The sequence below is a fragment of the Pongo pygmaeus genome, chromosome 20 (genome assembly GCF_028885625.2).
Source record: "Pongo pygmaeus isolate AG05252 chromosome 20, NHGRI_mPonPyg2-v2.0_pri, whole genome shotgun sequence".
Classification (NCBI taxonomy): domain Eukaryota; kingdom Metazoa; phylum Chordata; class Mammalia; order Primates; family Hominidae; genus Pongo; species Pongo pygmaeus.
Genome location: NC_072393.2, coordinates 14,562,923 through 14,678,716, shown reverse-complemented (window position 1 = coordinate 14,678,716; position 115,794 = coordinate 14,562,923). Strand labels below are relative to the sequence as shown.

The following is a 115,794-nucleotide window of genomic DNA, read 5'->3' as shown; positions in this document are numbered from 1 at the left end:
TACACAGGCCTAAGCCACCGCGCCCGGCCTCCATTATCGTTATTGTTATTAAAAGAGGTTTGAATCCCAACTCGCTGTTCATCCTGGAGACCCCTGTGGCCTCTGAGTCTCAGTTTTCCCCGCTGTAAAATGGGCACCGCCTACTTTTTCGGGGTTGCTGCATGCAGATGGTGCTCCATAAATGCAGACTCGTGCCCAAGCGGAGAATGGAGGCCTCTGCGGAATTTCTAGCGGATCTCCGGGGTCTGCAGAGCGTGCAGCTTTGTTCATGGCCGCCGTCGGACCCTCACTCCTTTGGAAACCAGGCGAGGGAGCCAAACCTTGGTATCCGGGGCTCTGGCAGGGAGCGCTCCCTGGCGGCGGTGCCTGCCCATTGGCGCCCTTTGGGACCCGAGGAAGCGCCGTGGGCTGCGGGTACCTTGGTTACGCGTGGCTCTGCGTGGTTTCAGTCGTCCCAGAAACCAGGGCGCGATGTTTTCTCTCTTATTTTTTCCTCTGAGCAACTCTTTGGGGGATATTAACAACAGAAAGAGAGAAGGAGGAGAATCATGCTGATCCAGAACCCATCCAGCCGGGCATGGTGGCGCACGCCTGTAGTCCCAGCCACCAGGAGGCTGAGGCGGGAGGATCGCTTGAGCTCAAGAGGCCGAGAATGCATCACTGTGGGGAGCAATCATGACGCCCCTGCACTCCAGCCTGGATGACAGAGCGAGACCCTGTCTAAAAAAAGAAAAAAAGAAAAAAAAAAACGGTTGGGTGCCGTGGCTCACACCTGTAATCCCAGCCCTTTAGGAGGCCAAGGTGGGTGGTGGGTGGATCTCTGGAGGTCAGGAGTTCGGGACCAGCCTAGCCAATATGGTGAAACCCGTCTCTACTAAAAAATATAAAATTAGCTGAGCGTGGTGGCGCACGCCTGTAATCCCAGCTACTCGGGAGGGTGAGGCAGGAGAATCGCTTGAACCCGAGAGGCGGAGATTGCAGTGAGCGGAGGTCATGCCATTGCACTACAGCCTGAGCGACAGAGCAAGATTCCCTCTCAACAAAGAAAAAAGAGGGGGCCAGGTGCGGTGGCTCACGCCTGTAATCCCAGCACTTTGGGAAGCAGAGGCGGGCGGATCACGAGGTCAGGAGATCGAGACTATCCTGGCTAACACGGTGAAACCCCGTCTCTACTAAAAATACAAAAAATTAGCCGGGCGTGGTGGCGGGCGCCTGTAGTCCCAGCTACTAGGGAGGCTGAGGCAGGAGAATGGCATGAACCCAGGAGGTGGAGCTTGCAGTGTGCCGAGATGGCGCCGCTGCACTCCAGCCTGGGCGACAGAGCGAGACTCCGTCTCAGAAAAAAAAAGAAAAGAAAAAAAGAAAACAACAACAACACACACACACAAGCCCAGAATTCACCCACATTTCACCTTTCACTTTGTCACATCTAGTCCCTACCATCACTCACCTGAACCAGTGTAGTCACCTCTCTCCTGGTCTCCTGGTTTTGCCCTCGCCCCCACAGTATGTTCCCACAACAGCCCAAGGGAGCGGTGAACACATGAGATGGGATATGCCCCTCCTCTGTCTAGAACACTCCATGGCTCCCGGCTCACTCAGGGAAAAAACTCAAGTCCTCCCCACAGCCCACGAAGCTCTGCACGATCAGCTCTTACTTCTTCCCATCTCTCCCCCTTGCTCACTCCTTCCAGCCACATGAGCCTTCTGTTTCTCAAATGCTTGTTGATTGAATAAAAGAAAGAACTCTGTGGCTGGGCGCAGTGGCTCCCACCTGTAATCCCAGCAATTTAGGAGGTCTGGGGGGGGGCGGTGAATCACTTGAGGCCAGGAGTTCGAGACCAGCCTGGCCAACATGGTGAAACCCCATCTCTACTAAAAATTTAAAAATTAGCCAGGTGTGCTGGCGGACATCTGTATATCCAGCTACTTGGGAGACTGAGGCAGGAGAATGGTTTGAACCTGGGAGGCGGAGGTTGCAGTGAGCCAAGATCGCACCCCTGCACACCCCCCTGGGTGATAGAGCAAGACTCTGTCAGAAACAAAGAAAGACAGGAAGAGAAAGAGAGAGAGAGAGGAAGGAAGGAAGGGGGTAGGGAGGGGAAGGGAGGAAAAGAAAAGAGAAAAGAAAAGAACTCATGGCCGGGCATGGTGGCTCATGCCTGTAATCCCAGCACTTTGGGAGGCCCAGACGGGCGGATCACGAGGTCAGGAGATCGAGACCATCCTGGCTAACACGGTGAAACCCTGTCTCTACTAAAAATACAAAAAATAGCCGGGCGTGTTGGTGGGCGCCTGTAGTCCCAGCTACTCGGGAGGCTGAGACAGGAGAATGTCGTGAACCCGGGAGGCGGAGCTTGCAGTGAGCTGAGATCGCACCACTGCACTCCAGCCTGGGGGACAGAGTAAAACTCCCTCTCAAAAAAAAAAAAAAAAAAAACCTCTGCAAGCTAGTTCTTTGATATTTATTTATTTGTTTATTTAGACAGAATTTCACTCTTGTTGCCCAGGCTGAAGTGCGATGGCATGATCTCAACTCACTGCAACCTCTGCCTCCCTGGTTCAAGCAATTCCCAGCCTTAGTCTCCCGAGTAGCTGGGATTACAGGCCTGTGCCACCACACCCGGCTAATTGTGTATTTTTAGCAGAGACGGGGTTTCTCCACATTGGTCAGGCTGGTGTCGAACTCCTGAACTCAGGTGATCTGCCCATCTTGGCCTCCCAAAGTGCTGGGATTACAGGCGTGAGCCACCACGCCCAGCCCGATATTTATTTATTTAGAGACAGGGTCTCACTCTGTCACTCAGGCTGGGGTGCAGTGGCGCCATCACAGCTCACTGCAGCTTCCACCTTGCAGGTTTAAACGATCCTCCTGCCTCAGCCTCCCAGGTAGCTGGGACCACAAGTGTGCGCCACCATGTCTGGCTAGTTTTTTCAAATTTTTTTTTGTGTGTGTAGATACTGGATCTCATAATATTGCCCAGTCTGGTCTTGAACTCCTGGGCTCAAGCAATTCTTCTGCATTGGCCTCCTGAAATGCTGGGATTACAGGCATGAGCCATCAAGCTTGGCCCAAACTAGTTCTTTTGCTCCAGTTTTGCAGGTGAGTAAGCTGAGAAGTCCCTTACCCCAATCATCAAGCCAGGATGTCTATGGCCCTTTCCCTGAGAAACGAAGTAGCTCCCTCTAATTCTCCAGCCCACCCATTCTAGAGATGAGGAGGACAAGGCAGAGTGAAGTTTCGTGGGGGCCGAGGGATTGGGTTGTCTGGAACCACCTTGCACAGGGATGGGCCCTCCCTCCTCTGCCTGTGAGGTCCCAGGCTGCCTCCCCAGATGGAGCTGGGGAAACCAGCCAAATTCTCGCTCCACCCTTCAGGCATTCATTTACTCAGTGAATATTTACAGAGACCCACTGGGGAGTTTGGTGGCACTGGAAATAAAGTTGCAGTTCAGGCCTTTTTTGTTTTGGAGACAAAGTCTCATTCTGTCACCCAGGCTAGAGTGCAGTGGGTGAGATCACAGCTCACTGCAGCGCAGCCTCAACCTCTCAGGTTCAAGTGATCCTCCCACCTCAGCCCCTTGAGTAGCTGGGACTGCAGGCACGCACTACCATGCCCGGCTAATTTTTTTTTTTTTTTTAATTTTTTGCAGAGATGAAGTCTTACTGTGTTGCCCAGGATGGTCTTGAACTCCTGGCCTCAAGTAATCCTCCCACCTCGGCCTCCCAAAATGCTGGGATTACAGGTATGAGCCACCATGTCCAGCTACACTTTGTTTGCACTTTAAAAGGGGAGACGTGGCCGGGTGCAGTGGCTCAAGCCTGTAATCTCAGCACTTTGGGAGGCCGAGGTGGCTGGATCACCTGAGATCAGGAGTTTGAAACCAGCCTGGCCAACATGGTGAAACCCCATCTGTACTAAAAATAAAAAAAAAATTAGCCGGGTGTGGTGGTGAGTGCCTGTAGTCCCAGCTACTTGGGAGGCTAAGGCAGAAGAATCACTTAAATCCAGGAGGTGGAGGTTGCAGCAAGCCAAGATTGCACCATTGCACTCTAGCCTGGGCAACAAGAGCAAGACTCCGTCTCAAAAAACAAACACACAAACAAAAAAAGGGGGTGGGGAGACAGAGTCAGGCATGGTGGCGCACGCCTGTAGTCCCAGGTACTCGGGAGGCTGAGGCACCAGAATTGCTTGAACGTGGGAGGCAGAGGTTGCACTGAGGCGAGATCCCACCACTGTACTCCAGACTGAGCAACAAAGCAAGACTCCGTCTCAAAAACAATAAAAATAAAAAAGGAGTGGGGGGTGGTTGCCGGGCACGGTGGCTCATGCCTGTAATCCCAGCACTTTGGGGAGCCGAGGCAGGCGGATCATCTGAGGTCAGGAGTTCAAGACCAGCCTGGCCAACATGGCAAAACCCCCCCTCTACTAAAAATACAAAAATTAGCCTAGCTGGGTGTGGTGGCACATGCCTGTAATCCCAGCTACTCAGGAAGCTGAGGTAGGAGATCGCTTGAACCCAGGAGGCAGAGGTTGCAGTGAGCCAAGATCGTGCTACTGCACTCCAGGCTGGGAGACAGTGCAAGACTCAAAAAAAAAAAAAAGGAGTGTCGGGAGGAGACAATGGATTAATTGTACAATCTCAACAAAATATGATAACTGCACCGGCACATCCTTGCAGCTGTTCTTACCCCTCTCTAATTCACTCTGGGACCTTGGAAATCCTAAATCACACCATCACCGTCCCTGCTTCTCCCTGCTAGAAAACGTGCCTGCGCCTGGTTTCCCAGCAGACTTAGGAAAAACTTCATACTCCTCACCTGGTCTACAAGGTGGTCCTGTCAGACTTTTCTGCCCACCTGTCCAAACACCTCACTCTCCTCACCCCCATCCAGCAACATGAGCCTTCACTATGTTCTTCAGATAGTCTCACCTTGGCCAGGCGCAGTGGATCATGCCTGTAATCCCAGGACTTTGTGAGGCTGTGTCAGGTTGATCACCTTAGGTCAGGAGTTCGAGACCAGCTTGGCCAACATGGTGAAACCCCATCTCTACTGAAAATACAAAAAAAGTTAGCCAGCTGTGGTGGCAGATGCCTATAATCCCAGCTACTTGGGAGGCGGAGGCTCGAGAATCGCTTGAACCCAGGAAGTGGAGGTTGCAGTGAGCCAAGATTGTGCCATTGGGCCGGGCGTGCCTGTAATCCCAGCACTTGGGGAGGCAGAGGCAGGTGGATCACCTGAGGTGAGGAGTTTGAGACCAGCCTGACCAACGTAGTGAAATCTGTCTTTATTAAATACAAAAAATTAGCTGGATGTGGTAGTGGGTGCCTGTAATCCCAGCTACTTGGGAGGCCAAGGCAGAAGAATCGCTTGAACCTGGGAGACAGAGGTTGCAGTGAGCCGAGGTTGTGCCATTGCACTGCAGCCTGGGCAACAAGAGTGAAACTCCATCTAACAACAAAAAAAAAAAATAGCTGGGAGTGGTGGCAGGCGCCTGTAATCCCAGCTACTCAGCAGGCTGAGGCAGGAGAATCGCTTGAACCAGGGCGGTGGAGGTTGCAGTGAGCTGAGATCATGCCACAGCACTCCAGCCTGGGTAATAGAGCAAGACCCTGTCTCAGAAAAAAAAAAGGCCAGCGATTGACTCACGCCTGTAATCCCGACACTTTGGGAGGCTGAGGCAGGCGGGTCATGAGGTCAGGAGTTCAAGACCAGCCTGGCCCACATAGTGAAACCCCATCTCTACGGAAAATACAAACATTAGTTGGGCATGGTGGTGCTCACCTGTAATCCCAGCTACCTGGGAGGCTGAGACGGGAGAATAACTCGAATCTGGGAGGCAGAGGTTGCAGTGAGCTGAGATCATGCCATTGCACTCCAGCCTGGGCAATAGAGTGAGACTCCATCTCAAAAAAAAAAAAAAAAAAAAAAAAAAGGCCAGGCGCGGTGGCTGACGCCTGTTATCCCAGCACTTTGGGAGGCCAAGGCAGGTGGATCACAAGGTCAGGAGTTCAAGACCAGCCTGGCCAAGGTGGTGAAACCCCATCTCTACTAAAAATACAAAAATTTCTGGGCGTTGTGGCAGGCGCCTGTAATCCCAGCTACTTGGGTGGCTGAGGCAGAGAATTGTTTGAACCCGGGAGGCAGAGGTTGCAGTGAGCCGAGATAGTGCCATGCACTCCGGCCTGGGTGACAGAGCAAGACTCCGTTTCAAATAAAAAACAAAAATCGTGCCACTGCATTCCAGCCTGGGCAACAGAGTGAGACCAAACAAACAAAAAAACAAACCACCTCCCACTGTCAAAAAAAAAAAACAAAAACAAATAGTCTCACCTTACTTCCAACCACATGGACCTTGCACTGGCTGTTATCTGTTCTGGAATGCTCTTCTATCACATCTCTCCAAGGCTGGCCCCTTTTGCTCATTTAGTTATCTGTTTAAATGTAACATCTTCTGAGCAATCTTCCTAGACCACACCGACGTCATTTCTGGCCCTTGGCCCTGTTTGATTATTTTACATGTTACTCCTCCCTGAAATTGCACAGAGCCTGTGCTACTTCCCTCTTTGTGAAAAGAATGAGTGGGCGCAGTATGAGGTATTAGGTGAAAGGTATCCCAGACTGCAAAGGCTGGAGGGGATAGCCATCTCACTTCAGAGGAAGCAGTCAGTGGAGGCTTCCCTGAAGGGCAGGTACTAGAGTAAACTTGGGAAAGACAAGCTAGAAAATTGCAAGGTGGGCCGGGTGCAGTGGCTCACGCCTGTAATCCCAGCACTTTGGAAGGCCGAGGCGGGTGGATCACGAGACCAGGAGATTGAGACCGTCCTGGCTAACACGGTGAAACCCCGTCTCTAATAAAAATAAAAAAAATAAAAAAAAAGGCCGGGCACGGTGGCTCACGCCTGTAACCCCAGCACTTTGGAAGGCCGAGACGGGAGGATCACAATGTCAGGAGTTGCAGAGCAGCCTGGCCAATGTGGTGAAACCCCGTCTCTACTAAAAATATAAAAATTAGTCGGGTGTGGTGGTGGCCGCCTGTAGTCCCAGCTACTCGGGAGGCTGAGGCAGGAGAATCGCTTGAACCTGGGAGGTGGAGGTTGCAGTGAGCCGAGATTGTGCCACTGCACTCCAGCCTGGGCAACAGAGCAAGACTGTCTCAAAAAAAAAAAAAAAAAAAAGGACTAAGCATAGTGCCTCAGGCCTGTAGTCCCAGTACTTTGGGAGGCAGAGGTGGGAGGATTGCAGAGGACAGAAGTTCTAGACCAGCCTGGGCAGCATAGGGAGAATATCATTTCTAGTTATTATTATTGTTTTTTATTTTATTGAGACGGAGTCTCGCTCTGTCCCCCAGGCTGGAGTGAAGTGGCACAATCTTGGCTCACTGCAAGCTCTGCCTCCTGGGTTCATGCCATTCTCCTGCCTCAGCCTCCCGAGTAGCTGGGACTACAGGCGCTCGCCACCACGCCCAGCTAATTTTTTGTATTTTTAGTAGAGGTGGGGTTTCACCGTGTTAGCCAGGATGGTCTCGATCTTCTGATCTCATGATCCGCCCGTCTCGGCCTCCCAAAGTGCCAGGGTTACAGGCGTGAGCCACCGTGCCCGGCCCAGTTATTATTATTATTGAGACGAAATCTTGCTCTGTCACCCAGGCTGAAGTGCAATGGCATGATCTCGGCTCACTGCAACCTCTGCCTCCCAGGTTTAAACAATTCTCCTGTCTCACCCTCCCAAGTAGTTGGGATTACAGGCGTGTGCCACCACGCCCGGCTAATTTTTTGTGTTTTTAGTAGAGACGGGGTTTTACCATGTTGGCCAGGCTGGTCTCGAGCTCCTGACCTCAAGTGATCCACCCGCCTCAGCTTCCCAAAGTGCTGGGATTACAGGCAGGAGCCACTGGGCCCAGCCTCTAGTTATTTTTTAATAATGATACTAAAGAGAAAGAAAGAAACAAAATGATGCAGTCTGATACCATTTGTATCAAACACACACACACACACACACACACACAAATATATATATAGTGAAAAAATGTATAAAGTAAAGGAGGCTGGGCGGGGTGGCTCATGCCTATAATCTTAGCACTTTGGGGAGGCAGCGGGAAGATTGCTTGAGCTCAGGAGTTTCCAGCCTGGACAACATGGCAAAATCCCATTTCTTCTAAAAAAATACAAAAATTAGTGGGCCCAGGAGGTGGAGGTTACAGTGAGCTGAGATCTCACCTGGCACTATGGCCCGAGTGACAGACAGATTGTTTATTTTTTTATTTTTATTTATATTAGGTTATCTTATTTTTTGAGATGGAGTCTCACTCTGTCGCCCAGGCTGGGGTGCAGTGGCGCAGTCTCGGCTCACTGCAAGCTCCGCCTCCCGGGTTCACGCCATTCTCCTGCCTCAGCCTCCCGAGTAGCTGGGACTACAGGCGCCCGCCACCACGCCCAGCCAATTTTTTTGTATTTTTTAGTAGAGATGGGGTTTCACCGTGTTAGCCAGGATGGTCTCGATCTCCTGACCTCGTGATCCGCCCATCTGGGCCTCCCAAAAGTGCTGGGATTACAGGCATGAGCCACTGCGCCCGGCCTATATTATTTATTTATTTATTGAGCAGAGTCTCGCTCTGTCGCCCAGGCTGGAGTGCAGTGGTGTGATCTCAGCTCACTGCAGCCTCCACCTCCCGGGTTCACAAGATTATTCTGCCTCAGACAACTGAGTAGCTGGGATTACAGGTGCCTGCCACCATGCCCAGCTAATTTTTGTAGTTTTAGTAGAGACGGGGTTTCTCCATTTTGGCCAGGCTGGTCTTGAACTCTTGATCTCAGGTGACTCACCCGCCTCGGTTCCCAAAGTGCTGGGATTACAGGCGTGAGCCGCTGTGCCTGGCCCAGACCCTGTTTGAAAAAAAAGAAAAATTAGTTGGGCGTGGTGGCAGGTGCCTGTAGTCCCAGCTACTTGGGAGGCTGAGGCAGGAGAATCACTTGAACCCGGGAGGCGGAGGTTGTAGTCGCCGAGATCATGCCATTGCACTCCAGCCTGGGCAACAAGAGTGAAACTCCATTTCAAAAAAAAAAAAAGTAAATGGGAAAAGTAAAAAGGGAAATGAAAGGAAATGTATATGAAGTAGCTTTTTAGCTTTTTTTTTTCCTTTGGTAGAGAAGAGGTCTCACCACATTGCCCAAGCTAGTCTTGAACTTCCTGCCTCAGCCTTCCAAAATTCTGGGATTACATGTGTGAGCCACTGCACCCAGTACCTTTTCTATGTTTTGATATGTATAGATATCCAAATACCTACCATTGTAACATCACAAAGAAGATGAAGGTAAAAACAACAAAACAAATACTTAGCATTGTGTTGCAATTGCCTACGGTATTCAGACAGTTACCCGCTGTCCAGGTTGGTAGCCTAGGAGCGGTAGGCTTTATATAGCAGGGGTCCCCACCCCCACCCCTCCCTGGCCTCGTGGCCTGTCACGAACCAGGCCACACAGCAGGTGAGTGATGGGTGAGCATTACCTACCGCCTGAGCTCTGCCTCCGCTCAGATCAGCAACAGCATTAGATTCTCATAGCAACTCAACCCTATTGTGAACTGTGCATGTGAGGGATCTAGGTTGCCATTTCCTTATGAGAATCTAACTAATGCCTGATGATCTGAGGTGGAACAGTTTCATCCCAAAACCATCCACCCTCCTTACGTCCATGGAAAAATTGTCTTCCATCATACAGGTCCCTGGTGCCAAAAAGGTTGGGGACTGCTGGGCTACACCACACAGCCTACATGTGTAGTAGCCATACCATCTAGGTTTTTGTTTTGTTTTGTTTTTTGTTTTTTTTTGAGATGGAGTCTCACTCTGTTGCCCAGGCTGGAGTGCAATGGCAGGATCTCAGCTCACTGCAACCTCTGCCTCCTGGGTTCAAGTGATTCTCCTGTCTCAGCCTACTGAGAAGCTGGGATTACAGGCGCGCACCACCATGCCCGGCTAATTTTTGTATTTTTAGTACAGACAGGGTTTCACCATGTTGGCCAGGCTGCTCTCGAACTCCTGACGTCGTGACCCACTCGCCTTGGCCTCCCAAAGTGCTGGGAGTGAACCACCATGCCCGGACCCATCTAGGTTTATCTAAGTTCCCTTGTCTAGGTCAGTTTGCATTGCTATAAAGGAATACCTGAGTCTGGGTAATTTATAAAGAGGTTTATTTGGCTCACAGTTCTGCAGACTGTACCAGAAGCATGACACTAGCATTTGTTTCTGGGAGGGCCTCGGAAAGTTTCCAATCATAGTTGAAGGGGAAGGGGAGCAGGCATTCCATGGTGAGACAGGAAGGAAGCCAGATCGAGAGAGGACAGCAGTGCCGTGCTCTTTTAAACCATCAGCAATCCCATGAATAGAGGGAGAACTCACTTTACCATGGAAATGTCACTAAGCCATTCATGAGGGATCTGCCCTCGTGACCAAAAAGACCTCCCACTAGGTCCCACATCCAACACTGCGGATCACCTGTCTGCCTGCCTGCCTTCCTTCCTTCGTTTCCCCTTCCTTCCTTCCTTTCTTTTTCTTTCTTCTTTATTTTTGTTTTATTCTTTTTCTTTTTTCTTTTTTTTTTTTTGAGACGGAGTCTCGCTCTTTCACCTAGGCCGGACTGCAGAGGCGCTATCTCAGCTCACTGCAAGCTCCACCTCCCAGGTTCACGCCATTCTCCTGCCTCAGCCTCTAGAGTAGCTGAGACTACAGTTGTCTGCCACCGTGCCCGGCTAATTTTTTGTGTTTTTAGTAGAGACGGGGTTTCACCGTGTTAGCCAGGATGGTCTCGATCTCCTGACCTCGTGATCTGCCCACCTCGGCCTCCCAAAGTGCTGGGATTACAGACATGAGCCACCGCGCCTGGCCTGTTTCCTCTTTTTTTTTTTTTTTTTGAGACAGTCTCACTCTGTCTCCCAGGCTGGAGTGCAGTGGCACAAACATGACTCATTACAGCCCCAACCTCCTGGGCTCAAGAAGGATCACATTTCAACATGAGATTTGGAGGGGACAAATATCCAAACTGTATCAAACTCCATGATGTTCATACAATGACAAGATTGCCTAAGGAGACATTTCTCAACATGTCCGTGTCATTATGTGACCCCATGACTGTAATTCTTGTAAAGTTGGGTGCAGTAACTGTTCAGTACGACTGTTTTTCTTTAGGACATTGTTTCTGTACTGGGAGGAAAGAGTTGGAGTGAAGCACAAGTGACTTCAACTTTTTTATTTTTTTGAGTCAGAGTTTCGCTCTTGTTGCCCAGGCTGGAGTGCAATAGTGCGATCTCGGCTCACTGCAATCTCTGCCTCCCAGGTTCAAGCGATTCTCCTGCCTCAGCCTCCCGAATAGCTGGGATTACAGGCATATGCCACCACGGCTGGCTAATTTTGTATTTTTAGTAGAGACGAGGTTTCTCCATGTTGGTCAGGCTGGTCTCAAACTCCCAACCTCAGGTGATCTGCCCGCCTCAGCCTCCCAAAGTGCTGGCATTACAGGTGTGAGCCACCGCACCCGGCCGTGACTTTGACTTTAATTACAATGTGTTGTTCATTTATTTTAGAGACTGGGTCTCACTCTTTCACCCAGGCTGGAGTGCAGTGGTGCAATCATAGCTCACTGAAGCCTCAAACTCCTGGGCTCGAACAATCCTCCTGCCTCAGCCTCCCGAGTAGCTGGGAGTACAGGTATCAGCCACCATGCTTGGCTAATTTTTATTTTATTTTATTTTTTGTAGAGATGAGGTCTCACTATGTTGCCTAGGCTGGTTTTGAACTCCTGGCCTTAGGTGATCACTCTTGTTGCCCAGTCTGGAGTGCAATGGTGCAAATTCGGCTGCCTGCAACCTCCACCTCCCGGGTTCAAGCGATTCTCCTGCCTCAGCCTCCCGAGTAGCTGGGATTACAGGTATGTGCCACCACGCCCGGCTAATTTTGCATTTTTAGTACAGACGGGGTTTCTCCATGTTGTCAGGCTGGTCTCAAACTCCTGACCTCAAGTGAACCACCCTCCTTGGTCTCCCAAAGTGATGGGATTATAGGCAGGAGCCATGGTGCCCAGTTGATCCTTTCTTTACTTGGCACTTTCTTTTTCTTTTTTTTTTTTTTTTTTTGAGACGGAGTCTTGCTCTGTGGCCGAGGCCGGAGTGCAGTGGCGTGATCTCGGCTCACTGCAAGCTCTGCCTCCAGGGTTCACGCCATTCTCCTGCCTCAGCCTCCCGAGTAGCTGGGATTACAGGCGCCTGCCAACACGCCCGGCTAATTTTTCTATTTTTAGTAGAGACGGAGCTTCACCATGTTGGCCAGGCTGGTCTCAAACTCCTGACCTCAGGTAATCCAACCACCTCGGCCTCCCAAAGTGCTGGGATTACAGATGTCAGCCACCACGCTCGGCCTGCAAAACCCCACCTTTACAAACTTTTTTAAAATTAGCTGGGCATGATAGGTAACACAGTGACACCATAAAAAAAGAAAGAAGAAAGTGGAGGGTAAGAGGGAGGAAAGATGATAGGAAAATAAATCTGCCAGGATCTAATAAAGCTTAGTGACCATGCCACCATGCCACTCCTAGGTATTCAAAAGAAATAAAAATTTATCTTCCCCAAAATACTCTTACAGTACAAGCTCTATTAACAGTGGCCAAAGACCAGAAACAATCAATTGGCCAAGAATAGGTGGGTGAAACTATATTGGCTACATTATAGTATAGCCACACAATGAAATACCACTCAGCAATAAAAAATAACGAGCTGTTGATATCCCCACAACATGGACAACTCTCAAAAACACTTTGTTGCGGCCAGGCAGGGTGGCTCATGTAATCCCAGCACTTTGGGAGGATTTCTGCCCATCTCAATGGGCAGATCACGAGGCCAGGAGTTCGAGACCAGCCTGGCAAACACGGCGAAACCCCGTCTCTACTAAAAATATGAAAATTAGCCAGGTGTGTGGTGGCAGGCACCGGCAGTCCCAGCTACTCAGGAGGCTGAGGCAGGAGAATCGCTTGAACCCAAGAGGCGGAGGTTGTGGTGAGCAGAGATCGCGCCACTGCACTCCAGCCTGGGTGACAGAGCCAGAATCCGTCTCAAAAAAAAAAAAGCTTTGTTGAGCAAAAGTCAGACACAAAAGACAACCTATTGCATGCTTCTACTAATGTGAAATTCAAGGAGACAAAACTATCGTGGAGCGATAGAAATCCAAATACTGCAAAATGTTCTGTCCATTTGAGTCATTCCAAGCTCCCTATTCTTTTCAGAGCCTACACTGTGGAGGACCCCCAGGCCGCAGATTGATAGCAACTGGGACAGTTCCGGTTTCAGCGCCCACCGCAGAAGCCACTCTTCGAAAGGGTGGGGCACACGCCAAAGGCCAAAGGTCTTCAGTTATCAGTACCAAACATGGCGGCTCCCACCGAGCACCACACCCAGATCACGAGACCACGCGCTGTCGGAGCCAGTCTGTCGGCTCACTGGGGCGCGCCTACTTTTAGATTGACCAATACACGCGAGGCGTAAGGCACGCCCTCTTTCTTCCCGTCTCCGCCAATAATCTCCCGGTCCCTTTCACAGGACCCAATCACCGCTTCGGCCTCTCTTGAATGAAAAGGCAACGGCCCAGTGAGCAGAGCAGCAGCCCGACGCAAGAGGCAGGAAGCGCGGCAGCTCGTGTCTGAGCGCCCGGCGGAAAACCGAAGTCAGAAGGCTGTCTTAGCAGCACGCGGAGACGAACGGGGTGCCAGGTGAGCGGCGGATCCCGGGCGCGGGGCCGCGGTGTGGGGACGTCTGAACTGAGAGCGAGAGGACGAGGGGAGACGTTGGGATCTAAGGGGAGGAGGAGAAAGGGTCGCGAGACGTGGGGGGGCGGGGCGGTTGGTGTGTCAGAGCGCTGTGTGTTGGCCGTTGGGCACCGGGGCGCATGCGCTAGGGGTGGGCCAGCCGTTGGCGCGCGATGCTCGGGGCTCGGGGCCCGCTTCTGGGAGGGGCTGTCATGGCCTACGGCGCTCCGAGCCCCACTTGGAGTCTGTCAGTTCGTCCGAATAGGCCCCGCGGCGGCCTGGGGCCATTTGGAGAGGGACGAGGGGGTGACGCCGGGGTCTGGGGCCTGGGTGGGAGAAGTTGGAGCTTCCAGTTGTCAGGGGTTTCTTTGGGTCCCAGGGACTTGACCTCTTTCCCAGTCTACCTTCTTTTTGGTCTACTTTTTACGGGATTCGGGATTCTGAGATTTAGAGCAAATAAGACTTTATTTTGGAAGGCCAGGCGCGGTGGCTCTTGTAATCTCAGTACTTTGGGAGAGACCAAGGAGGGCGGATCACTTGAGGTCAGGAGTTCGAGACCAGCCTGGCCAACATGGTGAAACCTCGTCTCTACTCAAAATACAAAAAAAATCAGCCTAGCGTGGTGGCGAGCGCCTGTGGTCCCAGCTACTCAGGAGGCTGAGGCACGAGAATCGCTTGAACCCAGGAGGTGGAGGTTACAGTGAGCCGACATCGCGACACTGCACTCCAGCCTGGGTGACAGAGCGAGATTCTGCCTCAAAAAAAAAAAAATAAAATAAAAATAAAAAAATAAAAAAGACTTTCTTATGGAAATAGGAGTCCCCAGGTGGGAATAAACTCCGGGGTGGAAAGCCTGCCTGGGGACACTTGAGGGTAACTGGGTACACGTGGCGTGTCTGGGTTGTGAGTTCCCCGCTGTCACCTTTCAAGTTCATGCGCTCCTGGCGCCTCAGCGGTCATGGCCACCCACTTTGGGCGGGGAAAACCCCGCCGGATCCTTTCCTGATCTAATCAGTTTTGAGCTTTAGATCCTGTCCAGCCCGGTTTCTCGAAAATTTTATCTTAGCAGATTCGGTTTACCCCAATTTCTTTCTTTTTTTTTTTTTTTTTTTTTGAGACAGAGCCTTGCTCTGTCGCCCAGGCTGGAGTGCAGTGACACTATCTGGGCTCACTGCAGCCTCCGTCTTCCGGGTTCAAGCAAGCACATCTGGCTAATTTTTGTATTTGTAGTAGAGACGGGGTTTCACCATGTTGCCCCAGGCTTGTCTCTAATTCCTGACCTCAAGTGATCCGCCCGCTTCGCCTCCCAAAGTGCTGGAATTACAGGTATGAGCCACCACGCTGGGCCCCAATTTCTTTTTTTAAATTTATTTTTCTTGAGAAAGGGTCTCCCTCTGTCACCCAGGCTGGAATACCATGGCGCCATCACTGGCAGCCTCGACCTCCTGGCTCAAGCGATCCTCCCGGCACAGCCTCCCAAGTAGTTGGGACTACAGGCCCATGCCACCACACCGGGCTATTTTTTTTTTTTTTTTTTTTTTTAATTTCTACTTATTTATTTTTTAGCCTCTGCTACATAGAAGGTGCCCCTTGGGCTATGTGGTTGTTTTTTTTTTTTTTATACTTTAAAGTTTTAGGGTACATGTGCACAACGTGCAGGTTTGTTACATACGAATACATGTGCCATGTTGGTGTGCTGCACCCATTAATTTGTCATTTGCATTAGGTATATCTCCTAATGCTATCCCTCCCCCCTCCCCCCACCCACCCGGCTACTTTTTAGAAAATTGTTTTTGTATAGACGCGGTCTCGACTTATTGTTCAGGTTGGTCTCGAACTCCTGGGCTCAAGCCATCCTCCCACACTGGTTTCTCAAAGTGCTGGGATTAACAGAAGTGAGGCACTATGCCCGGCCTGCCCCAAATTTATTTCCCCACCAACAAAACAACTTTGCTTTATTTCCTTAAAATACACCATCTCTTGGCCACCTAGATTTGGAGTCCAGAATAGACTGTGGCTCTTCTCTACCCACGGATTGGTCAGTGGATGTTCCTGTCTTGTGGCATGTCCCACCCTTTCTTTCCTTACCTCATGCCCCTACCCTGGTTACTTCTCTTTCATTTGGTGACTGGTTTTCCCTGCTACTGGTCTTAACCTCCCCCTTCATCAGAGGAGTAAATTGCAGTACTCTTGGGCGGATCCTGATTGAGTGGCTCAGCTCCAATCTAATTAGCAATTCCTTATTGCTTAACAAGTACACAGGCCCAGGCCGGGCATGGTGGGTGGCTCATTCCTGTAATCCCAGCATTTTGGGAGGCAGAGGCAGGAGGTTTGCTTGAGTCCAGGAGTTCACAACCAGCCTGGGAAACATGGTGAAACCCTGTCTCTACTAAAACAAAAATTAGCCAGGCGTGGTGGAATGCACCTGTAGTCCCACCTACACAGGAAGCTGAGGTGGGAGACTCAGTGGGCCTGGGAGGTTGAGGCTCCAGTGAGCTATGATTGCACCACTGCACTCCAGCCTGAGTGACAGAGCAAGACCCTGTCTCAAAAAAAAAAAAACAAAAAAACACATGCCCTGTGTGGCTGACCAGCTCTTCTAGCTTTGTCTTCTGCCCTGACGCCAGCCAGCTAGTCCTACTCTCCATACCCCAAAAGGCTCTGGTGCTTTTTGGACTGACCTTTCTTGGCTCCTGTTTTCCCTGCTGCCTGGGAAGTGACCCCTTCAGATTGCCTGTTTGAAGGGTCAGATAAAGAGACATGTTCAACTCTGTCTGAACGCCTTTATTCTAGTTCCATTTATTCAGCCATTGCTATGGAGTGCTTATTAGCTGTTCTCACAGGGCAGGGCTGACTGGAAGTGGTGCTGTTTTAGTTGGGGCTGTAAAGAAATGCCTTTCTGGAGCAAAGGAGGCCCAAAAGAAGTGGGGGATTTGTGACCCTTCCAGGCAGCAGGAACAGCAAGTGCAAAGGTGCTGAGGTGTGTTTGAGACACGGCAGCAAGGCTGGCGAGTGAGGGGCAATGGGGGAGATGAGGTATGAGTATAGAGGAGTCGGGTTAGGAGGGGCCTGCTAGGCTGGCTTTGTGAGGACTCGAGTTTTTTTCTAAGCGCAGTAGGAACCCATTAAAAGTTTTGAGCAGAATAGTGATGTACTCTTAGGGTTTTTTTTTTTTTTTTTTTTTGAGACAGAGAACTTGCTCTGTCACCCAGGCCAGAGGGCCGTGGTGTGATCTTGATTCTCTGCAACCTCTGCCTTCTAGGTTCAAGTGATTCTTCTGCCTCCGAGTAGCTGGGATTACAGGTGTGAGCCACCACACCCGGCATATTTTTGGTATTTTTAGTAGAGACGGGGTTTCACCGTGTTGGTCAGGCTGGTCCTGGACTCCTGACCTCAGGTGGTCTGCCCGCCCTGGCCTCCCAAAGTGCTGCGATTACAGGCGTGGGCCACCGCGCCTGGCCGTGACTTAGTTTGATAGGGTCTTTCTGGCTGCTCTGGGGAGAGGCTGGGGGATGGCAACAGGGAAACCAGGGAGGAGGCAATTGGCTTAATTCAGGCAAGAGATGATGGCACCTACGTGTCCAGCTGACAGTGGTTAAGCAAAATGTAGTATGTTGGTGAGACGGAACATTAGGTGACCATGGAAAGAAATGAGGCCGGGTGTGGTGGCTCACACCTGTAATCCCAGCACTTTGGAAGGCCGAGGTGCATGGATCACCTGAGCCCAGAAGTTGGAGATCAGCTTGGGCAACATGGTGAAACCCCATCTCTGTTACAAATACAAAAATTAGTGGTGGTGGGTGCATGTAGCTACTGCTACTAGGGAGGCTGAGGTGGGAAGATCGCTTGATTGAGCCCGGGAGGCAGAGGTTGAAGTGAGCTTTGATTGGGCCACTGCACTCCATCCTGGGCAACAGAGCAAGACCTTGTCTCAAAGAGGGGAAGAAAAAAGGAAGGAAGTACTGATGATGTGCTAGAGCACATTGTGCTGAGTGAAAGAAGCCAGACACAAAATGTCACAAATTGTGAGATTTCATTTATGTGAAATGTCCACAACAACAGGCAAATCCATAGAAACAGAAGGCAGATTAGTGGTTGCCCGGGGCTGGGGTGGGGTGTTTAGGGTATGGATAGGTAAAGGGTACAGGAGCTTTTATTTCAAGGTGATGAAGTATTCTAAAATTGCACATGTGGTAGTGGTTGCACATGTCTGTGACTACACTAAAAACCACTGAATTATCTGCCTTAAGTGGTGAGTTGTATAGCATGTAAATATCTCTGAAGCTTTTTTTTTTTTTTTTTTAAGGCTGGAGTGAAGTGGCGTGATTTCGGCTCATCACAACCTTCACCTCCTGGGTTTAAGCAATTTTTCTGCCTCAGCTTCCCGAGTAGCTGGGATTATAGGCGCCTGCCACCATGCCTGGCTAAATTTTTGTATTTTTAGTTGAGATGGGGTTTCACCATGTTGGTCAGCCTGGTCTCGAACTCTTGACTTCAGGTGACCCACCCGCCTTGGTCTCTCAAAAGTGCTGGGATTACAGGCGTGAGCCACCGCGCCCGGCCTGTAAAGCTGTTCTAGTTAATAATAAGGCCAGGCGCGGTGGCTCACGCCTGTAATCCCAGCACTTTAGGAGGCTGAGGTGGGTAGATCATGAGGTCAGGAGTTTGAGACCAGCCTGACCAACATGGTGAAACCCTGTCTCTACTAAAACTACAAAAATTAGCTGGGCGTGGTGGCAAGCACCTGTATTCCCAGCTACTCAGAAGGCAGCTGAATCTCCAGGCAGGAGAATCTTGAACCCTGGAGGTGGAGGTTGCAGTGAGCCGAGGTTGCGCCACTGCACTGCAGCCTGGGTGACAGAGCAAGACTCCATCTCAATGATAGTAATAATAATAATAATAAAACAGGTGATAGCAGCTTGGGGCCAGCATGGTAGCATAGGTGAGAACTGGCCAGAGGGCCTTGGTGGGATTCACTGCCTCATGGACAGGGAGGTTGAGAGAGAGAAAACAGCCATTGAGAGAATGGAATTAATGTTTCTCAGCCGGGAATGAGTGACAGCGAGGCCAGAAGTGGCCTAGGGTCCTCAGCATCCAGCCTCAGGAAGAATTGTAGCAGCCGTCACCCTCTGCTCCACCCCCCAGTGGAGTCTGGGGTAGGGGAGGAGGATGAAAGACAATTGTCCTCATGTTTGGGTCCCTTGCACCCAGCAGGCACTTGGTATGCATTAGATTAATAAAGCAAAGAGGTAGGCAGACTTTGTATTAATTCCATTTTCCATCTTCTCAGCTTTATTTTTATTGGCCCAGGCCCAATAGGAGGCCTTTCATGAGAGCACTTAATTATTCCCCTGTGCAGACCACAGAGAGTGGGAGAAGCTGGGGCTGGGCAGATACTGCTTGCTCTCTCGCAAACTCAGTTCCCGCCAGCATCCTGGCAGCCCTACCCCTGGGGTCTTTGGGCTCCTGCCCCATGCAAACCCAGTGGGTTCCTTGGGGAGTGATAGGGAGGGGGCTTCTCTGGGCTGAGTAGTCTGAGGAGGTTCACTGGAGTTGAGGCTTGCATGTGGAGAAGGAGGCATTTGTGCAGAGACCTGGGGGCAGAGCATTCCTGGCGGTGACAGCCAGGTTCAAAGGCTTGGGGCAGGGGCTCCAGGGGTCTGAGCAGCTGAACAAGGCTGGGGGTGGTGTGGGATGAGGTGAGCAGGGGTCAAACCAAGGGGATTGCCTGGCCTGTGGTGAGAGTTGGGATTTTAACTCTGTGAGCCATGGGAAGCCCTTGGAGGTGGAGGGTGTTCTGTCTGTGGGTGTGGCTAGCGGGGCATGGGGGAGAGATGGGGTAGCTTGGGGGTGGGGAGGTGGAGACAGGGCGAAGCTGCGAGGTGCAGCCCAGGTAGAGCTGACGGGCTCGCTCATGGAAGGAGGCGGCAGAGAATGCCGTTTGAATGAAGCTTCATCATCCTTCTGTGGCCACTCGCGGGACCCTGCCTCTCTCTCTTCTCAGCATCATGGCAGAACAGGATGTGGAAAACGATCTTTTGGATTACGATGAAGAGGAAGAGCCCCAGGCTCCTCAAGAGAGCACACCGGCTCCCCCTAAGAAAGACATCAAGGGATCCTACGTTTCCATCCACAGCTCTGGCTTCCGGGACTTTCTGCTGAAGCCGGAGCTCTTGCGGGCCATCGTGGACTGTGGCTTTGAGCATCCGTCTGAGGGTACGCCTTCTGGGTGTTATCCTCTTGCCCAGGTCCTCACCAAGACAAGACCAGCCCTGCCCGCCCAGAGCGGTGCTGCCTCCAGTGTGTCGTGGGTGAGGGAGGGGCCCGCCCGCCCCGTGGATCAGTTGTGCCCAGCAGGGCGTGTGGCTGCCCTCGGCAGCGGGGCGTTCTGCTTTGACCAGGCGGATACCCCAGCCCTGCAGGTGTCTATGGCCTTGTCCGGACTCGGCCTCTTCTGATTGCCCTCGCTGTGGGCCCCCGGTCAGCTGGTGAGGATCCTGCACGGGGGTGCATCCAGGTTCTCGTCCCTCACGCTCTGCTTCTCCTGCAGTCCAGCATGAGTGCATTCCCCAGGCCATCCTGGGCATGGACGTCCTGTGCCAGGCCAAGTCCGGGATGGGCAAGACAGCGGTCTTCGTGCTGGCCACCCTACAGCAGATTGAGCCTGTCAACGGACAGGTGGGTGGGCTCCTCCCTTCCTGGCCCCACCCTGCCTGTGGCGGCGGAAGTAGAGTAGGCTGGATGGGGTGGCTCACACCTGTTAGCCCAGTGCTTTGGGAAGCTGAGGCTGGAGGATCGCTTGAGCCCAGGAAGTTGAGGCTGCAGTGTGCTATGATCACAGCACTGCACTCCAGCCTGGGTGACAGAGGTAGACTCTATCTCAAAAAATAGAGTAATTAGTTATAACAAAAATTAGAAATTGCCAATAAGCCAAAATAACTGGAAAGTGCCCACAGTTTGCCCCTTGCCGCAGAGGCATCGTTGCTGTTTTGCCATGCCACTTACCTAGAGAGTGTCCATCTGAAGGTTGGGTTGCCCCGAATATAGCTGTCACCACTGTCCTTGCTGTTAGGCCCTGGCTGTCTTCTCCCGTTGTCTTGTGTGCCACTATCTTGGGGAGACACTTCAGTGAATTCTGGTGTCTTGCTCCTGAGTCAGGCCGGGTGCACATCTTTGGGCTTCATATTGGCGCCCGTGCCCTCGTTATCTCAGAGCCCATCCTGAAGGATGAAGGTGTTGTGGAGATCCAGTGTCTGATGGCACGGGTGGGAGACCGGGGTCGCCCGAGTGCCGAGATTCAGGAAATCCTTAGAGAGCCAGGTCCCATGTCACCCGGGTAGGCCAGGTCTAACCATTACATTATGCGGGCCATTTTCTGTTCCATTTTCTGTTTCTCATTGCAGGTCCTGGTGTTGGGAGACAGGTTTCAATAGCTGTGGGAGGGTGTAGGGAGTGAGGGGTGGGGAAGGGCCGTGAGAAGTGGGAGGCATTTGGACCGGGCCTTCAAATGGCCTGTGATGTTGGGTGCAGTGTCGGGGGCACTGGGTTGGGTGGACTCTGGTGGGGAAGGGGTTTAGGACACTGCCTAAGGCCCTCTTATGCCACTTCCCAGGTGACAGTCCTGGTCATGTGCCACACGAGGGAGCTGGCCTTCCAGATCAGCAAGGAATATGAGCGCTTCTCCAAGTACATGCCCAGCGTCAAGGTGAGCCCCTCGGGCCGGACTGGACCAGGCGCCACTTGGTTTCTACAGCTTTGTTAGCCTCAGCTCTGGCCCAGCCAGCATTTACCAAGCTTGGCAGGGGCAGCTGCCTTTGAGGTTTGCAGTGGTTTTTGCTCCTTAAAAGCCTGATGAATTATGCATGGCTCCCAGGGGCCTGCGCAGGTCCCAGCCTGGGGCTGCCTTTGAGTGGAGCCCCGGGAGGCTCTCAGGCCTGCCTTGGTCCCCTGAGGCCTCCTGTTCGCAGGTGCTGGGCCGTGCAGGTCGGGGCCTTGGGCCGTGTATCAGCATGGAGCAGCTTCCTCCTCATCCCCATAGGTGTCTGTGTTCTTTGGTGGTCTCTCCATCAAGAAGGATGAAGAAGTGTTGAAGAAGAACTGTCCCCATGTCGTGGTGGGGACCCCAGGCCGCATCCTGGCGCTTGTGCGGAATAGGAGCTTCAGCCTAAAGAATGTGAAGCACTTTGTGCTGGACGAGTGTGACAAGATGCTGGAGCAGCTGGGTGAGTCCTCTGCCCTTGCAGCCCCAGCTGGAGAGTCAGCGACTAGGCGGGCCCCATAGCAGGCGGAAGGCTCTTGAGTGGGTCACACGGGCGGCTGGCAGGCGGGGCTCCTGTGGTGATCTTAGGGAAAGCTCTACTGCTGGCAGAGGGACGTGCTATTTCTGAGCCCGAGCCGAATGGGACCACGGGGCCCAAGCAAGCCCCCGTCCCTCCTGGACGTAAAGGCATGCACACGTACCTCTGGGAGTATGAGGCTTCTGCAACCTGTTGGGTTGGTTCCAGGCCCCGCCTGCCCTCAGTGAGCCCCGACAGGGCCGGTGGGAGATGGGCTTGTGTCCTGGGAGGCAGCTGCAGCTCTCACCCCAGCGGCTGTCTCTGCCTCAGGCTCCCCTCCCTGAAGCGTGGCTCGAGGCGCACGGGCACGGCTGCTCCGCGCCAGCGCGTAAGTGGATTGCAGCTCCTCCCGCGCCTGCGCTCGCTGGCCACCCCCCAGCCCCTCAGGCACCAGGACTGGCCAGTCCCGCGGCTCACTCTGCCCTCGTCACGGTGCCACTGGTTCCCTGGCACAGGTTGGGAGGGGTCTGGGTCTGGTCTGGGGTGGGGGTCCTGCATGGCAGACGCTCATGCCCACCCATGTCTTGCCCTCCCCACCCAGACATGCGGCGGGATGTGCAGGAGATCTTCCGCCTGACACCACATGAGAAGCAGTGCATGATGTTCAGCGCCACCCTGAGCAAGGACATCCGGCCTGTGTGCAGGAAGTTCATGCAGGATGTGAGTAGGGCGAGAGTGGCAGCTTCGGCCTTCCCCAGGGGCCTGGAGCCTGGGGCCCCAGGACACCCGCACGGCCCACATGGCACGGAGGATGCTGGGATGCTGGGAGCCGGCGGAGCCTCCTTTCCTCCCCTCGGTCTTGTCAAACTGGGAGTCAAGCTTGGTCCACACCTGAGCCGGGCCAGAGCTTACATCCAGCTTTTGAGCGATGTTTACTGAGGTCTGGTGCAGCAGGTCCTCTGGGAAGTGTCGCACAAAGGAGTCGCCCACTGGAAGGTTCTGGGCAGGCGAGATGCCCAGAGGTGATCCCTGCCTGCCCATCCCACCTCCCTTCCCACACAGCCCATGGAGGTGTTTGTGGACGACGAGACCAAGCTCACGCTGCACGGCCTGCAGCAGTACTACGTCAAACTCAAAGACAGTGAGAAGAACCGCAAGCTCTTTGATCTCCTGGATGTGCTGGAGTTTAACCAGGTGACACTTCCATCAGCCTGTCCTGGGGCTCTGGACCTTCGGGAGGTTACTGGGTCGCAGGGACTGTGTGGCCCTGACTGCCACTCCTTCCCTCAGGTGATAATCTTCGTCAAGTCAGTGCAGCGCTGCATGGCCCTGGCCCAGCTCCTCGTGGAGCAGAACTTCCCGGCCATCGCCATCCACCGGGGCATGGCCCAGGAGGAGCGGTGAGTGCAAGCCGCCCGCCAAGGCTGCAGGGAGCACCACCAGGAGCCCAGTGTCTGACGGCCTCCACTTGTTTCTCCTGCACCCCAGCCTGTCACGCTATCAGCAGTTCAAGGATTTCCAGCGGCGGATCCTGGTGGCCACCAATCTGTTTGGCCGGGGGATGGACATCGAGCGAGTCAACATTGTCTTTAACTACGACATGCCTGAGGACTCGGACACCTACCTGCACCGGGTGAGCAGCCTCACGGGCATGTTGCTTTCCCCTGGTGGTGGGGTGGGGCCCCAGCCCTACTTTTCCTCAAGTCCTGAGGTAGTATCTGTGGCCTGACCCTGATCCTGTCTGCCTGCAGGTGGCCCGGGCGGGTCGCTTTGGCACCAAAGGCCTAGCCATCACTTTTGTGTCTGACGAGAATGATGCCAAAATCCTCAATGACGTCCAGGACCGGTTTGAAGTTAATGTGGCAGAACTTCCAGAGGAAATCGACATCTCCACATACAGTAAGTGCCTTGGGCAGGGCAGGGGTCTGGGGCAGAGGGTTCCTCCCTCGGCCCTTCGGTTCACTGCATCCCATGTCTTACAGTTGAGCAGAGCCGGTAACCACCACATGCCAGAGCCGCCCACCCGGAGCCTCCCGCATGCAGCTTCACCTCCCCTTTCCAGGAGCCACTGTTGAGAAGCTAGAGATTGTATGAGAATAAACTTGTTATTATGGAAGCCTGACTCCCACCCCACGTATTTCTTGGTCATCTTGGCCTTTCACGGACACCCTGGGCCCGGCCTCTGAATCACCACCAGCAGGCAAGGCCATCTTCTGTATGCGTGTGTTTAATTTTAAGTGTCAACACTGAAAAGTTTGAACAGATAAAAACACATTACACAATGTCCACAACCTTCACAACAGTGAGAACCTCCTGCCAGGCAGGGCAGGCCTCTGTACCGTGAGCCTCAGGCAGTGGCCCCAAGGGGCCTCGCCGTGGGGCCTCTGACATCAGTCTTAGCTTAGAGGGAAGCTGAGCCCCAGCGCCTAGTCTCTTCAGTTCTGCAGCAAAGACATGAGAGGAAAAGTCCAGGACGGGACAAGAGCCCTCAGTCTGTCCTGAGTACTGGCCACAGGTGCCAGGGCAACATGCTGCAGCCCTGGGCCAGCCCCTGTCCCCACCCTGGGTCACAAGGTGGAGCAGAGAGGCAGCCAGCAGCAGGACCAGTGGCTCCAACTCCACCCCACTGGGTGTCCTGGACTTTGGTGCCAGACTATAGCTGCCACTCACTGCCACTCCCTCCTGGTGGCACACGTGGGGCTCGGAGGGAGGGTGGAGGGAGCAGAGCGGTGGACGAAGGGAGGATGGATGGTCTTCGTGTACAAAGCTGCTGTGGTCACAGGAGCTGCTGGACCGTCCAGAACGATGCGCCTTCATATGCCGGACTCTGACGCCCTGAGGGCCTGGAGAGGAGAGCCCAGAGGCCTGAGCCCCGCTAGCCCTGGTGCCTTCCTGCCCACACCCGCCCCAGGCGCAGCCCCTTACCCGGGTCTGATTGTGGCCAGTGCCAGACGTGGTGGAGGTGAATTCTGAGTACTTGCTCCCCCTGGCAACTAGGCAGGCCCACTTCCGGTATTCTTCCCGAACCTGCCGGCCCAGACACCAGGTCAGGGCAGGAGCAGGCTCTGGGACCGTGCACGCTCCTCCCCATGCTCTGCCCTCAGCCCCACCTTCTTGGTGTTTTTGTGTTTGTCTTTTTTTGAGATTGGGTCCCCCTGTCGCCCAGGCTGGAGTACAGTGGCACCATCATAGCTTACTGCAACCTTGAACTCCTGGGCCCAAGTGATCCTCTTGCCCCAGCCTCCTGAGAAGCTGAGGTTATGGGTATTCACCACACCCGGCTTTTTTTTTTTGAGACGAGTCTCACTGTCACCCAGGCTGGAGTGCAATGGTGCCATCTTGGCCCACTGCAACTGTCGCCTCCTGGTTCAAATGATTCTGCCTCAGCCTCCCAAGTAGCTGGGACTACAGGCATGTGCCACCATGCCCGGCTAATTTTTGTATTTTTAGTAGAGACAGGGTTTCACCATGTTGGCCAGGCTGGTCTTGAATTTCTGACCTCAGGTGATCTGTCCACCTTGGCCTCCCAAACTGTTGGGATTACAGGCGCCTCACCCTGGCTATCTTTGAATTTTTTTGTAAAGACAGCATCTGGTTATGTTGCCCAGGCTGGTCTCGAACTTCTGGGCTCAAGCAATCCTAACCCCTCGGCCTCCCAAGTAGGTGGGAGGATGACAGGCATGCGCCACCGTGCCCAGGCCCCCACCTTCTTGTTGAGCAGGCAGTGCAGCAGGTAGAGGAAGGCGCCCTGCAGGCAGTTGAGGATGGTAAACACATAGGTCAGCACCAAGCTCCGATCGTCGAAGATGAACAGGCCAAAGACCCAGGTGCAGCCCAACAGGAAGAGCTGCGCGATGGCCGTGATGGTCAGCGCCCTGCGGGGAGCGGGGTTGCAGCGTGGGCCACCACCTTACCTCCAGCTTCAGGCCCCTCACCCCGGCCCCGCCTCCAAGTCCTCCCAGCCCCTCCTCTCACCTCGCCTTCTTTAATTTCTTCATGTCTGGATTGATTTCAGAAAACTTCTGAGTGAGCTTCCAGACGGTAGTCACGAAAATGACAGCATTGCACTGGGCAGGGAGCAGATTGTGGGTTTAGAGGGCGAGAGCGATGGTTCAGCCGGGCCTGGGCTGTGGCGCTCGGGCTTCGGTGGAGGGAGAGTGGGTACTTACCAAAATGATGAAGGTCACAGGTCCCAGGAAGCTCCAGAGGAAGCCCTGCTCAAAGTCCAACCAGCAGCTAGGAGGGAGGGGAGGGGTCCCATCAGTGCCCCAGGAAGCCAGGAGCGGAACCGAGGGCAGCCGGACATTGTGCGTGGCACTGCCAGTGAGCCCCGGGCTTGGCACCCCGCCTTCCTCCTGCCCCACCTCGCTGAACTCACTATCTGGGGCGGCCGTAGCCCTTGCTGTAGACGGCAGCCGAGACGCCCACGATGAGCAGGGGCACGCCATAGCCGATCAGGCAGAGCCAGCGCGTACTCAGGCCCTGGCCTTGGAACACGCGCACCACAAGAAAGTAGAGCTCCAGGCCTTCGAGGCTCATCCAGCAGAAGGCAGCCAGGAAACAGTAGTGCAGCAGCCCGGCCACCAGGCGGCAGCGCAGCCCCACCTGCGGGGCGGGGACGGAGGGGCGGAGCGATGTCAGCGCGGGGCGGGGCATGCGGCGCCAGAGCCAGTCGCCTGCCAGGTCCCGAGAGTGGGCGGGACCACAGCCGAAGGGCGGGCAGGTCTGGAGCGGGGCCCAGGTTTCCCCCCAGGGCCCACCCCCAACAACGTTCATAGAAGCGAGCGGGCACTCGGGGTGTGGCCAGGCAGCTCCAAAGCCAGCGCCCTTTAAAGAGACAACCCGATCCCCCCGGTGGGCGGGGCCAGATCCCGGACAGGGGCGGGGCCTCATGCCTCCAGGGCCCGCCTACCCGACTGAGCTCCGGGAGTGGGCGGGGCTAACCCCTCCCAGGCCTCCCAGACTCCAGAGCTCAGGAGGGAGCGGGGCGGGACCTCACCTGGCCTCCTTCGTTCTGGATGCCGGCCAGGAAGATGGCGGAGCCCACGAAGAGGCAGATGCAGAGGTGCAGGTGTATGGTGGTGCGCGAGCCCTGGATGGGCCGCACCAGCAGGAAAGTGAGGATGCACAGCAGCAGGCAGAAGAGTGACAGCGCCAGTCCCACCCTGGTGATCAGGGTCAGCTTCCAGTCCTAGGAGTGGCACCGGGTGCTCAGGGTTCCTTCAGGGCATGAGGCCTTCCTGTCCTCTTTGTGGTCCCTTTTCCCCCCACGCTTTGACGGGCCCACCTCTCTGACCTCCTCCCTTGTCCCTCCTAGATCTGGCCACACTTACCAGCTGGTAGGGGAGTCTAGGGATTTCACATTTTTGTGCTTGCTGGGCCTTTGGCCTGGACCGCAGGCGCCCCCCTTCTCTGCCTGGCTAATTGCAGTTTTCGACAAGGCCCAGCTTAACGATGGATCCTACTGAAGTCACATACAGAAAGTGGTGCTCCAGGCTGGGTGCGGTGGCTCGTGCCTGTAATCCTAGCACTTTGAGAGGCTGAGGTGGGTGGATCACCTGAGGTCAGGAGTTCGAGACCAGCCTGCCCAACATAGTGAAACCCCGCCTCTACTAAAAATACAAAAATTAGCGGTGCATGGTGGCGTGCACCTGTAATCCCAGCTACTTGGGAGGCTGAGGCAGGAGAATCGCTTGAATCAGGAGGGGGGGGTTGCAGTGAGCCAAGATCACACCACTGCACTCCAGCCTAAGCGATAGAGCAAGACTCTGTCCAAAAAAAAAAAAAAAAAGAGGCCGGGTGCAGTGGCTCACACCTGTAAGCCCAGCACTTCGGGAGGCCGAGGTGGGCGGATCACCTGAGGTCAGGAGTTCGAGACTAGCCTGGGCAACATGGTGAAACCCTGTCTCTACTAAAAATACCAAAAATTACTCAGGCATGGTGGTGCACGCCTGTAATCTCAGCTACTCAGGAGGCTAAGGCAGGAGAATCCCTTGAACCTCACTAGCTGAGATTGTGCCACTGTACTCCAACCTGGGCGACAGAAACTCCGTCTCAAAAAAAAAAAAAAAAAAAACGGGCAAGTGGTGCCCCCTTGGAATGCTCTCCAATGGGGAGCTTTTAGTTGACATCTCACAAATGGTACGGGATGGACAGGCAGAGGAGCGGAGCTAGTGGCTGCACCCAATGTATAGTTGCTGGGTTGTAGAGAAGAGGCCAAAGGAAGAGGCTGCGAGGGGTGTGACGTGGGGACACCTGGGCTGTGCAACCATGCAGACATATCTGAGCAACCAGTAGGGCTCCATGGAGAACTAGCTGCCTGTCTGGTTGCAGCTGGACCTTATTACCTGTGGGCACTTGAGGATGGCTCCAGCTACTTACCTCCACGTCATAATGAGCCATAAGGATCGCAAAGCTGCTCAGGTGGCTGCATTGGCAGGTGGTGCTGCCGTTCTTGCTGCCCAGCACCTGGCAGCCCTCGGTGGCCCAGTGCCCTCCCCTGTCGCTGTCACTCTTCCAGAAGGCACAGAGCAGCTCCTGCCGTGGCCCAGGCATCACGTCCTGTGGGCAGATGGGGGTGGTCAGAAAGGTTGGTCTGGAGCTCACTCTTAGGTCCTGGGCTTGGGCTGAGTCTAAGAGGGCTGCTTTTTACTAGATGAGTATTGACTGAGCGCCTACTGAATGTAACAGGTTTGGAGACACAGCAGCGAACAGGGCACACACAAGTACCTACCCTTGTGAGGCTGACATAAGAGTGGGAGAGGTGGCCAGGCATAGTGGCTCATGCCTGTAATCCCAGCACTTTGGGAGGCCGAGGCAGGCGGATCACCTGAGGTCAGGAGTTTGAGACCAGCCTGGCCAACATGGCGAAACCCCATCTCTACTAAAAAATACAAAAATTAGCTGGGCGTAGTGGCAAGCACCTGTAATCCCAGCTACTTGGGAGTCCTAGGCAGGAGAATTGCTTGAACCTGGGAGGTGGAGGTTGCGGTGAGCCGAGATTGAGCCACTGCATTCCAGCCTGGATGACAAGAGCGAAACTCCATCTCAAAAAAAAAAAAAAAAAAAAAAGTGGGAGAGGCAGATTATGTTATAAACCTAATGAATAAGTAATGTAGATAGTACATTAGAAGGTGGCCAGGGATGATGGCTCTTGCCTGTAAGTAACTCCAGCACTTTGGGAGGCCAAGGTGGGAGGATCGCTTGAGGCCAGGAGTTTAAGACCAGCTGTGGCAACATAGCGAGACCTCCATCTCCATTAATTTTTTTTTTAATTAACTGGGCATAGTAGTGCATGCTTACAGTCCCAGCTACTCAGGAGGCTGAGGTGGGAGGATCACTGGAGCCCGGGAATTCTAGACCATCCTGGGAAACATAGTGAGGTCCCTGTCTCTATCAAAAATAAAAAAGTTAGCTGGGAGTGGTAGTGCATGCCTGTAGCCTCAGCTACTCAAAACTCTGAGGCTGGAGGAATGGTTGAGTCCAGGAGTTCGAGGTTGCAGTGAGCTATAATCGCGCCACTGCACTCCAGCCTGGGCCACAGAGTGAGACTCTCCTGTCTAAAAATATAAATAAATAAGAAAGGCCAGGCGTGGTGGCTCACGCCTGTAATCCCAGCACTTTGAGAGGCTGAGGCGGGCAGAATACCTGAGGTCGGGAGTTCGAGACCAACCTGACCAACATGGAGAAACCCCGTCTCTACTAAAAATCAGTCAGGTGTGGTGGTGTATGCCTATAATCCCATCTACTCGGGAGGCTGAGGCAGGAGAATCGCTTGAACCTGGGAGGCAGAGATTGCAGTGAGCCGAGAACGTGCCACTGCACTCCAGCCTGGACGACAGAGTGAGACTCTGTCTTAAAATAAATAAATTAATTAATTAATTAAATAAAATAAGTAAGGAAATAAATAAGTAATGAGGTCGGGGAAGGCCCAAATCAGAAGGCCAGAAACATAAAAGACTGAGTCACGTGGGGAAAAGCCTCCCAGAGAGAGGCCCAGCATGTGCAAAGGCCCTGGGTTATCTTTGAGGAAGTGAGCAGAGACCTTGGCAGGAGGGTCTCTTCCCGCTTCCCCACCGGAGGACTCAAGGTGGGAGAAGGCGAAAAGGATGGGGGAGTTGAGTTCCTTGGTGTTGTTGTGGCTCAGAAAGACGGAGTTGACGGCCGAGAGGCGTCTGAATTGGACACTGCGGATGTTGCTTTCATATATCTCCTCCAGTTCGGCTTGCTTCTTGGAATGCAGGGTCAAGGAGGCGTTGGCCAGCAATGTTGTCATGTTCCGGATGGAGAGGATGCCCGCCACGGCGAGGCCTGGGGAACAGACATGCTCACTGCCTACTCCTGTCGTCCTCCTCCCATGCTCTGTATCCTCCCTCCCAAGATGGCCCAGCTCAGGCTCAGCCAGTCCACCACGATGATGCCAGGAGCCCCTCCCAATGAGTCAGTTTCTAGTTGTTCCTTTTGTTTTTTTTTTTTGAGATGGAGTTTCGCTCTTTCGCCCAGGCTGGAGCGCAGTGGCGTGATCTCAGCTCACTGCAACCTCCGCTCCCCAGTTTCAAGCGATTCTTCTGTCTCAGCCTCCCGTGTAGCTGGGATTATGGGCGCCCGCCACCATGCCCAGCTAATTTTTGTATTTTTAGTAGAAAAGGGGTTTCACCATCTTGGCCAGGCTGGTCTTGAACTCCTGACCTTGGGTGATCCACCTACCTCAGCCTGCCAAAGTGCTAGGGTGCTAGGACTACAGGAATGAGCCACTGCGCCTGGCATTTTTTTTTTTTTTTTTTTAAATACAGGGTCTCACTATGTCATCCAGGCTGGAGTGCTTTGGCGTGATCATAGCTCACAGCAGCCTTGACCTCCCAGGCTCAACTGATCCTCTTGCTTCAGCCTCCTGAGTAGCTGGGACTACAGGCACGTGCCACCACACCCAGCTAATTTTTGTATTTTTTGTAGAGACCAGGTTTCACCATGTTGCCCAGGCTGGTCTTGAACTTCTGAGCTCAAGCGATCTACCCACCTGGGCCTCCCAAAATGCTGGGATTGCAGGTATGAGCCACTGCGCCCGGTCAGTTGCTCCATATTCTGAACCTCACCCTGGCCCCATCCCAGCACCTCCATCTCTCCCATGGGCTCCCCCTCCAGACCGCCGCTACTACCTTGCTCCTCGGCTCCAGCTGCCACAGCCCAATTCAGCTTCATGCGTGCGTTGCTCTGACCCAGAGTGACGTTCTTGTCCCCCTGCTCCTGGATCATCAGGGTCAGCTCTGAGGGGAGAGGGGCAGTAGTGATTAGGGACCCCAGGTACCAGGTGGGGCCCAGGGTTGGGGCAGGGCAGGCCAAGGCCTCACCTGTGTTCGAAGGGGAAACGTAGGTGAAGGGGCCTTTAGGCAGGCTCTTGGCCAGGATCCTCATGATATCTTCAAGGTTTGAGAGCAGCTGGGTGGCTATGAGGTGCCGGACAGGTGGCGCCAGGGCCTCTATGTCTCCAGGAGCTTCCATCAGTTCGTCCACCAATTTGATGACATTCTAGGGGGTGGCGGGTGACAGAATCGCTGGAGCATCAGACCACAGGGGTTGCCTGAAGGACCTGGATCTCACCCCCTACCAGGGGACACACTGGAGACCCACAGGCACAAGGGAATCACTGAGATGATGCAGTAACCAGAAAACAAGCAGCGGATTGTGTATTTGCCTGCGTGCACATATGAATCACAGCGCTTAACACTGGTCTGGCACAGGCTGCCTGCCAGGCTCTGTTTTGATTTCCTGTTCTTTTTTTTTTCTTTTTTTGAGACAGGGTCTCAGTCTGTTGCCCAGGCTTGAGTGCAGTGGGATAATCATAGCTCACTGCAACCTCTGCCTCCCAGACTCAAGCGGTCCTCCCACTTCAGCTTCCTGAGTAGCTGGGACTACAGAAGCGTGTCACCACACCCGGCTAATTTTTGTAATTTTGTTTTGTTTTGTTTTGAGATGGAGTTTCACTCTTGTCACCCAGGCTGGCGTGCAATGGCGCGATCTCGGATCAAAACAAAACAAAACAAAAAATCATTCCATGTTAAAGTGGTTAATACGTTGGATCTATTAGGTTAAATGCAATCTTAACTTTATTTATTTATCTGAGACTGAGTCTCACTCTGTCTCCCAGGCTAGAGTGCAGTGGCGCGATCTTGGCTCACTGCAACCTCCGACTCCCGGGTTCAAGTGATTCTCCTGCCTCAGCCTCCCTAGTAGCTGGGACTACAGGTGGCTGCCACCATGCCCAGCTAATTTTTTTTTGTTATTTTAGAGACGTTGATTAGTTGATTTACCCTTCACACTGACTATATGAAGGAGGCATTATTTTCATGTCTGTGTTGCAGACGAGGAAACTGGTCAGGCACGGTGGCTCATGCCTGTGATGCCAGCATGTTGGGAGGCCGAGGCAGGAGGATCACTTAAGCCCAGGAGTTCAAGACCAGCCTGGGCAACACAGCAAGACCCCCCCATCTATAAACATATTAAATAAATAAATAAATAAATAAATAAATAAGCCAGGCATGGTGGTGCATGCCTTTGGTCCCAGCTACTTGGGAGGCTGGGAGATTGAGGCTGCAGTGAGCCATGATCGTGTCACAGCCTGCCCTCCAGAATGGTCAACAGAGCCAGAACTTGTCTCCAAAAAAAATGCAAACAAGCAAAAACAAAACAAAACAGAAACACCACAACCCCAAAAACAGATGAGGAAACCGAGGCCCAGAGAGGGCGAGTCACTTGCCTGAGATCACACAGCAAGAAGTGGCAATGGAGGGATTTGAACTCCTGTGGCCCAACTCCAGGTTCTTTTTTTTTTTTTTTTTTTTTTGAGACAGAGTCTGGCTCTATTGCCCAGGCTGGAGTTGCACGACCTCGGCTCACTGCAAGCTCCACCTCCCAGGTTCACGTCATTCTCCTGCCTCAGCCTCCTGAGTAGCTGGGACTACAGGCGCCCGCCACCATGCCCGGCTAATTTTTTTTTTTTTTTTGTATTTTTAGTAGAGACGGGATTTCACCATGTTAGCCAGGATGGTCTCAATCGCCTGACCTCGTGATCTGCCCGCCTCGGCCTCCCAAAGTGCTGGGATTATAGGCGTGAGCCACCGCACCCAGCCTCAACTCCAAGTTCTTAAGTGCTGCACTCTGTTGCCATTATACCTGGTGTGTGTGTGTGCATGCATGTGTCTTCACGTGTCCGGGTGTGTATATGTTTGTGTACATACTGTATGTGGTGTGTGTATGTTATGCGTATGTGTGTCTCTGACTAGATGCCCTTGCTTGGGTTGGGCGCTCTCTCTGGCCACAAGGAAGCCTCCGCTAGCTGATTCTACACTGTCCTGGGGTCCCCCAGCGTCCCGCCCTTACCTGGATGGTGACCTCAGCTGAGCTTGTCTTGGAGTCTCTGCCCAGGTCCTGGACTTTGTCGAAGAATCGGGAAAGCGTCTGCAGAGAGAGGAGATGTGGGGGTCAGAGAGCCTGGATGGTGGGTGGGAAGTTTAGGACAAGGAGGCAGATACAGTGCCGTGTGGATGGAGTTCCTGCCGCCTCGTCCCTACGGGGGCCACTCACCTGGCTGTGGACTCCAGGGGGCAGGGTCCAGGTGGAGAAAGTCATATCTGTAGGGAACAAGACAAGCAGCTCATTAGGCGGGAACATGTCAGTGTGTGTGTTGGGGGTGGGGAGCTTCTAGGGTCAGGTCATACCATCACAGACAGTGTCCTTTTGGTTATTCGGGATTCCATGTTTGGGCTTCCAGCCTGGGCGGCAGCGGCAGCTGTACGAACCCACGGTGTTGAAGCAGACGGTGGAGCTGTCACACTGATGCTGCCCGGAGCTGCACTCGTCCACATCTGAGGACAGGAAGAAGGGGGTCAGGCTCTGCCCCAGCCTGGAGAGGGTCCTGTCTCCTGTCTGTGCCCTCAGCTCGTTCTTCCCGGCATTAGTGCGCCCCTTGGAGAGGTGGACGCTGGGTTATGGAAGCGTGGTGAGGCCTGGGCAGAGCAGGTGGGCCCCGTGCAGATGTGCAGGTTATGAATATGGTGAAACGCCTTCCTCCCAGTGAGTCATCAGCTGTTGTCTGGGGTCCCCCTGAGCCTCCCCACTCAGTACCCCAGCTCCTTCCGGAGGACCCCTGCTCTTTTCTCATCTAGCCTCAGAAGAATGAACGCCTGGCACAGCCGGGCGCCTCCAGCGCTCATTCTGCTTAGTTTGTGTGGGCGCGGTTGAACATGTGATCAGATGTTTGTGGGTCTCTGGGAACGTGGGATCTGAGCTCTCGACCTTCGCAGACGGTATTGTTTGGGCCATTGGGGGACCCCGGAATCGGTTGCCAGCCCGGACGGCAGCGGCACTGATAGCTGCCCACGTTGTTGAGGCAGTGGGTGGTGCTGTGGCACGGGTTTTGTCCGGAGGTGCATTCATTCACATCTGAGGACAAAGCCAGAGGGTCAAACCCTGTCCCTGACCAGCCCGGGCCTGCCCTCCACTCACTGCACCCACTCCCCTATCTTTTCATTGCCCGAGACTGAAGACCATTATTGCACTTGGTGACCTTCAACTTCACCTTCAAAGCATCTTATGATGGTCTTCCTACCAGATGGGCACAGCAGGGACCATGGTCCCCAGTTTATAGGACGTGAAACCAAAAGGGAAACTGAGTCATGGGAGCTAGACTTCCATGACTGAAAACTAAAAACTCTCATCTGCTCCCTCTCTGGTCATAGTGGAGGTTCCCCTTCTTAGAACTGGAAGTGACATCTTCTTCCACTCGCACGTGACAGATGAGGAAGGGGTGAGGTCTGGGGGCCCACAAGGGCACTCCAAGCCCCGAAGGCCCTGCCGCCTCCCTGCCGTGTGGTGGGACCTTCCTGGGAGGTGAATCCTTAGGCAGGGGCTTAGCAGGTCCTTGACCTTGTGGGAACCTGCGGATCTTCTCCCTTCTCCTCGGCTGCTTTGCAGGACCTGCCTCGGCTCCATCCCCAGCTCCCGTCCAGCCTCACAGCGTCTTCCTGGGGCCTCTACCTGTGCAGAGCTTCGGGTCCTCAGGTTGGAACTTGAAGCCAGGCAGGCACTGGCACGTGTAGCTGCCGAGAGTGTTGACACAGGTGCCGTAGCTTTTACAGAGCTTTGGGTTCCGCTGACATTCGTCCACATCTACAAGAGGAAGGAGAGGGTGAAGGATGCCCATAGCTGTGAGCAGCTTTCAGGGCTGAGGATCCACCATGTTTCCTGGCACGGAAGCATCTGGAAGGCACCACTGTCTCCTCCCTTTTCCAATCCACACAGAGGCATCCTATGGTAAGGGTGGTGGCCCAGGCCCTCTGTTGTCCAGATGTGGCTGGAAGCAGCCAAGTCCTCCCCTTCTCCTCTGCCTTCCTGGGCAGCTCCAAGCTGGGGTGTCCCAGCCATCTGTGTCCCAGCCTGAGGATTCCGGGCAAAGGCCAGGGTGGGGCCTTCCTGAGAACCAAATGCAGGAGACATGCTGTGCGCCTGGGCAGGACACGTCTTAGTTCCCAACGGTGGCCCTGGGCCTGACTCCCACAGAACGGCAGCTCGCTGGCCAAATTCTCAGAATCCTGGTGGCCCTAGCAGGATGGCGCTGTCCCATCCACACTAGCTCTGAGAGCCCAGCTTCATGGGCATGGACCAAGACCCCTCCCTAAGCCAGGGCCCCCACGATGCAGCGCAATAGCAGGGGTGGGGAGAGCGAGGGATGATGCGGGACAGGCTAGGGCTGCCCGGACAGTGGGCACCAGGCTGGGGTGGACAGTGGGGGCTGATGTCCAGCCAGGCAGCCCCGAGTCTACAAAGATGCTTTTTCTGATCCCCAGGAAAGGATCTATGGATATGGAAATAGCAGGTTGTGGTGAAAATCCATATCTGAGCAGAGCTGGCCGTGAGCAGGGGCTTGTGGCTAGAGAGGGCACAGGGGCCAATGGGTGAGGGGTGGCAGATGTATCTGTCATCTCATCCCTTGTCATTCCACCAGGGACAGAGACCTGTGGGCCCTGCTGAATGGGGTTCAAGCTTCCATCTCTGTCCTCGAGTGGTCCAGGACTGACCACGGGAGAGGATCAGGCCTGGGGCGATGGTCCCCAGTGACGCTGTTTCTTGCCGGCTAGTCCAGGCTGGAGCCGCTTCCTTCATCCAACTCTCTGAGTGCGTTTTTTTTTTTTTTTTTTTTGGAGACAGCGTCTCTCTCTGTTGCCCAGGCTGGAGTGCAATGATGTGATCTCAGCTCACTGCAACCTCTGCCTCCCGGGTTCAAGTGATTCCCCTGCCTCAGTCTCCTGAGTAGCTGGGATTACAGGTGCGTGCCACTGCGCCCGGCTAATTTTTGTATTTTTAGTAAAGACAGGGTTGCATCATGTTGGTCAGGCTGCTCTCGAATTCCTGACCTCAAGTGATCCTTCCACCCTGGCCTCCCAAAGTGCTGGGATTCCAGGCATGAGTCATGGTGCTCAGCCCTCTGAATCCATTTGTGGGGTCCATGTCACCCTGCCCAGCCCTGGCCACAGCATCCTCCCAAGCTTTGGTCATTGGAGGTGCGTTCAGGCCCAGGAATTATCAGGGTGGGTCAGGGTGGAGCCTTGGATGGGGAAAAGGATGAGGGCTAAACGGCCAGGAAGGCAGTCAGGAGGCATCTTCTCCAAGCAAGGCTGTTGGCTGGAGACAGTTGTCCTGTCCTTGAGATTCCCTCCTCCTGAGTTTCTGGACAGGGTTTTGGGGTTCATTATGGTAGGGGTGGGTGTCAGAGGGGTTCCAGGTGTGGCTGAGCTCATGTGAACCCCAGTGGCAGCAAGTCTCATCCTGGCAATCCCCGGCGACGGCGGAGAGGGTGGATACTGTACTGGAATGCGCCACCACACGCCATGTCATGAGCCCACAAAATATCCTGAGTGCCAGCCCCCTTTTGTTTTATGCAAATAAGATGCCAGATGGGCAGGGGGATGTTCCAAGCTTCCAAAGTGGCCCCCTGTGGAGGGTCCCGAGTCTCAGGGTTGGGACAAAGACGGGTGATCAGGTGTCTAGGATGGCCCTGAGACACCTGGAGACAGTGGGGTGAGGAGTGAAGGGAGCTGCCCGAGGTCTCTGGCCTGGATGTCACAGGCCCCATGGGCTGTGACACTGGGTGCACGTGTCCTCAGGTGCAATAGCGAAGCTTGGAGTGCCGAGGGTTAAAGGGAGGGGCCCAGGCCCCTCTGAGCTTCTCACCTCTGGTGATAGGTCTTGCTCCAAACCAGCAGGCTGCTGGCTCCATCACCTGCCTTGATGTCCGTGGAGGTCCCTTTATCACCTCAGCCCTGCTGTCCATGTCTCTGCCCAGCTGCCTGACTGAGTCCCCTTCTCTCAGCCCAGGCCTGTTTCTAACACAGCAACACACCTCCTCCATAACCACAACCACCATCTCATGCAGGGGGTTCATAGCAGTGGGTGGGCGGCACCCCTAGCCAGAGCACCCTGGGAGGAAATCATGATCACCAAGTACAGCTGTGCAGGTTGCTCACTGCACAAAGGTATTGGGCCAATGAGATGAGCAGGGGCTAAAAACCATCCCACTCTTTGTTTGTCAAATGTGTCCACCGGAAGAGGGGGATCTTTTTCCAGTTCACATGAAGACTCTGTCCTCTGGCCAAGACACATGCATGTGGGGTAACCCGATGTCCACTTGCAAGGGGCCCCTGGGGACTGGCAGTGTGGCGGACAGAAGCCTCCTTCTGGGCTCCACGCAGGTGTACATCCCAGGTACACGCAACTCTGCCTTGTCCCCCAACCTACCTCCCTCATCCCTCTGCGCTCTGCCTGAATGCAGGGCAGGAGGGGCGGGGCTGGGATCTGGGCTGCGGCCCTTTCTTCTCTCTGTAGTCTGAGTCTCATCACCTCCCACCTCTGCGCCACTCCTCTTCCTGATCTCGGTACCCTGCACTAACTGCCTCTCTTTGAATGAGTCACAGCTCCAGCTGCCCACTGCTGGCTCCCATCTGCCCCTGTGGATCCTGGAATCCCCTCCCCTGCCCAGCCAACTTCCCTGGAAAATAGGCAAAACCTGGAGTCCCAGTTTCTCCCGGCCTGAGCTGTGGCCTCAAGCAAGACCATAGCAAAGGCTGCGGCCTCTGTGCAGGGTTAGAGCCTTGCAGCTGCTCTCTGATCTCGCACCCTATGGATACCCATCCTGGGGGCGCATCAGATCAGAAGTACAATAAAATCCCCATTAGCCATTGCTGATAGAGCGCATTCTGCAAGCCAGGAGCTTTTAAGTGCTTTTTTTTTTTTTTTTTTTTGAGACGGAGTCTCGCTCTGTTGCCCAGGCTGGAGTGCAGTGGCGCAATATCGGCTCACTGCAGTCTCCGCCTCCTGGGTTCACGCCATTCTCCTAACTCAGCCTCCCAAGTAGCTGGGACCACAGGCGTCCGCCACCACGCCCGGCTAATTTTTTGTGTTTTTAGTAAAGACCAGGTTTCACTGTGTTAGCCAGGATGGTCTCGATCTCCTGACCTCGTGATCCACCCGCCTCAGCCTCCCAAAGTGCTGGGATTACAGGCGTGAGCCACCGCGCCTGGCCTTTTTTTTGAAATGGAGTCTTGCTCTGTCACCTAAGCTGGAGTGCAGTACTATGATCTCGGATCGCTGCAACCTCTGCCTCTCAGGTTCAAATGATTCTCGTGCCTTAGCCTCCTGAGTAGCTGGGATTACAGGCATGCACCACCACACCCAGCTAATTTTTGTATTTTTAGTAGAGATGGGGTTTCACCATGTTGGCCAGGCTGGTCTTGAACTCCTGACTTCAGATGATCCACCTGCCTTAGCCTCCCAGAGTACTAGGATTACAAGTGTGAGCCACTGTGCCTAGCCTGTTAAATACTTTTGTAGGTAAATGCCGTTACTCCCCTTTTACAGATGGGTAAACTGAGGTGCAAGGTTAAAGTAACTTGTCCAAGGTCTACATTTAACAAAAGTCAAAGCTACTTTTGTTTTTATCTTTAAAAGATAAGGACTCAGCCTGGGTGTGGTGGCCCACAGGGTGAGACTGCGTCTCAGAAACAAACAAACAGACAGAACAAATAAAAGATAAAGACTCTTTCTTCCCCTTGTCTATATTTTTGTTTTTGTAGAGATTGGGTCTTGATATGTTACCCAGGCTGGTCTTGAACTCCTGGCCTCAAGTGAAGTGATCCTCCCCCTTGGCCTCCCAAAGTGTTAGGATTACAGGCGTGAGCACCCGACCTATTTTTTTTTTTTTTTTTTTTTGAGACAGAGTCTCACTCTGTCGCCCAGGCCGGAGTGCAGTGGCGCAATCTCGGCACACTGCAACCTCCGCCTCCTGAGTTCAAGCAATTCTCCTGCCTCAGCCTCCCGAGTAGCTGGTAGCTGGGATTACAGTCACGTGCCACCACGTCTGGCTAATTTTTGTATTTTTTGTAGAGACGGGGGTTTCATCATGTTGATCAGGCTGGTCTCAAACTCCTGACCTTGTGATCCACCCGCCTCGGCCTCCCAAAGTGTTGGGATTACAGGTGTGAGCCACTGCGCCTGGCCAGTTCTTTTTTCATGTAATGTTTTTAATTTTTTTAAATCCTGCCTCCAAGAAAGCTTTGGTTTGATTTTTTCTTTTTTCTTTTTCTTTTTTTTTTTTAGAGACAGGATCTTGCTCTGTCACTCAGGCTGGAGTGCAGGGGCTTGATCATGGCTCACTGCAGCTTTGACCTCCCAGGCTCAAGCAGTCCTCCCACCTCAGCCTCCTGAGTAGCTGGGACTACAGGCGCAGGCCACTATGCCTGGCTAATTAATTTTTTTTTTTTTTTTTTTTGTATTTTTTGTCGAGATAGGGTTTCACCCGCTTGCCCATGCTGGTCTCGAACCCCTGGGCTCAAATAATCTACCTGCCTTGGCCTCCCCTTTTATAGGGGTGGGGTCTTGCTATGTTGCTATGGGCTGGTCTTGAACTCCTGGCCTCAAGAGATCCTCCCACCTCAGCCTCCCAGAGCACTGGAATTACAAGCATGATAATGTTATCACATCTCACATGTGGACAGCGGTTTCTGAATAAGTATCCTGGCCAATATCATACACTTGGTTATCAGGATTTGGCCCAGGCAGCTGGTCCCAGAGTCAGCCCTTAATCCTCACATCACTCTGCCTCTCTGGGGTGGTGGGGTAGGTACATGCGCACCTGTCCCATCTCAGACCCCAGGCACTGACCCTATAACCAAGGCCATGCTCTCTGGATGCTGCCAGAGTGGCTCCGGTGAACCCAAACCTCATGCATAGAAAGTCAGAGGACGTGGGGTGGTTCTTACCTTGACACGTGTTCTCGCTCTCATTCGTGAATGTTTTTGCCCCAGAAACAAGCTCATATCCCGGGCTGCACATGCAGTAGTAGCTCCCCTCTGTGTTCCAGCAGTCCGAGAATTTTCCGCATGACACTTTCGACGGTGTTGCACACTCGTTGATGTCTGGAACACAACAGGACAGGGAGTCACCTCCCAAAGACGTGAGTTCTGTCAGGACAGAGACCCCCGTCCTGACTCTCCAACATGGGGCCTGCTGCTTAGTAACTTTTGGAAAGAATCTTAAGTTGCACTGCACAGGCTGTGCTGCAGCTGGAGCAGGCCATTCCTGAAGACCACGCTTAATCTTAGTTCTCTGGCTGGCATCCAAGATTTGGATACAGTGAAAGGTGCTGAGGTGGAGGATGGACAGGAAGCTCCACATCCCCATCCCCAGTCTTTCTCTAGAAATTTAAACCCCATGGCGGCTGGGTGCAGTGGCTCACGCCTGTAATCCCAGCACTTTGGGAGGCTGAGGCAGGTGGATCCCCTGAGGTCAGGAGTTCAAGACCAGCCTGGCCAACATGGCAAAACCCCGTCTTTACTACAAATACAAAAATTAGCCAGGCATCATGGTGCATGCCTGTAATCACAGCTACTTAGGAGGCTGAGCCAGGAGAATCGCTTGAACCTAGGAGGTGGAGGTTGCAGTGAGCCGAGATTGGGCCACTGCACTCCAGCCTGGGTGACAGAGTGAGACTCTGTCTCAGAAAAAAAAAAAAAAAAAAAAAGGAAGAAAAATCTCACAGCCAGAATGTACCCCCTCCCCAGTCTTAAGGGTAAACTGAGGCACAGACTCCAGATTCCTGAGCACCCAGCTTCTCTTTCTCCAGGAAGCCATGTCTATTCACTTCTTACTTCTCCCCCTTCATATTTTTCCCTTATTTCCTTCCTTCCTCCCTCCCTCCCTCCCTCCCTTTCTTTCCCTCCCTCCCTCTCTCTCTTTTTCTTTTCTTCTCTCTTTTTTTTTTTTTTGAGACAGAGTTTTGCTCTTGTTGCCCAGGCTAGAGCACAATGGTACGATCTTGGCTCACCGTAACTTCCACCTCCCGGGTTCAAGCGATTCTCCTGCCTCAGCCCCCGGAGTAGCTGGGATTACAAGCATGTGCTCAAGTACCGCCATGCCCAGCTAATTTTGTATTTTCAGTAGAGATGAGGTTTCTCTATGTTGGTCAGGCTGGTCTGGAACTCCCAACCTCAGGTGATCCGCCCACCTCGGCCTCCCAAAGTGCTGGGATTACAGGCTTAAGCCACCGTGCCCGGCCTAATTTTCTTTCTCTTTCTCTCCTTCTCTCTCTCTCTTTTTTTTTTTTTTTTTTTTGAGACAAAGTCTTGCTCTGGTTGCCCAGGCCAGAGTGCAGTGGCGCAATCTTGGCTCACTGCAACATTCACCTCCCAGGTTTCAGCGATTATCCTGCCTCAGCCTCCCGAGTAGCTGGGATTACAGGTGACCGCCACCGGCTAATTTTTTGTGTTTTTAGTATAGAGAGGAGGTTTCACCATGTTGGCCAGGCTAGTCTCAAACTCCCTACCTCAAGTGATCTGCCCACCTCGGCCTCCCGAAGTGCTGGGATTACAGGCATGAGCCACTGTGACGGGCCTATCTCTCTCCCTCCCTCCCTTCCTCCCTTCCTTCCTACCTCCTTTCCTCTCCCTCTGCCTCCCCCTCCCCTTTCCCCCTCCCTCCCCCTCCCCCTCCCCTTCCCGCTTCCTCCTTCCCCTCCCCTTCTCCCTCCCCTTCACCCTCTCCCTCTTCCCCTCTCTCTCCGTCTCCTTTCCTTTCCCTGAGACAGGATCTCATTCTGTTGCCCAGGCTAGAGTGCAGTGGTGCAATCATAGCTCACTGCAGCCTCAAACTCTTGGGCTCAAACAATCCTCTCCCCTCAGTCTTCTGAGTAGCCGGGACTCCAGGTGTGTGCCACCATGCCCGGCTATTTTGTGTATTTTTTGTAGAGACAGGGTCTCGCCATGTTGCCCAGGCTGGTTTCAAACTCCTGGCCTCAAACGATCTGCCCTCCTCAGCCTCCCCAAGTGCTGGGATTACAGGCGTGAGCCACCACGCCTGCCCTCTTTCTCTTTTTTCTGGCCATGATGATATTCTGGAAGGTAAGGCTGTGGCCCTTCACAACAACCTCTGTCCCCCACTGGCACTGGGCAATGCCTCATAATCGCGGATGTCCCCTGCGCTGCCCTCAAGCCTCTGTACCGTCACAAGTCTCCGTGGGGGTGGTGATGATCTCAGAAAAAGAGCTGAACCCTGGATTGCAGCGACAGGCGGTGGCATTGACACACGAGGAGTTCTGAGGGCACCACCGGGCACAGCCTGCAAGAGCAGGGAGCACGGTCAGAAGGTGAGGGGCGAGGGGATACACAAAAAGGGGGCACTGGGGGAGATGGGGCAGGGCGCTGAGTTTCCCGTGCGGGGAGGCCTCTCTTTCCCTGGGCTGAAGGGGGCTGGGCGGGGGTCCAGGGCCCTCCCCAGGCTCTGGCTGTGGACTGTGCTTTCTGCTCCCCAGCAGACTCACCCCTGGAGTCCTGGGTTTCAGCTCCCGACAGCGTCAGCCAGACACAGAATGCTGCAATAGAGAAAGGAAAGGGGGTCAGAGGGAATCCCAGAGTGGGAAACGAGGCGTAAGGGCGATGCATTTTGTGGGAGGAGGATGCTGACCCCTCTCAGGCTCAGATCCTGCCCGTCGTTCAAACAGACTGAGCAGATGTCACGTCCTACTTGGATGCTCAAAGCCAAAGAGTCTGTCACCCTGTTCCCATAGGGGCGGGTTTTTTTTTTTTTTTTTTTTTTTTTTTGACACAGGGTCTTGCTTGGTCACCCAGGCTGGAATGCAGTGGTGCAATCATAGCTCACTGCAGCCTCCAACTCCTAGGCTCAAGTGATCCTCCTGCCTCAGCCTCCCAAGTAGCTGGGACCACAGGTGTGCACTAAATTTTTTTTTTTTTTGAGACAGAGTCTTGCTCTGTCACCCAGGCTAAGGTGCAATGGTGTGATCTTGGCTCACTGCAATCTCCACCTCCTGGGTTCAAGTGATTCTCCTGCTTCAGCCTCCCGAGTAGCTGGGATTACAGGAGTCTGCCGCCACACCCGGCTAATTTTTCGTATTTTTAGTAGAGACAGGGTTTCACCATATTGGTCAGGCTGGTCTCGAACTCCTGACCTCAGGTGATCTGCCTGCCTCGGCCTCCCAAAGTGCTGGGATTACAGGCGTGAGCCACATTTCCTGACTCAAAATTTTTAAAAAAATTTATCATGCCAGGCCAAAAAATTAAAAATAATTTTACTTTTTTTTTTTTGAGACGGAGTCTCGCTCTGTCACCCAGGCTGGAGTGCAGTGGTGTGAACTTGGCTCACTGCAAGCTCCGCCTTCTGGGTTCACACCATTCTCCTGTTTCAGCCTCCCAAGTAGCTGGGACTACAGGTTCCTGCCACCACGCCCAGCTAATTTTTTTTTATTTTTAGTAGATACGAAGTTTCACCGTTTCACTGTGTTAGCCAGGATGGTCTCGATCTCCTGACCTCGTGATCTGCCCGCCTCATCCTCCCAAAGTGCTAGGATTACAGGCGTGAGCCACCGCACCCGGCCTCTTTTTTTTTTTTTTTGTGATGGAGTCTCGCTCTGTCACCCAGGCTGTAGTGCAGTGGTGCGATCTCGGCTCACTGCAACCTCCGCCTCCCGGGTTCATGCCATTCTCCTGCCTCAGCCTCCAGAGTAGCTGGGACTACAGGCGCCCACCAACATGCCCGGCTAACTTTTTGTATTTTTAGTAGAGACAGGGTTTCAACATGTTAGCCAGGATGGTCTCTATCTCCTGACCTCATGATCCACCCGCCTTGGCCTCCCAAAGTGCTGGCATAAGCCACTGTGCCCGGCCTGCCATCTTCATTTCTTTAGGTAAAAATGAAGGCGTGGTCGGGCACGGTGGCTCAGGCCTGTAATCCCAGCACTTTGGGAGGCCAAGTCGGGCAGATCACTTGAGATCGGGAGTTTGAGACCAGCCTGCCCTATATGGTGAAACCCCCCTCTCTACTAAAAATACAAAAAATTAGCTGGACGTGGTGGTGGGTGCCTGTTATCCCAGCTACTTGGGAGACTAAGGCATGATAATCACTTGAACCCAGGAGGCGGAGGTTGCAGCAAGCCAAGATCACGCCATTGTATCCCAGCCTGGGTGACAGAACAAGACTCCGTCTCAGAAAAAAAAAAAAAAAAAAAAAAATGACGGTGTTGGATCCCCCAGGCTCTAAGATGCCCTGGACCTCCACGCTTCCTCAGGGACACAGGTGCACACACACCACACCCACAACTGCCACCGGCCCTGGCGGTCTGTCCTGGGACACAGTGGTGATATTTCATCCCCCGGGTGCCCCTCCCACAGGAAGACGCTGTAGCCGCCTGTTGGGGTGCACGTGGAGTGGCGGTTCCCAGCGCTCAGGGGGTTCCCCCTCCCAAGGCATGTCCTGGGGGACCCTCCCCAGGTCACCAGGGGATTCAGAGATGGGGAACTAGGGATCTCCTTGCTGTTCACCAGAGATAGAGACAAAGAAGCAGGGGTGGAGAGAAAATAGAGATTAGAGAGAGAGAGACGAGAAGAGAGAGAGAGACAGAGGGAGAGAGAGAGAGACAGAAAGAGACAGAGGGAGAGAGAGAGAGACAGAAAGGGACAGAGAGACAGAGAGAGAGAAAGAGTCAGAAAGAAAGAGAGACACAGAAAGACAGACAGAAACACAGAGAGAGAGAGAGGCAGAAAGAGAGAGAGAGAGGGCTGTGCGCGGTGCTTCAAGCCTGTAATCCCAGCACTTTGGGAGGCCGAGGCGGATGGATCACCTGAGGTCAGGAGTGTGAGACCATCCTGGCCAACATAGTGAAACCCCATCTCTACTAAAAATACAAAAAATTAGCTGGGCGTGGTGGCATGTGCCTGTAATCCCAGCTATTCAGGAGGTGGAGGCAGGGGAATCGCTTGAACACAGAAGGCAGAGGTTGCAGTGAGCTGAGATCCCGCCACTGCACGCCAGCCTGGGCAACAGAACGAGACTCTCAAAAAAAAAAAAAAAAGAGAAAGAGTCTCAAAAAAAAAAAAAAAAAAAGAAAGAAAAGAAAAGAGAGAAAGAGAGAGAGGGACAGAGAGGGAGAGAGGAGAAAGAAGACAGAGCTGGAGAGAGAGAGAGAGAGGGAGACAGAGAGGAGAAAGAAGACAGCTAGAGAAAGAGAAGACAGAGAAGGAGACAGAGACATGGAGAGATGGAGAGAGATAGAAATTACACGGTGATAGAGAGAGGTGAGAGAGAAACAAGGGGCCCATAGAAAGCAGAAGAGGAAACAGGAGGAGATGGGACAGAGAGAACAGAGAGACAGAGAGATAAACAGTGAAGAAGAAAGAAAACCATGAGAAAGAAGGGTGGATGGAAACAGAAAGGAAGGGCGGGGGAAGGGAGGGCGTTGGGATCTGAGCGGCAGGTGGGGCCTGAGGCGGGCTGGGAGGGGACGTCCAGTCCCTGCCGATCTGGGAATACTGGGGACCCCAATAATCCAGGGAGACCTGAAGGGGGGTGTCGGGCAGAGGGATGGGGACCAGGACAACGGCTAGGCATGAGTCACTTCCTGGGCCTAAGGGAAGGAATGACTCACCACTCATTTGCCCCAGTTCAACCCTGGAGGGGCTCCCAGGGGAGTTTTGGGGTCTGTTGTGAGCACAGCTTCAGAGGGCGGGTGTTTGGGGTGCAGATTGGAGGTCCCCGGACCACTCAGCCCCTGTGTTCAAATTTAGTACCCCTTAGGTGGGTGGAAGGCAGAGATCCCCACTCCCACCTCCACACTCCTTCCAGCTGGGTTAAACCGAGGCCAAAACCCCCCAGCCCAAGCTCGTACTCCCCACTTCTGTCAGGATTCCCCTCTTCCTCCTCTCTGGCCACAAGGCTTGGCGAGTTCCTCCCTCGGCCAGAACCCAGTTCCTCTTTGCAGAACAGACTACAAAATGACCTCCCCTGGCAGGACAGGATCTAGGCAGATTCGTCTCCAACTCCCAAAATCCCAGGTAACTCCTTTAAAGCTCAGAACCACTCTAGGAGGCAGGGGCTGTGTTGACGCCCACTCTACAGATAGAGAAACTCAGGCTTGGAGCCCAGAAAAGGATCAGGAGGAATCCAATGAACAGAAGAGGTTGGGGAAGGAGGAATTGAGGGATTGAGGTCCTCAGGGCCCTGGGCAGGGCTCTTTTGTGCCCCATCCCCTCTGCATGGGCTGAGCTGGGTTCTCTACTCCCACTGTGAGGCTACAGGGCCCAGCTGCCTCCATCTGGGGCCTTGCAAGTTGCCCAAACAGAAGCCGGGAGAGAAGCTGCTGTTCTGGTTTGAGTTCCATCTGGTTTGCATTCTCTGGGCTGAGCCCTAAGCAGTCAGTTTCCTGTGTAGAGATACTGGGGTGGGGGGTGGGGCAGTCACCCCTTCTTTAGGCTTTCTCCTAAGGACCCCTAGACAATTCCCCAGACCCACCAGTGTCTTACCAGAATTTAATAATCATCATAATTTATTATTTATTCATTTATTTTGAGACAGGGTCTCACTGTCGCCCAGGCTGGAGTGCAGTGGCATGATCTCAGCTCACTGCAACTTCCACCTCCCAGGTTCAAGCGACTCTCCTGCCTCAGCCTCCGGAGTAGCTGGGATTACTGGCACCCGCCACCACGCCCAGGTAATTTTTGTATTTTTAGTAAAGACAGAGTTTCACCATGTTGGCCAGGCTGGTCTCGAACTCCTGACCTCTGGTTATCTGCTGGCCTGGGCCTCCCAAAGTGTTGGGATTACAGGTATGAGCCACTGCACCCGGCCTTATTATTAATTTATTTTTTGAGATAGGATCTTGCTCTGTCACCCAGGCTGGAGTGCAGTGGTGCAAACACAGCTCACTGCAGCCTCAACCTCCTGGGCTCAAGGGATCCTCCCACCTCAGCCTCCTGAGCCACTAGGACTACAGGCACACCCCACCAAGCCCGACTAATTAAAACAAATTTTTTTTGGCTGGGCGCGGTGGCTCACGCCTGTAATCCCAGCACTTTGGGAGGCCGAGGTGGGTGAATCACCTGAGGTCAGGAGTTTGAGACCAGCCTGGCCAACATGGTGAAATCCCATCTCTACTAAAAATACAAAACAAAAACAAAAACAAAAAACTAGCTGGGCATGGTGGCAGGCGCCTATAATCCCAGCTACTCGGGGTGGAGGGGGGCGAGGCAGGAGAATCCCTTGAACCCGGGAGGCGGAGGTTGCAGTGAGCGGAGGTTGCAGTGAGCCGAGATTGCGCCATTGTACTCCAGCCTGGGCGACAAGAGCGAGGCTTTGTCTCAAAAAAAAAAAATTTTTCTTTTTGGTAGAGACAACGTCTCGATATGTTGCCCAGGCTAGTCTCCAATCCCTGGGCTCAAGAGATCCACCTGCCTCAGCCTCTCAAAGTGCTGGGATTGCAGGCGTGAGCCACCGTGCCCAGCCAACACTTTTAAAATGCTATTTACCTAATTCTTACTGTTAACCAGGAATAGTTTGTGTCCTAACTCACTCAACCCTTAAAACAATCTAAGATGGAGACGGGTTGTGCTCCATTTTATAGATGAGAAAAGTGAGGCGCAGAGGCTCTCTGACTTGGCCCCGGTGACACAGACAGCCAGGGTGTGGAACCCCTGGGAAGCCAGGTCTTGGCAACTGCCTCCAACAGGTGTGCCCCCTAGAACCCCAAGGTGGGCTCTTGTCTGTCGCTCTCAAGCCCAGGGTGGGGTGCTGAGCTGACACCTGCCACTTGGGGCTGGCCCAGGGAAGCTGTGTCCCTGTGGTCCGGGAAGTTCTGGTTTTTGCCCCAAATGTCATTTCTTCACTCTCTTTGTTGCCCCCTTGCTTAGGCAACGAGCTACGCTGATAACCGTTACAGTCACCTTGGGTGGGGCGGGAAAGGGAGTCCCGGGAAGTCACAACAAAAAATCAAATTCAAACCCAGAACCAGCCAAAGTCCCTTCAATCCGCAGCTGAGCCCCAGCCAGGTCTGCGGGGAGCAAGAACTGGGGTCTCTGGGGGCTGCCCCTGCTGCTGAGACTGCGAGGGACAAATTGGGGGTACCTTGCAGTGGAGAAGTCCTGGCTTCTAGCTTCCCCACCCCCGCCCATGTCCTTCTATGCGTTATATTAAGCACAGCGGCTCTCAGGGTCCCAGCACTCACTTTTTGCCCCTTTCCTTCCCCCCGTGCCTCAGTTTCCCCTCTTCGGGAGCAGATGCCAGACTGGCTCCAGTAGAAAGCTTGGGGATCCCTCCGGGCAGGGTAGCAGGCTCCAAGAGCACCCTGGAGTTCCTGCCGGGGTGTGGGGGTGCCCAAGCACCACCAGCCCCTCTCGCCGTGTGCCCGTGAGTGCCTGCTTGACAATGTGGCTTCTTCCATCGCCGGCCCCACAGACACCAGCGGCGCCTCCCGTTTCTCAGACGCAGCCAAGGGGTCCCGCTGGAGCTTCCTCGCCCCTCCCAGCGGGGCCCCAAAGTACTTACCGAGAAAGACGAGGCCTCCCATGGTTCGAGCTGCCGGCAGGAGCGGCAGGGGAAAGAGTGAGTGGGACAGGAGCTGTCCCGTCTCCACAGGCTGGGCAGCTGTGCGGGCTGTCCCGAGGCCAGGACTTTATGAAGGAGGGGGGACGGACAGCCGCTGGCCCAGGGCCCTCCCCGGAACTGGCGGTGCGGCTGGAAGCGAGCAGGAAAGTGCAATAAAAACACAGACCCAGGGGCGCTGCATACACACACACACACACACACACACACACACACACGCGCGCACACACACGCACACACACACGCACACACACACAGACATGTGCACTCGCTCAGCAAGAATGAAGTGCAACCTGCTTTCAAAAACCCTCTGCTGGAGTTTCCACCATGTGGCTCTGACGAAACCTTTGGCCTCTGTGTTGGGGCTGGCTGCTCTGGAGGGGAAGGTGTGGCAGCCGGGCGGGGGCAGTCTTGCCTGGGGCCACTTGGCTCTTCCCTGGGCAGGCGCAAAGGGGTCTTGTCAGAAATAGCTCTGGGCGCCCACGCTGGTGGGGCTCGCCCTGTGCCCAGAGCTTTGGCATGCCAGAGTTGGCAGAGCCTGCGTCCCAGCTGGCAGAACGTTTCCCTGCCGTTTTCCAGAAGAGGAAACAGGTCGGGTGCAGAGGCTCGCACCTGTGATCTCAGCACTCTGGGAGGCCGAGGCAGGAGGATCGCTTGAGCTCAGGAGTTTGAGACCAGACTGGGCAACATGGCAAAACTCTGTTTCTACAAAATAAATAAATAAATAAACAAATAAATAATCCAGGCTGGTGGCAGACATCTGTGGTCCCAGCTACTACTACTCAGGAGGCTGAGGCGGGGAGGATCACCCGAGCTGGGGAGTTTGAGGCTGCGGTGAGCTATGATGGTGCCACTGCACTCCAGCTTGGGTTATAGAGTGAGATCCTGTGTCAAAAACACAAAGAAAGAAAGAAAACTGAGGCATTACAGTGTCCACATAGCCCAGGGAGGGAGAAGGGGCCCTCTTCCGATGCCAGGCAGGTGCCAAGAAGAGAAGTTTCACTGCACAGAGCAGATCCCTGGATCTTTCTGGTCTTTCTAAGCCAGTTTCCCCCTGTGGGAAACTTATATTTCAGAGGCTCCTGGGCACTTCGTTAATCAACAGAGAATCATGTGATAGGAGGGTTCTTTCCTTTCTGGATAAATCACATGATTAGCTTGTCTCTTGAGCTACCTCATAATTTTTTAAAACGCTATATTTTGGCTGGGTGCGATGGCTCACGCCTGTAATCCCAACACTTTGGGAGGCTAAGGTGGGCGGATCGTCTGAGGTCAGGAGTTCGAGACCAGCCTGACCAACATGGAGAAACCCCGTCTCTACTAAAAATACAAAATTAGCAGGGTGTGGCGGCACATGCCTGTAATTTCAGCTACTCGGGAGGCTGGGGCAGGAGGACTGATAGAACCTGGAAGGCGGAGGTTGTGGTGAGCTGAGATTGTGCCCTTGCACTCCAGCCTGGGCAAAAAGAGTGAAACTGTCTAAAAACAAACAAACAAACAAACAAACGCTATATATATTTTTAAGAGATCTTACTCTGTCACCCAGGCTAGAGTGCAGTGGCACCATCACAGCTCACTGCAGCCTCAAACTCCAGGACTCAAAGGATCCTCCTGCCTCAGCCTCCTGAGGAGCTGGGACTACAGCTGTGCACCATCATGCCTGGCTAGTTTTTTTCTTAAATTTTTTTTTTTTTTTTTTAGACAAGGTCTCGCTATGCTGCCAAGAAAATGCTATTATTTATAGAGCACTTAGTCTGCACCAGGCCTGGTCATAAGTTTGATTTTTTTTTAAATCTATTTTAACTCATTTACTCCTCAAAACGTCTGCAATGATGTTGTCATTCCCATTTGACAGAGGAGGAAATTGAGGCACAAATGACTCACCCAACTGAGACTCAGATCCACAGGCGGGCAGCCCAGCCCCGGAGTCCCTGCGATGAGCCCAGGGGAAAGTCTCTACTGGGCACTAGCATGTCTTTAGCGCCTCCGTGACCCTGAGGCTTAGCAGGCATCTGTATCCAGCCAGAATTCAAGGACTTGGTTTTGTGTTCCTTATATTCACATTTATTTTTAGGTTTCCCCACTATTTGGGGCAATGAGGAGGGTTTTTCAATGAGGATGCCGAAATCAAGTCTCCTTGTTACATGAATAAATTCAAGATGCAGAAGTGATGAATGCTAAGCAAAATATAGTTCAATTGTTCAAAGGGGGAGATTGCAGCAATGGGGAAAAAGAGTCACTAATGACTGAAGTCACAGAACTATTGTCCTGGGAGTAATCAAACATCCCCAGTCCTAGAATTTACCCCTTCCTGTCCCGGGCTCCTGTGGGGGTGGCCTGGGCTGTGGGGGTGGCCTGGGCTGTGGGGGAGGGGAATGAACACCAGCAGAAGCTGGAAGGAGAGAGGGCCAGACCAGCTCTGGAGGGATTTTGCCCTTTTTTTTTTTATCAGAAAGCCAGAAACTCCATCTAGAACCCCAGGGCTCAACGTCCCTTCTCTGCAGATCAGATGGGCAGGTCAGACAGCTGGCGTCTGCAGAATCTCAGGGAGGCAGGAGGCGCTTCCTGATGCCAGGGATTGTCCCTACACCCCTTCATAGTGATCATCAACACTTTTTTATTTTATTTTATTTTATTTTATTTTATTTTATTTTACTTTATGTTAGAGACAGAGTCTGCTGTTGCCCAGGCTGGAGTGCAATGGCACCATCATAGCTCAGTCCAGCCTCAAACTGCTGGGCTCCAGCGATCCTCCCACCTCAGCCTCCCGAGTAGCTGGGATTCCAGGTGAGCACAACCAGGTCCTCATTTTTTTATTTTTATTTATTTTTATTATTATTATTTTTTGAGACAGAGTCTCTCTCTGTAGCCCAAGCTGGAGTGCAGTGGCATGATCTCGGCTCACTGCAGCCTCCGCCTTCCAGGTTAAAGCGATTCTCCTGCCTCAGCCTCCCAAGTAGCTGGGGTTACAGGCATGCACCACCATACCTGGATAGTTTTTTGTATTTTTAGTAGAGATAAAGTTTCATCATGTTGGCCAGGCTGGTCTCGAACTCCTGACCTCAAATGATCCATGCGCCTCAGCCTCCCAAAGCGCTGGGATTACAGGCGTGAGTCACCATGCCCGGTGGCTTTCTTGAGTCTCTCCAATACTTCTCACCATCTCCCTTCTTCCCTTGCAACCATCTGCCCTCAAGCCGCATTAGGCTGTCAGCTCCCTGAGTGACTTTTGTCTTGTTTTCTGCAGAGCACCAGCACAGAGCCTGTGCTGAGTGGGGCCCTATATGGTAAACCATGCAAATTAGTAGTACTCCTGCCGCTCCACTCCGCTGCCGCCCCACTCCGCTGCCGCCCAGCTAAAGGAAGCCTCCTTCAGCCTTGCTGATCTGGTCCTTGCTGGGGTGTCTGCCTATGTTTCTCCACTTTCTCTTTGTCCTGAAGTCTCAGTCCTGCTGACCTATTTTGCAGCTTCTGGACAACCTCATGACTTTTGTTCTGCAATGATGGGGGGCGGGAACATGGTCCTCATTTGTCAAAAGGGAAACTGGCACCTGCGGGTTTTGGGTTATTATTATACGATTATTATAATCGTATAATAATTATTATTATAATATAATAATTATTATAATCGTATAATAATTATTATAATATAATAATTATTATAATCGTATAATAATTATTATATAATATAATAATTATTATAATTGTATAATAATTATAATCATATAATAATATATAATATAATAATTATTATAATAGTATAATAATAATTACAGAATATAATTATTATAATATATAATTATAGAATATAATTATTATAATTATAATATAATATAATAATATATATTATATAATATAATAATAATTATAATATATAATATAATAATTATTATAATATATTATATTATATAAAATAATTATAATATATTATATTATATATAATATAATATATAATAATATTATTATAATTATTATATTATAATAATATTATATTATATAATAATTATAATATATATTATATATTATAATATATATTATATTATAATTATATAATAATTATAATATATTATATTATATAATAATTATAATATATTATATTATATAATAATTATAATATATTATATTATATAATAATTATAATATATTATATTATATAATAATTATAATATATTATATTATATAATAATTATAATATATTATATTATATAATAATTATAATATATTATATTATATAATAATTATAATATATTATATTATATAATTATAATATATATTATATAATATAATAATTATAATATATACTATACAATATAATAATTATAATATATATTATATAATATAATAATTATAATATGTACTATACAATATAATAATTATAATATATACTATACAATATAATAATTATAATATATATTATACAATATAATAATTATAATATATAATTATATAATATAATAATGATTATAATTATAATAATTATATTAGTATAATTTTTTTTTGAGACAGAGTTTCACTCTTATTGCCCAGGCTGGAGTCCAATGGTGCGATCTCAACTCACTGCACCCTCCACCTCCTGGGTTCAAGTGATTCTCCTGCCTCAGCCTCCCGAGTAAACTGGGATTACAGGCACCTGACACCGCACCGGGCTAATTCCTTTTTTTTTTTTTTTTTTGTATTTTTAGTAGAGATGGGCTTTCTCCATGTTAGTCAGACTGGTCTCGAACTCCCGACCTCAGGTGATCCGACTGCCTCGGCCTCCCAAACTGTTGGGATTACAGGCGTAAGCCACCACGCCCGGCCTAATTTATTATTATCATTTTAGAGACAGAGTCTCTGCTGCCCAGGCTGGAACTCAGTGGCACAATTATGGCTTGAGGCAGACTGCACCTCCTGGACTCATGCCACCCTCCTGCCTCAGCCTCCCAAGTAGCTGGGAATACAGGCACATGCCGCCATGCCTGGCTAACTTTTTTTACTTTTTTTTTTTTTTTTTTTTTTTGAGATGGGGGTCTCACTATATTGCCCAGGCTGGAGTGCAGTGGCGAGATCTTGGCTCACTGCAACCTCCGCCTCCTGTGTTCAAGCGATTCTCCTGCCTCAGCCTCCTGAGTAAGCTGGGATTACAGGCGCCTGCCACCGCACCAGGCTAATTTTTTTGTATTTTTGATAGAGACGGGGTTTCCCCATGTTGGCCAGGCTGGTCTCGAACTCCTGACCTCAGGTAATCCACCCTCCTCAGCCTCCCAAAGTACTGGGATTACAGGAGTGTGCCACCACGTCCGGAGCTCCCTTTTGGGCTGTGTGGCCTCAGGCAGGTGATGTGGCCTCTCCGGGCCTCAGTTTCCCAATCTGTGAAATGGTCAGAACTTCTCCAGGCGCCCGTGAGGACCAGACTGGAGGGAACTCATTGCAGAAGTGCAGCTGGGCATGGATGCTCAATAAACAACAGGAGCCGCGGTTAGGATGATCCCAGAGCGGGGTGAACTGTCTCTTTGCTGCCGTCTGCAACAGGGAGGGACACCAGGAGACCCCAACGCCCCACTCTCAGGCTTCTTATGCTGCCAGCCCATGCCCAGCACCCGCACAAGCCTGGGCTGAGGCGGGGGGTCAGATGGGGTCTCCGGGTGGAGGGGGGCATAACAGGATGCCCCCTGGCTGGGAGACAATGGCAGAGGAAGGGGCCGGGCAGCCCCCACACGGATGAGCCCCGCAGCTGGCTCCAGGAGGGCGGCGCAGCTATTGTGAGACCAGACAGCTGTCCCTGCGCCAGGAAGCCCCAGAGAACGGGGAAGAGGGTGGGAAGCCCGCTGGCCAACCCTGATCCCCCACCGGGGGCAGGTCCCACTATGGTCTGTTTGTCTCCTCCAGCAGGCTGAACACCTGGGTTCCCGGGAGCCTGGCCTGTCAGTGTGCACCTGGCCCGGGGCCCCTCACTGCAGACCCCATCTGGCCCCACTGACATCTCCCTAACTCCTTATTCCCTACTCATCCCAGCCTGGCCTGGGGATTTTGGAGGCTGCACTGATCTGGGCTGTATTTATAGTTCCCTGGTGCTGCTGAGCCAGCTTCTAAATATAGAAGTCCAGCTATTTGGGGCCTCGGCCCTGGAGCAGAGTGGGGAGGAGCCAGTCCCGCACATGTGTGCCTCCCCGCCTGTCCCAGAGACCACCCAGGCTTCTCAGTCTCCTGGGGTCAGGGCTGCAGGGGTCTCTGGTGCTGAAGGGAAGTCCAGGAGGAGCCCAAACATAATGAGGGCAGAAGCGAGAGGCCGCGATGGCTCAGAGGGACAAGGCAGCGAGGCCCCGTGCTCCGGGGCTGAGGGGGAGTGCATGTGTTTGCGACCTGGGGTCCCAGCACCTGGTTCCTCTTCTTCCTCCTTGCCCCGTGACCCACTGCGGGAAGGAAGGGGGGTTGATCTGTCAGCTCAGTGTTCTCAGCTTCTAGGAAATGAAGCACTTCAGGAAGCGGCAGGGGCACCCCCAAACCCTAAACAAACTCTAGCACCTAGTAACCCACTTCCCCTTCCCCATGGGCACTGAGTTCACTGGTTGCCCTGGCAGGGGGCGGGTGACGTGGGGTGGGGGGGGTGGGGTTATAAATAGACGGTATATAAGCAACTGCGGGGATAGCTGAGCAGAAGTGGCCGAAGCAGAAGTGGGGTCCTCATGGGCAGCTGGACCCAAAAGTGTCCCCAGTCTTGGCCCCTCCCAGAGATCACCAAGATTTGGGGCAGTAAGGAGGAAGAGAGGGGTGAAATGCTTAAAAGGGCATCATCAATCCTTCAAAGCAATCTATGAACATGATAGTCATTAAGTCATTAATAAAACCCTAGCACTTCCTCAGCGGTAACTTTATAAAGCACGTGGAATATTATACAGCTGTGAAAAAATAACTCCAGGGGTGTGCAATTTTTTGGGGGGGGCGGGGGACAGAGTCTTGCTCTGTTGCCCGAACTAGAGTGCAGTGGTGAGATCTCGGCTCACTGCAACCTCCGCCTCCTGGGTTCAAGCAATTCTCCCGCCTCAACCTCCCTAGAAGCTGGGATTACAGGCACACGCCACCATGCCTGGCTAATTTTTGTATTTTTAGTAGAGATGGGGTTTCACCATGTTGGCCAGACTGGTCTCGATCTCCGACCCTCAAGTGATCCGCCCACCTCAGCCTCCCAAAATGCTGGGGTTACAGGTGCATGCCACCATGCCTAGCCACACCCCTTTCTTAAATTTAAAAACTGAGTGAAGTCAGGAGAAAAAAATTTTAAATTGCAGCATGACAGATTCCACAGTAGAATCTTGAAAAAGTATCCAAAACCCCATAGGAAAAAGCCACCTTGCGAAAAAGCTCAGACACAAAGATCATAAAACGAGATTTGGTTTCAGGATGCAAACATATGCAAGAAGACTTTGAAAAATAAATAAGGCGGCCGGGCTCAGCGGCTCATGCCTGTAATCTCCCAGCACTTTGGGAGACTGAGGCGGGCGGATCACCTGGGGTCAAGAGTTCAAGACCAGCCTGGCCAACTTGGTGAAACCCTGTCTCTACTAAAAGTACAAAAATTAGCCAGGTGTGGTGGCAGGCACCTGTAATCCCAGCTACTCAGGAGCCTGAGGTCAGAAAATCACTTGAATTCAGGAGGCGGAGGTTGCAGTGAGCTGAGATAGCGCCACCGCACTCCAGCCTGGGTGACAGAGCAAGACTCCATTAAAAAAAAAAAAATTAAAATTAAATAAATAAGTAAATAAAAATAAACAAGGCTGGGCCAGGCACAGTGGCTCATTCCTATAATCGCAGCTACTTGGGGAGGCCAAGGTGGGAGGATCGCTTGAGCCCAGGAGTTCGAGACCATCCTGGGCAACATAGTGAGACCCCCATCTCTCCAAAAATACAAATAAAAAATTCTCCAGGCGTGGTGACTCGCACTTGTAGTCCCAGCTACTCAGGAGGCTGAAGTGGGAGGATGGCTTGAGCCCAGGAATTCGAGGTGGCAGTGAGCTGTGATCACGCCTCTGCACTCCAGCCTGGGTGACAGAGCAAGACCCTGTCTCAAAAAAAAAAAAAAAAATTAAGTAACTGAGCAAAGGAATAAGGGGCAAAGAATATTCGGACTGGTGGTAATCAGCAAGATAAACATGGGAGCATGGGAACAAGGTCATGTCTCAGTTCTTGGTGAAGAAGGAGGCTCATGGGTGTGCCTTCTTTCCCTTTTATTTTTTAATTTACATATTTTTTGCAAAGTAAAATTCTTTATTCCCACAAATTGTGAATAATACACATAGAAGTTTCCACGTGTAAACGTTTCCTAAAATGATGGCTGTTTTTTTTTTGTTTTTTTTTTTGAGACAGAGTCTCTTGCTCTGTCGACAGACTGGAGTGCAGTGGCACAATCTCGGCTCACTGCAACCTCTGACCCCCGGGTTCAAGCCATTCTCCTGCCTCAGCCTCCCAAGTGGCTGGGATTACAGGTGCACATCACCACGCCCAGCTAATTTTTTTGTATTTTTAGTAGAGACGGGCATGGATCACTGCGCCCAGCCAAAATGATGGCTGTTTAACAGAATGCCATGTAACGCAGGCATGTGGTGTTTTGCGGTTATATTCAGACGTGATTTTATCAGAGACCAAAGCAAAAACAAAGAGAATTCTGAAAACAGTTTGTATCAAGGAAGATAAAATGGGCCAGGGACAGTGGCTTATGCCTGTGATCTCAGCACTTTGGGAGGCCGAGGCGGGAGGATCCCTTGAGCCCAGGAGTTCGAGACCAGCCTGGGCAACATGGTAAAACCCCATCTCTACAAAAAAATGCAAAAATTAGCCAGGAGTGGTGGCACGTGCCTGTAATCCCAGCTACTCAGGGGGCTGAGGTGGGAGAATCTCTTGAGCCTGGGAGTTTGAGGTTGCAGTGAGCTATGATCTCACCACTGCACTCCAGCCTGGGCCGCAGAGTGAGACTCTGTCTCAGTAAATAAGTAAGTAAAATAAAGCTGATCATGGATAGACCGATGGTCCCAAGAATTGCATTGTTTCATTTATTCTATAAACCTGAGGCTCTATACAAATATTTAAAAAAGAATTTTAAAATGTTTAAAGGTTTTAAGGAGAATCGTTTAGAGGAAGCAAAGGAGAGAGTAGGGTGGGGGAGGGGAACAGCTCGGGGGTGGCTGTGGGGGTGGGGAACTGGTGGCAGCCAACAAGAAGCCCCGAGCTGGGAACTCTGTGTGACTCTTGGTGGCATTTTTGTCACTTTCTTGCAGCTCTCAGTGTCTTCCCCATTTTGCAAAGTCTTCTGAGCTGGGTGGTGCCGAAGTCCCGATAAGGATGGGGTCAGGCTTCTGGGGGGCACTGTGAGGACGGGGGTCTCAGAATCCTTCCCTTGACTTGGGTGGGGAAGGCCAGGAGAGGAAGGGGGCTTATTTAGTCTGGGTGCCCACCCGGGTCAACCCCTCCTCATGCCTCTGGGCCTCTATCTGTTGTGGGCTTGTGGGTTCCCGAGAAATAGAGCCACAGATGGCACTGACAGTCCCAGCCAGTCCCAGAAAGAAGCAATGGGAAAGCATTGGTGAGAATCAATCCATCCCCAGGGCTCTGTCCCTCGGATGGAGGTCTCCCTTTCACTTCTTTCCAGGCATAGAAAACAGTTTGTAGCTCCTCAAAAAGTTACGTGTAGAGTGACCCTGTGATCCAGCCATTCTGCTCCTGGGTATACACCTGAGAAAACTGAAGGCAGACACTCAAATGGATACTTATGTTTATTTTTATTTTTTGAGACGGAGTCTCACTCTTGTCCAGGCTGGAGTGCAGTGGCGCGATCTCAGCTCATTGCAGCCTCCACCTCCTGGGTTCAAGGGATTCTCCTGCCTCAGCCTCCCGAGTAGCTGAGATTACAGGCACCCACCACCATGCCCAGCTAATTTTTGTATTTTAGTAGAGACAGGGTTGCACCATGTTGGTCAGGCTGGTCTCAAACTCCTGACCTCAAATGATCTGCCCGCCTCGGCCTCCCAAAGGGCTGGGATTCCAGGCATGAGCCACCGTGCCTGACCTCAAACAGATACTTATACACCCATGTTCATAGCAGCACGGTTCACAATTACCATAAAAAGCGATTTTTAATTCAACCATAAAAAGGAATGAGGCTCTGATCCATGCTACAGCGTGGATGAACCTTGAAAACATGATGCCGAGTGAGAGAAGCCAGACACAGAAGGTCACATAGTGCACGATTCCATTTATATGAAATGTCCAGAATAGGCAAATTCATAGCCAGAAAGCAGATTGGTGGTTGCCAGGGGCTGGGGACGAGGAATGACGAATGACTGGTAATGAGGACGGGGTTTCCTTTTGCGGTGTTGAAAACATTCTGGAACTAGATAGAGGTGATGGTTGCTCAACGCAGTGAATATACTAAATGGCGCTGAACCATGCACTTTAAAAGGGTCTATTTTATGTCATGTCAATCTCACCTCTATAAAAAAAAAAAAAAAAAAAACAGGCCGGGTGCAGTGGCTTATGCCTGTATTCCCAGCACTTTGGGAGACCGAGGCAGGCAGATTGCTTGAGTCCAGCAGTTCAAGACCAGCCTGGGCTACATATTGAGACCTCGTCTCTACAGAAACTCCAAAAATTAGCTGGGCATGGTAGTGTGCACCTGTAGTCTCAGCAACTTGGGAGGCAGAGGTGGGAGGATCACTTGAGCCTAGGAGGCAGAGGTGGCAGTGAGCCGAAATCGCACCACTGCACTGCAGCCAGGGTGACAGGGTGAGACTCTGTCTCAAAAAAATAAAATAAAATAAATACATAAATAAAATAGACCAGGCATGGTGGCTTATGCTTGTAATCCCAGCACTTTGGAAGGCTGAGGTAGGTGGATTACTTGAGGTCAGGCGTTCGAGACCAGTCTGGCCAACATGGTGAAACCCTGTCTCTACTAAAAATGCAAAAATTAGCCGGACGTGGTGGCACATGCCTGTAATCCCAGCTACTCAGGAGGCTGAGGCAGGAGAACTGCTTGAACCTGGGAGGCAGAGAGGTTGCAGTGAGCTGAGATGATGCCACTGCTCTCCAGCTTAGGCGACAGAGCGAAACTCTGTCTCAAAAAAAAAAAAAAGAGTCTGAGTTTTTCACAGCTATATCTCTGACACCTCCAAACACTTCAGTCGTCGCTTTCGGTTTTTAATTTCCTTCCCCATTTTTTTTCTTTACTTTTTTATAATGAGACAGGGGTCTCATTATGTTGCCCAGGCAGGTCTTGGACTCCTGAGCTCTAGCTATCCTCCCGCCTCTGCCTCCCAAACTGTTGGGATTACAGGCGTGAGCCACTGCGCCTGGCCTATTTCTTTCCCTTTTTGTCTCTTTTGAATTTTTTTTTTTAAACAAAAAGAGCAGTCTCTTTGATCCAGAGCTTCACTGGAGGGTGAGGCTGTGGCTCCCAGGGTCCTGCGAGTGAGCGACTCATTATATTCTACGCCTGGGCACCTCCCTCTCCCTACCCTAGTCCCAGCTCTGAGGCTTCAACCAGGCGACAGCAGGAAGCAAATTTAATTTCACCCCCACCCCTACAAATATAGGTCTTTTTGCTGTTGCTTTCTACTTATGGAAATGGCCCTGGTTTCCTTTTGTTTCCTTTTGTGGTGGTGACATAGAAGTTCCTTCCCAAATAAATTCATTTAAGTTTTTTTTTTGTTTTTTTTTAAAGGAAAAGCAAGTTGATTGAAGGAAAAATCTGTGGTCCGGGGAGATGTTCCAAATCCTGGAGGTGGAGAGGAATGAATGACGTTTGTGGCTTGCAGATCAACTCCCCGCAGGGGGCGTGACGTTGTCACAGCCAAAATTGTCCTCCACGCGCTGCTACGGTGAGTCAGGGGCAGAGGGGCCCCTCTGGGCAGACGGCAAAAGACACTTTTGAGTGTAAAAGGAGGCATTTTTCTGAGAGCATTTCCTGTCGGTACCCTCCTATCTAGGGGCAAAGGTGTCACTGGGGCTTTCTGGGGCCTTTGGTGTGGGTCTTAGTGACAAAGTTCAGTGGCAATCTGGCATTCCCCTAGTGGAATTGTTGCTCCCACGACAGCCTCTCATGCCTAGCTTCTGTCCGGCTCGAGGAGCCAGCTCTGGGCTGCCTGCTATCCACGAGGTTAGGTGGCCCTGACATTGGCAAGAAGATTGACATCCACGCTCTGTGCTTCCTTTGAAACAGAGTCGTTAAAATTCCAGGCCAGACAAATGTCCAATAGGCCTATGAAAAGATGCTCAAAGTCACCAATCATTAGGGAAATGCAAATCAAAACCACAGGCCAGGTGCGGTGGCTCACACCTGTAATTCCAGCACTTTGGGAGGCCGAGGTGGGGGGATCACTTGAGGCCAGGAGTTTGAGACCAGCCTGGGCAACATAGCAAGACTCCATCTCTATAAATAAATGAATAAACAAATAAAAACCACATTGAGATACTACCTAACACTCATTAGGGTGGCTACTATCAAAAAAACAGAAAATAGGTTAGAAGTGGTGGCTCATAACTGTTATCCCAATGCTTTGGGAGGCCAAGGAGAGAGGATCACTTGGGCCAGGAGTTCAAGACCAGCCTGGGCAACAAAGGAAGACTTCATTTCTAAAAATATTTAAAAATTAGCTGAGCATGGTGGCATGCACCTGTAGTCCCAACTACTTGGGAGGCCGAGGCAAGAGGTTTGCTTGATCCCAGGAGGTCAAGGCTGCAGTGAGCTATGATCGCACCATTGCACTCCAGCCTGGGCAACAGAGAGAGACCCTGTCCCTAAAAGCAAAGCAATCCGGGCATGATGGCTCATGCCTGTAATCCCAGCATTTTGAGAGGCCGAGGCAGGAGGATCGCTTGAGCTCAGGAGTTCGAGACCTGCCTGGGCAACGTGACAAAACCCAGTCTCTATAAAAAAGACAAAAAAAATTAGCCAGGCACGGCAGTAAGTGCCTGCAGTTCCAGCTACTTGGGAGGCTGAGGCAGGAGAATTGCTTGAGCCCAGGAGGTCGAAGCTGCACTAAGCTGTGATCTGTGATTGCACCACTGCACTCCAGCCTGGGCAACAGAGTGAGACTCTGTCCAAAAAAAAAAAAAGCAAAACAAAACAAAACCCCATAAATTGAAACCGTTGTGGGCTGCTGGTGACAATGTAAAATGGTGCAGCCACTGTGGAAAACAGTTTGGAGAGTCCTAAAAAAATTAAACATAGAGGCCAGGCGTGGTGGCTCATGCCTGTAATCCCAGCACTTTAAGAGGCCAAGGTGGGTGGATCATTTGAGGTCAGGAGTTTGAGACCACCCTGGCCAACATGGTGAAACCCCATCTCTACTAATAATACAAAGATTAGCCAGGTGTGGCGGCAGGTGTCTCTAATCCCAGCTACTTGAGAGGCTGAGGCAGGAGAATCGCTTGAACCCAGGAGGTGGAGGTTGCCGTGAGCGGAGATCGCACCACTGCACTCCAGCCTGGGTGACAGAGCAAGACTCCATCTCAAAAAATAAATAAATAAATAAATAAACATAGAATTGTCATATGATCCATCAATTCTACTTCTGCGTATACACCCAAATTGAAAGCAAAGTTCAAAGAGACATCTGCGCACCTATGTTCACAGCAGCGTTAGTCAAAATAGCCAAAAGTTGAAAGCAACCAGTTTCCATGGATAGACGAATGGGTAAACAAAATGTGGTCTATCTATACAGTGGAATATTATTCAGCCTTAAAGAGGAAGGAAATTCTCGTACATATAACATGAATGCACCTTGAGGGCATTATGCTAAGTGAAATAAACCTGCCACAAAAGAACAAATACTGTATGATCACATTTACAGGAAGTAACTAAACTCATCAAATTCATAGAAACAGAAAGTAGAATTGTGGTTTCCAGGAACTGGAGGGAGGAGGAACGGGGAGTTGTTTTGTGGATACAGTTTTAGTTTTGCAAGATGAAAAAGTTCTGGAGATGCATGATGGTGTTGGTAACAACTATGAGAATTTTTTTTTTCTGGTTTTTGTTTTGTTTTGAGACAGGGTCTCACTCTGTTGCCCAGGCCGCAGTGCAGCGGCACAATCTCTGCTCACTGCAACCTCCGCCTCCTGGGTTCAAGTGATTCTCGTGCCTCAGCCTCCCAAGTAGCTGGGATTACAGGTGTGCACAACCACTCCTGGCTAATTTTTGTATTTTTAGTACAGCCAGGGTGTCACCATGATGGCCAGGCTGGTCTCAAACTCCTGATCTCAGATGATCTGCCCACCTCAACCTCCCAAAGTGCTGGGATTACAGGTGTGAGCCACTGTGCCCGGCTGAGAATTTTCTTTTCTTTTTGAGACTGAGTCTTACTCTGTTGCCCAGGCCGGAGTGCAGTGGCTCGATCTTGGCTCTCTGCAACCTCTGTCTCCCGGGTTCAAGTGATTCTCCTGTCTCAGCCTTCCAGTAGCTGGGACTACAGGTGCACACCACCATGCCTGGCCAATTTTTGTATTTTTAGGAGAAACGGGGTTTCACCATATTGGTCAGGCTGGTCTTGAACTTCTGACTTCAAGTGATCTGCCCGTCTCCGCCTCCCAAAGTGCTGGGATTACAGGCATGAGCCACCACGCCCGGCCTGAGAATTTTCTTAATGTAACTGAACGTACACTTAAAATGGTTAAGATAGAACATTTCATGTCATGTGTATTTCACCACAAATTTTATCCAGGCTGAAGGACAGGTGCAGTGGCTCGCTTTGGCAGGCCGAGGCAGGAGTATCGCTTAAGGCCAGGAGTTCGAGACCAGCTAGGGCAACATGGCGAGACCCACACCCCCATGTCTACAAAAAAAGTTTAAAAATTACCCAGGCCTGATGGCACATGCCTCTGGTCCCAGCTACTCGGGAGGCTGAGGCAGGAGGATTGCTTGAGCCCAGGAGGTTGAGGCTGCAGTGAACTATATGGTTGCACCACTGTACTTCGACGAGATCCTGTCTCAAAAAAAAAAAAAAAAAATCCAGGGCCGGAGGGTTCAGAGGAGACTGGGGCAGGAATCCCATCCTGTGGGTCCTGGCAGGTGACCCCCATATGTCCTCCATAGTAGGGGGTGATCAGGCCCTCCAAGAAGTCAATATAATTATATCCCAAAGCCTCTTACATGTCTCCACCTGGACCTCCCTGTCTACCTCCAGACATCCAGCTGCCCTCTGGACTGCACCCAGGGACGCTGCTATGATCACTGAGCCATTCACCAATGTTCCAGCTCTTTCTCCCTCCAGGTACAAGGTAGGAAGGCATTGCTCCACCCACTTGTGTGGCCACGTGACTTGCTCTGACCAATGGCATGTGAGCAGGTTTGACTTGTGTCACTTCTGGGCAGAGGCTTTAAGAGCTGCTGCAGAGCATGCTATATGTTCTTTTCCTTCTGCCTTGGCAACGGGCAACATGCCAGATGCTGGCTGAGTGAAAAGTAAAACCTCTGATGTTTTAAGCTCCTGAGATCTGGGGCTTAAAGTAGCTGGGACTACAGGTGTGTGCCACCATGCCTGGCTCATTTTTTTCCCTGGCTTATTACTGCAGCAGAACTGAACCTGCCTTGCGTCCAATGTGGCAGCAGAATCTGTAGATGTCACTCATCCAGTCCTCTCTTGTGCATGACGATGGTCTCATATCATTAAGCTCTAGGGCTGGAATGAGAGGCAGGGTGGATGCTTGACTTGGGAACAAAATTTCAGGGGGTGTCAAAGAACTCAAGAACTCAAGAACTTTGTCCTGAAAGCATAAATATTATTTTATTGTGATATTTTGTAAAAGTCAAGATTAATGCAAAACCATGATGAATACAATAGTAACATTAAATCTATCTATCTATCTATCTATCTATCTATCTATCTATCTATGTATACATATACACATAGGTCAGGCACAGTGGCTCACGCCTGTAATCCTAACACTTTGGGAGGCCAATGCAGGTGGATTGCTTGAGGCCAGGAGTTCGAGACCAGCCTGGCCAACATGGTGAAACCCCGTCTCTATTAAAAGTACAAAAAATTAGCAGGTCGTGATACTGTATGCCTGTAATTCCAGCTACTTGGGAGGCTGAGGCACGAGAATCACTTGAACCCAGGAGGCAGAGGTTGGAGTGAGCAGAGATCACACCACTGCACTGCACTCCAGCCTGGGCAACAGAATGAAGACTCCATCTCAAAAAAAAAATATATATATATATATATGAGAGAGACATGGTCTCGCTCTGTCACCCAGGCTGCAGTGCAGTGGCACAGTCATAGCTCACTGCAGCCTTGACCTCCTGAGCACAAGCAATCCTCCCACCTCAGCCTCCTGAGTAGCTGGGACTACAGGTGTGCACCACCACACCTGGCTAATGCTTTAATTTTTATAGAGATGGGGTCTTGCTATGTTGCCCAGACTGGTCTTGAACTCCTGGGCTCAAGTGATCCCTCTGTCTCAGCCTCCCAAAGTGCTGAGATTATGGGCGTGAGCCACTGCTCCTGGCATACATTGTCCTAGTCTATTGTTAGAAGCAAGTTATTGGGTCTAGCTCACACTCAAGGGATCACACAGAGTGCAGACATCAGGAGGTGGGAATCATGGAGGAGTCTTGGAGCCTGTCTGCCTCACCTCCTCTCTTCTAATATTCCTAATTTTTTTTGTTTTCAAGATGGAGTTTTGCTCTTGTTGCTTAGACTGGAGTGCAATGGCAGGACCTCGGCTCGCTACAATCTCTGCCTCCTGGGTCCAGGTGATTCTCCTGTCTCAGCCTCCCGAGTAGCTGGAATTACAGGCATGCGCCACCACGCCCGGCTAATTTTTTTTGTATTGTTAGTAGAGAAGGGGTTTCACCATGTTGGCCAGGCTGGTCTTGAACTTCTGACCTCAGGTGATCCGCCTGCCTTAGCCTCCCAAAGTGCTGGGATTACAGGCTTGAGCCACTGCGCCCGGCCCTACACCCAGCTAATTTTTATTTTTTGAGACGGAGTCTTGCTTTGTTGCCCAGGCTGGAGTGCAGTGGCACGATCTCAGCTCACTGCAATCTCCACTTCCCAAGTTCAAGTGATTCTCCTGCCTCAGCCTCCCCAGTAGCTGGGATTACAGGCATCCGCCACTGCGCCCAGCTAATTTTTTTGTCTTTTTAGTAGAGACGAGGTTTCACCTTGTTGGCCAGGCTGATCTTGAACTCCTGACCTCAAGTGATCTGTCCGTCTCAGCCTCCCAGAATGCCTGAAGGTTAGCTTTTAAGTGTTGGTTACCTTATCTCCTCAGTAGCTAGATCAGGGTCCAGGTGGTCAGGATTCAGTCAAAAGCAGGTGATTAAGGAGACTCCTCTGGGGACTTTGAGATGGAGAGGCAGGAGGGGCCACGAGCAGGGGTGGGGAGGAGGAGAGGGTACAGAGGCCAGCGGATGAGACAGACACGAGGGAGCGTGGGATGCCTGCCCAAGGCTCTGGCCACGCCCATGCCCTGCCTGTCCCGCTAGGGTGAGCTGGTCCCTCTGTGATCACCCGGGGAGGAGGCCTACAGGAGCTGCAGAGCTGAGTAGAGACGGAAGGCGCGGGGGAGGCCAAGTCCCACGGGTCTGGGCTTCTAGGAGGAAACGTGTGGGAGGTTGGGACGGGAGGCGTGGGGGCGGGGGACGGGCAGGGCAGCTGGAGCCGGGGCTGTAGTCGGGCGCCGGCCAAGCCCCAAAGAAAGCCTGTGTTGGGCAGCGTCCGGTCTGGCCTGGCCTGGGAGGATGCTTCCCTGCTGCTGGGGGGCCCTGGAGATGCCGACATAGCTCTGCACCCCCGGGAGGAATGTGACCCCCTCCCCACCCCCAGCCTCCAGATTTTCCCACATAAGGCTTCAGGGGTGCTCATGCCGCATGAGTTCAGGACAAAGGAATCAAAAGCACATGGACTGGATTCCCTAGGGAGGAGAAATTCTGGAAATAAGACCAAGAGGAGGACAAAGGGGCCCGGGGGCGGGGTGAGGGTGCTGGGACGCAAGCGGGGGGCGGGGATTGGGAGGCAGCGGGAGAAGGTGCCTGGCTCTGAGTGGCCTTAGACTGGGGACACATCTCAGCTGCAGATGAGGGCCACTGTGGCCCCGGACCGCCAGGGCAACTCCTTGGACCTCTCTGAGCCTTGTTTCCTTTCTTTGTTTTTTTTTTGTTTGTTTGTTTTTTGTTTTTTGTTTTTTGAGACGGAGTCTTACTCTGTCGCCCAGGCTGGAGTGCAGTGGCGCGATCTCCGCTCACTGCAAGCTCCGCCTCCCGGGTTCACGCCATTCTCCTGCCTCAGCCTCCCGAGTAGCTGGGACTACAGGCGCGTGCCACCACGCCCGGCTAATTTTTTGTATTTTTAGTAGAGATGGGGTTTCACCGTGTTAGCCAGGATGGTCTCAATCTCCTGACCTGGTGATCCGCCCACCTTGGCCTCCCAAAGGGCTGGGATTACAGGCGTGAGCCACCGCGCCCGACCACCTTGTTTCCTTTCTTTTGGCCCAGATGCTCGGGGCAAAATACTTGGAGTCCTCCATGTCTCTATCTCTGTTTTATTTTCTTCTATCTCTCTTTCTGTTTCCTTCCTTCTTTCTTCTCTTTCTTCGTTCTCTATCTCTCCTTCCTTCCTTCCCTCTCTCTCTCTTTCTTCTCCTTCCTTCTTTCTTTCCTCTATCTCTCTCTCTCCTCCCTTTCTTTCTCCTTCCTCCCCTCCCTCCCTCCCTCCTTTTCTTCCTTCCTTCCTTCCTTCCTTCCTTCCTTCTTCTCCTTCTCAGGTCTCACTTTGTTGCCCAGGCTGGTCTTGAACTCCTAGGCTTCAGTGACCCTCCTGCCTCTGCCCCAGAAAGTACTGGGATTACAGGCGTGAGACACCATGCCTGGCCTCCATCTCTGCCCCTGTCCCTTTCTGTCTCTCTCTATTGTATCAGCAAATCCCGAGGGCTCTATTTTCAAAATCTATCCAGCGTCTACCCACTTTTCACCTCCTCCATGGCCCCTACCTGGTCCGGCCCCATCAACTTCCCCTTAGCCCAGTGCAGGCTCCTCTGCCCTGGTCTCCTGGCTCCTGCCCTTGCTTGCCCGCTCCATGCTTTTCTGTCAGGGCACGTCCCTCCTCTGCTCAAGGACCCTCCAGGGCTCCCACCTCACTCAGTGCAAAAGCCAGATTCCCTCTTGTGTCCCACAGGGCCCTGCAGGATCTGCTCAGCACTTACCTGCCCTCAACTCCTCCTTCTCTCCCCTTTGCTCGTTCCCTTCAGCCAGGCCAGCTTCCTTGCCATTTGGGGCATGCTCCTACCTTAGGGGCTTTGCACAGCAGTTCCCTCTCCACTTGTGGCACCACCTTCTCCTCCAGATCCCCACATGGCTTTCTCTCGCCCCCTTCGGTATTTTTTTTTTTTTTTTTTTTTTTGAGACAGAGTCTCATTCTGTCACCCAGGCTGGAGTGCAGTGGCACAATCTCAGCTGGCTGCAGCCTCTGCCTCTCAGGTTCAAGTGATTCTCCTGCCTCAGCCTCCTGAGTAGCTGGGATTACAGGCACACACCGCCACACCCAGGTAATTTTTGTATTTTTTTTTTTTTTTGAGACAGAGTCTTGCTCTGTTGCCCAGGCCAGAGTGCAGTGGTGTGACCTCGACTCACTGCAAGCTTCGCCTCCCCGGTTCTCGCCATTCTCCTGCCTCAGCCTCCCGAGTAGCTGGGACTACAGGCGCCCACCACCATGCCCAGCTAATTTTTTTTATTTTTAGTAGAGACAGGGTTTCATCGTGTTAGCCAGGATGGTCTCGATCTCCTGACCTCGTGATCCACCTGCCTCGGCCTCCCAAAGTGCTGGGATTACAGGCGTGAGCCACCGCGCCCGGCTGTAATTTTTGTATTTTTAGTGGAGACAAGGTTTCACCATGTTGGCCAGGCTGGTCTCAAACTCCTGACCTCAGATGATCTGCACGCCTTGGCCTCCCAAAGTCCTGGGATTACAGGTGTGAGCCACCGTGCTTGGCCCAAGTCTTTTGTTCGTTTGCTTTTAAAGAGATGTATATATTAGTTCTTTATTTCTCTTTTCTCTTTTTATTTTGAAACAGGGTCTTGCTCTGTCAGGCTGGGGTTCAGTGGTGCGATCATAGCTCACTGTAGCCTCCAGCTCCTGGGCTCAAGCAATCCTCCTGCCTCACCCTCCTGAGCAGCTGGGACTACAGGTCTGCACTACCATGCCAGGCTAATTTGGTTTATTTAATTAAATGAATACATAAATTTATTTGTTTGTTTTGGTTTCTATCTACAGACCAGGACAGTGCTGAACATTTTGAGACAGGGTTTCACTCTGTTACCCAGGCTGGAGTGCAGTGGTGCAATCTCGGCTCACTGCAGCCTCAACCTCCTGGGTTCAAGTGATCCTCCTGCCTCAGCCTCCTGAGTAGCTGGGACTACAAATGCGCACCACCACACTTGGCTAATTTTGTTTATTTTATTTTTTGTAGAGATAAGGGTCTTGCTATGTTGCCCAGACTGGTCACAAACTCCTGGTCTCAAGTGATCTTCCTGCCTCAGCTTCCCAAAGTGCTGAGATTATAGGCCTGAGTCACCGCGCCTGACCACCCTACTAGATTTCTTTTCTTTTCTTTTTTTATTTTGAGATGGAGTCTCACTCTGTCACCCAGACGAGTGCAGTGGCGCAATCTTGGCTCACTGCAACCTCTGCCTCCCGGGTTCAAGCAATTCTCCTGCCTCAGCCTCCCGAGTAGCTGGGATTACAGGCATGCGCCACCACACTCAGCTAATTTTTGTTTTTTTAGTAGAGATGGGGTTTCACCATGTTGGCCAGGCTGGTTATGAACTGAGCTCAAGTGATCTGTCTGCCTCAGCCTCCCAAAGTGCTGGGATTACAGGTGTGAGCACTGCGCCCAGCCCACCCTGCTAGATTTTAGTTCTTGATCTTGCTCCCTGTCTGTCTCCCCGTGAGAATGTCAGCCCCAGGATTTTTGTCTGTTTTATTTCCTGCTATGCCTCCAGAGCTCAGAAAAGGGTTGGGGACTGTAGGGACTTGTTGAATCAATAGATCGGATGGTGACAAGCCCATAGCCGAATTTTTAGGGCAACATTTTTTTTTTTTTTGAGACGGAGTCTCGCTCTGTCACCCAGGCTGGAGTGCAGTGGCGTGATCTTGGCTCACTGCAAGCTCTGCCTCCAGGGTTCACGTCATTCTCCTGCCTCAGCCTCCCAGGTACCTGGGACTACAGGTGCCCTCCACCACGCCCGGCTAATTTTTTTGTATTTTTAGTAGAGACGGGGTTTCACCATGTTAGCCAGGATGGTCTCGATCGCCTGACCTTGTGATCCGCCCACCTCGGCCTCCCAAAGTGCTGGGATTACAGGCGTGAGCCACCACGCCTGGCCTAGGGCAACATTTTTATAGCCTTATTGAAGAATAACTTATATAGCCTATAATTCACCCATTACAAACCTGCAGTTGGATGACTTTAGTAAACTCACCTAGTTGTGCAAGTATTACTACAATACAGTGTTTGAGAACACTTTGATTTCCCCCCAAATCCCCACATTTGCAATCCATCCTCACTCCCAGCCTCAGCTCCAGGTAATCACTAATCTGCTTTCTGTCTCTAGAGCTCTGCCTTTTCTAGAAATTTCATATAAATGGAATTGTACAATATGTAATATTTTGGGTCTGGCTTCTTTCACTCGGCATGATTTTTTTAGGTTTATCCATGTTGCTGTGTTTATCAACAGTTTGTTGCTTTCTATTGCTAACCAGTGTTTCCTTGCATGGGAAGACCACAGTTGTTTGTCCATTCATCTGTTGATGGACACTTGAATTTGTCAACGTAAAAGGAAGAGGCTGGGCTGGGTGCAGTGGCTCAAGCCTGTAATCCCAGCACTTTGGGAGGCTGACGTGGGCGGATCACCAGGTCAGGAGATCGAGACCATCCTGGCTAAATGTGAAACCCCGTCTCTACTAAAAATACAAAAAATTAGCTGGGCGTGGTGGCGGGTGCCTGTAGTCCCAGCTACTCAGGAGGCTGAGGCAGGAGAATGACGTGAACCCGGGAGGCGGAGGTTGCAGTGAGCCGAGATAGCACCACTGCACTCCACACTCCAGCCTGGGCGACAGAGTGAGACTTCGTCTCAAAAAAAAAAAAAAAAAAGGAAGAAGCTGAAGCATAAAAGATGATTTAAAGAGTTTACTTGGGGCCAGGTGCGGTGGCTCATGCCTGTAATCCCAGTGCTCTTGGGAGGCCAAGGCGGGCAGATAACCTGAGGTCGGGAGTTCAAGACCAGCCTGACCAACATGGAGAAACCCTGTCTCTACTAAAAATACAAAATTGGCCAGGCACAGTGGCTCACGCCTGTAATCCAGCACTTTGGGAGGCCAAGGCGGGTGGATCACGAGGTCAGGAGATCGAGACCATCCTGGCCAACATAGTGAAACCCCATCTGTACTAAAAATACAAAAATTAGCCAGGCATGGTGGCGCATGCCTGTAATCCCAGCTACTCGGGAGGCAGAGGCAGGAGAATCCCTTGAACCAGGGAGTTGGAGGTTGCAGTGAGCCGAGATCACGCCACAGCACTCTAGCCTGGCAACAGAGCGAGACTCCATCTCAAAAAAATAAATAAATAAAATAAAATAAATAAAAATACAAAGTTAGCCGGGCGTGGTGGTGCATGCCTGTAATCCCAGCTACTCGGGAGGCTGAGGCAGGAGAATCGCTTGAACCCGGGAGGCGGAGGTTGCAGTGAGCGGAGATCATGCCACTGCACTCCACTCCAGCCTGGGCAACAAAAGCAAAACTCTGTCTCAAAAAAAAAAAAAAAAAAAAGAAAAGAGTTCACTTGAGGCCAGGCACAGTGGCTTGTGCCTGTAATCCCAACACTTTGGAAGCCTGAGGGAGGAGGATCACTTGAGCTCAGGAGTTTGAGACCAGCTTAGGCAACATGGCCAAACTCTGTCTCTATAAAAAATACAAAAAAATTCTCAGCACCTTGGGAGGCTGAGATGGGCGCATCACTTAAGGCCAGGAGTTCAAGACCAGCCTGGCCAACATGGCAAAACCTAGTCTCTACTAAAAATACAAAAAAAAAAAAAAAAAAAAAAAATAGGTGGGTGTGGTGGTACATGCCTGTAATCCCAGCTACTCTGTAGGCTGAGGCAGGAGGATCACTTGAACCCAGGAGGCGGAGGTTACAGTGAGCTGACATTGTGCCACTGAATTCCAGCTGGGCAACAGAACGAGACTGTCTCAAACAAACAAAAAATTAATCAGGCAGAGTGGCGCATGCCTGTGGTTCCCAGCTACTTGGGAGGCTGAGGTGGAAGGATCACTTGAGCCCAGGAGTTCAAGGCTGCAGTGAGCTGTGATCGCACCATTGCACTCCAGCCTGTGTGACAGAAATAGACCCTGTCTCAAAAAAAAGAAACCCCAAAACACAACTTAGCCAGGTGTGGTGGTGTCCACTTGTAGTCCTAGTGACTTGGGAGGCTAAGGTGGGAGGATCGCTTGACCCAGGAGGTCGAGGCTGCAGTGAGCTATGATTGCACCACTGCACTCCAGCCTGGGTGACAGAGTGAGACTCCGTCTCAAAAATAAAAAATAAATCTTAGCTCTTCTAATAGATGTATGAAATGGTATCTCCTTGTGGTTTTAATTTGCATTTCTGTAACAACTAATGCTGTTGAGCATCTTTTCATATGCATATTTACCATCTAAATGTCCTCTTTGGTGAAGCATCTGTTCAAATCTTTTGCCCATTTTTAAACTGGGATTTTTTTTCCTTCTTATTGTTGAGTTCCGTATATATTCTTATATAAAGAGTTTTTATTTTAAGAGTTCTTTATATATTCTGGATACACATTCTTTCAGAAAAATGATTTGAAAATATTTCCTCCTAGTTGGCGGCTTGTCTTTTTATTTTCTTTATGTCTTTTGAAGAGCAAAAGTTTTCATTGTGATGAAGTTCAATTCGCTCATTATTTTTTTCTTTTATGGATTGTGGTTTTGGTGACATAGGTAAGAAACCTTTGCCTAACCCATGGTCTCAAAGATTTCTTTTTCTTTTTTTTCTCCTGAGACAGAGTCTTGCTCTGTCGCCCAGACTGGAGTGCAGTGGTGCAATCTCAGCTCATTGCAACCTCCGCCTCCCTGGTTCAAGTGATTCTCAGGCCTCAGCCTCCCGAGTAGCTGGGATCAAAGGCATGAGCCACCACGCCTGGCTACTTTTTAAATATTTTTAGTACAGACAGGGTTTTGCCATGTTGGCCAGGCTGGTCTCAAACTCCTGACCTCTGATGATCCCCCCACCTGAGTCTCCCAAAGTGCTGGGATTACAGGCATGAGCTACCGCACCTGGCCTCATTTAGTTACTTTTTGTGTATGGTTATGAGGTAGGGTATAAATTCTTTTTTTTTTGAGACGGAGTCTCGCTCTTGTTGCCCAGGCTGGAGTGCAATGGTGCGCGATCTCGGCTCACTGCAACCTCTGCCTCCCGGGTTCAAGTGATTCTCATCCTCCCGAGTAGCTGGGATTACAGGCACCTGCCACCACGCCCGGCTAATTTTTTTTTTTTTGAAATGGAGTCTCTGCTCCCATCACACACGGTGGAGTGCAGTGGCTCAATCTTGGCTCACTGCAACCTCCGCCTCCCAGGTTCAAGTGGTTCTCCTTCCTCAGCCTCCCAAGTAGCTGGGATTACAGGCATATGCCACCAAGCCTGGCTAATTTTTGTATTTTTAGTAGAGATGTCGTTTCATCATGTTGGCCAGGCTGGTCTCGAACTTCTGACCTCAGGTGATCCACCCACCTCAGCCTCCCAAAGTGCTGGGTTTACAGGCATGAGCCATCGTGCCCAGCTGGGTCTAAGTTCTTTAATTATTATGTTTTTACATGTGTATATCCTATTCTTGGGAAAATTTAAAGGGGATTATTTCTGTTTCTGGTAATGCGAGCATTCAGCATGTGCTCCCCTGCCTATAACTCTCCCACTAGGGTCAGGGCAGGGCTGGAAAAGCGAAAACCATAACTAGAAGAGACTTCCCCAACAGGATGTTGCCCAACCCTGGCCAGGCTGACATTCAGCCTTGAGGGTCCTTATCGGGAGTGCAATCGCAGCTGTGACCAAACCCAGCCACCCACAGCCTGACGCCCCCACACCCTTGACCTTCCCTTTAGCTTCGGGCTTGAGCAGGGCTTTGATACTCAAATAGAGAAAGGAGACAGCAAGACCCCTGTGCCTTCTCAGAGGGGGCACCCCCTTCTCTGATGCCTTCACAGGTCCTGCCTCTCCGGGACCCAGCTTCCCTCCTGGCCACCCCACCACCTCCCCAGCCACACCCCATTTCCACCCATCTAGAGAGGGCAAAACACAAATACTCCTGGCAGCCCTGCCCGAGTGTGTCCTGGGACATGGTGGGGTGGGGGCTCCCTGATTCCTGGGAAGGGGAACTCTGGGGTGGCCTGTCCTCCCAGCTCCTCACCCCACTGCTGCCTCTCCCCATGAGTTGTGTGAAAAGGCAACAAAACCAACTGCAGGGAGATATAAAATCTCTTCCTGTATCTGTGACAGCTGTTATGTTGGTCTGGCCGTCTATTCTTCCTGTGAGCACCTGAATCCGTTCAGACCAAGCTCTTCCTCTCTCCAAGAACCCTCCATGGCCCAGCTAATTTCTTTTTTTCTCTTTTTTTTTTTTTTGAGATAGAGTCTCCCTCTGTGAGGCTGCCAGTGGAGTCCAGGCTGGAGTCCAGTGGCATAATCTAGGCTCACTGCAACCTCTGCCTCCCGGGTTCAAGCGATTCTCCTGCCTCAGCCTCCTGAGTAGCTGGGATTACAGGTGCATGCCACCATGCCCAGCCATTTTTGTATTTTTAGTAGAGACGGGGTTTCACCACATTGGCTGGGATGGTCTCAAACTCCTGACCTCCTGATCCACCCACCTCGGCCTCCCACAGTGTTAGGATTACAGGCGTGAGCCACCACGCCCGGCCTCTAATTTTCATATTTTTAATAGATAGGGGGTTTCACCATGTTGCCCGGGCTGGTCTTGAACTCCTGATGTCAAGTGATCCGCCTGCCTCGGCCTCCCAAAGTGCTGGGATTACAGGCGTGAGACACCATGTCAGTCCTCTAACCCCTTCTGACTGACCCATCACTTGAGCCTTGCTCACTTGCCCTGCTCCGGCCCTCTGGCCCCTGCTCCTGGCTCACTTGCCCTCCTCCCCTTGGCCAGTAGAAGAAGGTCTCAACCCACCGGGCCCCCACGGCCACCACAGTCAGGTCTGGAACTGTGAGGGGGCTGTTGTCATCACCCCCATTTCACATATGAGGAAACTGGGCCCTGAGTCACCCAGCCAGGATCTCAACAAGGTAATTTACATAAGAGAGTTGAAAGTGTGGCCAGGGGCAGTGGCTCGGGGCAGTGGCTCATGCCTGTAATCCCAGCACTTTGGGAGGTAGAGGCGGAAGGATCTCTTGAGGCCATAAGTTTGAGACCAGTCTGGGTAACATAACAAGACCCCATTGCTACAAAAAACTATTTTAAAATTATCTGGATGTGGTGGTGCGTGCTTATAGTCCCAGCTACTTGGGAGGATTGCTTGAGGCCAGGAGTTCAAGGCTGTAGTGAGCTATGAGCATACCACTGCACTCCAGCCTGGGCAACAGAGTGAGACCCTGTCTCTGTAAAAACAGAGAGCGAGGGCCGAGCACGGTGGCTTATGCCTGTAATCCCAGCACTTTGGGAGGCCGAGGTGGGTGGATCACTTGAGGTCAAGAGGTCGAGACCAGCCTGGCCAACACGGTGAAACTCCATTTCTACTAAAAATATTTAAAAATTAGCCAGGTGTGGTGGTGTGCGCCTGTAATCCTAGCTACTTGGGAGGCTGAGGCCTGAGAATCATTTGAACCCTGGAGGCGCAGGTTGCAGTGAGCCCAGATCATGCCACTGCACTCCAGCCTGGGTGACAGAGTGAGACTCCATCTAAAAAAAAAAAAAAAAAAAAAAGAGAAAGAGCAAAAGAGAGATAGAAGTGTGATAAGCTGGAGAATTCCCAGGAAGGAGTGGTTCAGGGGGAGAGAGGGTGGTCAGGGAAGGCTCCCTGGAGGAGGTGACATTTCAGGACAAAAACTTCTCAGACACAGCACCATCAGGGGGAAAGTAAGCCAGGCAGGGGGAGCTCCAGGGACAAAAGTTCTGAGTTGGGAACCAGTGCGGTGTGTTCAAAGCCCATCAAGGGGGTTAGGAGGAAGGCAGGGAGATGAGGGCTGGGAAGTGGGCAGGCCCTAATTCTTATATTACTACAAACCCAGGCAGAGAAGCAACAAGCTGGATGAGCTGCAGATGAGTGATGTCTCCTCGGTGCCCACCAGGATTTCCTCTCCGAGGGTAGCCTTTATTCCCTGCTCACTCTGCCTGGCTCATCGCAGCCTTGGCCCCATTTAACAGGTGAGGAAACTGAGACTCCAGGCAGCATTCCCATGCCTGAAACCATCAGCTCCAGCTTCCCCAGGCCCTGCTACCCTCTAGGTGGCACAGAATTCTAGGGGCCCTTGGCTTACCTGGGAGATTGACTTGGGGTCCTTAAGACCAACCCATGGCCACCTCTTCCAGGAAGTCTTCCTGCCTTGAGCTGGCTGGGAACCTCTCTCCTCTGAATCACGCTCTTGCTTGTGGCAGGCCCGGCAAGTGTGTTCTCTGAGGGGAGACTGGTGGTTTCCGATCCTCCAGACCCCACCCAGCCCATCGTGCCCCTCTTTGCAGGGAAATTAGAAAAAGCAAAAGGGAGGAGGCACTTCTGGAAGGGAAAATATTTTGATTCTCTGAAGGCACAAAAATTGCCTGATTCCCGAACAATTAGGGGTAATTAACCCTTCACAAGGTAGTAATTAAGTCGGTGCCTCTGAAGCCTTAATTACAAGCTCCAAGAGGCTCTGCCCTCTCCCCAATAGCCAGGCAGCCCCCAGAACTGAGGCCAGGCTGTGGAGAGAGGGTGTACCCCTTCTGCACTGGCGGGGAGTCGGGGACAGGGCTCTGCTCCTCTTCTGGGGCTGTGCAAGACCCACAGCCTCTCTCATGGCCACCCCCAGGCAGGGATCCCAAGAGCAATGTTCGTGAAACCAGATCTCCTCCCTGCATAGTCCCTTTTGGGGTTGTCAGGCCACACCGGGAGACTTTGCTCTCGGGGGTATGAAGGCAAAGGGGGCAGGCCAGGCTGGGGTTCGTGTGTGGGGCTGGCAACATTTTTTTTTTTTTTTTTTGAGGCGGAGTCTCACTCTTTCACCCAGGCTGGAGTGCAGTGGCACAATCTCAGCTCACTGCAACCTCTGCCCCCAAGTTCAAGTGATTCTTCTGCCTCAGCCTCCCGAGTAGCTGGAATTACAGGTGCCTGCCACAACGCCCGGTTAATTTTTGTATTTTTAGTAGAGATGGGGTTTCACCATGTTGGCCAGGCTAGTCTCGAACTCCTGACCTCAGGTAATCCGCCCACCTGGGCCTCCCAAAGTGCTGGGATTACAGGCATGAGCCACCGCGCCTGGCCAAGCACTGGTCTTGGAAGGAACATTGCATGGTTCCCTGTGTCTCCCAGGGAGATGGGCAGGGGGTAAGAAGGGGACTTTGCAAGCAGAGCTGACCACGTGCACCTTAACTGCATAATTGGGGTCAATAGGGTCAAAGTCCTGGGAGAGTGGCGGGGTGGGTAGGGGAACAGTGCATGGGCCAGGGCTTCTTTCTGTGGGCGACACCACATCTGTGGGTGGGCGATGAGGAGGGTGCAGCTGATGGTGTTGGAGGGCTTTTAGCTCAGTGTAAGCCTTCTTCTTCTCCCCTCAGGCTTTTAGGAGGTGACTCCTCAGGGGGAGTGAGAGGTCAGATTTGTCTCCAAAATAGGCCTTGACATCGCAGCCCACCTGTTTCTCCATCTCTCGGCTATGGCTACTGTGACCTCCTTTCCCACTGTCCAACACCCGAGCTCCTTTCTGCCGCAGGGCCTTTGCGCTGGCTGCGCCTTCTGGAAATCCTGGCTCCAGACTCGGCGTGGCTGGGGCTTTATTCTTCTCAGGCCTCAGGACAAGCGTCACTTCCTCAGAGCCCACTCCACCCACTCTACCCACAGCAGGTGCTTCAGTGACATCCCTGTATATACTTTCTCCTTCAGAACACTTACTGCACTTACTGCCATCAGCAATGATCTTGCAGCCCGTTGTCCTCTTCCTCCTCTCTTCTCTCTTCTCTTGGACTGTAAGCTCCAGAAGGACATGGAGGTTTATCTGTTTTGTTTCCATTTTTTTTCTTTTTTTTTGAGATGGAGTCTTGCTCTGTCGCCCAGACTGGAGTGCAGTGACACGATCTCTGCTCACTGCAACCTCCGTCTCCTGGATTCAAGTAATTCTCCTGCCTCAGCCTCCTGAGTAGCTGGGATTACAGGCGCCCGCCACCACGCCTGGCTAATTTTTGTATTTTTAGTAGAGACGGGGTTTCACCATGTTGGCCAGGCTGGTATCGAACTGCTGACCTCGTGATCCGCACGCCTTGGCCTCCCAAAGTGCTGGAATTACAGGCGTGAGCCACCGTGCCTGGCCGAGGCACCGTACCTGGCCTCTTTTTACTTTTAGAGACAGGGTATTGCTGTGTTTCTCAGACTGGAGTGCAATGGTGCGATCATGACTCACAGCAGCCTCCATCTTCTGGACTCAAGTGATCCTCCCACCTCAGCCTCCTGAGTGGCTGGGGTTACAGGCCTGAGCCAGCCCCATTCTGTCTTCTGTGTACTCTAAACCTAGAGCAATGATCTAGGTTTGCTCCATATACAGAGTAGGTGCTCAATAAATGTTGCATGAATACATGGACGACGAGTTCTAGCTGGGAAATGGCAGCTGGGAAAAGTGGGTTGTGGAGGAGAATTTAAGAGATGAGAGCTGTTTCCGAAACTCCTGGGGGCCCCAGGCCCTCCGGGTTGGGGAGAAACGGGGGCGACCGTCCACTTCCCCGGGAGTCGCACGCACCTCCCCTTGGAGGCCCACAGGTGGCGCTCGCTCCCCGCGCTGCAGTGGCGGGAAGCGGAGGTGGAAAAACCCGAGATTTAGCCGCGTCCCCGGTCTGGCTGCTGGGGTCAGTTCCTGGCCCGGATTTGGACGGCAAGCCCTGGGATCCTGCTTGGGGTCCTACCTCCTGGTAGAGGGGCTTTTTGGTCAAACGAGGGGGATCTGAGAAGAGTGGGGGTGGTGGGCTGCAGGGTCCGGGCAGCTGAGGGCTTCCCTCCGTCTGTCCAGGTATGCTCTGATTCCCCCAGTCCCAAAACTAGTTCAGCAGCTCCATGCCTGGGGGAGGGGGGAACGCACTTGCCATGTTCGTGTTCTGCCTTAACTTTATATAGGTTAGAGCTGGGCGCAGCGCTTGGTGTCAGTGGGTCCTGGGTGCACATTTGTGGAACGGTGAATGGGTGAATCCCCGTTTTACAGATGGGGAAACTGAGGCTCAAGGAGGCGATGCGGCTCACCCAGGTTCATAGAACCAGAAAATGGCAAGGCTGGGATTGGAGACACCAGGCCTGTGTGAGTCCAGAGTCAGCCCATTTTGTTTGTTTGTTTGTTTGAGACATGGTTTTGCTCTGTCACCCAGGCTGGAGTGCAGTGGCAGGATCTTGGCTCAATGCAACCTCTGCCTCCTGGGTTCAAGCCATCTCCTGCCTCGGACTCCCGAGTAGCTGGGATTACAGGCACGCACCACCACGCCCAGCTAATTTTTTGTATTTTTAGTAGTTTCACCATGTTGACCAGGCTGGTCTCAAACTCCTGACCTCAAGTGATCTGCCCGCCTCAGCTTCCTAAAGTGCTGGGATTACAGGCGTGATGCTTGGCCAAGAGTCAGCCAATGTTTAGAAAACAATGTATGTTTAAAAAACTGTATTTGGCCGGGCGTGGTGGCTCACGCCTATAATCCCAGCACTTTGGGAGGCTGAGGCGGGTGAATTACTGGAGGTCAGGATTTCAAGACCAGCCTGGCCAACATGGCGAAACCCCGTCTCTACTAAAAATACAAAATTAGCTGGGCGTGGTGGCGTGCGCCTGTAATCCGGGTTACTCGGGGGGCTGAGGCAGGAGAATCGTTTGAATCCGGGAAGCAGAGGTTGCAGTGAGCCGAGGTCGTGCCATTGCACTCCAGTCTGGGCAAAAAAAGCAAAACTTTGTCTCAAAAAAACAAACAAACAACAACAACAAGAAAAATTGTATTTTATTTATTGCAGAGACGAGAAGTCTCGCCATGTTGCCCGGGCTGGTCTCCAACTCTTGGGCTCAAGACATCCTCCTGCTTCGGGCTCCCTCAGTGCTGAGATTTCAGGTGAGCACTACCTGGCCCAGCCTAAAAACATTTTTCAATGGATTTTCTAGTTACCCAAAGTGATACAGGATTCCCTCTGGGAAGCTAAAGTCCTTCCTGTCCCTCCTTATCTCAACTCCGAGATGATGGTGGGGAGGGTCTCCTTTCATCCTGCCCTCTTTGCCTTCAAAAGCGTGTCTACACGTGCCTAAGGGGTCTCTGGGTTTCTAGCTGGGTCATAAACTTCTCCTGTCTGGGCTGGGCACAGTGGCTCATGCCAGTAATCCCAGCACTTTGGGAGGACAAGGTGGGAGGATCACTTAAGGTCAGGAGTTCAAGACCAGCCTGGTCAACATGGTGTGACCCTGTCTCTACTAAAAATACAAAAATTAGCTGGGTGTGGTGGCAGATGCCTGTAGCTACTTGGGAGGTTGAGGCATGAGAATCGTTTGAACCCAGGAGGCAGAGGTTGCAGTGAGCTGAGATGGTGCCACTGCACTCCAGCCTGGGCAACAGAGCAAGACTCCATTTCAAAAAACAAAAACACAACAACAAAAAACTTACCCTGTCTGGGCCTCAGTTGCCTCATCTGTAAAATGGTTTTAATGGTCATTGAACCACTTTCCAGGGTGTCTGTGAGTTGCACAAAAAGCTGGTCTGGGCAGGGCCCCACACCTGGGTGGAATTGGGGGTCTCCTCTGGTGGTCTATACATCTTGGTAGGAAAACACAACAGGTGTGGATGATCCTGCTGTTTCCTTAGTTCAAGGGCTTGGTACACAGTGGGTATGTGTGGTCTAATGCTGCCGGTGCACCCACTGTGTGTCTGCATTTGAATAATGTGTGTGCACTGAGCTGTTTCCACGTGGGGCCCAGTGGCTTCCCGTAGACCGGGGTTTCTCAACCTCAGCACTCTTGACATTTGGGGCCACATCATTTTTTGCTCTGGGGGACTGTTCTGTGCCTTGTAGGATTTTTTTTTTTTTTTTTTTTCTTTTTTTTTTTTTTGCAGGGGAGATGAGGTCTTGCTATGTTGCCCAGGCTGGCCTTGGACTCCTGGCCTCAAGTGATCCTCCTGCCTTGACTTCCCAAAGTGCTGGGATCACAGGCCTTAGCCACCTTGCCCAGTCCCTTCTAAGACATTGAGCGTCCCTGAACTGGACCCACTAAATGCCAGGTGTACCCCTGCCCCCATTTTTTTTTTTTTTTTTTTTTTGAGATGGAGTCTCACTCTGTTGCCCAGGCTGGAGTGAGGTGGAATGATCTTGGCTCACTGCAACCTCTGCCTCCCAGGTTCAAGAGATTCCCCCACCTCAGCCTCTCGAGTAGCTGGGATTACAGGCACTCACCACCACACCTGGCTAATTTTTGTATTTTTAGTAGAGATGGGATTTTCCCCATATTGGCCATGCTGGTCTCGAACTCCTCACCTCAAGTGATCCGCCCACTTTGATCTCCCAAAGTGCTGGGGTTACAAGTGTGAGTCACTGTGTCTGGCCCCCTGCCCCAATTTTACAGCCAGAAATACCTTCAGACATTGCCAAATGTCTCCTGGGTGACAGAGTTACCTTCATTGAGACCCATAGCTGCGTACACTTCTGGGAGGTACACATACAGGTCAGAAACAGACCCTGATAGAGGATTGGAGGGCAAGTGGTTTATTTGGGAAGTGAACACAGGAAACCTGGGGAGGGGAGAAGAGAGATGACAAGGGATATCAAACAGGTTGTCACTACGGAAAACTGGAGCCTGATCCCTCCAGGGGTCTCTGGGAGACTGTGGATTAGGCATCTGCTGGGGAGGGAACTGGGGTATTTATCTACCAACTCATTCCATTTCTGGCTCAGGGCTACTCCCAGGGATGTTAATTTCCCCCACTCTGTCTCCTGTTCAAGTACACTGAAGTGATCAGGTCCCAGATATGGCCAGAGTCCAGTGGGACATCTCTGTAGTGGTTTCTCTTCCTTTTTGTGCGAGCCCACCCGGGCTTTTGTCTCTTCGGGCTGTGCGAGCCCACCCGGATGTCTGCAGCCGGCTGTGTGTATATTTGGTGTGCCAGTGTGTGTTTATCTGCCATGCATGTGTTTGCGTCTGTATTTATCTGGCACAAGTGTGCTTGTCTTTGTTTTCCCTTCTGCTCCATCTCCACGAATGTAGGGGAAACTTCTGTTTTTAATCAGGGGCCAGGGAACTGTCTTACTGCCACATTAGCAACTGTGTTATTAATGAGGCCGATCGGAAGTGATTTTTCGTACTTGCCCCAAGGTCTGAGTCAAGGTACCATGCCCAAAGCCCTCCCAGAGGGTAGCCTCAAAGCCCTGCCAGCTTCTTGTATGCCCAAGAGGGAAACTGAGGCACAGTCAGGGAAAGGGAGTTAACACCTATTGGAAACTGATTATCTACAAAGCATTTCACTTGCATAAATGCTTAATGAGTTCTTATACCTACTACATATAAGGAAAGGAATTAATGTTCCCATTTACTGATGAGGAAGCTGAGGCTGGGGTGAGGTCCAGAGCTCTTGTGGAAGCTGATGGCTCTGGGGTCTCCAATACCCATTTCTTTGTTCCTTTCAAATGGCAACCATTCTTGTGTGTTTGTGGTGGGAAGGGGACGGGGCAGGGTATCACTCTGTTGCCCAGGCTGGAGTGCAGTGGCACAATCTCAACTCACTGCAACCTCTGCCTCCCGCCTCATGGGTTCAAGAGATTCTCCTGCCTCAGCCTCCCAAGTAGCTGGGATTAGAGGTGTGCGCCACCATGCCTGGCTAATTTTTGTATTTTTGGTAGACACAGGGTTTCACCACGTTGACCAGGCTGGTCTCTGTCACGCGCGTCCGTGTGAAGAGGGTCCACCAAACAGGATTTGTGTGAGCAATTAAGCTTTTTTTGGGTGCAGGCAGGGCTGAGTCCGAAAAGAGAGTCAGCAAAGGGTGATGGGATTATCATTAGTTCTTATAGGTTTGGGATAGGTGGTGGAGTTAGGTGCAATTTTTTTTTTTTTTTTTTTTTTTCTGAGACAGAGTCTTGCTCTGTCGCCCAGGCTGGAGTGCAGTGGCACGATCTCGGCTCACTGCAAGCTCCACCTCCCAGGTTCACGCCATTCTCCTGGCTCAGCCTCCCGAGTAGCTGGGACTACAGGCGCCCACCACCACGCCTGGTTAATTTTTTGTATTTTTAGTAGAGACGGGGTTTCACCATGTTAGCCAGGATGGTCTCGATCTCCTGACCTCATGATCCGCCCGCCTCGGCCTCCCAAAGTGCTGGGATTACAGGCGTGAGCCCCCGCGCCCGGCCAGAGCAATTTTTTTGCAGGCAAGGGGTGGATCATACAAAGTACCTTCTCAAGATGGGCAGGGAGAATATTACAATCTACCTTCTCAAGGGTGGGGAGGGTGTATCCTACAAAGTACATTCATAAGGGCGGGGGAATATCACAAAGTACATTATCTCAAGGGCGAGGAGGGTATATTGTCACAAAGTCAATTTAGCAGTTATGGTTGGGCAGGAACAAATCACAATGGCGGAATGTCATCAGTTAAGGCAGGAGCTGGCTATTTTCACTTCTTTTGTGGATCTTCAATTGCTTCAGGCCATCTGGATGTATACACGCAGGTCACAGGGGATATGATGGCTTAGCTTGGCTCAGAGGCCTGACGGTCTCAAACTCCTGACCTCAAGTTATCCACCTGCCTTGGCCTCCCAAAGTGCTGGGATTACAGGCATGAACCACCATGCCTGGCCTCAAATGGCAACCATTCTTAAAGCTCTCCATGACTGTTGGTGCTCAGCAGTGCCTCAGTTTCCCCTTCTGGTCACCATGAGTCCTTCCCAGCAAACCAGCCGTCAGCAAACCAGCCCTCGGGTGTCTGAAGAATCCCTGCTGCTTGGCAGGGTGCCAGGGTTCTCGTACTTTCCTCCTGTGGATGCTGCAGGCCCAGGGGCCTGGCTGGCTCTGTGAACACAGATATTAATTAGCATTCATTAATAACCCCCTGTGTGGTGAGAGCGGCTCTGGTGGATCCTCGGGCTCTGAAATACCTAGAAGCTGACTGGGGTCCCCAGAGCGTGGCAGTTGCTGCCTGGACCAAGAGCATGGCCTATGGGCAGTGCCACCTGAAACGTCTTTTTTCATTTTTTTGAGATGCGGTCTCGCCATGTTGCCCAGGCCGGTCTCGAACTCCTGACCTTGTGATCTGCCTGCCTCAGCTTCTCAAAGTGCTGGGATTACAGGTGTGAGCCACCACGCCCGGCCTGCCTGGAAGGTCTTAACCAGTCAGGGCTTCTCCCTGGCCCAGTCCTGGGGGACTAGGCTGCAGTCCCTGTTTCTTCCTATGGCTATGGAACATTTGTGCTGAAAGAGACCCTCACTCCAACGCCCAGGAGATGGAGCCCATGGTCCCCCAGAGGGTCCCATGGTCAGCTACCGAGGCTCAAGTCCCTGCTCTGGCACCCACCTGACCTCAGGCAAGTTGCTTACCCATTCCTTGCCTCCGTTTCCTGATCTATAACATGAAGGTATTTTCTGCCTTGCAAGGTTGTTGGAATACATAAATGACCATGTGCATTTCATGTCATATACACGTAGGGGCTCAACAGCCACTGAGACCAGCTCTGCCTCTTACCAGCAGTGTGATCTGCTCACAGGGAATCCATGTACCTGGGTATCAGTTTTCTGTCTGTAAAATGGGGCTATCGACCAGGCGCGGTGGTTCACACCTGTAATCCCAGCACTTTGGGAGGCCAAGGCCGGCAGATCACCAGAGGTCAGGAGTTGGAGACCAGCCTGGCCGCCAACATGGCGAAACCCTGTCTCTACTAAAAATACAAAAATTACCCGGGCATGGTGGCACTTGCCTGTAGTCCCAGCTACTCAGGAGGCTGAGGCAGGAGAATCACTTGAACCCGGGAGGCAGAAGTTGCAGTGAGCCGAGATCGCGCCATTTCACTCCAGCCGGGTGACAGAGCAAGACTGTGTCTCGGGGAAAAAAAAAAAAAAAAAAAAAAAAAAGATATGTTGATTCAGGTGCGGTGGCTCATGCCTGTTCCCAGGCTATAATTTGAATTTTGAGAGGCTGAGGCAGGAGGATTGCTTGAGTCCAGGAATTTGAGGTTGGTCTCGGCAACATAGCAAGACCCTATCTCTATTAAAAACAAACAAACAACAAAAAACAGAAGGCTGAGTGTAGTGGCTCATGCCTATAATCCCAGCATTTTGGGAGGCTGAGGCGGGTGGATTGCTTGAGGTCAGGAGTTTGAGACCAGCCTAGGCAACATGGTGAAACCCCGTCTCTACCAAAAATACAAAAATTAGCCGGGTATGTTGGATGCAGGAGGCTGAGGCACAAGAATTACTTGAACCCAGGAGGCAGAGGTTGCAGTGAGTGATCATGTCACTGCACTCCAGCCTGGGCGACAGAGCAAGACTGTCTCAAAAAAAAATATGAAGTCCTAACCCCCGGTTCTCCTGAATGAATTATTTAGAAACAGGGTCTTTGCAGATGTAATCAGTTAAGTTAATGTGAGGTCACATTGGATTAGGGTGGGCTCTAAATCCAATACGGCTGGTGTCTTTATTTATTTATTTAATTAATTAATTTATTTTTTAGACAGGGTCTTGCCCTGTTGCCCAGGCTGGAGTGCAGTGGTGCAATCATAGCTCACTGCAGCCTCAACATCCAGGGCTCAGGGGATCCTCCCACCTCAGTCTCCCAAGTAGCTAAGACTACAGGTGAGCACCACCATGCTTGGCTAATTTTGTATATTGTTTTGTAGAGACGGGGTTTTGCTATGTTGCCCAGGCTGGTCTTGAACCCCTGGGCTCAAGCGATCCTCCTACTTTGGCCTCCCAAAGTGCTGGGATTACATGCGTGAACTACTGTACCTGGCTGCACTTCACTTTTTTTTTTTTTTTTGAGACGGAGTCTCACACTGTCACCCAGGCTGGAGTGCAGTGGTGCAATCTTGGCTCACTGCAACCTCCGCCTCCCAGGTTCAAGCGATTCTCCTGTCTCAGCCTCCTGAGTAGCTGGGACTACAAGCGCATACCACTGAGCCCAGCTAATTTTTATATTTTTAGTAGAGACGGGGTTTTGCCATGTTGGCCAGGCTGGCCTCAAACTCCTGACCTCAAGTGATCCATCTGCCTCAGCCTCCCAGAGTGCTGGGATTACAGACATGAGCCATTGCACTTGGCCTGCACTTCACGTTTTAATGCACTCTGCCAAGCTGCTCCCCAAAAGTGCTGTGCACGTTACACTCCCTTCCAAATGGAACCTTTCTAAGAATTTATTTCACATATAGGTCATAGCTGCCCAGCGATGCTGCATTCTGGTCATAATAGTGGTTTTGTCCAGAGTGAGAGAGGTGCGGAGGCTTTCTTTATTTTGTTTTATTTTATTTTTTAAAAGATGGGGTCTCTCTCTGTCACTCAGGCTGGAGAGCAGTGGTGCGATCATAGCTCACTGCAGCCTCAAACTCCTGGGCTCAAGTGATCCTCCCATCTCAGCCTCCCAAATAGCTGGGCCTATAGGCATGCACTACCATGCTCAGCTAATTCTTTTGTTGTTGTTGTTGTTGTTGTTGTTGAGACGGAGCCTCACTCTGTCGCCCAGGCTGGAGTGCAGTGGCACAATCTCGGCTCACTGCAAGCTCCACCTCCCAGGTTTGTGCCATTCTCCTGCCTCGGCCTCCCAAGTAGCTGGGACTACAGGCGCCTGCCACCGTGCCCTGCTAATTTTGTTTTGTATTTTTAGTAGAGACGGGGTTTCACCATGTTAGCCAGGATGGTCTCAATCTCCTGACTTTGTGATCCACCCACCTCGGCCTCCCAAAGTGCTGGGATTACAGGCGTGAGCCACCATGCCCGGCCAATTCTTTTTTTTAGGGGTGGGACCTCACTATGGTACCCAGGCTGGTCTTTTTTTTTTTTTTTTTTTTTTTGACGTGGAGTCTCGCTTTGTTGCCCAGACTGGAGTGCAGTGACATGATCTCGGCTCACTGCAGCCTCTGCTTCCTGGATTCAATTGATTCTCGTGCCTCAGCTTCTCAACTAGCTGGAACTACAGGCATGAGCCACCATGCCCAGCTAACTTTTGTGTTTTTAGTAGAGATGAGGTTTCACCATGTTGGCCAGGCCGGTCTTGAACTCCTGGCCTCAAATGATCCTCCTGCCTCTGCCTCGCAAAGCACTGGATTACGGGCATGAGCCACCGTGCCTGGCCTTGCAGAGGCTTTCTTAACCTGTTCCTTGGGTGTTGAGTCCCTCTCTGAGATGTGGTTTGCCTGAACTCCAAAGGGGCTGGGAGATCTAGGATATGGTTGATCTGAGAGATGATCTCAGTAAGCATGGGTAGGGGAAAAGGGGAGTGAGGAAGGGAAGGGCAGGTAGCCAATGAAGGGTGTTTATGAGCCAGTTTCCACTGTGGGCAACTCAATTATGCTGGAGAATGCTGAAACCAAATAGAACACACTCTTCAGAGGGTGCCCACCTAGGGGCGAGGGAGCTGGGATATTTATCCACCAACTCCCATCAGCCATTGCTCAAGGTATGCTCCAGGAGAGTGTTTGTTCTCCATACTTTCCACCCACTCGGCAGCCAGACCACTTCTCAGGAGCTGGTTCTTAGAAGCTGTGGGGTCAGCGTGCCCAGGAGTGCGTGCGGGACGTGACTGGGTGTTGACATTCTGGGGAGGGGGAGACAGAGGATAAAAAGAACAAATAAAGCATAGAGCATGTTCAAAGGGGGCTGGGCGCAGTGGCTCACACCTGTAGTCCCAGAACTTTGGGAGGCCAAGGCAGGCGGATCTCTTGGGATCAGGAGTTTGAGACCAGCCTGGCCAACCTGGTGAAACCCCCTCTCTACTAAAAAAAATACAAAAATTAGCCAGGTGGTGGTGCGTGCCTGTAATCCCAGCTACTCAGGAGGCTGAGGTGGGAGAATCGGTTGAACCCGGGAGGCGGAGGTTGCAGTGAGCCGAGATCGCGCACCCGCACCCCAGCCTGGGCGACAGAGTAAGACTCTGTCTCAACAAAACAAAACAAAACAAACCAAAAACAAAAAGGGGTCAGTGTTGGGGAAAAAAAGAAAATTAGACCAGCCCAAGATAAGGCGAAGAGGCTGTGGGGGAAGGTTCTTAGCATCCAACTTGGCACCCAGTAGGCAACAATAAATGTTCTGTTGCTTCTCTCTGATCCATGGGGTGAAGGAGAGAGAGAGAGAGAATGCCCTGGTGTAGTGGGAGCCTGGGCAGGGGAGGAGGAACGTGGGGAGGGAGCCAGTGTTAATGATGCTGAAAAGTAATCGGCCCTTCTCTCTGGGAGGCGGTGAAACTCTAATTAGAATGAAAATGTAGTTTAATGAGGATGAAAACGGTAATTGTGCCAGGCAGCGCAGTTCAGAAGTGTCGCTTTCCCTTGGGGCACCTTGCCGGCCTCTGAGGCTCTGGGCATGGGTGAGAAGGACTCAGAACTGGGAAGGCAGGGGATTGTCAGTGCCTCAGTTTCCCCCCAAAGGGTCCTCCCGCTGGCATGGGGTAAAGAGCCTGTGTAGAGCCCCACGTGCCCCTGGGGCTGGTTCCAGGTACCCAGAGCAACATTTTTCCATCCCACACTTTATTCCTATTAATAATACAACCATCCGTGGAACCATATCAGTGATGCCATTTATTGAGTGCCTACTATGTGCCAGGTACCATTCTAACCCCTTCACAGATGCTAACTGAGGTAATCCTTAAAATTACCCTCATTTTACAGATGGGAACACTGAGGCACAGATAAACCATAGACCCTGGTAGGGATATTTTAAAGAGTGGGTGAGGGCCGGGCGTGGTGGCTCATACCTGTAATCCCAGCACTTTGGGAGGCCGAAGCAGGTGGATCACTTGAAGTCAGGAGTTCGAGACCAGCCTGAAAAACATGGCAAAACCCCATCTCTACCAAAAATACAAACATTAGCCGGATGTAGTGGTGCATGCTTGTAGTCCCAGCTACTTGGGAGGCTGAGGCAGGAGAATAGCTTGAACTCGGGAGGCGGAGGTTGCAGTGAGCCGAGACTTTGCCACTGCACTCCAGCCTGGATGACAGAGAAGGACTCCATCTCAAAAAAAAAAAAAAAAAAAAAAAAAATAGTGGGTGAGGAGAAAGGTGGAATACGGTAGCCAGGTGCCTCCTTCTTTCTTTTTTTATTTTATTTTCTTTCTTTCTTTTTTTTTTTGAGACGGTCTTGCTCTGTTGCCCAGGCTGGAGTGAAGTGGTGTGATCTTGGCTCACTGCAACCTTCGCCTGCTGAGTTCAAGCGATTCTCGTGCCTCAGCCTCTTGAGTAGCTGGTATTACAGGCATACACGACCACACCCGGCTGATTTTTGTGTTTTTAGTAGAGATGGGGTTTTGCCATGTTGATCAGGCTGGTCTTGAACTCCTGGCCTCAAGTGATTTGCCTGCCTCGGCCTCCTAAAGTGCTGGGATTACAGGAGTGAGTCATTGCGCCCGGCCATCCTTCTTTCTTTAACCAGGTGGGTGCTGGGGGCATGAAGGAATTGCCAGCCATTGAGGCCAGGGGATCTTCTCCCTCCTCCTCCCCCTGGCCCAGGTTCCTCACTATTTCGGTTCTTCACTTCTCTTTAATGCTCTAATCACGCCTCTCTCTTTAATGCTCTAATCATGCCTCTCTCTTTAATGCTCTAATCACGCCTCTCCACTCAAAGGTGGGCGTGGCTAGACAATTGGTGGGCGTAGCTAGATGAGAGGGCGTGCTTTATGTACAATGTACATGGTTTGATACACAGTGGGCGTGGCTAGAAGCGCATTCTGCGTGGCACAATTTACCAACCCATCTTAACTTGGAGGAATTAGAAACTGGAGCCATAGCAGTGAACTACAGAACCCAGACACAAAGCCGTGGCTTCTGGCTCCAGGGCCTGAGCTTTCTTGCCATGGAAAGCTGAAGGATTCTTCAAGTGTTCTGGGTAAGACTGAGGTTCATAAGACCTCAAAGTCTCTGCTTTTGTTTCTGGAGGAACCACCAATAAAATACAACCTGCAGTGAGGCCTAGACAGAAGAGAAATGTTCATTGAGGCCAGTTGGGCAATAAAAGGAGATCTAGCTGGACTTTCAAAGGAGTCCCAGATCAGAGGACATGGCCAGCCTGGGCAACATAGTGAGACCCCATCCCTACAAAAATAATTTTTAAAAATTTATCTGGGCATGGTGGCACGCACCTGTAGTCCCAGCTACTCAGGAGGCTGAGGCAGGAGGATGGCTTGAGCCCAGGAGGTTAAGGCTGCAGTGATTGTGGTGAGCTATGATGGTGCCACTGCATTCCAGCCTGGGCAACAGAGTGAGGCTCTATCTCAAGAAAAAAAAGGAAAAAAAAAGATCGGGGAGATTAGATTGTTTGCCACGTATATGGCAGACAAATCATTAAGAGCCTTAATATACAAAAAGCACATATGAATCAATAAGAAAAAAAGAAAAGACAAACATCCCAAATGTGAAATTGGCACAGGGCTTGAATAGGGGGTTCATAAAGGAGTGAGATAGCTTAACAAACCTCTGTAAAGATGCTCAATCTGACCGTTCAGCTAAAGAATCACTTTTCCTTGTCAAGCTTATGAGTGTGTGTGAAGTTTTGGGAATGCACACTTGAGCACGGTCATGGGAGTTTAAATTGACACAACTTTCTTTTTTTTTTATTTTTTGAGACAGGGTCTAACTACGTCACCTATGCAGGAGTGCAGTAGCACAATCACGGCTCACTGCAGCCTCAACCTCCTAGGCTTAAGGAATCCTCACACCTCAGCCTGCCAAATAGCTGACTACAGGTACACGTCACCACACCCAGCTAATTTTTTAAAAACTTTTTGTAAGATGGGGTCTCACAACTTGCCCAGGCTGGTCTCAAACTCCTGATCTCAAGTGATCCTCCCTCCTCGGCCACCCAAAGTGTTAGGATTACAGATGTGAGCCACCGCGCCTGGCCACGATACAGCTTTCTTGGGACGGTGTTCTAGATATTAGTATTAAACCTTTAAGTATGTGGATTCTCTGACCCAGCAAATCCACCTCTAGGAATTTATGTCAGGGAGATAATCAGTCAAATAGGCAGAGAACTATAAAGAATAGGCTGGGCACGGTGGCTCACGCCTATAATCCCAGCACTTTGGGAGGCTAAGGCGGGTGGATCACCTGAGGTCAGGAGTTCGAGACCAGCCTGGCCAACATGGTGAAACCCCATCTCTACTAAATATACAAAAATTAGCCGGCATGGTGGCGGGTGCCTGTAATCCTAGCTACTCGGGAGGCTGAGGCAGGAGAATCACTTGAACCTGGGAGGCAGAGGTTGCAGTGAGCGGATGTTGTACCATTGCACTCCAGCCTGGGGCACAAGAGCGAGACTTCGTCTCAAAAAAAGAAAAGGAAAGAATAGCTAACACTGGGTGATTAAGAGCTCTGGAATCAGACAGCCAGAGTTCGAATTCTGGCTTCACCACCTTCAAGCTGTGTGACCTAAGTCATATGGTTTATTATTATGGTTCCCAGATTTTCTCATCGGTAAAATGGGCCTCTCATGAGGACTCCATGAGGCAAAGTGTGTGAAATGCTTAGCCTTCTGCCAGGCACATAGAGGGTGCTTGCTGTTATCATCATTAAGAAAAGCTTTAAAAGAGGCTGGAAACAATGGAGGTACCTGGGCTCTGGGGATTGGCTACATGCATAGTAGAAAATGAAAGTGGGCTGGGCATGGTGGCTCATGCCTGTAATCCCAGCACTTTCGGAGGCCCAGGTGGGAGGATCGCCTGAGCCCAGGAGTTCAAGACCAGCCTGGGCAACATAGCCAGATCCCAACTCTACAAAAACTAAAAAATTAGCCAGGCATGGTGGCACATGTCTGTACTCCCAGCTACTTGGGAGGCTGAGGGGGGAGGATTGCTTGAGCCCAAGGAGGTGGAGGCTGCAGTGAGCCACATATTGCACCACTGCACTCCAACCTGGGTGACGGAATGAGACCCCATCTCAACAAAGAAAAGGAAATTAAAAGCTGGGTGCGGTGGCTGACACCTGTAATCTCAGCACTTTGGGAGGCTGAAGTGGGCAGATCACTTGAGGTCATGAGTTCGAGACCAGCCTGGCCAACATGGTGAAACCCTGTCTCTACTAAAAATACAAAAATTAGCTGGGTGTGTTGGTGGGTGCCTGTAATCCCAGCTACTTGGGAGGCTGAGGCAGGAGAATCGCTTGAACCCAGGAGGTGAAAGTTACAGTGAGCCGAGATCTCGCCACTGCACTCCAGCCTGGGTGATAAGGTGGCTCAGTCTCAAAAAAAAAAAGAAAAGAAAATTCAAGTGCTAAAACTTATATTCATTGACACAGCGTGACCTCTGTGATATATTAATTTAAAAAAAAAAGAAAACCAATTTCAAACATCATATATAACCACATCTTTCAAGCACTTTGATCGTGAATCAAAGAATTAATTTTTTACATTGCAACATAGGCCTTCTACCCAGGTTTAGAACTAAAACAAAAGTTTCAGGAAGTCATAGTCATATTTCTACTGTGCAGTGGGTTCTGATATTTTCTAGTCTCTTTTGTTCCATTTTAAAAGGCTGGTCGTTTTCGCAATTACAGTATTTTTGTCTTTAAGGTTCTGGTTAATGTAACCCAGACTCCCAGTAAAAAGGGTGTCTAGATAGTGACCAAGGAAAGGATGAAGGAAGACAGGGAAAGTGGTATTTCCAATCCACTAGGCTTGATTTTTTTTTTTTTTTTTTTTTGGAGACAGAGTTTCGCTTTTGTAGCCCAGACTGGAGTGCAATGGCATGATCTTGGCTCACTGCAAGCTCCGCCTCCTGGGTTCAAGTGATTCTCCTGCCTCGGCCTCCCAAGTAGCTGGGATTACAGGCATGCACTACCACGCCTGGCTAATTTTTTTCTATTTTTAGTAGAGACGGGATTTCACTATGTCAGTCAGGCTGGTCTCGAACTCCTGACCTCAGGTGATTCAGCGGTCTCAGCCTCCCAAAGTGCTGGGATTACAGGTGTGAGCCACCGGGCCCGGCCTTCTAGCTTGATTTTATTTCCATTAGCGATTGTAGTGTATATGTGTGCATCTGTCATCCCAGCACTTTAGGAGGCCAAGGCAGGCGGATCGCATGAACCCAGGAATTTGAGACCAGCTTGGGCAACATGGTGAAACCCCATCTCTACAAAAAATACAAAAATTAGCCAGGTGCAGTGGCATGCATCTGTAGTCCCAGCTACTGGGGAGGCTGAGGTGGGAGGATCACTTGACCCCAGAAGGTAGAGGCTGCAGTGAACCGTGATCAGGTGCCACTGCACTCCAGCCTGGGCAACAAAGAGAGACCCTGTCTCAAAAAAAAAAAAAAAGTGTATATATCTGAACTCGTGTGTATGTGTGTGTGTGTGTATGTGTGTGTGTGTGTGTTTTCGAGATGGAGTCTTGCTCTTTACCTCAGGCTGGAGTGCAGTGGCGAGATCTCGGTCACTGCAACCTCTGCCTCCCAGGTTCCAGCGATTCTCCTTCCTCAGCCTCCTGAGTAGGTGGGACTATAGGCGCACCACCAAGCCCAGCTAATTTTTTTTTTTTTAAGTAGAGATGGTGTTTCGCCATGTTGGCCAGGGTGGTCTCGAACTCCTGACCTCAGGTGATCCACCAGCCTCCGCCTCTTAAAGTGTTGGGATTATAGGCATGAGCCACCGTGCCCAGCCAATGCGTGTGTCTTTGCATATTGTGTGTATGACCAGGCTGAGACATGTGAGGTGTTTGCTTCAGATTGGCTTTGGGTATATAATTGTTTTTCTTTCTTTCTTTCTTTCTTTTTTTTTTTTTTGTAGAGACAAGGTCTCACTTTGCCACCTAGGCTGGTCTCAAACTCCTTGCTTCAAGCAATCCTCCCACCTCGGCCTCCTGAAGTGCTGGGATGACAGGTGTGAGCCACCATGCTCAGGCCTTGGGTGCATAATTTAAGAGGGTATCAAAAAACTTAGTCATGGAGATAAATATATAATTTAATGCAATATATTTTTAAAAATTAAGCCTGGGTGCAGTGGTTCACACCTGTAATCTTAGTTCTTTGGGGGACCGAGGCAGGTGGGTCACCTGAGGTCAGGAGTTTGAGACCAGGCTGACCAACGTAGTAAAACCCTGTCTCTACTAAAAATACAAAAATTAGCCAGGCATGGTGGCCTGCGCCTGTAATTCCAGCTACTAGGGAGGTTGAGGCATGAGAATCACTTGAACCCAGGAGGCAGAGGTTGCAGTGAGCCGAGATCGTGCCACTGCACTCCAGCCTGGGTGACAGAGGGAGACCCTGTCTCAGGAAACGAAAAAAAAAAAAAAAAGAATGAATCACTCTTTTGCAGCAACATGGATAGAGCTGAAGGCCATTATCTTAAGTGAAACTAACCAGACACAGAAAGTCAAACACTGCATGTTCTCACTCCTAAGTGGGTGCTGAAATCTAAGCACACATGGACATAGAGAATGAAAAGATGAACAATAGAGACTCAGAAGGGTGAGGGGGTGGATGATGAGAAATTTCTTTTTTTTTCTTTCCAAGACAGAGTCTTGCTCTGTCACCCAGGCTGGAGTGCAGTGGCGTGATCTAAGCTCATTGCAACCTCCACCTCCCAGGTTCAAGCAATTCTCCTGCCTCAGCCTCCAGAGTGGCTGGGATTACAGGCTCCAGCCACCACACCCGGCTAATTTTATGTGTGTGTGTGTGTGTGTGTGTGTGTGTGTGTGTGTTTAGTAGAGACGGTGTTTCACCATGTTGGCCGGGCTGGTCACGAACTCCTGACCTCGTGATCTCCCTGCTTTGGCCTCCCAAAGTGCTGGGGTTACAGGTGTGAGTCACCACACCCAGCCTCTTTTTTTTTTTTTTTTTTTTTTGAGACGGAGTCTCGCTCTGTCGCCCAGGTTGGACTGCAGTGGCGCGATCTCAGCTCACTGCAAGCTCCGCCTCCTGGGTTCACGCCATTTTCCTGCCTCAGCCTCCCGAGTAGCTGGGACTACAGGCGTCTGCCACCACGCACGGCTAATTTTTTGTATTTTTAGTAGAGACGGGGTTTCACCGTGTTAGCCAGGATGGTCTCAATCTCCTGACCTTGTGATCCGCCCTTCTGGGCCTCCCAAAGTGCTGGGATTACAGGCGTGAGCCAACACGCCCAGGCTTTTTCTTTTTTTAAATATAGTGATGGGGTCTTACCATGTTGTCCAGGCTGTTCTCAAGCTCCTGGGCTCAAGCGATCCTCCTGTCTTGCCCTCCCAAAGTGCTGGGATTACAGGCCTGAGCCACTGCGCCTGGCCGTGGTAACTCTTGAATGGGGGAAGAGTGGGCACAGACAGGCCCCACAATGGTCCAGCCTCCAAAGCGCAGCCGCCTGGGTCTTCCCCTCCAGCCTCCGGGACACGGGGAATCTCAGTGGCTGAAACTTCTGGGGATAGAGGAGGAGCGGCAACCGGGGAGGGTGAGCCGAGCCCGGCGTGCGGCTGTGGAGGAGGCTCCGCCCGGCTCGGGTCCCCTCCCGGGGGCTGGGCTGGCGGGAAGGGCCCGGGCTGCCGGGCAGGCAGAAACGGAGCCTGGGAGTCTGCTATCGACCGCCTGGGCCGTGGTAGGGAAGCTTTTAGATCTGCCCGCTCGTCCCGAAGGGGGGCAAGGGCGAGGCTCCCCCTCCCCTTAAGAGGGGAGGCCCGGGGGGTTTCCTGTCACCCCCACAGGCCACCCACCAGCAAGGCTTGCAGGCTAGCCTCCGAACTGAGCCCAAAATCCGGTTGCTGGAATTGGAATTACTTTTCCTGGAACTTTATTGAGGGTTAATTTACATGCGGTGAAGTCCCAAGCCTGCGCATATTATTTGCATGCACGACCCCGTGTCCCCACCCCATCAAAGTAAGGAACATTTCCATTCAGACGGCCCAGAAATCAATCTCCCTTCATCCATTCCCCACCCACAGCCACTCCACTGACTTTTTTTTTTTTTTTTTTTGAGATGGAGTTTCGCTCTTGTTGCCCAGGCTGGAGTGCAATGGCACGATCTGGGCTCACCGCAACCTCGGCCTGCCGGGTTCTAGCGATTCTCCTGCCTCAGCCTCCTGAGTAGTTGGGATTACAGGCATGCGCCACCACGCCCAGCTAATTTTTGTATTTTTAGTAGAGACGAGGTTTCACCATGCTGGTCAGGCTGGTCTCAAACTCCCAACCTTAGATGATCCACCCGCCTCAGCCTCCCAAAGCGCTGGGATTACAGGTGTGAGCCACCACGCCCGGCCTGATTTTTCTTTTCTTTTCTTCTTTTGTTTTTGTTTTTGTTTTTGTTTTGTTTGTTTGTTTGTTTTTTGAGACAGAGTCTCGCTCTGTCAGCCAGGCTGGAGTGTAGTAGTGCGATCTCGGCTCACTGCAAGCTCTGCCTCCCGGGTTCATGCCATTCTTCTGCCTCAGCCTCCTAACAAGCTGGGACTACAGGCGCCGGCCACCACGCCCGGCTAATTTTTTTTTTGTATTATTTAGTAGAGACGGGGTTTCATCATGTTAGCCAGGATGGTCTTGATCTCCTGACCTCGTGATCAGCCCGCCTCGGCCTCCCAAAGTGCTGGGATTACAGACGTGAGCCACCGTGCCCGGCCTCTTTTATTTTCTTTTTAGAGACAGGGTCTTGCTCTGTTGCCCAGGCTGGAGTGCAGTGGTGCAGCCATAGCTCACTGCAGACTCTACCTCCTAGGCTCAAGCAGTTCTCCTGTCTCAGCCTCCGAGTAGCTGGAACTACAAGCCCTCACCACCAAGCCCAGCTAATTTTTGTATTTTTTGTAGAGACAGACAGGGTCTTGCTGTTATCCAGGCTGATGTTGAATTCCTGGCCTCAAGCGATCCTCCTGTCTCAGCCTCCCAAAGTGCTGAGATTACAGGTGTGAGCCATAGGTTTGGGCCCACTATCCTGAATTCTTTTTGTGTGTGTGACAGAGTTTCACTCTGTTGCCCAGGCTGGAATGCAGTGGCGCGATCTCAGCTCACTGCACCCTCCACCTCCCAGGGTCAAGAGATTCTCATGTCTCAGCCTCCCAAGTAGCTGAAATTACAGGCACACGCCACCACACCCGGCTAAATTTTGTATTTTTTGTAGAGATGGGGTTTTGACATGTTGGCCAGGCTGGTCTTAAAGTCCTGGCCTCAAGTGATCTGCCCACTTCGGCCTCCCAAAGTGCTGGGATTATAGGCGTGAGTCACTGCACCTGGCTACTATTCTGATTTCTATCACCCTAGATTAGTTGAGCCTTTTGCAAAATTTCAGATAAATAAAATCACACAGTGTGGTCTCTCTTCCACTCAGCATCATGCATTCTGAGATTTATCAACATTGTGTGAATCAGTAGTTGCTTCCTTTTTGTTGCTAAGAATTACTCCATCCTATGGATGGGCCTTAATTTATATTCTCCTGTCTGTAGATATTTTGATTGTTTCCAGTTTTTCAGCAATAATTGAACAAATCTGCTATGAACATTTGCCAACAAGTCTTTATATGGACATATTCTTTGATTTCTCTTGGGTAAATATATAGCAATGGAATTGCTGGGATGAATGGTACGTCTAACTTTATTTTTTTAAATTAATTATTTTATATATTTTTTGAGACGGAGTCTCACTCTGTCACCCAGGCTGGCGTGCAGTGGCATGATCTTGGCTCACCGCAACTCCCACTTCCCTGGGTCAAGCGATTCCCCTGCCTCAGCCTCGTAAGTAGCTGGGATTACAGGTGCCCGCCACCACACCCAGCTAATTTCTTTTGTATTTTTAGTAGAGACGAGGTTTCACCATGTTGGCCAGACTGGTCTCGAACTCCTGACCTCAGGCAATCTGCCTGCCTTGGCCTCCCAAAGTAACTTTATTTTAAAAACTGTTTTCCGGCTAGGCGCGGTGGTTCATGCCTGTAATCCCAGCACTTTGGGAGGCTGAGGCGGGCAGATCATGAGGTCAGGAGATCTAGACGATCCTGGCTGACATGGTGAAACCCCGTCTCTACTAAAAACACAAAAAATTAGCTGGGCGCGGTGGTTCGTGCCTGTAGTCCCAGCTACTCTGGAGGCTGAGGCAAGAGAATCGCTTGAACCTGGGAAGCGGAGGTGGCAGTGAGCGGATATTGTGCTACTGCACCCCAGCCTGGGCAACAGAGCGAGATTCCGTCTTAAAAATAAATAAATAAAAATAAAAACTGTTTTCTAAAGTGGTTGTGCCATTTCACATGCAAACCAGCAGCAGATGAGCAAACTATTCTCCTGCCTCAGCCTCCCGAGTAGCTGGGATTACAGACACGTGCCACCATGCCCAGCTAATTTTTTGTATTTTTAGTAGAGACAGGGTTTCACTATCTTGGCCAGGATGGTCTCACTCTTTTGACCTCGTGATCTGCCTGCCCGCCTCGGCCTCCCAAAGTGCTGGGATTACAGGCATGAGCCACCGCACCCGTCCTTTTTTTTTTTTTTTTTTTTTTTTTTGAGATGGAGTCTCTGTCGCCCAGGCTGGAGTGCAGTGGTGGTGATCTCGGTTCATTACAACCTCCAACTCTCAGGTTTACATGATTCTCCTGCCTCAGCCTCCCGAGTAGCTGGGATTACAGGAGTGTGCCACCACGCTGGGCTAATTTTTGTATTTTTAGTAGATACGGGGTTTTACCACATTGGCCAGGCTGGTCTCGAACTCCTGACCTCACGTGATCCACCCGCCTCAGCTGGGATTACAGGTGTGTTAATTTTTTATTTTTGTAAAGATGGGGGTCTCACTATGTTTCCCAAGCTGGTCTCCAACTCCTGGCCTCAAGCCATCCTCCCACCTGGGTGCTGAGATTACAAGCATGAGCCACTGTGCCCTGCTCACCCAACTTTTAAAATAATGAGCTTTCAGTGGGGCGTGGTGGCTCACACCTGTAATCCCAGCACTTTGGAAGGCCAAGACAGGTGGATGACCTGATGTCAGGGGTTCGAGACCAGCCTGGCCAACATGGTGAAACCCCGTCTCTATTAAAAATGCAAAAATTAGCTGGGTGTGGTGGTGCACCCCTGTCATCCCAGCTACTTGGAGGCTAAGGTGGGACAATTGCTTGAACCCGGGAGGCAGAGGTTGCAGTGAGCCAAGATCGCGCCACCGTACTCCAGCCTGGGCAACAGAGCAATACCCCATTTCAAAAAAAAATAAAAAAATAGCTTTCTTTTTTTTTTTTTTTTTGAGAAGGAGTCTCGCTCTGTCACCAAGGTTAGAGTGCAGTGGCGCAATCTCGGCTCACTGCAAGCTCTGCCTCCCAGGTTCACACCATCCTCCTGCCTCAGCCTCCTGAGTAGCTGGGACTACAGGCGCCCGCCACCATGCCCGGCTAATTTTTTATATTTGTAGTAGAGACGGGGTTTCACCGTGTTAGCCAGGATGGTTTCGATCTCCTGACCTCGTGGTCCACCTGCCTCGGCCTCCCAAAGTGCTGGGATTACAGGTGTGAGCCACGGCGCCCGGCCAGAGCTTTCTTAAATCAAATACCAGATACCATATTACTTCAGTAGGAATCTTAAATCAGATGACATCATGTGTTGGCTTGAAATTGCACTGTGGTTTCTCATGGTTCTTAGAAAAAATTCAGAAAGTTACTTCTCATGGTCCCCAGGACTGCTGCTGGCCTCTCTGTCTTCATGTTCTACCTCTCCCGCCCCCAAATTCCTGCTCCAGCCACACTGCACTCCTTCTTGTCCTGACCACATGGCTTTGCTTATTCCTGCTTCAAGGCCTTTGCACTTGCCGTTCCTTCTGCCTGGGATGCTGTTCCCCCTGATGGTTCCTGTGGGAGGCAGTATCTGAGACAGCCTCCAAGGGTCCCTGCCTCCTGGCCTTCAGGCCCTTGTCTAATCCCCTCCCCTTGAGTGTGGGCTGGATCTAGCGACTCATTTCTTTTTTTTCTTTCTTGGAGACAGAGTCTCACTCTGTCACCCAGGCTGGAGTGCAGTAGCATGATCTCAGCTCACTGCAACCTCAGCCTCCCGGGTTCAAGCAATTCTCCTGCCTCAGCCTCCCAAGTAGCTGGGACTACAGGCGTGAGCCACCACGCTCGGCTATTATTTGTATTTTTAGTAGAAATGAAGTTTCACTAGGTTGGCCAGGCTGGTCTCCAACTCCTGACCTCAGGTGATCCACCCATCTGTCTCCCAAAGGGCTGGGATTATAGGCATGAGCCATCGCGCCCAGCCTAGGGGCTCCCTTCTAACCAAAGAACATGGCAAAAATGATGGATGTCACTTCTAAGATTAGGTTATAAAAGACGGTGATGTCTGGGCCAGGCGTGGTGGCTCACGCCTGTAATGCCAGCACTTTGGGAGGCTGAGGCAGGCAGATCGCTTGAGGTCAGGAGTTTGAGACTAGCCTGGCCAACATGGTGAAACCCCGTCTGTACTAGAAACACAAAAATTAGCTGGGTGTGGTGGTGCCTGTAGTCCCAGATACTGGGGAGGCTCAGGCATGGGAATCGCTTGAACCCAGAAGGCAGAGGATGCAGTGAGCTGAGATCGCGCCACTGCACTCTAGCCTGGGCAATAGAGCGAGACTCCATCTCAAACAAAACAAACAAAACAAAACCGTGATGTCTGTTCTGCTGAATTCCCTCCTTCTTGTCAGCACTCTCTCTTGCCCACTGGCTGGCTTGCTCTGATGAAGTCAGTGGCCATGTTCTGAGATGCTCTTTGGAGAGACCCACGTGTCAAGGAACTGAGACTAGCCTTCAGCCAACAGCCAGTGGGGAACTGAATTCTGGCAACAGCCACATGTCTGAGCTTGGAAGTGGGTCCTTCCCAGTTGAACCTTGGGAAGGCTATAGCCCAGCAGATGCGTTGACTATAGCCTTGTGAGTGGCCCTAAGCCACATCCAGATTTCTGACCCACAGACACTGTGAGATAATCCATGTTGTTGATTTAAGCTACCAGATTTTGGGGGTGGGGCAATTTGTTAGGCAGCCATAACTGACTAATACAACTCCCTCACCTCCTTCAACTCTTTGCTCAAGGGTCACCTTCAGGCCGGGCGCAGTGACTCATGCCCATAATCCCAGCACTTTGGGTGGCCAAGGCAGGCAGATACCCGAGGTCAGGTTCAAGACCAGCCTGGACAACGTGGTGAAACCCTGTCTCTACTAAAAATACAAAAGATTAGCCAGGCGTGGAGGTGGGTGCCTGTAGTCCCAGCTACTCAGGAGGCTGATGCAGGAGACTTGCTTGAACACAGGAGGCAGAGGTTTCAGTGAGCCGAGATTGGGCCACTGCACTCCAGCCTGGGCAACAGAGCGAGACTCTGTCTCAAAAAAAAAATAAAAAAGGAGTCACTTTCTCAGTGAGGCCTTCCCTGGACACCCAATTAAAATTGCAACCCTGATCCTCGGCACTTCCTGTTTGTCTCCCTTGCTTTATTTTATTTTTTTCTTTTTCTTTCTTTTTTTTTTTTTTTTTTTTTTTTTTGAGATGGAGTCGCACTCTGTTGTCCAGGCTGGAGTGCAATGGCGCAATCTTGGCTCACTGCAACCTCTGCCTCCCAGGTTCAAGCAATTCTTCTGCCTCAGCCTCCCAGGTAGCTAGGACTACAGGTGCACACCACCATGCCTGGCTATTTTTTTTTGTATTTTTAGTAGAGACAGGGTTTCACCATGTTGACCAGGATGGTCTCAATCTCTTGACCTCGTGATCCACCCGCCTCAGCCTCCCAAAGTGCTGGGATTACAAGCGTGAGACACTGGGCCCAGCCTATTTTTTTCTTTACTTTATTTTCCTTGTTGAACCTACCACCTATTTTATTTAGCTAATTCATTGCCACCTTCCCCCACTGGAAAGTTGTCTCTGTGAGGACAAGGGACTTTGTCTGGTTTGTTTTTTTTTTTTTTTTTGAGACGGAGTCTTGCCCTGTTGCCCAGGCTGGAGTGCAGTGGCACAATCTCGGCTCACTGCAAGCTCTGCCTCCTGGATTCACGCCATTCTCTTGCCTCAGCCTCCCAAGTAGCTGGGACTACAGGCGCTCACCACCATGCCCGGCTAATTTTTTGTATTTTTAGTGGAAATGGGGTTTCACCGTGTTAGCCAGGATGGTCTCGATCTCCTGACCTCATGATCCACCCATCTCGGCCTCCCAAAGTGCTGGGATTACAGGCGTGAGCCACCGCGCCCGGCCTTTGTCTGTTTTGTTTACTGAATTTAATGAATTAATTTTAATTTTTATTTTTTGAGTTGGGGTCTTGCTCTGCTGCCCAAGCTGGACTGCAGTGGCACAATCATAGCTCACTGCAGCCTTGATCCCCTGAGCTCAAGCAGTCCTCCCACCTTGGCCTCCCAAAGTGCTGAGATTACAGATGTGAGCCACTGTGCCCAGCTTAAAGGGGCAATTTCTATTTTATTGGTTGATTGATTGATTGATTGATTGAGACAGGGTCTCATCTTGTCGTCCATGTTGCAGTACAATGGTGTGATCATAGTTTACTGCAGCCTCAACCTCCTGGGTTCAAGCCATCCTCCAGTCTCAAACTCAGAAAATCAGCTGGGGCAACAGACATCTGCCACCACACCTGGCTAAATTTTTTAATTTTTTTTTTTTTTAAGACAGAGTCTCACTCTGTCGCCCAGGCTGGAGTGCAGTGGCCAGTGACACAATCTCGGCTCACTGCAAGCTCTGCCTCTTGGGTTCACGCCATTCTTCTGCCTTAGCTTCCTGACAAGCTGGGACTATAGGCGCCTGTCACTATGCCCAACTAATTTTTTTGTATTTTTAGTAGAGACAGGGTTTCACTGTGTTAGCCAGGATGGTCTCGATCTCCTGACCTCGTGATCCACTTGCCTTGGCCTCCCAAAGTGCTGGGATTACAGGCGTGAGCCACCGCACCCGGCCATTTTAAAATTTTTTGTAGAGATGAGTTCTCACTATGTTACCCAGGCTGGTCTTGAACTCCTGGCCTCAAGCAACCCTACTTCCTTGGCCTCCCAAAGTGTTGAGATTACAGGCATGAGCCACCATGTCTGAACTGTTTACTGGATTTTTTTTTTTTTTTTTTTTGAGACGGGGTCTCGTTGTGATGCCCAGGCTGGAGTGCAATGGCGCGATCTTGGCTCACTGCAACCTCCACCTTCTGGGTTCAATCAATTCTCCTGCCCCAGCCTCCTGAGTAGCTGGGACTACAGAAGCGCGCTGCCATGCTCAGCTAATTTTGGAGATAGGGTTTCACCACATTGCCCAGGCTGGTCTCGAACTCCTGACCTCAAGTGATCTGCCCGCTTCTGCCGCCCAAAGTGCTGGGATTACAGGTTTGAGCCACCGTGCTCGGCATTTTTTTTTTTTTTAACATGGAGTCTTGCTCCGGCTGGAGTGCAGTGGTGCGATCTCGGCTCACTGCAGACTCTGCCTCCTGGGTTCAAGTGATTCTCCTGCCTCAGCCTCCCAAGTAGCTGGGATTACAGGTATGCACCACCACATCTGGCTAATTTTTCTATTTTTATTAGAGATGGGGTTTCCTTATGTTGGCCAGGCTGGTCTTGAACTCCTGACCTCAAGTGATCTGCCCGCCTTGCCTCCCAAATTGTCCAGATTATAGGTGTGAGTCACCGTGCCTGGACTGCTGGATTTAATTTAAATATACACCTACCATGCTCTCCTGTCTCCCTGGGGTGTGGGGCTCCATCACAAACTTCTGGTTTTGCAGCCAGACTTTGCAACTTGGGGTCCTAGTTGTCCTCCTCTCATTTGAGCTGAACTGTCTGCATACGATTCCTTCCCCTCCCTGCCTCCCTCAAATTGCCATGGCTTTCACATCTTCCCAGGATCTCAGGAATTTTTTCAAGGACAGGAAATCCTCCTCCTGACCAAATATAGAACCAGAAAGCAGTCACCCATGTCTGCTCAGCCTGGACTTGGAGAGGTGGAGAACTGGGCTGGTGCACCACCCACTGGGGCTTTCTTGTTCCTTATGCAGCTGCCTCTGGACAACCTTGATGGGCAGGGGGGCTGGGAACCCATGTCATGGGGGTGGGGGATGATCTTCAGCTCTGGAACACTGTCCTGCATGAATTACACCTTTGGGGGGCTTCTGACAGCTGTTCCTGAACACCCCATCCATACATGTACTAGCCACTGCATGCAGCCCAGCAGACCCCCACTCCAGCCCTCCTGTCCTTGAACTACAAACTAATGAGGAGATGCAGACCCTATTCATGAAAGGTCTGTGAGTCTCTATGTAACTGGGGAGCTCGCAGGCTGGCTGTGTGCTGAATGTTTTCCATTTGTCCCATTATGGACTGAATTGTGCCCCTCCAAATTAAAATGTTGAAGTCCTAACCCCCAATGTGACTGTATTTGGACACAGGGCCTTTAAAGAGGTAATGAAAGTTACATGGGGTCATCAGGGTGAGGCCTTAATGCAAAAAAACTGGTGTCCTTATAAGAAAAGGAAGAGATGCCAGAGATCTCTCTCTCTCTCTTCAAGCACACAGAGGAAAGGCCATGTGAGGACACAGCAAGAAGGCAGCCGTCTGCAAGCCAAGAAGAGAGTCCTCACTAGGAACCAACTCTGCTGACACCTTGCTGTTGGACTTCCAGCCTCTATAAATGTGAGAAGGAAATTTCTGTTGTTTAAGCCACTCAGTCTATGGTATTTTCTTTGTTGTTGTCGTTTTTGAGACAAAGTCTTGCTCTCTTGCCCAGACTGGAGTGCAGTGGCATGATCTCGGCTCACTACAACCTCCACCTCCTGGGTTCAAGCAATTCTCCTGCCTCAGCCTCCCAGGTAGCTGGTATTACAGGTGCCCACCACCATGCCTGGCTAATTTTTGTATTTTTAGCAGAGACGGGGTTTCACCATGTTGGCCAGGCTGGGCTCGAACTCCTGACCTCAAGTGATCCACCTGCCTCGGCCTCCCAAAGTGCTGGGATTACAGGTGTGAGCTACTACGCCTGGCCCATTTATGGTATTTTCTTATGGCAGCCTGTGATGTTTATTCTGTGTTATCAACTTAACTAAGGGGTACCCAGAGACCTGGTGAAACACGATTTCTGCCTGTGTCTGTGAGGCTGTTTCTGGAAGAGATTAGTGTTTGAATTAGTAGACTGAGGAAAGAAGATCCACCCTCCCTAATGTAGGTGGGCATCATCCAATCCATTGAGGACATGGCTAGAACCAAAAGGCAGAGGAAGGTTAAATTCATTCTCTCCTCTCTAGCTGGGACATCCGTTTTCTTCTGTCCTCAGATACTGGCGATCCTGGTTCTCAGGCCTTTGGTCTCGGACCCGGGACTTACCCCATCTGCTCTCCTGGTGTGCAGGCCTTTGAGTTTGGGCTGGAATCACACCACCAGCTTTCCTGAGTCTCCAGCTTGCAGATGGCAGATTGTAGGACTTCTCAGCCTCCATAATTATATGAGTCAATCTCTCATAATAGATCTCCTCTGTATCTATATATATCCTATTGGTTCTGTTTCTCTGGCGAGCCTTGACTAATACACAGTCCAAGCTGACGAAGACGTACCCCTTGCATCAGTTCAGGTCCTCTGAGAAGCTGATGCTGAGATGGAGTTGAAAGTACAAGAGATTCGGCCAGGCGCCGTGGCTCACACCTGTAATCCCAGCACTTTGGGAGGCCGAGGCGGGCAGATCACGAGGTCAGGAGATCGAGACCATCCTGGCTAACACGGTGAAACCCCGTCTCTACTAAAAATACAAAAAAATTAGCCAGGCGTGGTGGCGGGTGCCTGTAGTCCCAGCTACTCGGGAGGCTGAGGCAGGAGAATGGCGTGAACCCGGGAAGTGGTGCTTGCAGTGAGCCAAGATCGTGCCGCTGCACTCCAGCCTGGGCGACACAGCAAGACTCTGTCTCAAAAAAAAAAAAAAGAAAGAAAGTACAAGAGATTAACAGGGGGAGACACCCGTGAGTGACAGAGGGGCAGTGGAGCAGGAGCTGATGGGGACAGCCTTCAGACAGTGATGGAAGTCTGAAGTCTCTGCATGCAGAGGGGGAATAAGGAGAACTGAGCAGTGTATCTTTGGGATACGGGCCACCCTTCATCTTCCTCCGCCCTGTCCCATGCCTAGGACGCTGATATGTAAGAACTCATTGCCAGGCACGGTGCCTCAAGCCTGTAATCCCAACACTTTGAGAGGCTGAGGCAGGTGGATCACCTGAGGTCAGGAGTTCGAGACCAGCCTGGCCAACATGGAGAAATCCCAGCTCTACTAAAAATACAAAAATTAGCCGGGCGTGGTGGCACATGCCTGTAATCCTAGTTACTCGGGAGGCTGAGGCAGGGGAATCACTTGAACCCGGGGGGCAGAGGTTGCAGTGAGCTGAGATCACACCACTTAGGTGCGCAACCTAGGTGACAGAGTAAAACTCTGTCTCAAACAAACAAACAACAACAACAACAAAACCTGAAAATTAGCCAGACGTGGTGGCCCATGCCTGTAATCCCAGCCACTCTGGAGGCTGAGGCAGGAGAATCGCTTGAACCCAGGAGGCGGAGGTTGCAGTGAGCCGAGATGACGCCATTGCACTCCAGTCTAGGAGACAGAGTGAGACTGTCTCAAAAGCAAACAAACAGACAAACAAACAAAGAACCCATTAATAGCTCCCTTGTCCTCTGGCTTCAGTTGGGTTCAGCCAATAGAAAGCCTCAAAAGAAGGTTAGAAGGCAGAGGAGAGAGGTGGGGAACATTGGCTCTCTGCTTCCTCCCTGTATGGTTGCCTGCATCCCTGCAGTCTAGAGACATTTAGGGTTGTTGCAACTTGGGATCCTGCTAAACATCCACCAATGCACAGGACAGGACCCCCCAACAAAGAATGGCCCAGCCCCAAATGTCAGTAGTGCTCAGGTCAAGAAACTCCAGCCTGGGCAACATAGCAAGACCCTGTCTCTAAAAAATAAAAATAAAAATAAATTAGCCAGGCATGGTGGCGTGCATCTGTAGTCCTAGCTACTCCAGAGGCTGAAGTGGGAAGATGGCATGAGCCCAGGAGTTTGGGGCTGCAGTGAGCTGTGATTGCACCATTGCATTCCAGCCTGGGTGATAGAGCAAGACCGAAAGAAGAAAGAAAGGAGAGAGGGAGAGAGACAGAGAGAAAGGAAAGACAGAAAGAAAGAAAGAAAGAAAGAGAAGGGAAGGAGGGTGGAGAGGAAAGGAAGGAAGGAGAGAGGAAGGGTCAGGTTTGGTGGCTCACAACTGTAATCACAGCCCTTTGCGACGCCAAGATGAGTGGATCACCTGAGGTCAGGAGTTCAAGACCAGCCTGGCTAACATGGTGAAACCCTGTCTCTGCTAAAAATACAAAAATTAACCAGGTGTGGTGGTACATGCCTGTAATCCCAGCTACTCGGGAGGCTGAGGCAGGAGAACCACTTGAACCTGGGACGCAGAGGTTGCAGTGAGCTGAGATCATGCCACTGCACTCCAGCCTGGGTGACAGAGTGAGACTCTGTTTAAAAAAAAAAAAAAAAAGAGCGAAAGAAAGAAAGGAAAAGAGAGGAAAGAAACCCCTGCTCTAGAGGTACAGGAACCAAATACTCCCTCCCTGAAGCCTCACAACACTGTATTAGAGGCAGGCACTAATATATACCCATTTCACAGAAGGGAAAACTGAGGCTCCAGGAGGTAAAGTGACAGGGCCAAACTCAGACAACTGAGCTGGGTGCTCACACTGCTCTTGAGCACACAAGACTTAGTGTTTAATAGATCAGTAGGGTGACTACAGTAAACAGTAATCCATTATACATTTCAAAATAGCTAGGAGAGGCCAGACGAGGTGGCTCACGCCTGTAATCCCAGCGCTTTGGGAGGCCAAGGCGGGCGGATCACCTGAGGTCAGGAGTTCGAGACCAGCCTGGCCAACATGGTGAAACCCTGTCTCTACTAAAAATACAAAAATTAGCCAGGTGTGGTGGTGCTTGCCTGTAATCCCGACTACTCGGGAGGCTGAGGCAGGAGAATGGCTGGAACCCGGGAGGTGGAGGTTGCAGTGAGCTGAGATCGCACCATTGCACTCCAGACTGGGCAGCAAGAGCAAAGCTCTGTCTTGGAAAAAAAAAAAAAAAAAAAGCTAGGAGAGCTATTTTGAACATTCCTAGCGTAAAGAAAAGATAAACCTTTAAGATGATGGATACTGCAATTACCCTGATTTGATCTCTACACATGATATGAATGTATCAAAATATCACGTACCCTGAAAATATGTACCTCTATTATGAATCAGTTTTAAAAATCCATAAAAGCTGGGTGTGGTAGTGTATGCCTATAGTCTCAGCTACTCAAGAGGCTGAGGTGGGAGGATCGTTTGTGCCCAGGAGGTTGAGACCAGCCTGGGTAACAATGCAAGACCCTTTCGCTACAAAAACTAAAAAACTTAGCCGGGTATGGTGGAGCGTGCTGGTAGTCTCAGTTACTCCAGAGTCTAAGGCGGGAGGATCCCTTGAGTCCAGGAGTGTGAGGCTGGAGTGTGCTATGATCACACTACTGCACTCCAACCTGGGTGACAGAGCAAGACCCTGTCCCTAAAAAAAAAGAAAAAAGAAAAAAAAAAGGCAACTGGGCATGGTGGCTCACACCTGTAATCCCAGCACTTTGGGAGGCCAAGACAGGCGGATCACCTGAGATGAGGAGTTCGAGACCAGCCTGGCCAACATGGTGAAACCCCATTTGTACTAAAAATGCAAAAATTAGCCAGGTGTGGTGGCAGGCGCCTGTAATCCCAGCTACTCGGGAGGCTGAGGAAGGAGAATCGCTTGAACCTGGGAGGTGGAGGTTGCAGTGAGCCGAGATCGCATCACTGCACTGCAGCCTGGGCAACAAGAGCAAAACTCTGTCGCAAAAAAAAAAAAAGTGGCAGCAAAGATAGCAGTGGGTAGGGGTCCCCATGTAGCCACTTGGACAAACTCTTGGTTTCCCAGCAGGGGCACTGGATGGGGTCTACTCAGAATGGGTGGGGACAGCTCAGTTATCAGTATCTGATGGAAGAGCATCCCCAGCAGAGGTCCCAGGGAGTAGAATGGCCCCAGGATGGAAGGAAGACAGGGAGACTGGCTTCACCCTCTTACTTGTCTTCCCTTCCTCCTAATCCCAAACTGGAGAAAGGGTCAACTCCAGGCCAGGAGATTCCACCCCGCGGTATACTGGAGCTGGGTCAAAGTGGCTCACAAGAGTCATTTCATTATGCAATCTCTTCCTAAGTTGGGATTCAGTGGCATCACACTCATAGCTTGAATTCAGCAAAGGGGGAAGAATTTACACCGTGGAAATTGGCAAACACTACAAATTGGGTCTCCTCCCTGCAGCTGGCTTACTAGCACATCATTGATTACACCTGGACACCACCTCACAATCCCCTTGTCCCCTCAAACTTCCCCCACCCTGTCAAGGAAATCTCACATTCACAGCTTGAAGTCAGCCAAGGTGGCAGAATTTACACCGCTGGAATTGGCAAACACTACAAATCCTCTTCTCTCCCCACAACAGGTTCACAAGCACACCACTGTTTACACCCATCTAGAAGGCCCCTCCCAGCTGATATCTTTCTGCTCACCTTTCAGGAAGACAGACAAAACTCTCTGCCTTCAGGTGGGGCAAGGTAGGTGGCCAGGCTGATAGGAGAGGCGGATGACAAACATCATGACAGAGGGTGATGAAGAAATCTCACACAGAAAACTATAGCAGAAGCTGGGCACAGTGGCTGACACCCGTAATCCCAGCACTTTGGGAGGCCAAGGCAGGAGGATCGCTTGAGCCAAGGAGTTTGAGACCAGCCTGGGCAACATACGGAGACCCCATCTCTACAAAAATTAAAAGATTAGCTGGGCGAGGTGATGCACACTTGTAGTCCCAGCTACTGGGGAGGCTGAGGCAGGAGGACAGATTGAGACCAGGAGTTGGAGGCTGCAGTGAGCTATGATTGCACTACTGCACTCCAGCCTGGGCAGCAGAGTGAGATCCTGTCTCTAAAATCAAAGAAATAAAGAAAACAGCCAGGCACGGTGGCTCACGCCTGTAATCCCAGCATTTTGGGAGGCCGAGACTGGCAGATCACCTGAGGTCGGGAGTTCAAGACCAGCCTGACCAACATGGAGAAACCCTGACTCTACTAAAAATACAAAATTAGCCGGGTGTGGTGGCGTGTGCCTGTAATCCCAGCTGCTCGGGGGGCTGAGGCAGGAGAATCGCTTGAACCCAGGAGGCAAAGGTTGAGGTGAGCCAAGATTGCGCCATTGCACTTCAGCCTGGGGAACAAGAGTGAAACTCTGTCTCAAAAATAAATAAATAAGTAAGTAAATAAATAAATAAAAAGAAAACAACAGCAGGGAGAGGGTAGGGGGAGAAGCAAGAGACAGGGGCGGCCATTTCAGATTGAGGGGCAGGGAAAATCCCTCTCCACCCACTGTGCAGACCCCAGTATCTTCCTGCCCCCGTCCTGCCCCCATTCACCACATTATTGCATGTCGTGATCTTGTTTTTCATCCCTTCCCTCCCCTCCTATCCCCCTGAGTCCTTCCAGAGGCTCTTGCTCAGCTGCTCCTGGGTCTGTCCTGCTCCCTGGAATTTTTGTCATGCAGAAATTTCTCAGCCCGGAGCTCATTTCTGCCCACTTAACTCATCTTTCACCTGAAATTGGCTTTGCTGCCTGCTCCGGGAGCGTCTTTGCTGCTGTTGGAACGATGCACATGGGTAGTGACTTGAAGGTCACCCTGTCCTTTCGGGAGCCCCGTGGTCACTGCCTGCTCTCCATCCACCTCACCACAACACCACAGCCACTGAGGGGCCTCCTTCGGCTGGTGCCTACTCAGTGGGGCCCCCCCACCCCCAGCCAGGGCTTATCCACCCTGAAGGAAGGTGGGGTCTAGCTGACTCCAAGTGGGTGGGGAGGGCACCCAATACATATCCTGTGGTCCAGCCTGCTTTGCTCTGCCTCAGTTTCCCCATCTGCTCATCTCAGCAACTCCCAGGGGAGCCTCTGGGGAAGAATCTCCAGACATACAAGAATAAGGCAGAGACCGGGTGCAGTGGCTCACGCCTGTAATCCCAGCGCTTTGGGAGGCCGAGGTGGGCAGATCACCTGAGGTCAGGAGTTCAAGACCAGCCTGGCCAATATAGTGAAACCCTGACTCCACTAAAAATACAAAAATTAGCCAGGTGTGGTGGCGCGTGCCTGTAATCCTAGCTACTCGGGAGACTGAGGCAGGAGAATTGCTTGACCCCGGAGGCGGAGGTTGCAGTGAGTGGAGATTGTGCCACTGCACTCCAGCCTGGGCAATAAGAGCGAAACTCAGTCTCAAAAATAATAATAATGAGGCAGAACTCCTCCTCATACCACAGCCCAAATGGGTCTAGGAGATCAGGAAATTCTAGATCTTTCTCAGATCACCACCCCAGTCAACCTGGGCCCATGAACGTTGACGATTCCTGCTGAGCTTGGATAGAGACCACTTCCATTCTCCCTGTGGCTGGGAACACACTCGCCCAAATATATATATATATATATGTATATATACACGTATATACGTGTATGTATACATACACGTATATATATACACGTATATATGTATGTATATATACACGTGTATATGTGTATGTATATATACACGTGTATATGTGTATGTATATATACACGTGTATATGTTTGTATATATACACGTGTATATATGTATGTATATATACACGTATATATGTATATGTATGTATATATATATACACACACATATATACATATATATATATATATATATTTTTTTTTTTTTCCCAGAGACAGGGTCTTGCTCTATCACCCAGGCTGGAGTGCAGAGGCACAATCTAAGCTCACTACAGCCTCAAACTCCTGGGTTCAAGCCATCCTCCTACCTCAGCCTCCAGAGTAGCTGGGACTACAGGCACACGCTACCAAGCCAGGCTAATTTTTAAATTTTTTTGTAGAGATAGGGTCTTGCTATCTTTCCCAGGCTGATCTCCAACTTCTGGCCTCAAGCGATCCTCCTGCCTCAGCCTCCCAAAGTGCTGGGATTATAGGCATGAGCCACCGTGCCTGCCATCCCCCTTTCCCAAATCTTACAGACACCCAGCTACCTTTGCAGGGGGGCCTCTCCCCTGCTGTGGCTTTTCCCCCCAATACCCACCCCAGCCAATCCTCACCCACCTAGACTCCCACCATCAAAGCCAGCAGGCATGGCTCCTGTTTATAGATTGGTGTCAGGGGGTGGGAGAGAGGTTGGCAAGTTTTAAAAGCTCATTAAGGCCTGAATTCTTTTTATAGATGGAGTTTTCTGCGTCTTTTACTCCATCCCCCCCCCAACCCTCCCCGCGTTCTGAACGCCGTATTTATTTGAGTTAGAAAAATAATGAGGTCCCTGAGGTCGTACACAACACGTCGGCTCTCTAATCAAAGTATGGCTGTGGAATTAAAAATATATAGGAAACTGTGTTTGTGCGCGTGCCGCTGGCCGTGGACGCGGAACACGCTCGCCCGTCACCACCCAGACCCCACCAGATGGGCTCCGGGGCAGAGATATAATTAGCTCTTTTCCAGCAAAGTCTCTGGGTGGAGAATGGGATTGAATTGCTCACGGTCCTCGCCAGTGGGGACTCGGGGAAGGAGTGCCGTCCACTAGAGTGGAACTTAGGTGCTGGATCCCACCAGACGTGGATGTGGTTATGGGTGGGGCCTCAGGGAACAGGGGTCCCAGGTGGAGAGGCCAGGTTAGGTGCAGAGGGCGAGGAGACTATCAGAGAGGAAGTCCCCTGGGGTGCACCCTGCCTGAGAGGCCCAGACTCCACTGTTTTTGGTTTTTAATTTAATTTATTTAATTTTTTTTTTTTTTTTTTTGAGACGGAGTCTTGCTCTTGTCACCCAGGCTGGAGTGCAGTGGCTCGATCTTGGCCCACTGCAACCTCTGCCTCCCAGGTTCAAGCAATTCTCCTGCCTCAGCCTCCTGAGTAGGTGGGATTACAGGTGTCTGCCGCGACGCCTGGCTAATTTTTGTACTTTCAGTAGAGATGGGTTTTCGCCATGTTGGCCAGGCTGGTCTCTAACACCTGACCTCAGGCAGTCTGCTCGCCTCAGCCTCCCAAAGTGGTGGGATTACAGGCATGAGCCACCGCGCCTGGCAAATTTAATTTAATTTATTTTGGGACAGAGTCTCGCTCTGTCACCCAGGCTAGAGTGCAGTGGCACGATCTTAGCTCATTGTAGCCTGCAACTCCTGAGTTTAAACAATCCTCCCACTTCAGCCTCCCAAGTAGGTGGGACTATGGTTATGCCAACATGCCCAGCTGGTTTTCTTTTTCATTGTTATTTTTATTTTATTTTGTTTTTAGAGATGGAGTCTCACTCTGTCATCCAGTTGGAGTGCAGTGGTGCAATCTTGGCTCACTGCAACCTCTATCTCCTGAGTTCAAGCGATTCTTTTTTTTTTTCTGAGACAGAGTTTTGCTCATATTGCCCAGGCTGGAGTGCAGTGGTGCGAACTCGGCTCACTGCAACCTCAGCCCCCCGGGTTCAAGCTCCTGCCTCAGCCTCCCAAGTAGCTGGAATTACAGGCATGTGCCTCCATGCCTGACTAATTTTGTATTTTTGGTAGAGGCGGGGTTTCACTATGTTGGTCAGGCTGTTCTCGAACTCCTGATCTCAGGTAATCCGCCCACCTCGGCCTCCTGAAGTGCTGGGATTACAGGTGTGAGCCATCATGCCCAGCTGGGTTCAAGCAATTCTCCTGCCTCAGCCTCTTGAGTAGCTGGGATTACAGGTGTGCACCACCACACCCAGCTAATTTCTGTATTTTTAGTAAAAACAGCATTTTACCATGTTGGCCAGGCTGGTCTCAAACTCCTGACCCACAAATGATCCGCCCACCTCAGCCTACCAAAGTGTTGGGATTACAGGTGTGAGTCACTGCGCCTGGCCCAATTTAATTTTTTAAATTTTGTGTAGAGATGGGGTCTTGCTATGTTGCCCAGACTTGTCTTGAACTCCTGGGCTCCAGCGAATCCTCCTGCCTTGGCTTCCCAAAATGTTGAGATTGCAGTCATGAGCCACTGGGCTCAGCTCTTTTTTCCCTCTTTATATCACTTATTGGGGCTTCTCTCTGTCACACATGCACACACATACTTTTGTTTATGTCTGACTCTCCACTGGACATCAGCCCCATGTAGGCGGGGATTTCTATCTTGGGTGCTGTGGTACCCCCAATGGCATGGACAGAGTGGGACACACAGAAACCGCTGGATCTAATATGCAAGATGAGCCGGTTGCGGTGGTTCACGCCTGTAATCCCAGCACTTTGAGAGGCCGAGGCGGGTAGATCACTTGAGGTCAGGAGTTCAAGACCAGCCTGGCCATCATGGCGAAACCCCGTCTCTACTAAAAATACAAAAATTACGGTGGCTCACGCCTGTAATCCCAGCACTTTGGGATGCCGAGTTGGGCAGATCCTGAGGTCAGGAGATCGAGACCATCCGGGCTAACATGGTGAAACCCCGTCTCTACTAAAAATACAAAAATTAGCTTGGCATGGCAGCGCGTGCCTGTAATCCTAGCTACTTGGGAGGCTGAGGCAGAATTGCTTGAATCTGGGAAACGGAGGTTGCAGTGAGCTGAGATCGTGCCACTGCACTCCAGCCTGGCAACAGAGCTAGACTCCATCTAAAAAAAAAAGAAAAAATTAGGCCTGACATGGTGGTTCATGCGTGTAATCCCAGCACTTTGGGAGGCTGAGGTAGGCAGATTACCTGAGGTCAGGAGTGGGAGACCAGCCTGACCAATATGGTGAAACCCCATTTCTACTAAAAATACAAAAATTAGCTGGGTGTGGTGGCGCACGCCTGTGGTCCCGGCTACCAGCGAGGCTGAGGCAGGAGAATCGCTTGAACCCGGGAGGCAGAGGTTGCAGTGAGCCGAGATGGTGTCACTGCATTGCAGCCTGGGTGACAGAGTGAGACTCTGTCTCAAAATAATAACAACATGCAAGATGAATCAATGAATGAACAAAAAGCAAAGAATCTCAGGCACCCTCATCACTCCAGGCCTGGAGCCATTCCTTTGTCTGGGAGGGTTTTCCTGCTCCTCCTCACCCCGGAGACCCAGGGGGTGCTGGCGTTGAGGGGTTCTGGTTTTCAAAGGGCTATCCTCTCTCTAAATGGAGCTAGTCATGAAGCAGAGGAATTTGCGGCATCTTCAGGCCCCTGCTCCCCTCCCACCCGGCCTCCCCTTCTGTGCTCCCCTTCTGCTCAGGCCACAGCAGCAGTAGCAGGTGACATCTGGAGAGTCTTCGGGCAGCTTTGGGAGGGGGCGAAGGCAGAGGAGGCCACGGGTGTTTGCAGAATGTGTGTGTGTATGCATGTGTGTGAGAATGTGTAAGACTGTGTGAGTGAGTGCCTATAGGTGTGAGCATGTGGTTGTGTGTTCCTATGTGAATGTGTGAGTCTGCATTTGTACAACAATGTGTGTGATGTGAAGGGTATGAGACTGTGTGAGGATGGATG

The 115,794-nt window shown here is 51.4% G+C and overlaps 2 protein-coding genes and 3 long non-coding RNA genes across 15 annotated transcripts; 3 read left to right on the top strand and 2 right to left on the bottom strand.

Moving 5' to 3' along the window:
- Positions 1 to 13,603: 13,603 nt before the first annotated feature.
- On the top strand, positions 13,604 to 24,182 carry DDX39A (DExD-box helicase 39A). Of its 2 annotated transcripts, XM_054461750.2 has the most exons (11): positions 13,604 to 13,754; positions 19,795 to 20,006; positions 20,341 to 20,468; positions 21,403 to 21,495; positions 21,829 to 22,012; positions 22,668 to 22,786; positions 23,129 to 23,260; positions 23,357 to 23,466; positions 23,555 to 23,699; positions 23,818 to 23,965; positions 24,049 to 24,182. In XM_054461750.2, the coding sequence occupies exons 2-11, from the start codon at positions 19,799 to 19,801 to the stop codon at positions 24,063 to 24,065; spliced, it is 1,284 nt and encodes a 427-aa protein (XP_054317725.1). In that variant the 5' UTR covers positions 13,604 to 13,754; positions 19,795 to 19,798; the 3' UTR covers positions 24,066 to 24,182. The 2 variants fall into 2 exon arrangements, with proteins under 2 accessions (XP_054317725.1, XP_063514798.1); XM_063658728.1 differs by having other exon boundaries at positions 23,818 to 24,182.
- Positions 24,183 to 24,277: 95 nt separating this feature from the next.
- On the bottom strand, positions 24,278 to 49,387 carry ADGRE5 (adhesion G protein-coupled receptor E5). 10 transcript variants are annotated; one of them, XM_054461747.2, is made up of 21 exons: positions 49,288 to 49,387; positions 48,938 to 49,126; positions 42,930 to 42,980; positions 42,611 to 42,727; positions 40,375 to 40,530; positions 35,099 to 35,230; positions 34,358 to 34,504; positions 33,781 to 33,927; positions 33,647 to 33,693; positions 33,443 to 33,520; positions 31,414 to 31,591; positions 31,222 to 31,329; positions 30,111 to 30,376; positions 28,448 to 28,627; positions 27,066 to 27,257; positions 26,445 to 26,671; positions 26,236 to 26,302; positions 26,042 to 26,133; positions 25,773 to 25,941; positions 24,992 to 25,093; positions 24,278 to 24,909 (listed from the first exon to the last, which is right to left on the bottom strand). In XM_054461747.2, the coding sequence occupies exons 2-21, from the start codon at positions 48,957 to 48,959 to the stop codon at positions 24,880 to 24,882; spliced, it is 2,508 nt and encodes an 835-aa protein (XP_054317722.2). In that variant the 5' UTR covers positions 48,960 to 49,126; positions 49,288 to 49,387; the 3' UTR covers positions 24,278 to 24,879. The 10 variants fall into 10 exon arrangements, with proteins under 10 accessions (XP_054317722.2, XP_063514791.1, XP_063514795.1 ...); XM_063658721.1 differs by having other exon boundaries at positions 24,278 to 25,093; XM_063658725.1 differs by having other exon boundaries at positions 48,938 to 49,349.
- Positions 46,926 to 64,232, top strand: LOC129019366 (uncharacterized). The gene is made up of 3 exons (XR_008495620.1): positions 46,926 to 47,108; positions 60,687 to 60,843; positions 64,147 to 64,232. It is a non-coding gene; the product is annotated as an uncharacterized LOC129019366 (long non-coding RNA).
- A 2,102-nt stretch (positions 64,233 to 66,334) lies between these two features.
- LOC129019360 (uncharacterized) lies at positions 66,335 to 109,939 on the top strand. Its single transcript, XR_008495618.2, has 3 exons — positions 66,335 to 66,453; positions 104,777 to 104,900; positions 109,789 to 109,939. It is a non-coding gene; the product is annotated as an uncharacterized LOC129019360 (long non-coding RNA).
- Positions 83,727 to 95,781, bottom strand: LOC129019361 (uncharacterized). Its single transcript, XR_008495619.1, has 2 exons — positions 95,505 to 95,781; positions 83,727 to 84,229 (listed from the first exon to the last, which is right to left on the bottom strand). It is a non-coding gene; the product is annotated as an uncharacterized LOC129019361 (long non-coding RNA).
- Positions 109,940 to 115,794: the final 5,855 nt, after the last annotated feature.

Bases quoted from the DNA above. Each gene is read 5' to 3' on its own strand.
- DDX39A (XM_063658728.1), top strand. From the start codon at position 19,799: ATGGCAGAACAGGATGTGGAAAACGATCTTTTGGATTACGATGAAGAG. The intron at 22,013-22,667 runs GTGAGTCCTCTG...CTCCCCACCCAG, and splicing joins CAAGATGCTGGAGCAGCTGG to ACATGCGGCGGGATGTGCAG. The intron at 23,261-23,356 runs GTGACACTTCCA...TCCTTCCCTCAG, and splicing joins ATGTGCTGGAGTTTAACCAG to GTGATAATCTTCGTCAAGTC.
- ADGRE5 (XM_063658721.1), bottom strand. From the start codon at position 48,959: ATGGGAGGCCTCGTCTTTCTCG. The intron at 40,531-42,610 runs GTACAGAGGCTT...GTTGTGTTCCAG, and splicing joins CCCCACGGAGACTTGTGACG to ACATCAACGAGTGTGCAACA. The intron at 33,928-34,357 runs GTCGAGAGCTCA...TCCTGTCCTCAG, and splicing joins AAACAATACCGTCTGCGAAG to ATGTGGACGAGTGCAGCTCC.